This window comes from Rhamphochromis longiceps, linkage group LG10 (genome assembly GCF_057381845.1).
Source record: "Rhamphochromis longiceps isolate RC_006_pf linkage group LG10, R_longiceps_female_GT1.1, whole genome shotgun sequence".
Lineage (NCBI taxonomy): Eukaryota > Metazoa > Chordata > Actinopteri > Cichliformes > Cichlidae > Rhamphochromis > Rhamphochromis longiceps.
The window spans coordinates 23,546,428-23,675,753 of NC_140566.1; the positions used below are offsets into that span (position 1 = coordinate 23,546,428).

The 129,326-nt window shown below is 40.0% G+C and overlaps 7 protein-coding genes across 17 annotated transcripts; 3 read left to right on the plus strand and 4 right to left on the minus strand.

The window, feature by feature from the left end:
- Window positions 1-239: 239 nt before the first annotated feature.
- Window positions 240-3,840, minus strand: endou2 (endonuclease, polyU-specific 2). The gene is made up of 7 exons (XM_085421039.1): window positions 3,645-3,840; window positions 2,736-2,891; window positions 2,214-2,319; window positions 1,978-2,099; window positions 1,523-1,635; window positions 846-999; window positions 240-610 (listed from the first exon to the last, which is right to left on the minus strand). The coding sequence occupies exons 2-7, from the start codon at window positions 2,835-2,837 to the stop codon at window positions 356-358; spliced, it is 852 nt and encodes a 283-aa protein (XP_085277165.1). The 5' UTR covers window positions 2,838-2,891; window positions 3,645-3,840; the 3' UTR covers window positions 240-355.
- Window positions 3,841-7,357: 3,517 nt separating this feature from the next.
- rnf14 (ring finger protein 14) lies at window positions 7,358-13,178 on the minus strand. Of its 5 annotated transcripts, none has more exons than XM_085421038.1 (9): window positions 13,000-13,178; window positions 12,219-12,377; window positions 11,384-11,445; window positions 11,103-11,256; window positions 10,180-10,565; window positions 9,855-10,083; window positions 9,456-9,628; window positions 8,795-8,925; window positions 7,358-8,681 (listed from the first exon to the last, which is right to left on the minus strand). In XM_085421038.1, the coding sequence occupies exons 2-9, from the start codon at window positions 12,367-12,369 to the stop codon at window positions 8,618-8,620; spliced, it is 1,350 nt and encodes a 449-aa protein (XP_085277164.1). In that variant the 5' UTR covers window positions 12,370-12,377; window positions 13,000-13,178; the 3' UTR covers window positions 7,358-8,617. The 5 variants fall into 5 exon arrangements, with proteins under 5 accessions (XP_085277164.1, XP_085277160.1, XP_085277163.1 ...); XM_085421034.1 differs by having other exon boundaries at window positions 11,384-11,514; window positions 13,000-13,173; XM_085421037.1 differs by lacking the exon at window positions 13,000-13,178 and adding an exon at window positions 12,798-12,947 and having other exon boundaries at window positions 11,384-11,514.
- Window positions 13,179-26,672: 13,494 nt separating this feature from the next.
- hspa4a (heat shock protein family A (Hsp70) member 4a) lies at window positions 26,673-39,249 on the minus strand. Its single transcript, XM_085421040.1, has 19 exons — window positions 38,925-39,249; window positions 36,846-36,903; window positions 36,589-36,729; window positions 35,632-35,754; window positions 34,273-34,372; window positions 33,824-33,957; window positions 33,284-33,528; window positions 33,050-33,126; window positions 32,658-32,809; window positions 32,274-32,380; window positions 31,562-31,695; window positions 31,277-31,458; window positions 30,743-30,826; window positions 29,587-29,745; window positions 28,966-29,091; window positions 28,708-28,815; window positions 28,466-28,585; window positions 28,178-28,339; window positions 26,673-27,736 (listed from the first exon to the last, which is right to left on the minus strand). Exons 1-19 carry the CDS (start codon window positions 39,029-39,031, stop codon window positions 27,524-27,526), a joined length of 2,532 nt encoding a protein of 843 aa, XP_085277166.1. The 5' UTR covers window positions 39,032-39,249; the 3' UTR covers window positions 26,673-27,523.
- A 1,918-nt stretch (window positions 39,250-41,167) lies between these two features.
- On the plus strand, window positions 41,168-53,254 carry zcchc10 (zinc finger, CCHC domain containing 10). Its single transcript, XM_085421041.1, has 4 exons — window positions 41,168-41,256; window positions 48,821-48,982; window positions 49,130-49,171; window positions 51,063-53,254. The coding sequence occupies exons 1-4, from the start codon at window positions 41,216-41,218 to the stop codon at window positions 51,304-51,306; spliced, it is 489 nt and encodes a 162-aa protein (XP_085277167.1). The 5' UTR covers window positions 41,168-41,215; the 3' UTR covers window positions 51,307-53,254.
- A 938-nt stretch (window positions 53,255-54,192) lies between these two features.
- Window positions 54,193-82,441, plus strand: aff4 (AF4/FMR2 family, member 4). 2 transcript variants are annotated; one of them, XM_085421044.1, is made up of 21 exons: window positions 54,193-54,490; window positions 68,320-68,449; window positions 71,609-72,376; window positions 72,876-72,914; window positions 73,052-73,138; window positions 73,381-73,408; window positions 73,506-73,569; window positions 73,731-73,823; window positions 74,807-74,951; window positions 75,154-75,907; window positions 76,045-76,196; window positions 76,681-76,766; window positions 77,110-77,332; window positions 77,681-77,778; window positions 78,196-78,259; window positions 78,865-79,001; window positions 79,382-79,453; window positions 79,613-79,706; window positions 79,853-79,896; window positions 80,039-80,256; window positions 82,055-82,441. In XM_085421044.1, the coding sequence occupies exons 2-21, from the start codon at window positions 68,324-68,326 to the stop codon at window positions 82,180-82,182; spliced, it is 3,420 nt and encodes a 1,139-aa protein (XP_085277170.1). In that variant the 5' UTR covers window positions 54,193-54,490; window positions 68,320-68,323; the 3' UTR covers window positions 82,183-82,441. The 2 variants fall into 2 exon arrangements, with proteins under 2 accessions (XP_085277170.1, XP_085277168.1); XM_085421042.1 differs by lacking the exon at window positions 54,193-54,490 and adding an exon at window positions 61,588-61,858.
- Window positions 82,442-88,288: 5,847 nt separating this feature from the next.
- Window positions 88,289-119,211, plus strand: shroom1 (shroom family member 1). Of its 6 annotated transcripts, none has more exons than XM_085421047.1 (10): window positions 88,289-88,385; window positions 105,834-105,874; window positions 107,894-110,810; window positions 110,906-111,092; window positions 111,365-111,417; window positions 111,994-112,614; window positions 112,759-113,349; window positions 113,919-114,021; window positions 114,646-114,918; window positions 116,290-119,211. In XM_085421047.1, the coding sequence occupies exons 3-10, from the start codon at window positions 108,106-108,108 to the stop codon at window positions 116,542-116,544; spliced, it is 4,788 nt and encodes a 1,595-aa protein (XP_085277173.1). In that variant the 5' UTR covers window positions 88,289-88,385; window positions 105,834-105,874; window positions 107,894-108,105; the 3' UTR covers window positions 116,545-119,211. The 6 variants fall into 6 exon arrangements, with proteins under 6 accessions (XP_085277173.1, XP_085277172.1, XP_085277175.1 ...); XM_085421046.1 differs by having other exon boundaries at window positions 88,300-88,510; XM_085421048.1 differs by lacking the exon at window positions 88,289-88,385 and adding an exon at window positions 105,415-105,723.
- Window positions 119,212-124,149: 4,938 nt separating this feature from the next.
- sowahaa (sosondowah ankyrin repeat domain family member Aa) lies at window positions 124,150-127,044 on the minus strand. Its single transcript, XM_085419664.1, has one exon. The coding sequence runs from the start codon at window positions 126,884-126,886 to the stop codon at window positions 125,411-125,413; it is 1,476 nt and encodes a 491-aa protein (XP_085275790.1). The 5' UTR covers window positions 126,887-127,044; the 3' UTR covers window positions 124,150-125,410.
- Between the last annotated feature and the right edge of the window lie 2,282 nt (window positions 127,045-129,326).

Here is a 129,326-nt window from a genome sequence, read left to right on the forward strand (position 1 = left end):
TTAATAAATTAAATCATTACTTAAAAATTACAGGTTTTTATTTACTCTGGTTATCTTTGTCTAGTATTAAAATGTATTTAATGACCTAAAACGCTAAGAAAGATTAAGAAAAAATGTAAAATAGAGATAAAGATAGATCAGTATCCGGCTTCAGACTTCAGAGACTCATCAGTTATTTCCCATCACGTAATCCGTAGCACACTCTCAAAACAGAAACAAAGGCAATGCAGTTAGCTCTTGGAAGGTTTTATTGTATCTTTATGTAAAATAAAAAGACAACAACAATACCTATGACACTTTGTACCCAAGCTTAAGTGATGGGGAAGTTGTATGTCAGATGTATTTTCTAGTCAAGTTACCGAGGGTTCAGGTACCTGAGGAGCACAGGGTAGGTGGTACCTATATGCTTCTGGTTGTAGTGGTGGCAAACAATCTCCATGTCGTACAAACTGAACTGGACTTTGACGCGTTCATTAGGCGAGGTGAGGAAACAGAGAGTGTAGAGGGCGAACTCGAACTCGGGACTGACTCCGATGAAGATGCTGCCCTTGGGCTTTATACCGTTCTTCCAGCTAAACTGTAGCGCCAGGATGTGTTTGTTCTCATCGGGCTGCGGTAGGGGCAAAATGAAAAAGCCGGTTAGGCAGGGAGAAATGAGTCAGATTGTTTGACAGATATTTGCTGACAGTGGAGAAAAGGCAGGAAAGAAATTACTGATAAATATACAGGGAAAAAGTAACCTGAATACATTTTTGAATATCTGTCTAAATAGTTAAAAGTAAAGTACCAGAGAAAAGAACTTCTTTGCCTGAGTTTAATTAAAGAAAGTCTTAAGAATAGTATACCTGGGGTGAATGTGCAGTGACACTGTAGCCTTTGTAATCAATATGGCCCAGCTTCTCTTGTAAGTATAGCTGGATCCAGTTGTGAAAACCAATAACAGTCCTCCCCCCTCTTGTCTCTCCAACAAACACGTGTTCAAAGCCCGAAGAGTCTGGCCTGAAGAGAGACAAAAAGGGCAATGTCAGAAGTTTACAGCCACTCATCATGGGCGTGAATGCCACAGTAGTTTTCCTTGACAATTGCAGATTCCAAGATTGCGAGTTTAAACGATCATACATATGTACAAGTTATTTGGATGTGTCTTTGCTTTGCTTTGCCAGGATCTGGAAGAAGACCCACTCAGATGAGATGAAATTGGTTATAATGTTCAGGAACAACCCAGGAACCACCAAGGCTCCAGACTGCCATGAACTGGAAACTGCTGGACCAGCAGTGTTGCTGTCCACAGTGAAGCCAGTTTTACATCAACATGGACTGAGAGGTTACCGGCCAAAAAAGAAGCTGCTCCAAAATCGATGCCTTAAATTTGCAGCTGCCCACATGGACAAGCCAATCCTGAACACTTTTTTTTCTTCCATTTGACAGCACTGACGCTGAATGTATCTGCCACACAGAGCCAGTTTGTCAGCCTGTATTTACCATCGCGGTGCTGAATTCCACTGACGCAGATTCCACCCACCTGCTGGATCCTCTCCTCGCATAAAGCTCAAACCAGATCCTGTACAGCTGCTTCTTGAATTCTGTCTCATCCTCAGGCGAAAGATGCTTCTTGACCAGGTATTTATGGGCTATCTAAAAAATAGAAGAACTTATTACAAAATGCTTATAGCTCAGTTAGCAGGGTGGCTCGAGATGAAAGCGCTAGTTGGTCCGATCAGGACTTAAATATCTCAAATACCTTTAACCCACAGAGGATAAATCCTAATTATTTAGTGATCCCATGAGTTTATCTCTTCCACCATTAGTAGGTGAAACTGGAACAAACCTCCACAGACAAATAAGTGCTACTAACATCCGTTTGTTTTTTTTTTGTTCCTGTCATAGAAAGCCATTGATAATATTTCTTCATCCTCTGTATTTAATAATGACACTAACCTACGATGGCGAACATAGTCAAATGCCCCTCATAGGTACCTTCATGGTGGGAGTCTGAACGATGGAGTCCAGGAACTTGTGGTTCTCTGCCACTTCCTCAGGAGTTACAATTTCTGGCTTACCGGTGTCACTCTCATAGTTATCCAGCAGGGAGATAAAGGCTGCAAAGATCAACAGAGGCACATTTCAGTGGCACATTACGTCATTAAACAATGTTTAGGGCTGCTCAGTCCTATAAACATGGATGATAACAATACAGTGCCTAGTGCACTTACCTAAAAAAGTCTCCTTTTTGAAAATGTTCTCATCGACAAAGGTAAACAGTGGATATCCCGCCCCGTCATTGTTGTCATTGATGTTCATGCTGTCTCCAGCTTTTCCCTGAAACAGGAAGAACAGTGCTTTTCATAAAATGCTCCTCATGTATGCTTCCAGTGATATCTTTTCCTTTACTCTTACTTGTGCCTCCAAAATGTAAGTATTACTACTACGTGGTAAAAAATACAAGTAGAAAGTTTGTCCAAATTAGGAAGACCTACAATAAAAATTTCCATAAATATCGACGGTTTCTATCACAAAGATCTAACCTTTACCTTTACAGTAGGTCTCTAAGTTTCCGGGCTTTGACTTTTTTACTGAGTAAAGCTCATTCAGAGCTAAAAACTTGAGCTCTATTTGCAGGAGAAGAACAGTGCCTGTTTTGAGGTGTAATGCAGACTGTCAGATATCGTCATAAGTTTGCAATATATACTATTATCTACAACAGGTGTCTGTGTGTGTCTGAGTGCGTGATGCACCTGAAGGGAGATCCTGTAGTCTTTTCCAGGCTTTAGTCTGTTGATATCATTGTCCCATAGCTCCTGCACCATGGCTGACAGCTCTCTGTCACTCTCAATCATGATATGACCGCTTGCAGATGTGCTGTGGATGCTCTCTCTTTCCAGTATGTGCTTCTGACAGGAGAGGAACAGTTACTGAAGCCTCTGCTTAACTCGAGCTTTAAGCTTCAGAGGTGAACAACACCATAAAACTATTTTTCACATATAAAAAGTGTAAAGCACAGGTACGCTAATGCATGTAGGCATACAATAATGTATTTCTGCTCTTTTTGAACTTGTTTAAGTGACCCATCAGATTAAATATAATACTCACTTATGTGTAAAAAGCTTTTCAGAAATATTTAACTTTGAGGTGATGTGTGTGCAAACAGAGGTTATAAATCAGTTTATACAAATGGTTTTGGCTATTTGAGTACAGCATTTTAGCCCAACCATTTACATGTTGTTGTTTTTTTAAATAAAGAATGTATTTATTATATAAATAATTAGATATAATAAATAGCCATTTCCCACTGAGGAAAATGTCAGCTTTATCATAAATAACTAGATATTTCAAGCTACTTAAATAAGCACTGTTAATCATTTCTGTGTCACTATAAGGTCCTTTTTATGGTTAGTGGTTTATTATCTTTTGTAACTGAGTTGATGTTCTTAACTTTAGTATTTTATTTTATTTATTTGTACATTTCAACGTTTTAGATAGATACATGAAAGCGATTCACAAGGCTGTCCTAAGTGACTCGGCACTGTAAAAACATAATAGCTTCAACTGCTTAATCTAGCTTAAACACTATTGCATTCAACAAACGTGGCTGACATAGATTCACACATTGCATCCCATCAGCCACCACATCAAAATCCACTGACCTTCTCCTCTGTCTGTCCTCCTGCTTTAATAAATCAAATCAATGATTTGAGGGTTAGTGAAGTATCTCAGTGCTGGTCAGGTGCTGCTCGTGCTGGTTGCCGTGCAGGTGTGTTTAGAGGCATAGTAATAGTCCAGCCATGTAGTCAATCAGTGTGTATGGAGAAAGGCAGGCATGGGCTGGGGGAGCGAACAGAGACCACGAGGCAGGGGATGGGACAGGACAGGAGAGAGGGGCCGTTTTAAAGGGTTATCCCCTGTCAGCAACTCTGACCAAAGGGATCACACTATGTTGTCGTCTCTTTTCAGTCTCACACTAAAACGTGGGGTCTTTGTTTCTTTAGAATTTCATTGTTTCTCTGTCTGTCACAGCATAACCTCTGAATTACAGGGTAAATATGGGTCATATTTCAGGTAATAAGATTTTGTTAATGGTTAAAGTTCACTTAAACATCTACATAGAACCAAGGTCTTGTACGAAACACGATTGGGGTTTTTTTTTGTTGGGTTTTTTTACAAGTCATTGACCTCACCATTTCAGATTAAAAGCTTGATTAAAGCATTTTAAAACAAGATTTTAAAGTCTTCAACAAATTAAATTTAAGGAGGAGCTAATACAACTTTTTACTTTTATAATAATTTTATTTATTTAAAAAAATCCCGAAAATATTTATATATAATGTGGCCTTCGTGGAATTAGAATAGAAGAGTTTTATTTTGTGTTATCTTTTTGTAATATACAATTTCTTGTAGCCGTCTGAGTGTTTTAATTTTCAGAAAAATACAATCCCAGGCTTCTTTCTTTTTTTAACCTTGTTTCTACTACTGAAAAAATGTCTGGCAGAATTAAGTCTAAGAGATGAGCAAAATTATCTTATGTCTAAATCTCAAAATTGCCATTTTGAAAGTTTAAGTTGCTTCTAAAGAAGCTAAAATTTTAAGATCCCTAATTCAATTTTTTAAGTCATTAAGTTGAAACTATCTAACCAGATTCTTACTCTGGATGGCATTACCTTGGCTTCCAGTAACACTGTGAGGAACCTTGGAGTCATTTTTGACCAGGATATGTTCTTCAATGTACATATATAGGTATCAACTATCTTAATTGCCCCTTGGGGGTGAATAAAGTTTTCGTGGCTTGACTTTGACTTGACTTGATATTAAACAAATATGTAGGACTGTTTTCTTCCATTTGTGCAATATCTCTAAAATTAGAAATATCCTGTCTCAGAGTGATGCTGAAAAACTAGTTCATGCATTCATTACTTCCAGGCTGGACTACTGTAATTCATTATTATCAGGAAGTCCTAAAAACTCGCTGAAAAGCCTTCAGCTAATCCAAAATGCTGCAGCAAGAGTACCGACAGGGACTAGAAAGAGAGAGCAGATTTCTCCTGTATTGGCTTCCATTCATTGGCTCCTTGTTAAATCCAGAATTGAATTCAAAATCCTGCTCCTCACATACAAGGTCTTAAACAATCAGTCTCCATCTTATCTTAATGATCTTATAGTAGCATATCACCATTAGTGCACTTTGCTCTCGCACTGCAGGCTTACTTGTTGTTCCTAGAGTATTTAAAAGTAGAATGGGAGGCAGAGCCTTCAGTTTTCAGGCCCCTCTTCTATGGAACCAGCTTCTAGCTTGGATTCGGGAGACAGACACTATCTCTACTTTTAAGATTAGGCTTAAAACTTTCTTTTTTGCTAAAGCATATAGTTAGGGCTGGATCAGGTGACTCTGAATTCTTCCTTAGTTACACTGCAATAGGTTTAGGCTGCTGGGGGGTTTCCATGATGCACTGAGTGTTTCTTCTTCAGTCACCTTTCTCACTCACTATATGTTAATACACCTCTCTACATTGAATTATATTTGTTATTAATCTCTGTCTCTCTTCCACAGCATGTCTTTCATCCTGTCTTCCTTCTCTCACCCCAACCGGTCGCAGCAGATGGCCCCGCCCCTCCCTGAGCCTGGTTCTGCCGGAGGTTTCTTCCTGTTAAAAGGGAGTTTTTTCTTTCCCACTGTCGCCAAAGTGCTTGCTCAGAGGGGGTCATATGATTGTTGGGTTTTTCTCTGTACGCATTATTGTAGGGTCTACCTTACAGTTTAAAGCGCCTTGAGGGGACTGTTTGTTGTGATTTGGCACTGTATGAATAAAATTGAATTGAAAGTTTAGTTTTAACCATTACTGAGCATTATTAGCAGCATAACCAACATTATTTTGTGTCTCCCATTTTTAGGTGTCTTTTATATGATAAGAGCATAGATATGTTTTCATAGCATCTGTTTTGTAGAAACTACAAATAGAAGATTTAGTTTAGCAAAATTTGATTTCACTTTGTTAATCATCTCCTAACCAAGCTAGCTTAACCCTTTTACAAGCTTAGCAACCAACCAAAGCTTGTTTAAATTGCTTATGTAACATTAGTAGTGAGATTTTTATTAATTTAATTCATATGCATGAATATGACAATTTATTAACTACTATCAGTGAATATTTATATTGTAACATTTTATGTCCTCTGACATTAAACATGACATCATCTGATCATTTTAAAAAACCTATATAAAATGATTATTTATTGTTAGTTTCTTTGGAGCCTTGGCACAAGTGTAAGAAAGTAAACTTTTTTCTTTCAAGGAAAGTTATTTAATCAGTTCACTTTTTTTTTTTTTTTTATAAACACAATTCAGTACCAGTGTGACATGTCTCTATTCAGGTGTTCAATCTGTGGGCCTTTGCTAACGTGACCTTAGTTAATCTAGAGCAAGTGTGGGCAATACTTTCTTTCCAAAGAGCTGCTTTAACCTAACCACTTTATGGTAAGAGTGTAGACTTTTACCACTCATCTGAACCAGAAACCTGAATTGTGTAATGCACGTGCAAAATAAGTTTTTTCGGACCTCTGCAGAAACAAGAAAAATATATACCCTACATTTAAATATGACACTGCTGGTCATGTGAAATCTCACATTCATTTTGTTGTAACCGTGTAAGAGAAAAAGATTCTGTTGAAATAATAGCGATGATTTTTTTTTTTTTTAAAAACTGAAGCCAACGCAGTCAAAACAGGGGTCACACCAAGACTTTCAATAAAACTTACCACTGTGGAAACAGCCCTCAGCCCTGACCTCAGTAAGCAGTGGACGGATGAGCTTGTGCGCTCCGTATCTTATTTCAGGTCATACTGAATAAAACATCAAGTTCATTTTGTAAATTGTTTTCAGGAACCTAAAGAAGTCCAGCGGCTTTCAAGCACAAGACTGTCAGAAAGCAGGACTAAGTCAGTAGCCAACAAACATGCAGTTTCATGGGTACATCAGGTTTCAAAAGACAGAGACTGTGTCAAAAATTCATCCTGAGGCTTCAATATAGGACTTCACAAACCTGAGTAATGTCACAGTACTTTCGTCCATCTGTTATACTGTATATCCACTTTGCCCACAGTAATGATGGCTCATAACATGTGGGCAAAGTGATACACTGCAAGACAATCATGACATTTACATTATGTTTAGTGCATCAGGAAGTTTTCACTAAATTACTGACAACAGAGGCAAGCATTTCAAATATTAATAACCCGTTAAACTGTTTACACTGTGCTGTTTTCAGTATTACTCTTATGGTCAGCGTTCAAACCTCAACCTACAGTTGTGTCTATTCATGTGCAGTTTTATGCTGGCACCAAGACATGAAATGAAACAGACAAAATGTTAAGTAAGAATTTTTACTTTGAGGAACAGTTAATTGCAATGCAAATCAACATGCTTTGCAGGACAGACCAAATCATTCAGTGCTAAAAAAGAACAGATTTGCTGCAGGGTTCAATTCAGAACAGAACTGCTTGCATTAGAAATTTGCCCTTTCACTCTAATGTAAATGAAGTAATACAATACAAACTAATTTTTGTATCTGTGGATATAATTAAACTATTTGGCCTCACTTTGACACTAATTAGTGGCAACATTAAGGAGTAGATCTATTCGATTATATCATTTCTCACACCAATCCCTGAATGAAATTAAAGCAACACATACCCTAATGAGCAATCGTTAAACCATTGATTCTCAAAAGTATCTAAGCCACTTTCCTCTATTATTTAGTTCTGTACAGAAATATAATAAAACCAATACCAACCAATCCAATGAAATAAATTTTAACCTGCTTTGACTTTGTGCAATGACTCAGCTAAACTTGTTTATGAAAGACTATGGAGTAGGCTCTGTAAATAGCACCCTGTGTCTTTGGGAGGCATGGGGGTTTTCCCATAATGCCTAGAACTAAAACAAAGCACAACTTCCAGTTTTGAAATTATGTGTGAGTAACACATCTCTGGGTTTGTCTCCATTTCTTTAAAGCTTTATCTTAATTGTATTTGTTATATCACGAAATTTAAAAAAAAACAAAGGTTTTCATGCCATACCTTTGATAAATGAAAAATCTGATTAGATTGTTAATGTGACGTGAATAATGACAAAGTGGGACAAAGACGGTTCCAGTTTTCCTCTTAACACTGGAAAGGCAGAAAAAGCACCTGAAATTGAGCAAACTGAGCTTAACTAGTGGTTCCATTATTAGTTCCTAAACTTTATAAACCTGCAGGACAGGAAGTGCATGTCTACTTGAAAAGAGAAAATCTAGACATGTACAACCAATATAATGTTGACCTGTATAAGTCTGAAATTCAAACAGCATTTCCAATGATTTAGCCCAGTGACCCAGTCAGGTGCAGAAAACTGTGCTGCCAATCAATAACCACATATCTAAATACCCATTATTGATGTACAAACCAAAACAGCAATTTTAATGTTACCATGTTAACAAAGACATAATAGTGACATGGTAGGGTTATGGTGGCTGTAGTTGCACTGTTTGGCCAATGCAGGCATATTGAAGTCACAGATGAAGTGGTGGCTATGTGAGAGATAAAGTGCGTTCAAATTGAGCATACAGCAGTGAAGCACTGCACAGTGTCAGTCCTCCTCATCACTCCAGAAGGCATCATCATCTTCATCAGGATCCACACCGAGAAAAAGCCTGCAACAAGAAAGAAAAGATGCATTCACAAACAATACGTAATGTAAATATAATATCAATAAGCCTAACTTGGGGGAGGGGGTTAAAAAAAAGAAGGAAAAAAAATCTCTTACTGGTTGTAACAAGGTGAATGTGGGTTGTTAAAGTGACTGTATGGGTTGACTTTGCTGAGGACGCCCAGGCACAGCCAACAGAAGTACTGCTTACAAGAGGTGCAGGTCATCTTGTTACAGCCATCAACTTTCTGAAGAGACACAGAAACGATACATTAGCTACAACTGGGATAATCTGGAAGCGAACGCAAGATTTTTCACAGACAGAACAGAAAAAAATAACGACATATGACGCCTCAGTCACTGGCCTAAAGATCACTAGGCAACCCCTTGGCAACCTGGTTAGACAGTGGTTTCCAGGTAATAAAAAAAGTTGCTCTGCGATTGCCTTGGCTGCTGGCAGATTGCCAGAGTCTCTCGTCAAGGATTTCATAGACTTCAATGAAAGCTCTTAACAACTACTCACCGGGCATTAACGGAAATAAACATGTGACACAAACGCAGACAATGATTCCAGGAGTAAACATTTCCCCCTAGCAAACATGAGTTGCTAGGATGTCTCTAGGCCAGTACGTTTTAAGGAGCAATTTTTGACTGGTGGCTGCAGTTCATTTTGGAGACCGTCTGATGACAATAAACATTCAATTTTACAAAAATCTGAACCATGATCCTCAAGTCAAAGCCAGTTCTACTTCACTGTTAACAACAGGGAAAGCCCAACCTGTATATTGGTTCCACAGCGCGGGCAGCATTTGCAGTTCTCACTGAGCCAGTCTCTGCTAAAGGACTCCTCAACTGCTTTCTGGATTACCCTTTTCCCATAGCGTTGCTCCATGAACTTTTGCCCTGAAGCAGTAGCAGACAGGTACTCATCTCTCAGGTTACGCAGTTCCTCTGTAGGGAAAAAAACAAAACAAAAACACTGGTTTGAACATGAAGATGTGTTGATGGCATGTCTTTAAACAAAGAAATCTTCACACCAATGTACAGAATCTGGTGGACAAAGACAACATTTTGATATTGGAGACTTTCTGGTTTCTACTACAAAATTTGTAGGTCGAGTTAACTGACCAATCAGATTTGCTTCTAAAGAAAACTATTAAAGTTTCAGTGGCATTACCTGCACGAATTTTACAGTGGGAGACACCGTGATACCCCAGCTTGCACAGTGTGCAAAAAGCATACTGGCATGCTGAGCAAATGCCCATGGTTGTGTCTGGCTCCATCATTACAGCGGTACCACAGGACTGACGGGGACAGTAGACCACATCAGCCATAAGGTCCAAACTGGACTGAAGGAGCAAACGGTCATATCTGGCAAACAGCTCCTCGTCCACGAGCTGTTTCACCTGAAACATAAAGGCAGACAGGAAAGGAAAGCAGGGTAGGCGCTGACGGTAGGGTGAGTTGGACTTTAATTGAACGGACTCATAAATCACAAATACCTGTGACGGTGTGGCTAAAGAGGTACATTTGGGCTCCGGGCAGTTAAGGCACTGAACATTGCCATCCCTTATTTGGATCTGGAAGTATTCAGTCATGCAGGCCTTGCAGTATACATGTTGGCACTCCTTAAAGCAGAGACAGTTTGAGCCCAGCTTCTCTACAAAGCAGATTCCACAGCAGAACACTCTGCTGTCGAACACCCTCTGCCGCTGCGCCTCGTCAAAGTCTAGGAGCTGAGGTAAAAGGTCGGCACGCGGGTCCATCAAAAGGACAGTCCTCGGGTCCAGCTGAGAAGACGATGAAATCTTCTGTTCAGACTTGGAATTCATCAATTCTTTTTTCTTTTCTTCTGCTTTTTCAGGATGGCCCCCAAACTGCACCATAGCTAGGACAAAAAAGCAAAAGACAAATTTGCACCATTTATAAACATAAAATGCAATCTGTACATATGAATTACAAACAGAAAAAAATGCCTGAGATGTGAACAATGTGTACAAGTGTGTGTACCAATGCACATGACAGGGAAACAATTAATAGCTTTCAACCTTCCATCTTTCCAGTTCAACTTTCAGGGGAAAAAAGTGGATACCACCAATGAGATGTTAGGTAGCCATCAGCAAAACAATGAGAAAACTGAGATCCTCACACCCAGGATGCCTACGTGTGCATCAAGTATTCTGCAACTGAGAAGCATCCAAAATGTTCATTTTAGGCTCAGTGCAGCTAAAGCACTGACAGTGTCCATGTTATGCTATTTTGGAATGTGGATAATTTCAACTAACGGCTAAGAAGACATGGCGAGGTTAAATAACATTAACAAATCTAATGTTTTGAGCCAGTTTGTCCCAGTGTGCATAGTGTGTGGTGTGAAGTATCTATGCTCTAATTTTCACTGCACGGTCGGGTTTTCTTCACTCATTACCTGCCTTACTTCCTCCCCTTAAGATTTCAAGAGGTGACTGGATACCCAGAAAGCCCAGAGCCTCTTCTTTGAGGAACTGGATCCATGTGAAAAGAATCACACAACCCTGATTCTCCTCCCACAGCTCATCCAGTCGTCGGCATAGAGAGCTCATCTGAGGTGACATTGAGAAAGGTTTTGATATTTACGATGTACTGTTGACTCACAATTTGAATATCCCAACATGTCCAGTACTTCTTGTGGCACAATAAAGGATTATCTGAGTTGTTATGAGTCCGTACCTGTGCTCTGGTCATCCATTTACAGCTGAGAGTGAAGAGCGGTGGGGCTGTAGAGGGATAGTCTGCAGGAATCTCAAAGTTGACCACCAAAGGAGGTAGGAAGGAGACATTATATTCAGTTTTATTCTCTCCTGTGATAGACAGAAGAGACTTCATTACATTTCTTATTAGTGCATGATTAGGAGGGAATAACTGAATTAACCCTCTGCACCCCATATTAGCTGTGGATGGCCAAACTCGCATACGATATGAAAAGGTAATCATATTTATATAAGGAAAAGTTGAATTTTTAGGACACTTGAGTCCAACATGTTGTTGTTTAGCGAGCTTGTTGTCAGCTACATGGAGACCGGGAAGGATTGCATGTCTAACCTGCTGACACTAACTGTGACAATATCGGTAATAAATAAGTATGTTTATGCAAGTTTTCCTATGTTAAAGTCCTGACTTCAGCACAGATGAGGCTTGAGGTGAGGAGGGGGATGAGATGGAGGCAGGAAGGAGAGAGTAATGCTGTAGGATGCAAACGAAAAGATGAAAATATCAATGTAAACATCTTAAATGGCCACATGCAGTTTGAAAAAGCTATCTCTAATCTTTGAATAAAACAAACTAATAATTACTTAAGCTTTAATCATGTTTATCACCATATACCCATTGCCATTTCTTTCAGGAATCTGGAAGATCTTAATAAAATTATATTAAGGTACATTGGGTTAGGGTTAGCCCATCTTCTCCAACGCATCCTGAAAAGCGCTTTATTATTATGAAACCTGTCAGATTTTTCCCCACAGCTTGCTTTTCTTTCTTTGCAAAGCCTACCGGACAGCTGTACCTTTGACTACCACTTTGAAATCTGGAGGGAGCTCCAGACAGAGCTGGATCTCTCCCCCCTGTGCAGACTCTGCCCGATGAAATTCCTCTTCATCGTAGATACTTGCTAAAGCAAGCAGCTCATCCTCCTGGGCTTCCTTGTCCTCAGACATTTACATTCCTGCATTAACGGTGTGTGACAAACATTTATTATTAGAAATATCATGACAAATCCTGACAAACCGCTAGCACACGTTAATACTGACAGAAAGCTAAAAACAAAAGCAGCAACTTGCATTTTGTCCTCAGAAACATAACGTTTTCCTGCATTCACAGTTTGCAGCTTGGTTAACCGTGGTTTTCCCGGAACTCTTTTTATATAACAATGACTAATCACCTGAGAGCAAAGTACAGTTTCCTGTGATATAACGTCAGCTTACCGTAGCTAACGTCATGCTACAGTGTGGCCCAAAAGTTAGCAAGCTAGCTAGAAAAAGTTTACTTATCTATGTCAGACGTATTCCTAACTCCATCCTAATTTAACAGCAAGTAAATCTGAACCGTGAGTCAGCTTCAAACTAGAGGACAGCTCCGTAACTACCAAAGTAACTAGGGGAAACCCATCCAGGCTAGCTTGTTGTGCTAGCTCAAACAGTGGCTTCTTGGGGATCTCGGCCGTCCTCTAACTTTTCTTCTGTAGCAGCAACACAGCACTTTAGCTCGTCTACGCAACTAAGAACCCCTGCATAAGATCCCTAAGCCTCTAAGTACTAATTAACTATGGAAAAGTCAATGTTTCTTACCTTGTGCGGCCAAAGCACTAATGACTCCTGCCCTGACTTCTTTCTGTCATGGCGCGTCACCTTCAGGCTTGTGAGTGTATGACATCTTTACTTGCAATTTTGTTACGCTAAGAAGCAGCGACCTCATGGTATTTAAATAAATATTGTACCTCTGTAAGACTGTACGAATCTTAGTAAACATACACCACTTCATTAGGTACACCTGTTCATCAGAGGTGTGGACTCGAGTCACATGACTTGGACTCGAGTCAGACTCGAGTCATTAATTTTATGACTTTAGACTTGACTTGAAAAAATGTTCTAAGACTTGTGACTTGACTTGGACTTTTACACCAATGACTTGGGACTTGAATTGGACTTGAACCGGTTTACTTGAAAAGTACGGTGGCCCCTAGAGACAAAGCATGTATAAACTCCAAAACACTTACAAATTCCAAATAGCACGCACAAACTCCTCAACACATACAAAATCCAAAACACATGCAAACTCCAAAACACATGCAAAATCCAAGACACGTACAAGCTCCAAAACACGTACAAAATACAAAACACGTGCAAAATCCAAAACACGTGCAAAATCCAAAACACGTACAAAATTCAAAACACGTACAAAATTCAAAACACATGCAAAATCCAAAACACGTGCAAAATCCAAAACACGTACAAAATTCAAAACACGTGCAAACTCCAAAACACATACAAAATCCAAAACACGTGCAAAATCCAAAACACGTACAAAATTCAAAACACGTGCAAAATCCAAAACACGTACAAAATTCAAAACACATGCAAACTCCAAATCACAACGGAAGTGCTCCAGGACGCTAGGGGCAGTGTTGAGCTCGATTTGTAAAATAAACGGCAAGTTTGTTGCAAACACATGGGCTCTAGTCTCCGTTGCGCTTCCCAGGTTGCCTAGCAACTATGATACTAACAGCTGGAAACGTGTCATACAACTTTTTTTGACAGAAATGAAGGAGAACATTTTTTTTTTCATTTGTTTGTTTGTTTCTACAAGAGCTTTGTGTGATTTGATAAGTATCTGAGGCTGAGACCACAGGACAGTAAAACATGATTTTTGGGCTTCATTTCTGTACTGAACAGTCATTTAAGATTAGCTAGTAAATAACAATTAGCTAATGTTGTTCATGAGACTAAAGTCATATCACTTTGGTAATGTAAATATAATATGGCCAATATTATGGTTATTATATTAGTCATTATTAGGTATTACAGCAGTGAACATGAACTCTTTGTCAAATACTGAGCTTCAGTACAGATTCAAGTTGCAGTTATTTACATGTCTTACCACCTTAAATCTTCACTCAAAGACAAGTATATAGGAATGACTGCCAAATTTATTTGCCACTGAAGCCGACATTAAAGCTTGGTTGGCTCTAAACTTTTTAAATTTGAATGAAAAGAAAACAGATTTGTTGGTGTTTGGACCCAGTGGCCCCTGTGAGTCCTCTTCTTTTCATTTGGAACCCCTGGAGGTTTATTTTAAACCTGTTGTTACTGCCCTTGGTTTTAAGTTGGACCAGTCCATTTTTATCATTTAAGGCGACTGGCAAGAGTGAAATCGTTTCTTTCTAGGCAGCACTTTGAAACCGTGATCCATGCTTTTATTTCTTCCCCTGTGGACTACTGTAACGCACTTTATGTGGGGGTCAGTCAGTTGTTACTCTGACATCTGCAGCTGGTTCAAAATGTATATTGACAGTGCATATATAGGTGTATCATATATAAGAGACAAATGTTGTTCCTTCAGTATGTTGGCATTACTAAATTTGGCTCAAATGCTTACATACATGTGTAAAAAGAAAATGTACAAGCTGTGAGCTGTTTCAAATCAAATCACTTTTATTGTCACATCACATGTGCAGGTACATTGGTACAGCACATGTGAGTGAAATTCTTGTGTGCGAGCTTCACAAGCAACAGAGTTGTGCAAAATACAATAATGTAAACAAGCAAAAAACAAGAATGGCTACATCTGAAACTAATAAATATATGTACAATATATAATAGTATATATATGTTTCTGATAAAATGAAGAGTAGACTGATGTATTAAATATTCCTTTATTGGGTGAGAAAATCAGACCATGTCATAACTGCTTTAAGTCATACAGAATAGATATCAGAGCTTTAAACAGGCTGACGTCTGCTAAATGGGTCAAACTGGGCAGAAAGTATACAAACACATAACATCCTTATAGAATATGATGTAACACTATAGATCAACTTACCTCAGAATATATAAAGCATATAAACAATTACAGCAATATGATGCAACAAACACAGCAGTGCTACTGATCCAAAATACTCAAAGCTTCATAGAACTGAAACAAACATTTATTTTTAGGTCCATTCTGCTGCTGATACAGACTTTAGGTTTCTGAACATTAAACTTGTTGCTGCCTTTCATAGTGCGTAACTTGAAGGCCCTGAGTACTTTCTCCCACACTGGAAACACTGGAATGATAAAATTATTTGAACATTACCTAATAAGACTGATTCAGGACAGACAATTAGTTATTTTAAACGTTTCTAGCAGTCCTTCACAAACAGGGAACAGTCTGTCTATTCTCTCCATCTGTCAGCTGCTGCTGGCTCTTCCTCCTCCTCTTCCTCACATACTGCTGAGATTGTCCTGGTGGATCATCAGGGGTGCAAAGCCTCACAGATGATGTAATGCAGTGGGTCCCTCAGTCTGTCCTCACTCTGGACACTTGCAGGTGTCACACATAGAAATCAAATGTGTGATAAGCTGCAGGATTCAAACACAAGTGTGACTTATAAATACATGTTCATACTTTTCTTCCACAATCAGAGAGAAAGAAACCGAGAGAGTGCAGGACAGACAGACAGGTGACAGTCTCAGGTGTATACACTGCTACAAAACAGCACCAGAGAAGGAGGATTTAGTGTTTGTGTCATTACGAGTGCTAAACAAGAAGAGTTCCCAGATGGTACAGTGGACACATGTGTGACTCCTGTGATTAAAGCATCTTTCTTTCAGCTTAACGAGTGAACCGTCAGCTGACTGACATGACTGACTTTAATTACGCATAAAATCATCACATTCTCTGTAAGATTAAAGTCAGCTATTGAACGGCGAATATTTTGAAGTGAAGGCTTTAAAACCAAGTTAGTACAAACGTCGCTAATGTCACATAACTTTCCCGACATGTTGCCAACAGTAATGTTTTAATGTTCTTCATTATAAAAACATTTGCGCATAAATAAGTGACATAATATTCAGTACTTACTTCTGGAAGTTTACTCTTCGTCCGCTCCGCTTCCGCCGTTTTTTTTCGGCAAAATTATCCAAACCACCGCCGCGCTATGAAGTCTGGGATATGTTGGGCCATGAAGGCTACACAGACCCATCCTTAAAATTCAGGGAAATTAAGGACGCATTTGAGGGCCGCATTTCGAGCAGCCTTTGAATTGGGACAGTCTTTGTCGTGTCGCTGTGACATAATCGGCCTTAAAATGCGGCCTTTAAGGCTGCAGACCCCAAATCCGGTCATTGGTACTTCCTGGCTTGTGTAGTTACTAGGTAACAAAAGCTCAACACTGCCCCTAGCGTCCTGGAGCACTTCCGTTGTGTTTTGTATTTTGCATGTGTTTTGTATTTTGTACGTGTTTTGTATTTTGCATGTTGTAGTGTTCTGTTGCAGAGTGTAGCAACTCCGATCAAACACCAAGCTAAACCTCTGTCAATGAATACACGAGTCCGAGTAGAGTTGACTTTTTACTCAGAATCTTCATTTGACAAGCGGTGAAAACTGTAGTTGAAAAGAAATACAGAATAGAAAAAATGATCGTTTACATAAATATTGCATCACGAAATAACTCAAAATGTGACCTTACACCTTCGTGTTAGCTTTAGCAACAGCAATGATCATCAAAACTGCCTTTTTTAACATGTACAAATCAACCTCCATGAATCACAAACAAAATATAATTTTTAACAAATACCGCTATTTATGCCTTTTTAACACCTTCATCATGAAATATATACACTTACGACGTTGCCTGAACAATGTTCCCAAGTGGATGGCTGTGGATAAGCCTCAGAGCAAGACCGCATGTCCCTCTCCCTCTTAGAGCAACCAGGAAGAGGAATTAAACAGGAAATGAAGTAATACAGGTCACCCACCAGGAAGTGAGGTCACCAGCAAGCTAACCTTCAAATTTAAAGCTTCTTAACATTTTGAAGTCTTTTTACTGTTCTTTTTAACTTAAATACATACAAAAGAATTACTTTAAGCAAACATTAAAGATAAATGAAATAAATGCCTTTGAGGCATCACACTCCCCGCCTGGCCTGTGTGAGGCCACTATGAACTGGAATGAGTCCAAACAACAGTCCTTAAATCAGTCCTTAGGCAGAAGAAGAACTACTTCTGCAACTGGCCTAAGGAAGGTTCTTGTGTCACCTTGGTCGGTCGTTTTTACTTCAACCTTTCTCACATGTCCATCCTTCCCAGGAAAGGTTGCTGTGACTATGGCCATGGGCCAGTAGTTGCGGATGGTCTGCTTGTCCCTGAGGAGGACCAGATCCCCAACTTGAAGGTTTCTGCGTGTCACTGTCCATTTTTGTCTTTGTTGTAAGGATGGTAAGTATTCTTTGCTCCAACGGGCCCAAAACTGGTTTGCGAGCGCTTGAACTTGCCTCCATTGTTTTGTGAAGAGGTCCTTGTCTGTGAAATCTCCTGGAGGAGGTGGAACTCCTGATTTCTGTGTGAGGAGCATGGCTGGTGAAAGAATGAAAGGTTGGTTTGGGTCTGTAGACACAGGTAGGAGTGGACGTGCATTGATGATAGCTATAATTTCTGCCATTAGTGTTGACAGCACTTCATGGGTCAGGCGACTCTTTTGCTGCAAGAGCATTGAATCAAGGATTCTCCTGGCAACACCAATCATCCGTTCCCATGAGCCTCCCATGTGGGAAGCATGCGGAGGTCTGAAGTTCCAGCTACATCCTTGCTTGCTGAGGTACCCCTGTACAGTATTACCCATCTCCAACTCCTTGCTAGCTCCAATGAAGTTGGTCCCACAATCAGACTGAAGTTCCTTTGCAGGGCCTCTGAGAGCGAAGAACCGCCTGAGAGCATTTATACAGCTAGATGTGTCCATAGACTCAATCAGCTCAATGTGGACGGCCCTTGAACTCAAACAACTAAACATCATGGCCCACCGTTTGCTCTCTGCCTGTCCTCCTCTAGTGCGTCTGGCTACAACAGACCAAGGTCCAAAGACGTCAAGCCCCACGTATGTGAAGGGAGGGCAAACCTTGAGACGTTCCGGCGGTAAGTCAGCCATACGTTGTTCTTCCGGTCTCCCACGCAGCTTCCGGCAGATTACGCATTTGTGTAGGACTGAATTGATTAGTCGCTTCCCACCCAAAATCCACAGTCCAGCTGCCCTCACTGCACCTTCTGTGAGATGTCGACCCTGATGTCTCACCTGCTCATGGTGATGTCGTACGAGCAGTAAGGAAACGTAGCTGTCCTTGGGTAGGATTACTGGGTTCTTTTCTTCACATGTTAGTTGAGAATGTTTCAGTCTGCCTCCAACACAGATGAGACTACTCTCCAAAGTTGGACTGAGTTTATTTAACGGGCTGTTTGTGGACACCACTTTGTTTGCTTGGAGGGCTGACAGTTCCTTGGCAAAGGCTGGCCTTTGTGCTGCTTGCAGAATGACATATTTCGCTTGAGCTATTTCATCCACAGTACGAGGTAAGCGGCATCTGTGCCATCCTGTACACCTGCTGTTTTGGTTTGAATGTTTGTGAGATCTTGCCACATGGATAAGGAAAGCCACAGCTCGCAGTAGAAAGGTAAAGGTGGAGAAACGGCGAAAGCGATCAGGGGTAAGTACAGGTTCCTTCAGATGAGTAGTGTAGGTGCGTACCTGTGGTCGAATCTCTGAGTCATTTCCCGGGTCGATGAGCTCAAACGTCTCACTGGTTTGTGTTGTTTCTGCAGATAACTGATGCAGGAATGAAGGTCCGGTGAACCAAGAACTCTGTGCCAGATGGGATGCAGGCAGAGATCTAGATGCATGGTCCGCAGGGTTTGCTTCCGTGCACACATAATGCCATTGTTCTGGTCTAGTAGATTGTCGGATACGTTGGACTCTGTTATGGACATATGTGTAGAAGCGTTTTGTAGTATTACAAATGTACCCGAGCACCACCTTACTGTCCGTGTAGAACCTCACAGCATCCAATTTCAGATCCAGCTCCTCTCGGATGAGATCCGCCATTTCTACTGCAAGGACGGCAGCGCAGAGTTCGAGCCTCGGGATTGTTGGTTCAGACTGGGGTGCTAATTTGGCTTTGCCCATAACAAATCCTACTTCCACTTTTCCGTCTTCCTGGATGGCTCTCAAGTAAGCGATAGCCCCAATGGCCATAGTTGAGGCATCTGAGAATACAAACAACTCTGTGCGCACAGCTTTGGTGAGCGAGGTTGATGTGTATGCACGTGGCACATGAAGCTCCTTTAGGACTTGAAGAGAATCTCTCCAGGTTTCCCATTTCTTCAGCTTGTCTTCTGGGAGAGGTGCATCCCAGTCAGTCAGTTCTGAACTAAGTTCCCTAAGAAGAGCTCGTCCCTGGATTGTGACAGGTGCCAGCATACCCATCGGATCAAAAACACTATTGACGGTGGAGAGGACTCCACGTCGGGTGAAAGGTTTGATAATAGTTGATGCAGAGAATGTAAATGTGTCTTTTCTGATCTCCCAAAGCAAACCCAGGCTGCGCTGCATGGGTGCTGTCTCCCCACTCAAATCCAGATCCTTAATGAGCGGGACACAATCTTCTGGCGGGAAAGCTCCAGTGACTGCTGGACTGTTCGACACAAACTTGTGCAAGCGGAGGTTTGATTCAGCAAGTGAAGCCTGAGTTTGTTGGAGAAGGTTGATTGCTTCTGCTTCAGATGGGAGAGACACCAAGCCATCATCCACGTAAAAGTGCCTTTCCACAAATTTAATTGTGTCGGCACCGTACTTCTGGGCACCTTCAGCAATGGCTCTTCGCATACCATAGATGGCCACAGCCGGAGATGGTGAGTTGCCAAAGACATGAACCCTCATGCGGTAGTCGATAACCGCCTTGGTGAGGTCGTTGTCCTCATACCACAAAAACCGGAGGAAGTTACGGTGCCTTCCGTGGACCAAAAAGGAGTGAAACATTTGTTGGATGTCGGCGAGGATAGCTACTCTCTCCCTTCGAAAGCGTAGAAGGACACCCAAGAGAGAATTGTTGAGGTCGGGACCAGTCAGAAGCACGTCATTGAGGGAGACCCCACAGTACTGAGCGCTGGAATCAAAAACCACCCTGATTTGGTTGGGCTTTTGTGGGTGGTATACCCCGAATGATGGAAGAAACCAGCACTCTTCATCTTCCTTCAAGGGCGGTGCCACCTCTGCGTGACCGTTGGCAATGACCTTCTCCATGAATGCCACATATTGCTTCTGCATCTCGGGTTTCTTCCTGAATTGGCGTTGCAAGGATTCGAACCTCTTAACCGCATGCTCTTTATTATTTGGCAAACGTTGCCGTGGCTCCTTGAATGGCAATGGAGCAACCCAACTACCAGTGTCATCTCTGTGGACATTTGTATCCATGATCTCTAGGAAAAGGATGTCTTCTATTGATGGGGCAGGTTTGTTATCATCTTCAGATTGTTTAAACACTGTGTGTCCTAGCATCCTCTCAGGCGTTTTGTTAGACCTGCTGAAGCTTGGCTGTGTTTCTTTGACATGCATGAAACTTGCACAGGGCTGAAATATGGAATGGCGACCGCTGTCTACCACATGGGTCTTGAATGTGTCCACTGTTGGCTTATGCACATTACCTAGGCACACCTCCCCTATCACCACCCAGCCTAGATCGAGACGTTGTGCAAAGGGAGCGTTGTGTGGCCCGTTAACTTGTTGCCTGACCTTGTGTGCTCTAAGCACGTCTCTCCCGAGCAGCAGGAGTATCTCTGCTTCTGGGTCTAGATCGGGGATGTGTTTGGCTATATGGTGGAGATGAGGATGATGCAAAACAGCACCTGGTGTTGGGATTTCCGCTCGATTGTTAGGGATTTCGGGGCACTCAAGGAGTGGTGGAAGAGGTATGAGCACGTTGCCGTGCAACGACTCTATCTGGAATCCCTCTGCCTTTCTGCCATACGTTTCGATGACACCGGAGCATGTTCTGAGATGGTATAAGAGTGGTTCGTTCTCCACACCAAACAGCTCAAAGAACTCTGGCCTGGCTAAAGAGCGATTGCTCTGGTCGTCCAGAATTACATAAGCTTTAATGGCTTTGTGTTTTGAATGTTTGGGGTAGACCTTTGCGAGGCAGATCTTAGAGCAAGAACGACCCCACTGGCCGGGGCCACAAACCTCTGTGCAGCTGGTTCTAACATCAGTTACGTTAGAGTCATCTTCTCCCTCCCCGCCATTCTCTTGTGGTGGTGGTGGAGCCTTGGCGAGTTGAGGTTGTGGGCCAGGGTGCATGGCTGCATCATGATAGATGCTTTCACACTCTAAGCATTTCACGGAAGATTTGCAGTCTTTGGCAACATGTGAAGTTGAAGAACAACACTTGAAGCATATTCCTTTCTGTTTTAGAAAGGCCTTCCTGTCATCGATGGACTTGTTTCTGAATGTCCTGCATTTTTTAAGTGGGTGAGGTTTATTGTGCAATGGGCAGTTCTTGTTAGCGTCGTTGTTGATTGTAGAGACATCTGTTTTGTGAACCGCGATAGACTTGTTGGTGTTAAAGCTCTTCATAGGTAATCTTTCTGGTTTTGTGGGGCTTGCGCCGTTGCTTTGACGAATAAAGCTGGGGTCATTTCGCTTCTTTGCCTCATGACAAACAAAGTTACAAAAGTAACTAAAGGGAGGGAAGCAGCCGTTATTCTCTTCTTTGTACCACGACCCAGATGACACCCACTTATCCTGGAGCCCATATGGGAGCTTGTCTACAATGGGTCCGATACCTCTGGAGGTGTCTAGATATGACAGCCCAGTGAGGTATCCATCCTCCTTTGCGCCTTGTATCTCCATAAGCAAATCCCCAAGTTCACGTAATCTGATGTGATCTTTGGCTGCAATTTTTGGAAAACTGTCAAGTCTCTGAAACAGTGACTGCTCGATCATCTCAGGGGCACCATAGCAGTCATTCAGCCTCTCCCATGCCTTGCGCAGAGCCAAACTAGCATTATTCACATGCACTGAGCGTATGCATCTTATTTGCTGTCCAGACTCTTTTCCTAACCATTTGGTCATGAGGTCTAATTCTTGTGTTTCTGTAAGTTGAACCTCAGCCACAGCATTAGTGAATGAGGACCGCCATGCACGGAAATTCTCTGGCTTATCATCAAATTGGTACAGTCCTGACGTAACGAGATCACGTCGCGCCAAATATTGTGCCAGAGGGTATGGAGGTTGTGGCACGCTCACTGGAAGCATATGCTGGGGTGTTTGTGATTGAGCACTTATATACATGCGAGGGTTTGTTCTTTCGACGTCGGTCTTCGATTCAGCTCTGGTCAGTTTAGACAGGTTTGTTGTGGGTGGATGCATCCCATTATCCACTTCAGGCTTGGGCTTGCTATTGCTATGTTGGAATTCCGCTAAGCTTACAGGTGGATGCCATGTTCTAAAACTGTCTTGTGATTCTGTACGGTCTACAGATTTAACAGGTGGGACAGATACTGGTGCGAAGGTAGACTGATTCTGATCATTTTGAGAGCAAACATATTCACTAGTACGTTGCAATCTAAGCCTGTCTTCTGACTCAGATTTCATATTTTCTACATTTCCATGCATTTCTGCTACATCTTCTAACACCTGTGCTTCAGCGATGGCTGCGTCTGCTTCACGATTTAATGTTAGCACTTCCAGCTCTGTATCAATTCTAGCAGCTTCCAACTGATTTTGAGCTTCTCTAGTTTTCCTTTCTGCTTCTCTAGCAGCCTTTTCCAATTTTAATTTAGCCTCCTGGCTAGCATATGATGCTCGTACCTTAGCAGCTTCTGCTTTAGCTCTGGCGCGAGCCGCACTTACAGATGATGCTGATGTCACGTTGCTCCTGGTATTTGATACCGATGACTTGTTGCTTGCTGCCATCATGAACACGTAGGACCATCGAGTGCCGTCTTTTCACTGTAGTGTTCTGTTGCAGAGTGTAGCAACTCCGATCAAACACCAAGCTAAACCTCTGTCAATGAATACACGAGTCCGAGTAGAGTTGACTTTTTACTCAGAATCTTCATTTGACAAGCGGTGAAAACTGTAGTTGAAAAGAAATACAGAATAGAAAAAATGATCGTTTACATAAATATTGCATCACGAAATAACTCAAAATGTGACCTTACACCTTCGTGTTAGCTTTAGCAACAGCAATGATCATCAAAACTGCCTTTTTTAACATGTACAAATCAACCTCCATGAATCACAAACAAAATATAATTTTTAACAAATACCGCTATTTATGCCTTTTTAACACCTTCATCATGAAATATATACACTTACGACGTTGCCTGAACAATGTTCCCAAGTGGATGGCTGTGGATAAGCCTCAGAGCAAGACCGCATGTCCCTCTCCCTCTTAGAGCAACCAGGAAGAGGAATTAAACAGGAAATGAAGTAATACAGGTCACCCACCAGGAAGTGAGGTCACCAGCAAGCTAACCTTCAAATTTAAAGCTTCTTAACATTTTGAAGTCTTTTTACTGTTCTTTTTAACTTAAATACATACAAAAGAATTACTTTAAGCAAACATTAAAGATAAATGAAATAAATGCCTTTGAGGCATCACACATGTGTTTTGGATTTTGTACGTGTTTTGGAGTTTGCACGTGTTTTGTATTTTGTAAGTGCTTTGGAGTTTGCATGTGTTTTGTATTTTGTACGTGTTTTGTCTTTTGCATGTGTTTTGTATTTTGTACGTGTTTTGTATTTTGCATGTGTTTTGGATTTTGTACGTGTTTTGGAGTTTGCACGTGTTTTGTATTTTGTACGTGTTTTGTATTTTGCATGTGTTTTGGATTTTGTACGTGTTTTGGAGTTTGCACGTGTTTTGTATTTTGTACGTGTTTTGTCTTTTGCATGTGTTTTTTATTTTGTAAGTGTTTTGGAGCTTGCATGTGTTTTGGATTTTGCACGTGTTTTGGATTTTGTAAGTGTTTTGGAGTTTGTACGTGCTTTGTCTCTAGGGGCCACCGTAGTACAAGACTTGATATTTTACCCCAAATATAAAATTTAACATGCATATTATATAGAGATTGAAAATGTGACGTCATTCACGGGTAGAACCGCAAAGGATTCTGGGAACTCGTGGCAAGCGGTACTAGCGCACGCAGGCTTTCAATTGAAATCAGTCACACAGCGATAAAAAGAAACACAAAAATGTCAAGAAGCTGTTGTATTATTAACTGCAATAGCCGGTCGCATGACAGCCACGGGAAGCCGACGGGTAAAGAGATCGGTTGTTATCGGATTACGTCGTTGAAGAGAAATTGTTCGAGCCATGTTTCCGAAGTAACAAAGACAAGACGGATGGTCTGGATTGCAGCCATTCAAAGATCAAATATAACGTCCCAGAACACTCCAGCTCACAGGTTAGTCTGCTCCAAGCATTTACACGAAGGTCAGTGTCTTTTAGTACTTAATACGTCATTTTCATAACATAATTAGTGATATAGGTTACAAGCAAGTCTGGCGCTGAACAGAAATTGTCGCGCTATGCTCCTTTGTTTATTGTGCATAAATAGTGAATTGTCCTGACACAATATTGCGTTTCGCTTCTGTTATTATGGTACATTGACAAAAACATATACTTTTATTCACAGGATAAAACAGGTTTTTTGTATCACTAATTGCCCAGTACGATTACAGCATACAGTATTATTGTCACTGCTACATTTCTGTGATGGGTACCAGAAATTATTTCCACTACTAATTAATTACCGTTGAGCTCAAAGGTCCTATTAATAAACGGTTAACGAATGTGTATTTATGACGACGATTTGTGAGACTGGTAAACTTATGATACGTACGATGGTCTTTCGTTCTACACGGTGCATTTCAAGGTCCTGCACCCATCCGTCGGTAAACTGTACCTGGGCTTGTTGCAGTGACCGGAAGTTACTAAACTTCATGAGTGTGTGCACTCACTCCAAGAACCGTATGATTATAAATATGCATATAAATATGCTAAGATGAGATAGCTGACTTCATCTAACTAGCAAATGTTTTCCAGGCTACGTTGGTGATTCAGTTTTTTTTAATATGTATGATATTTTTGTCATGCGATTTTAAAGCCGGTCCTACAACCGCATCCAAGAATAACATGCAGCTTATCTCAGAACTGTCGGTGAAAATTATTCTTGGAGCTAGGTTTAATTGAGCTGCATTTTAAAGAGGTGCAATTTCACAATTTGTGTATATTTTCTAAGTTCACTATTTTGTCATGTGTTGAGAAAAACACAGATTAAAAAATTACATGGTCTAATATTTACATTTAGCATAACTGCAACATTATTTTTTCGTTTTTTTTTTTTTAAAGACTCGAAAGGACTTGAAATTCAAAGTTTCAGACTTGTGACTTGACTCGGACTTTTACACCAGTGACTTGAGACTCGACTCTGACTTGCCTGACATTACTTGAGACTTGACTTGAGACTTGAGGATAAAGACTTGAGACTTACTTGAGACTTGCAAAACAATGACTTGGTCCCACCTCTGCTGTTCATTTACTTGCTGATACTAATATCTAATCAACCAATCACATGGAAATGCAGTGCTTTTAGCCATATAGACATGATCAAGATGACCTGCTGAAGTTCAAACTGAGCATCATAATGGGGAAGAAAGGTGATTTAAAATATTCCCAGTACGAGTATTTCAGAAACTGTTGTTCTACTGGGATTTTCCTACAAAGCCATGTCTTGGGTTTATAGAGAAAGGTCTGAACAAGTAAAAAAAAATATCCAATGAACAGCAGTTCTCTGTAAGAAAATGCCTTGTTAACACTAGAGGTCAAAGGAGAATGTCCAGACAGCCTAAATTTGGTGTAAAAAATATGAAAGCATGGATCCATCCTGCCTCGTATTAATGTTTTAGCCCGCTGGTGGTATAATGGTGTAGTAAGCGCATGGCCCACTAGAGGACGCCAGGCCCTCCTCACAAAGCATGTTTTTGACTGTATCAGTGGACTGCTGGAGGTCACTTTGAAGGGCTCTGGCATTGCTCATCCTGTTCTTCCTTGCTCAACGGAGCGGATACCGGTCCTGTTGATTGGTTAAGAATGGCCTTCTGTTCTAGGATATACAGCAAACCTGGCAGTGACAACTGATGTGCCATCCTGGTAGAGTTGGACTACCTCGGCCACTTCTACGGGTCGGTCAAAAGCTAGCAGCGCTCTCCTACTTAATTGACCATATCAATATTCAAGAAGTTTAAATGGCTTGAGGTTATATTCTGCTTAAAAAGTGTTTAATTTTTTGGAGCAGTGTATTGTGCAAGGTTGCAGGATGTTTGTAGAGTGTTTGCAAAACTACATTTAAAATAAACCTTATTTTCTTTCTGAAAACTGGATGTAGGATATGCAATTACTACTGTGTTCAAGACAAAAAAAACAACTTTTTCAGCTATAAGTCATTTTATTTTTTTAAATTTTTGCTTCTTTTTGGTGACGTGGCAACAACAGCAGCACCCAAAAAGGTGATTTGTTGCACCAGCATTCACTTTTAAGTAAAAAACAAAACAAAACAACAAAACCCCTCCCAAAACAAAAAATTCAAGGCTACCAGAGAACAACAGACATACCAGTGCTTTTGAATGAGAAAAGCTCAACAAAGAAATACTGCATGACAGTAACTTGTTGTATATAGTTCAAACATACGATACAAGTAAACTCAACAAAAACTCCCTGCTTCCACTTAAACGAAATAACATTATAATCCGAAGTTACAATTGTTTGTGGTGGTGGTGGTGGGGGAACACAATTTTGTCATGTACAACTCTGAACAATCCGTGTTAACTACCAGTGCCTCTGTATGTATACTTACACTCAGACATACCGCAGTAGTTTACATTTTCAATAATCTCGTATGTATAATTCTCTCCTGAACAGCTATTTTGCTTACAAATTTTTCATATCTGACATTCATAGTTTACATTTGCTCTGGAAATGCTGAAGTCATCTTTAACAATACAGCCCACCAAAGCAGCACAGAGAGAAAGCAGTTTCCATCCCACGCTCACAACCTTTATGTCATTAAGTAGTCCGTTCAGTATTACTATTATGCAATATTTTTTGTAGTCAAACAAAATGAGAAATGGCATGCTGAGGCGGCTGGTTGATGCGTAGTGTTGATTAGAGATGCTGTCGTCTGTGTCTTTGAGAGAGGCTACTCGGTCATCAAGAACAATCTCAGAGGAAGGACAGAACTCTGTTTCAGGAGGAAACTAAAACTCAGGGGCTGCAGTGGAAGCAGTTAGTCAATGTCCATTTCAGGGAGATTTTTCTCTGGCGTTTTTGTCTGCTGTTCCGTGCCCGCGGGCGTCGTTTTGTCCGGGTTGCACGGTTGGCTCTCTGTTCCCTCCTGTCCGTTAACCGGCCCATTCTCCGTCTTCTCCTCATTAGGAGGCTCCACCTTGGGTTTGGGCTTGGGTTTAGACAACACTGGGTTGCAGGATGCATAAAGCTCCTAAAGAGTAAAAAGATACACATGCTTAGAACATGACATCACAGTTTTTAAACTTAAATTCTTCAGCTCATACCACAATGACAAATTACTTCAAACTGCTTGGCAGCTACTACAAGACTGTTGAGTGTCGTTTTTGGCGTTGGGTTTTTGTGAAATCTTCAGATGCTCTTAGGCCGTCAGTATAAGGAAAACAAAAGATAATGATGAATAATGATCTTAATCACCATTAAAGTAAAATAATAATAATAATTCATGTTTATTCTGTTAAGATTTTTTTAAGTTGATGTTACAAAAGTATACTGAATAAACTTTGCTAATATGTTCATATTTATATTACTGTCTACTAATTGTAGACAATGAGCCCTTAAAACCCTAAGGAAGCCCATAATGAAGCTCTCTTAAAGAGCATGCAAGTGGTGTGTGTGTGCTTTTAATGTCTACCTTAGTCTTGGCCTTGATTTCTGTAACTTTGACCACTGGGTCCACGGTGAGGTCTTGATTGTTCTGCTGGTTCATCTTGCTGTTCATCCAGACCATGGCATCATTTACCTGCTTGTCCACCCTGGTCACCTCCAGCTCATCCAGATGATCATAGAGCTCGTCCTGTTGGGGCACACAAAAGTAAATTTGACAAACGTCTGGGGATTCTTGAGCTTAGTCTGTGATATGTCTGACCTACAGCTGTTCTTAAAACTTTGTATAAAGAGTTCAACAACAAACCCTGGTTACCTTTGCCTTGTAAGCTTCAATTATCTTCATGTACATCTGGATTTGTCTCCCAAGCTCCTCAAACGCTTTCGGCCTCTCCTCAGCTTCCACGTATCTCTCGTGGATAGGCTGGCCAATTTTCTGTTAAAGCAACATCGTCAGTAAGGCCGCAAAGTTATTCCAAATATCTGTAGAGTGAACCATTTTATGTCTTTTTTTTCCTCCCATAAAACTGTCCAGTCATACAATGAGTGCGTAGTTACCTTGAGTTCAGCCAGTTTGTCGATATAAACTTGCTTCTGTTGGTCTTCTCCATCTTCATACAGCCAGTTCTCTGTGTCCTCCAGTTTTAATGAGAACAAATCGCGATCCTGCATGTGAAGCAGTGAGGAAGATTCATTGTTTAACATTAAACGCATGCATTTCATCTGAACTGAAGGTTTACACTTAGTTTAAATTGAACAGAATCCAAATGTTACAGAGACGATCAGTGTATGATGACGTGTCCAGTGTGTACTCACTGCTTCATTCACAAACTTCTCCAGGATGCCGTGGAGTTTGTCCCTCATGTCGTACACGTACTCCTCCACGTTGTTCTTTGCATCATTCCTCTCCTTTTCCAGCTTATCCTGCATGATCATCTTACCCTGGAGGAGTCACAGTAAAGTCTACATTAGTTGAACTACTTAGTTAAGTGTGCACCAAAAAAAACAAAACAAACAAAAACAAAACAAAAACATACAAAAAAAACACCTGAGGATGAAGCAAGACAACATTTACAATTTCAGGTATATTCCTGATGTTACACATGTCAAAAGAAAAAGAAAAAAAGGTGATATTATGGTTTGATTAACTGATTAATTATCAAATGATCAAGAGTTGTCCATTTTTAGGGGCTGTTAATGATAAAAGCCAAATCAGCTCCTCCCTTTTTCACACTGTTGGCTGCTTAATATGTTCGTTTCTATCTTTTGCTGCTTAGACAAATACATGTAAACAGCTACACTATGGAGACACTTCTTTAAATGTTAATGGTAACTAGGACAGCTTAACCCAGGGCCAGTGAGCATCACTAGGCATTACTGCTTGAGACAACACTGTGCATGCACACCACACATTCCTTGTGATTTTTACAGCATTACCTCATTTTCCACAAACAAATTTAGTTCTTCTCCGGAAAGCTGCCAGTCCAAGCTGCTCTCTATGGGCAGCTCCAGTGTTTTCGTCTTTACTTTGGGCTTCTTGGCCTGAGGAGGCTGGTCGTTCTTCTTCTCCTGCTGCTTGGCATCCTCTGTCGTTGTCTGTAATAGCAGAGATGAAACACGTTTTTCCCCCACCAGACAAATCAGCAGTATTTGACTTCAGCCTTTTTGAGTACTTGAAAAGCTCCAACTTCAAACGTGCTTTTGTGTTTCACCAGTTTCACAATTGTACCATCTGTATAATTTTATTGTGCTTTTTGTGATAGGTAAATTCTGGCCTGTATTGACTGTAAGTTTCTATATTGTTAGTTTATAATTTCTTCATGAGCCTATGGCTTTTATTTGTTATGTCAAAAGCAAAATTCCACATGATAAAGTATGGATGCATTTTTCGTTGTAAGTGAGAGGAACAATTATAGTTTTAAGCTCTGGGAATGACGACACTTTTAGAAAGTGATGACACCTCAGACCTTCAGAGGGCCATTTGAGGTTTGCTTAAGACATGGTTTTAGAAGTTAGTCTTTACAAATAGAGAAATTTATGTGTGTTTTTATGTTAAACAGCATGCTTCAAAAAAATAAAAAATAAATGAATGTTTTAAATTAAAAAAAAAAGTCAGTGGCAAATCATGTTTCTTAAAATAATGAGGAAAATAAAATGTATTGGATGTATTGGTTACCTGGTGCTGGGCGATATGGTTAAAAATTACAATAATGGTCATATCTTGCCAGACATATATTTCACAATAGACACTGCTGGAGTAATACATATCAAATTTTACATTAGCTCTGCCAAATACTTTTTCCCCAGTGGCAGAAATAAGCTTCCATAAGTATCCATGTACATGTGTATCAGTCTATTTTGGGTTATTTTTGTGTTAAACACTGTAAATTGTGTCTTTAGGGGAACAAGGTTTGTTGAGGAAAGTGAACTTCTTTTACATTTTAAAGTCTTCGGGTTGCTGTATGCGTAGTACTTATACAGAACAATCTAATTTTTCTTCTATATGAACGTATGTACCCATGTATGTACACATGTATGTATATATATGCATGTATGGGCATTAGGGTTTCCTTATCGCCCAGCACAAGGTTACCTCCATTTCTTCTGTCTCTATTTTCTTGTCTCCGTTGTCTCCAGCCTGGAGTTTCTGATCCTCCTGGTCCACTTGCATTTTGCTCTGACACACGGTAACGAAAGAAAGAATATACATATAATTAAATTAAAACAACATGTGCTGCTCTGTTGCTGGTGTCATCTATTAAATCTGGGTTCAGCCCATTTTAAAATGGCAGTCCCCAGCAATTATTCAGATGTTCACGTCAAGGTTTTGGAAATGTTTGTGTCATGTGCACTCCTGTTCAAGAGTTGCAATCAGTCTGTATGCAATAGTGTAGTCAGAAACCTTCATTGCTAAAGCTATTAAAGCCATCTAAAGCTTGTCAAGACAAGATGCCTAAATAATACAGTAATGGGGTGGGGCTGGAACTAGGTTACTGATTGAAAGGCTTTCTCAGGCGCAACACAAACAGAAAGCAAACATTTCTCCCGTCTCTTCCTTACTGATATACACATACCCTCTCCATGTCATTAGTGTCTAACAATCAGTGCAAAAGCACATAATACACACCTCCTCTTCCTTCACGATCTGGTCTGTTTCCATTGGCTCCTCTCCTTCAGCAGTTTTCACGACTTCAACCAACGAGGCGCTTGATACACTGAACACACCGTGAACGTTCACCCGAACTTTTACCTTGACCTTTGCGCTCTCCCCTGATGCCTGAGGAGCCACATTCTGGATCAGAAACTGGCCTGCGGAGTTAAAAGTTAGCACTGATGAAAATACCTGCGCATATATGAACAAATAAATAGAAACTCACAGAACTGCATCTAAATCTGAATGAAGTTGCTGTACCTATAGTGGCTTTAGGGTAAGGCAGCTCCTTGGGATTGTTGTAGTAGGCTTCAAGGCTGAATGGCTCTTTCCGATAGAAGGTCAGTACTTTAGAGAAAGGAACTGCGTGGTTCTTTGGGAAAACCTCACAATCACTGCAAAAAACACAGAAAGAGCAGGTGATTGAGACAAATATACAGGGACAGGACATCAGAATGTAAACTCAATTTTCTGTTCATGTCATCGATGGTTTGAAACAAGCTGTGCTAGCTTACAGTTTTTATTCCAACAACGCAAGTGGTGAGAGAACTGACACGAAGCCTACCATTTGTCCTCTGAAGGTTTCCACCTACTCAACCACCCACCCACCTACCCACCAGCACGCACCAATCTGTTATTTGGCAACAGTTTATAAAACACATCTGAAGTCTTTATCAAACTCAAAGATCATTTATGAGAGGGTTTTAGGGCTTGAAACAGGATTTGGATGTTATTTAGCAAAACGTGAATGAATCCAGAAAAGATTTTTGATACTGGATCTGCGTGGTACATGGGTGTGGGCAAGGTGTGGCAGAAAGTCGTGAAGGGAGTCAACAGTACGAGTTCTGGCTAAGCTTACCCTTCAATATAATAGGAGCAATGTAAACAGGAGGACAATACATTCAAGTATTAAACCAGCTGCATTAAAGGGATGTTTGTGCTACTTTCTGTTAGATTCAAGCCTGAAGAGTACCTGAGTCCTTCCTCTGCAGCTGAATTCCACTTTAGGGAGATGGAGTAAGGGACAACATCTGTAATTGAGAACTCTCTCACTTTGAAAGCTGGTGACAAGATGGCACACTGAGGGGAAAAAAACACAACAACAACAAAAACCAGAATTTTAAGGTTAAACTTTTGTGTTCTTCATTTTCAGGCCAAAAATAGTATTCAGTATCAGTATTTGTGAATCTTTTTTGTTTTGTTTTTTTAAACTGTCTCCAAATCTTTCACAGATCACAGCCTTCAGCGATCCTCTCATAGGTCTCCCTCCTGGTATAACACAGCTGTTACTGTGTGAGTCTGCTGCCTGAGTCACTGTGGGGATCAAAGTGTTTGCCATGTGACAGGCATGCTGTACCTGCAGAGCACAGCCCCTGGCCACGGCCTCGTCTGCATTTAGGGTGGTGCTCAGCTCTTTGCCGAAGAATTTGCTGATCCGCTCTTTGATGGCAGGGATTCTGGTGGCGCCACCCACGATCTCAACTGCATATATATCCTCCTTTTTCAGCTCTGGATACAAAAAACAAGCGACAATCACGAAACAAAGCAGGTTATTTAGGTTTACAAAGTAATACGTTTCATATTTGTTTCATTTTATTTTTAAAGTTGAAAAGTAATGATTAAAGGAAGGCTAACGTGCTGCTATTGTCCAGGGGGAAGGGCTACCACAGCAAAGCACATGACTGAATGTGTGAGCGTGCACGTGCCTACAGGGATAGTCCAGCTGCTATTACAGTCTCATGTACTCACTGGCTTGTTCCATGACGCTGCGCAGGGGACCCTCGACTTTGGCCAGCAGCCCCGAACACATCTCCTCAAACTGGCCTCTGGGGACACATGATCATAAATTATTAATAGGTGCAGCCAACATGCACACTATGGAAAACTCCATTAATTTAAGAAACAACACTATTCCCTTTTTAAAATACTTGTGGCTACATGCTATATGCTGATCTTATTCTCTTATTTAATTTAACTTCTTACCTGTTTAGTTTACTGGAAACATCAATATCATTCATGAAGCACTCAATGTTGAGAGGGAGGTCAGAGGAGTTGGCACTCATCAGCTTCTTGAGCTTCTCGCACTCCTGGTAGAGCCGCACAAGTGCACGGGGCTTGGACCTCACATCCAGCTTGTACTTAGTTCCAAACTCCTCGCAGAAGTGGTTGACAAGGATATCGTCAAAGTCCTTGCCACCAAGGTCTGAGTCAAACGCAGTGGCCAGGATCTAACAGTAGAGAAGGTAAATATATTAGTAGTAGGTAGAAGCAAGTTTAGGTTTTGCCTCTGACGATTTTTGATCCCTCCTTATTTTTCAACAGCATAACCCAGAACACCAACATCACTGATAGTCAGAAGTGTTCACCACTGACCGTAAATGCTGTATTTTTTTTTTTACATTTATTTAATAGTCAGGCCTGTTTATTGACATCAGAATATCGTAAATATAAGATTTAAACAGAATCCACTTTAGTAAACTTGCTAACTCACATGAGCACTTTCAGTATTTATCCATCACTCACCTTGAGCTTTCCCTTATTGAAGGCACAAACTGACACCTGGTAACCAGAGTGGCCCAGGTCCACAAACACCACTATTCTGGGCTTCTCTTCTGGAGCTGGCAGGTCCTGCTTGTAGATTCCATATGCCAGAGTCACTGCAGCAATCAGACAGGAGCTTCAGGTTATTTTCTGCTCACCGCTGCATCCAGGAACTAATTAGTACTCCAAATTCCAGCTGCACTATGCTAAACTAAATCTGCTCGAACTAATGCAATTGTTACTGCAATGCTGCAAATGTATATAAATAAAATGTAGGGCAGGTTTAATGCTGTGCATCTATTTCACTGTATCTCATGGTTAAGTTATAAGCTAATGCAATAACCATTTTCAACGTGTTTCTGAGTAGTATGAGATTAAAGGCTCAACAACAACACAGCAGACTTAAAGATGATCTAGATGTTTCCATGAACCTGCAGTAGTCTCGTTCATCAGTCGTAAACAGTTGAGGCCAGCGATCTGAGCTGCGTCCATGACTGACCGTCTCTCTGCATCAGTAAAATAGCTTGGTACCTAAGAGGAAAACAAAAAAAAAACATTACATTACACTATTCCATATTTAGGATCAATCTGGGCCCCTCAAAGGAATAAATCACCCATCTCACAAGATTCATAACCTCCCTGGATAAAATTACCAAGTTAGTTACTCAGGGTGCCAAAACAAAACAGCTCCTTGTGGAAAAGATCACAGGCTAAATTTAGCTATTGGCAACAGTACTAATAACATGTCATCCATCTCCAGAGCTGATGTAAACCTTAAGTTTAGGCCCAGTGAAAGCAAGGGCCTCAAAGTGTGAGCTCTGTAACATTACGTAACAGATCCTTATTCTGTGCTAAAGAAACACACGCTTCCCACTCTTCAGCTTCGAGGTACAAGAGACGAAATAAAGCTTTCAGACAAGACGTGTGCTGAAGTGCTCAGGGCTCAAAATGTGACAAGAGCAGGTGGCAAAGCATTTCTACACCTTGCAGGCAGCTGTCAGCCTGCATATTTTACCTGAGCTGGTAGAAAATTCAACAGGATGACATTAATCGCTGGCTGTCAAATGACAGGATGTAAATCTAATGCAGTGTTCTATTCAGGTACAGTACACAAAGTCACTTTATGGCAACTTAAAGATTCATCATGCAACGTCACTTTCACCAAATAAACAAACAACTCCTAAGACATTTAAAGCTACCTCCATAAGATCTGTTGTTACAAACCTAAGCCTGAAAAACTATCTATTGAGACCAGGATAACCAGGTGGATTAATAAAAGACCTATCCAATCCTATTTAACACGTCTCATAGAGCTTAAGTAGGGTTGTGCCACATTATATCATCCAAAATCTGGAAGTTTTAACATGATACAAAAGTATTATACAGGAAATCATTGCTGTAGCAACGCCATGTGTTTAGGTCCTCTAGTGCAGACAACAATGAGACAAGCCCAGGAAAGTCTGACAGTAAAAGCACCGTGTCAGCCTCTAATGATGATTTAGTACCTAAAAAGGAGGCGACTTCAACACCCTCTGACACACCACAATACTTTGCGAAATATGCAAGAAAACTGGTCCTGCAAAAGGTACTTGAGGAAGAAGTCATCATCACCAAAGCTACGAAGGAGCTGGTAATGTGCAACCCAAATGTAAACACGTGAATCAACCAGGCGCGCTGGCTGCACTCAGTGTGACAGGACGAGCAATCGGTGGATGCAGTTTACATGATGGAAAAGGAGGGCTATAAGCAGCTGGTTAAAATCCCTGAGCCAGGATGCAACTAATGCTTACCGAGATGACGCAATCTACTACTGGTTTCTTGAGTGCACTTTCAGCAGTCTCCTTCAGTTTGGTCAGCAGCATGCCAGTTACTTGCTCAGTGCTGAATATCCTCTCTTCTTCCATGTACATCACCTAGAAATTGGTAATGAGGTAAAAGATTACTGTCAGGACAAATCATACAGCTGTCCAGTAGAGTAAGATGTTTGCTGCAGTGTACACAAGACATTTTATGTTAATATTTCCATTAATAAGAAAACTCATTAATTATTTAAATGGCTATCTCAGTTTCATTTAGGGTTTTTTTAAGATGACAAAAATATGCATATGTGATAAAATATGGAAAAGATGCCGATTGCAAAGCCTTGTGGTTTAACAGGCAAAACCAGGTTTATGTATTTTGATTTGATTTGATATTTCTTGTGCTCTTATTTATCCTGAGGACTGACATTAATCATCTCCACGGGGACTCTACAACATGCCGCTCTGTGCCTTTGCAGTGTGCCAAGCGAAGCATTGTCATTTATGCACTTGCAATAACTTTGGGTATTTCTGGAGTCTCACAGTCATCATCTGTTAGTGCCAGAAATGTGTACATTTTTCACATTTAGGCAGTCAGCAAAGCGTACGGTTCATATCACCAACACAATTATCATTTTGCCCATAGGATAATATTCCAAGAGACAAAATCCCTGCAGAAATAAGTACAACATACTGAAAGTGTTTTTAGGATTAAATGGGAAGATGAAGTAGGAATGCTATGAATCAGAGCAAAAAGTATTACATGACGCACTTCTTAGAGCACAGCATGTAGTGAGTGGAGGATGCAACATAGTCAGAAATAAGCTGTTGTATCTACTGTGCGGTCTCTCGGTTAATTTTCTTTTAATGGTCTTTTTTTTCTCTTGATTAATTATTTCCCATCAGCTAAGCTGAGGGCAGAAACCTGGTTAGAAAATACAGTCTTACTTTTATACCGGTGGCCCCAGAGGGCATCGGTGCCAGCTCGTACACCAAGTTAGACTTGGCCGACTGGATGTAAGGATCTGTGAACGCTCTGCCATGTAATCGCTTGAAGCTCTGCACTGTGTTCTTATAGTTGGTCACCACCTGAATAAAAAAAGAAAGACAAAACAGGAGGAAACAAAGCCAAGTATTAACCACTTTTTACATTTAATTGTAAATAATTCTCATAAATATGACCGTATCGGTGAATTAATTTTTACCTGGCTCTTTGCAGCAGCTCCTATCGAACGATTTCGGGGTCCAAACGATACAAAACACCTGGACACACACGAGTCAAAATGTTAAGCTACATTAATGACACAACTAGCAGAGCTTCACATGATAGTTCAGTGACCAATCTACACTGGTCACAATTTTTAACTAGTTGATCTCAGCACTTTTCTAAATAATCCTTGTTGAAACCTGGACTGAGGCTCCAGACTGGCTTGTTTAAGTTTTGAGTTGTCTGTACTATATAAACACAGGCTGAAGTGGTGTGGTAAGTCCACTTAAATCACACAGGGCTTGCCTCTCATCACCATCTCTATCAAACACAGATGCTGATGACACAGAGTAAGCGTTGCTATGAACACACAACTGGAGTGTGGTGATGTCAACAATACAAGTCTCTGAGGAGAGTCACTCAGCGGATGCTGATCTTCAATCAAGAACAGGACAGGAAGTTGTATGGTAAATAGACTGGCTGTTATAAAGTGCTTTTCTATTCTATTTGAGCACTCAAAGGACTTTTTACAGTGGTGTTTGTGATGTTTATGATGTAGTAGAGAGTAAGTTCACAAAAACAGTTCAATATTTGTCAAAAAATGTCCAATATTCATAATTTTTCAAAATTTAATGCAACATATTTATGTGAGCAACAGACAAAACGTTGTGCAAGTTACCAGGAAAGTATTTGTTTTCTTTTTACTCAGTAAGTATAAGCCTTTACAGAACAAAGTGTGTTACAAATATTCAACATGAAATTCTGTGTTTAAATTCTGAATGTGAATTTGTCGTATAATATATATATATATATATATATATATATATATATATATATATATATATATATATATATATATATACACACACACCAAGAAACTGTTATGTATAATCTTTCTATTCACCAAATTATCTTATACGTGATCTACTTCTCTGACACATGTTTGCCTTGTAAATTTGAATAAAATTAAATAATTTTTAAAAAGTCCAGGTTGATTCACAATAAAGTATCTTCAGCAACTTAATGATGTATACATATTTCATATAACCATGACATAAAACCCATTTTATATATATTATATTAAATTTTTCTGACTAGTAGGTGCACATCTAAGCATAAATTGGGCGTTAATGCTTATCTTTTTCTTTCCCTGTTTAATACAAACGTTATAAATAAATTACAATATAATAACTGGTCTTATTTCATTTTATTAATACTCTTTGGGAGGGAATTCTAAATTGTAATGATACATCTATAAATATACCAGTTAATCATTCAAAACCAGTGACAGTGTATAACATTCAATAACGCTTGTGTGCTTTATATTAACGTTGAACTCTTACAAAAGAGAAAATACTGTAAAGACTTTAAAAATTAGTCACGATGACTGAAATCTAACTAATGGAATTACAAAATGCGCCATGAACCCAAATAAGCAGAATTCAAACAATATTAAAAAACCTTTCTGATAACAATATGTTTTTCAATAATACTTTTGCATAATAATAAATACTATATAACCTTACACCGTTTAAAACATGAAAGGCTAAAAGACATAAAAAATTGCTAGAATATTCCAACAAGAGATTGGCCGCTGTCGTCATCGTACAGAGCATAACGCAAGGCGTACAATTTGCCACACGGGGCACACCGGTTGGTCGGAGTTTACGCCTTGAAGACAAGCACAACTACTTAAAAACGACAGGTGGCAAACACCGCCCGGTCGTGTTTTAACCGGCGAAGCCACACCAATTCTCCAAACTGTCATTACCGTTAATAAAACTATGAGCTCAGCTAACTTGCTTAGCTTCATAATCGGTCTTGGAAGGCGGTGTGAGCCTTATGAGTTAATTTCTAGATGGTTCCATGCTCACCATAGACAGGCTGAGAAATGTATCACTAACTTACACGGAAAAGCAGTTCAATTTCCCAGCAATGAGCACAAATGGTCGCTGAAAGCAGAGAAGTTGCGTTCACGTGTATTACAGTGACACAGGTGAGACAACACTTATAAATGAAAACCTGTCCTGTGTAGCTATCCTTCACAAACTATAATAAGATTTTACTTGGTACTTACGGTGTACATCTGTCGCTGTACTCATTGGCGATTGTCTCGATTCCTCCAGCTCGGGCTACAGCTACATAGCAGCTTTGAAAGCCCAAGTCAAATCCCACCACTGACATCTTGAGCGATATGTGTCTCCTAGGTTTATCTTTGTATACAGTATGATTTCTGTAAAGAAAATAAACCTGTAACTAGATTTTAAAACATAAAAAAGATGCTCCAGTCAAGTGAAGTTGTTAAGCTGCTCTGTCTTAAATACTTCTACTCATAATCCACACCGCTGATTGTTGCCGGTGTCTCTGATGTGTGTTGGCAGGCTGCAGCGGCAAGGTCTGCTTTACCGTCTCGCCCGCAGACATCGCGAGATTTACAGGGTTCTAGCGCTCTCTGGACTTTTCCATATCCACGTGAAAGACAGTTCTCCAACAGTCGAGGTGTAGGGAGAAAGCTCCATAAATTTCTTCTTATTTAATAATAAATAAATAAAAACCTCCAAGTTTAAGGTTTACAGTAAGTGAAATCAACAAATGACTAGCTTGATGAATTCTGGAATCGAATCAGGGTGGGGAAACAAAAATAGACTGTGATGCAAAAAGTGATGAAGTCATTTTTGTCCCCTTTTGTTTTGTTTTTTTTTTGTTTTTATTTTATTAGAAATAAAAAAAAAATGTAAATGACCCAGCTCAGAGCAAAGTCGTGGGGAAAATAAGAAAATATAATAACATTAAACAAATTAATTATAAACAACTAAAGCATAGCAATTTTTAAAGTCGTTGTTACTGAAAAAGATTAGTTTTTAAATACGTTCTCCTTAGTAATTTTCATGATATAAAATTACCAATCATTATAAATAATTAGTATAAAATAGTAGCTGACATAACACTTTTTTGGTTTGGTTTGCAAAAACAAAATGTCATTTATTTAAGAATCTATGAAACAGAGAAGAGAGCTGATGACATGTAAACGCAGCTCTGACAAATCGTAAATGCAGGTGGGTGTGGTGACACTTGACTGCTGAAAGTGTGCACTGTGTTGGTGACAGATAACTGAATGCTTAACCTCAGTAACTGTTTCCACAGAAAGTGGAAATAAGAAGCTGGGGAGAAATATGATAAACAGAATGTTTATATGCCATTATATGCTGATTGTAAACGAAACATTATTATGTGAGGCACATTTTTTCCTTTAATGTAGTATAAATGAATCACATGTATCACAGTACTGCACTAAACTCTAATTCATTTATATTTTATTTGAAACATAGGAAATCAATGCACCAAGATATTGAAACATGTTCAAACCAAATGGAAATACAAGAAAAAACTGAGTTTGTGAGTTTGTACACATATTTGGATAATGCTTTTGCTGTATTGGCAGTGCGTTTGGTATCACTGTCATGCTTTCCAGACTGTATTGCACGGAGGATCAAACTCTGACTGTGCTTTTCTGCAGTCATAATTTATCAGTTTTAACAAGAACTCCAACACCATGAGATTTACATGATGGAGGGGATTCATATCTGCATTTTGTTTTACAGATTCTGCAGACACTCACAGTTGTACGTCTCTCCTGACCTCTTCTGCACAAACTGATGATGATTCGACTCACAAATTTCAAATTACACTGATTTTCAGACCACTTTTTTTTTTCTAATTTAGCATACCTCGGGCTGTTTCCCATTCTTAAGAATGGCTTCTTGACACTCACTCAGACCATTTCGTCAAACAGATGGATTAAGAGTCAGGTCTTTACTGGATTTTGTCCTGTTTCTTAAGGATGACTTTGAGATACTTCTCATCTGCCGAAGAGAGCTTTTTTGTAGTTGTCGATTACAATTTAACGACATACAATTTGAAATTGTGTCTTTAATTGTCTGATCTGTATTGCCACCATACTCATTTATCACTTAGATGGCTTTTGTATGTTTGAATGATTCATAGGTCAGAGTTAAGTGTTACATACACAGACTGGACTGAAACGGAGGGAAAATAACAGCGAATGTCCAAAGGAAAACTTTGACAGAATTCAGGAAGCCTGCAGAACCATTGCTCAAGAACACTTAGAATAATATCCTGTTCCTTATAAGCAAAATATCAAGAAAAATGAGGAGTTGCTCAAGACTTTTGCATAGTATTATTTAAAAAACACACACACAAAACGTCAGGGCTGCTGTGAATTAAATGTTAATGATTACAAATACATGCAGTAGACCTTCCTTACCCATAGGAGGCGATAACGGAGTTGATTGGGCCGGAAATACGCGCTTATTTAACGCCAACAAAGAAGAAAAAGTAACCTGCAACATGGCGACTCCCATGCATAGATTAATAGCCAGGAGGCAAGCGTGAGTATAATATTGTTAATTGACTGTAGCGCTGTGGGTTTTGTATATTCGTGAGTACTACAGGCTGTTGAACAGCAGCGAGGTTCAGCTGCTCGAGCTCCGTGTCAGACTCAGGGGCCGGTGAACAGTGAACGCAGCTCCAGCGCGCCTCTCTGTGCTCCACATCATTATTAGCTTATTTATTCTTGTAGAGGGTGTCTGTTCAAGGCTGGTTGACGCCGTGAATGCCACTTTTGTCACACTATCTGTTTCAAGAACGACAAATAAAATGTCGGGTGTCTGTCACGTTTCTGCGCTCACTTGTTTATAAAAGTCAGGCGGATTTTTGCCGTATTTTAGTGTCTGTGAGGAAATGTTGAAAATATTTTTGCATTGAATTGTAACACAGGCAACACAGCAATGTCCCGCTGGTGCTCGTCTTTTTTATTTTATTTATTTATTTTTATTTATTTATTTTTTTCCAGCCATTTATCACTGGTCTCAAGTTTGCACCTGAACTTATTCTGATACGTGAAAATGATTTCATCTCTTCTTGAGCAAGGAGAACTGCAGGGTGGTGCTCCTTTTCATTACTGTTTTTCTTTAATGAGCATTTGAATTCGTATAGGAATAAGAGGTCGGCCCATCTTCATATACGCTGCATATTTACTCACTGTAGAAAAAGCACCTTTAAAGCACTAATGAAGTTAAAACTTCCAACTTCTTCAGCAACTACAAAGCTGTACTTTTGTTTATTAACATTTACAGTTGTGGTCCAAAGGGGTCATGGTAATTTTGGGCTTTTAATGATTTATTTGATCTGTTCTTTCTCTAGGCTGGGATTACTGTACAGTGTACATCTTTAATGATGGTAAAAAAAAAAAATGGTAAAATGGCCTGCATTTGTATAGCGCTTTTCTAGTCCCTAAGGACCCCAAAGCGCTTCACACTACATTCAGTCATTCACCCATTCACACACACTGGCGATGGCAAGCTACATTGTAGCCACAGCTGTCCTGGGGCGCACTGACAGAGGCGAGGCTGCCGGACACAGGCGCCACCGGGCCCTCTGACCACCACCAGTAGGCAAACACGGGGTTAGTATCTTGCCCAAGGATATTTGGCATGCAGTCAGGAGGCAGCCTGGGATCGAACCACCGACCTTCTGATTAGTGGCTGACCTGCTCTGCCACCTGAGCTACAGCCACCCTGCATCCAGTGATGTTAAAAGAAGGCAAGAACAAGTTTCAATTTATTTTGGATTTTCTCTAATCCACATAGCATCAAAAGTGTATATATACAGGCTTAAATACCGCATACACCTCCACTAATATTTGGTTAAATGTCCTTTAGCAAGTTGCACCTCAACCAGACATTTGGCAGCCATCAATAAACTACTGTCAGATTTTTGGCTGGATATTTGAGCACTTTACTTGGCAGACTTGTAAGAGTTTATTTAAATTGGTTGGTTTCTTAGCACTAACCTGGTTTTTAATTTTCAATAGGGTTGTGGTCAGGGCCTTGGGAAGGTCTTTCCAGAAGTTTGCCCCCCCCCCCCCCATTTTAAAAAGAAAAACAAACAAAAAAAACAGTTTTGATGTTTGCTCAGGATCATTGTCCACTTGGAACATCTAATTGTGTCCAACTTCCAAATGTTTAGTTCTTGATTTGAGGGGAAGTTGAAGAATTTGGAAGTAGTCCTCCTCTTTCATTATTCCATCCCCTTTGTGCAATGTACAGGTAGCACTTGCACCAAAACAGCCAGAGAGCAGGATGCTACCACCACCATGCTTATTCTTAGGTTTAAAAGCCTCACCTTCACTCCTCCAAACATACATCTTGTGGTTGTGGCCAAATAGCACCAATTTTTTGTCTCGTTAGACCATAAAACCTTTCTCAAGAAGGCATTTCACTTGTCCATGTGGGATGCAGCATATTTCAGTTGAGTTTGAAAGTGTTGATTTTGGAGCAGGGGCTTCTCGCTTGATCAGCCCTTGACCCTCTCAGTCTATGTCAATGTAAAACTAGCTTCACTGTGGACAGTGATGCTGATGTTCCAACAGTTTCCAGTTCATCATCGGGATCAAGCGCTGGCGGTTCCGCAGTTGTTCCTGGGTGACACATTTGAATAAAATTCCTCCAATACAACTTCCCAGTTTGTGTAAAACTGGAATTCTCCTTTTTACTGTAGATCTTCAGTAAGTTCCTTGGGCTTTAACAGTTCAATCTAGTGAGTGCTGTAAGCCAAATCCTTTTTATGCTGGCAAAGAGAAACTACCACTTGCAGTCAGTCATGATCACTAATGAGAAGTTAATAGGCCTTGGCCTTTCATGTTAAAAGACACTGTGAAACCTTCAATGCCACTTTTTAAAATATTTAAGTAGGGATAGGTATCGTTTAGATTTTATCCAATACCGGTGCCAAATCGGTACTTTTGAAACGGTGCCTGTGCTTAAACGGTGCTCGAACCGGTGATTAAAGAATGGAGAACACAAACTAGGGCTGCTCGATTATGGCAAAAATGATAATCACGATTATTTTCACTGAAATTGAGATCACGATTATTTGACGATATTTATTTCGTCCGCCAGAGCTTATATTATTTTTTTACATGCTGTAGTGCCATTTGTGGGAGCATTTCAAGTTGCTATACATCAATACAACTGTTATAGCCCATATTTTAAAAATATGTATGCATTAAGTCCATAGTAACTACATTAATTGCAAAAAAGTGCAATAAACTACAAAAAAATTGAAAATCGTTTTTGTTTTTACATATATTTCTACTTGGAGAAATTTAAGAGGTTTATCCCTCAAAACTTTAAATACAAAAAAGTTGCAAAAAATAGTTTACAACAACAGGAAATTTATTTTGAGTGTCTTCATAGTTTTATTTTTGGAGATACAGCAATTTTTATATACTGCAGGAAAAACAAAAAAACAATCCTATGATGCAAATTTGCAAAGAATGTGCATCAAAATAAACTATTTCCAGCAGTGCAATTCGAGTTCTAAGGCCTACAAGTAAAAAACTACATTTTCCGCAAAAACGTCACTTGCGATAGTTCGCGTTGACGTCTTGTTCAATGTGGGAAGTTCATGATCGGATCGGCAAAGCGTGTTTCTGGAATATTATGTTTTTGTTCCTGCAAGCTCTTTTTATGCTATTTTTGCAAAGCTATATGTGGAAGGAAACCGTGACCGAGGACAAGCTGATGGCATAAGAAGTACGTACAACTCCTCTGGTTTCATATGGAAAAAAATTTATTGTGCTAGCTTAGCGTTCAGGTTCTACAGGGATTTAAAAATAGTTACACAAAACGAGCATGCTGCTCTGACCGGCTTTAAAGGTTTAACAATAACAATGTATTGAATAATGACTTTAAAAAATAATATAAAATAGTGTGCAAATACTGATAACAGTGCAAATGTTTGCAATATAAGAAATAAATGAAAAATGTGAACTTGGCAGTGTTGCTCTGTGGTGCAGTTACGACACCATAGCAAAGTTTACACACTGTGTCTACTTGATCCACGTCTGACTCCGCGAAGCCATAATGTTTCCACACCACTTAAGTTTTTTTTTTTTACCTCTCTTTTCAACCAACGGCAGTCCACTCCTCTCCAAATAACTTCTGCTTAGCTTTCCGAGCTTCCCTCGGGTCCTCTTAATTGTTGTGACGCGTGTTCGAAATGCAGAGCAGTGCGCTTGATTTGCCACATGGAGCAGCGCGAGAGTAAAGCATGAGGGAGGGGCTAATAATCGGCTCAGTCATTTTTAATGATCGTTGAAAGCCCAGATCGTAATCGTGATTAAAATTCGATTAATTGAGCAGCCCTAACACAAACTTTGTCCAAAAACCTTGTAACTACGACGGTGTTTGCTAGTTCACCTTGCATGCATTAATATAATAACGTTGTTAGCGTACTTAACGTAAATTACACACGAACAACATTAAGCTACTCGCCCAGAGAAGAACTGCTGATGCTGCCATCGTCATTTCTGCTACACTGGCAGGGCTAGGGGCCAGGAGTCTCCCCTTTGGGTTCTTGGGAGATGTTGCTAACTCCAGGTTTAAAAAAAACAAAAACGCTATGCGTCGCCAGGTGTTTCATCAAGGCAAGGCAAGTTTATTTGTATAGCACAATTCAACAACAAGGTGATTCAAAGTGCTTTACAGAGACATTAGAAACAAGAACAAATAAAAAGCATGATTTAAAATTGATTAAAACAAGCAAATAAACTAACTAACTAATTAACAAACAAACAACAGTATATAAAATCAAAACAGATAAAATCAGAACAGTAGATAAAATCAGTAGTTAAATGTAAGTTTTGAAATTTAAGCTTAAAGTGTGGATTTGGTGCTTTATTCAAATGCAGCTGAGAACAGGTGAGTCTTCAACCTGGATTTAAATAAACTGAGTGTTTCAGCTGATCTGAGGCTTTCTGGAAGTTTGTTCCAGATATAAGGAGCATAAAAGCTGAATGCAGCTTCTCCGTGTCTGGTTCTGACTCTGGGAACTGATAAAAGACCGGATCCAGATGACCTGAGGGATCTGGATGGTTCATACTGGGTCAGGAGGTCATTGATGTATTTTGGTCCTAAACCATTCAGAGCTTTATAGGCCAGCATCAGAACTTTAAAGTCTATCCTCTGACGGACAGGCAGCCAGTGTAAGGACCTCAGAGCTGGACTGATGTGGTCCACTTTTTTGGTCTTAGTGAGGACTCGAGCAGCAGAGTTCTGAATGAGCTGTAGTTGTCTGACTGATTTTTTTTAGGTAGACCTGTAAAGATGCTGTTACAGTAATCAAGCCTACTAAAGATGAATGCATGGACTAGTTTTTCCAGGTCCTGTTGAGACATCAGATCTTTTATCCTTGATATATTCTTGAGGTGATAGTAAGCTGACTTTGTTATTGTCTTAATGTGTTTTTCTAAGTTTAGGTCTGCATCCATCACTACACCCAAATTTCTCGCCTGGTTTGTGGTTTTTAGATGTATAGATTGAAGTTCTCTGGTGACCTGTAATCGTTTTTCTTTGGCGCCAAAGACTATTACCTCAGTTTTGTTTTTGTTTAGCTGGAGAAAATTGTGGCACAACCAGTCATTGATTTCCTCAATGCATTTACCAAGAGCCTGTACAGGGCCTCGGTCTCCTGGTGACATTGTGATATATATTTGTGTGTCATCTGCATAGCTGTGATAGTTTATTTTGTTGTTGTTTATAATCTGTGCCAGTGGGAGCATGTAGATGTTAAACAGAAGGGGTCCCAAGATGGAACCTTGGGGAACTCCACATGTGATACTTGTCTGCTCAGATGTGAAGTTACCTATTGATACAAAGTATTTCCTGTTTTCTACGTATGTTTTGAACCAGTTTAGTACAGTTCCTGAAAGACCTGTCCAGTTCTCCAGTCGTTTGAGTAATATGTTGTGGTCAACTGTATCAAATGCTGCACTGAGATCCAGTAAAACTAAGACTGACATTTTTCCACTGTCTGTATTCAGACATATGTCATTAAACACTTTGGTCAGAGCGGTTTCAGTGCTGTGGTTCTGTCTAAAACCTGACTGGAAGGCATCGTAGCAATTATTCTGTTTTAAGAAGTAACTGAGCTGTTGAGAAACTGCTTTTTCAATGATCTTACTTAAAAACGGGAGATTTGAGATCGGCCTGTAGTTGTTCATTTGTGTCTTGTCAAGATTGTCCTTTTTCAGTATAGGTTTGATTACAGCAGTTTTTAGTGATTCTGGAAACACACCTGATAATAAAGAAAAGTTGACGATCTGTAACAGGTCTGACTCTAAAGTCTTTGAGACCTTTTTGAAAAAACTTGTTGGCAGGACATCTAAACAGCAGGAGGAGGAGTTCAGTTGACCTAAGATGTCCTCCAGGTCTTTGCTGTTAATAGGTTGAAACTGTTTCATGGTGTTTAAACAGTTTTTTTGGTGGACACAGTACATATCCTGGATCTGCTGTTGATGTACCAATTGCTTGTCTAATTTTTTGGATTTTTTCAGTGAAGAATTTGGCAAAGTCATTGCAGGCCATGGTCGAATGAAGTTCAGCTGCCACTGACACAGGAGGGTTTGTTAGCCTGTCAACTGTAGAAAATAAGACCCGAGCATTATGGCTGTTTTTAGTGATGATGTCAGAGAAGTAGGACCTCCTTGCATTCCTCAGTTGTAAATTATAATTGTGAAGTTTCTCTTTATAAATGTCATAATGAACCTGGAGGTTTGTTTTTCTCCATCTGCGCTCAGCTTTCCTACACTCTCTTTTTTTCATTTTTCACCAGTGTGGAGTTTCTCCATGGAGACTTTTTCCTTCCAGAGATAACCTTCACCTTAATGGGAGCAATAGTGTCCATTACATTTAACATGTTAGCATTGAAGCTATTGACGAGCTCATTGACTGACCCTCTGGGCAGGTCAGGTGTTAATGGGAAGACCTGGTTAAAAATTGCACTACTGTGTTCAGTTATACACCGTTTTGTGATCACTGTTGTTGATATATTTGTGTGGGCTGAGATTTTACTTTCAAAGAAAACACAGTAATGATCAGACAGGCCCACATCAGACACAGTAACCTTTGAAATGCTCAGGCCTTTGGAGATCAGTAGGTCAAGAGTGTGTCCTCTATTATGTGTGGCCTCTGTTACATGCTGAGTCAGCCCAAAGTTGCCCAGAGTGTTACTCAGGTCTTTAGTCCCTTTGTCCTGAGGGTTGTCCACATGAATGTTAAAATCCCCAGCAATAATTACACAGTCAAAATCAACACAGATCACAGACAGCAGTTCACTGAGGTCATTAAAAAAGTCTGTGCAGTATTTGGGAGGCCTGTAAACATTAAGAAACACAACTTTGGATGGGGCCTTCAGCTGTAAAGCCACATATTCAAAAGACTGAAAACTTCCAGGAGATAGCTGCTTACATTGAAATGATTCATTAAATAAGACAGCAACCCCTCCTCCTCTCCTGCTCGCCCTGACCTCACTGATAAAACTGTAGTTAGGAGGGGTCGTCTCAGATTCGAGGAGTTGCCTCCTTTGCACAGTATCACCTTAAAGCACTTGCTGCAGGCTGCTGAGTTTGCGTCTTTTGCTGTGAAGTACAGCCAGACTTTGACCGCTTCGCCTTGGGCATTTGTAATCTGTAGCTCTGCTATAAAAGAACGTACGTACATGGGCCCGCCTACTATCCTTGGAAAGGTAAAATGATTGGCTATAATCCAAAGTGTATGACATCTCAGGAAAAAAAAGCACCGAAATGTGCGCTGCTTTTCGGTCTGGTTACTACCGTTTATGTCAGAACCGTGCCATAATGGCACCGGATACCAGTACCCATCCCTATATTTAAGGGAGTGTATGTATATATTTAAGTATGTATGCATACATTTGACACTTTGTGGGGGAAAAAAGAATCCAAGAAAGTAATTGAAAGTCCAAACTTACCATGACATTGACACCTACGATGAGTGGATGTAAACTTCTTACCACAACTGTATGTGACAGCAAAGAGGTGTACCCGCAGCCATGTCTATTTACATTCATATTAGCCTTTGTTGTTACATACAGGGAGGCAAACAAACAACATGTGCGCTGCCAGAAGTGTTTGGAGATGGGACACTGGACCTACGAATGCACCGGGAAGAGGAAATATGTGCACAGGCCATCAAGAACGACTGAGCTGAAAAAGAAACTCAAGGAAAATGAAAACAAACCCCTCAGCATAGCTGGGTAAGGTGTCTTGATCAGATTAAGCAATTTTATGTACAACAATACCTCTGTGTTAATATAGATATTTGTGCATCAGATTTTTTTTTTCTAATCACTAATGATGTTCATTAAAAATCTTTTTTTTGTTTTAAATATTGGTCTCTACAGACCAGGCACAGAAGGCTCCAGTGAGAAGAAAGTGAAAAAGAAGTAAGTAAGGTGGACCAACTGTCACAACTGATATGATGTAGTTATCAGACCTGCTATAAAGTAGGGTTGCACAATTATTATTTATTTTATTCTTTTTTTTTTTTTTGGTACCTCCATGATGTCTGTGAATAAATTGTGTAGCAAAGTAGTGGAACGTGATTTCAGTGCATCTTTGCGAGCTTTAAGAATATGCCAATGGGCCTTGCAGGCTCACATTCATGGACATCGGAGTTGAGGTTGGACTTACGTTACAAGAATAAGTCCTGCTTTCCAACACTGGCCTGTGGAGTTGCACAGTTCATGTATTACATTCCTAAAAAAATAACTTATTACACAAAATGATACTGGGTAACATTCATAGCAGAGAAGAATGGTTAGATTACAGTTTTGCAATTCAACAAGTTTTAGACTGATTAATTTCCGGGGGAAAATTTGCTCAGCGAGGGATTCCAGGAAGGTGCTGGCATCCCTGAGTATGTGTTTCGGAGCTGCTTCCCTGTTTTGAAGCTTTAATTAAAACCAGTCTGTTTTAAGTGAGTGAAACGTCCCTAAACAGCTCCCTCTTGTGGAAGCTCTTGGTGACTGCACATCACTACATTTGCAACCTTTTCAAATCTCTTAAAGATTGCAGTGTTTTGTCTCATAGCCATAATGTCTAATCCATCAACCTAACTGTTCTAAATGTCATCTGTGGTAATCTTAAACACTTTGTTTATCCGTTGAAAATGCATTAAAACTTTTATTTAATTTTTTTAATGGTAGATTCTGGTCTCATCACAGCGATGTGTTAGAAACACCATTGTTGTAGTCTGAGCTGTGATCACAGCAAAAGCACAGTTGTTACTAATAACAAGTCACAATGTCTCTGTTTTGTTCTCCCAGCATGTGCAAAAACAGGACTGTGAAACTGAAGCAGTTACACCAAAACCTGTTGTTTTTTGTTTTGTTGGGGTTTTTTTTGTCTTTTCCTCCTTGACACCTTTGCGTTTCTTACTGCGACAGCCATAAAACAGCCACAGCACTCCTTTCAGCTGAGGACTCTTTATCTTTCCCAAATAAATTAACCTTCTTCTTTTTGAGAGCAGTAAGAGCGCCCGTTTGGGTCTATTTAACTGAAGATTGACTCAAGAGTTTGTCCCCTGGTGGTAAGGGTGCCTGACACAGCAATTATTCAATGGGTGTAAAAGCAGAATGTGTGTGGTTTTAAAAAAAAAAAAAAAAAAGTGTCACTTGAATGCATTTTAAGCCAGAGTCGACTTGAAAAACCTCTCAAAGTTCTGCTGTCCCAAGTGTTGTGACTTTCTTAGTCTTGCTTGTTTGTTTGAGGGTCGGAGGGGAGAATGCCATCAAATCCCATCAGTACCAGACATAACAGGGATATATGAAAGTAGCTGTTGAGAATTATAACACTGTCACTCCCTGCTCATAAAAGAGGCAGATAAAGGCCTTATTATCAGAGAGCTCATCGTGCGACTGTTCTGGTCTGTTCAGCATCCAAAAGGAAAACCGTAAAATCGTTGTCACGTGTGTAGCCGCGAAGTCTGCGTGACACCCAGCTGCACCAATTTCCCCATCGTGGAAAAAATGCAGCTTGCATGTATTATCTCATCACGCGACACGTGTGAAAGGGCAACTCTGGATAATGTCCCAACCCACATTTTCCTAGAATTCGCGTGTGAGAAAACAAATTGGTGTGCAGGTAATGTTCCAGGTATGCAAAATCAGCACTTGTAGTTGACGTTGTGTCCTCTGAGTTCCAGTATTTGTAAACAGAGTATTACAGCAAGTGAGATGCACCTTAGGGACTGTAACAGGTACAGCCTGAGACCTTAATAACCAAACCTCTGGTGTTCAGCGTTGGATATTCAGATTTTCCTCCACTTGTTCTCAGGGCTAAAGACTCGAGCGACAGCAGCAGCGGCTCAGGCGGCTCCTCCAGTGACTCATCGTCAGACAGCAGCGATTCCTCCAGCTCCTCTTCAGATGACAGCAGCAGTGACAGCGACGATGACAGCTCTTCCTCCTCCTCATCCTCTTCTTCGTCCTCCTCATCTTCGTCCTCAGACAGCTCAGACTCAGGAAGTAGCAGCGATTCGGATCAAGGACCTCCTAAGAAGAAGAAAAAGAAGAAATAAACATTGTGGAATCAGCAGGATTTCTTGTTGTTATTTTTCTTTTCCTGATTTTTTTTTTTTTTTCCTCCTTATTAAAAAAACAACAACAACAACTGAGTGGATATGGACTAAGGAGAGGAGACACGATGTCACAAAAGAGAGAAATAAGGCAATTCCAGTGTTACTTCTACTAGTGGGATATTTTCTTCAATTTTTAGGTCTACTAAGGATACAAACTTTAAATATCCAAAGCAACGAATGTGATTAATCAAATGAAATCTTGTGATTTTGTACTTTAGTATATTTTTAGTGAAACTTAATCTGTACAGTTCAAAATCTTTATAAAACAGCAGCATATTTAGAACTGAAAAGACATGATACAACAATAAAAGATTATATAACAGTTGTTTTAGTCTGAATAAAATTAGTTACGCACACAAAACTCTTGTTGCTCGGGAATTGGATTTGCTTGTCTCACTGTAAAGCTAGTGTTTTTTTTTTTTTTTTTTTTTTTTTTTTTTTAAAACCTTTTTGAATTTGCTATTGTAAAATATTTTATTTTGCTAAAAAAAAAGAAAAACGCATTATATGATTTTAGATATATGGATTTAGGAATAAAATGTCAAATAAACAGTCTTTTTGTTCACGAGTTTACAAATAAAATATTTTTTAAATCAGCATATAGTCATGTGAAATACAGGTTATTGTAGTTTTGCATTTTCTATTTCATTTCATTTTCACTTTGTTTTTACGTTTAGTTGGCGTTAGTTTTCAGAGAGGATTTTCTTTCTTCAGTTTAGTTTTTTTCAGTTTATCATTTTAGTCTTTTTATTATCAATATAGGGAGGGGATATGTCAGTTTCAGGAAAACCAAGGATTGCAGTAAAAACAAAGCTGACTCGGTCTTGACGACATCTAGAGTCTTAATAAACACATCCATCAATGCCTCATCAGGCAAGTTGTAACAATTGTTTTTTAAACTTAGGGTGTTTTCTGAATATGCTTTATTTTATTTTTTAATAAAAGTGTTTAGTTTTAATTTTTAGCTAGCTATAATAACCTTAATCGGCACATAACAAAGAAAAACCCATCTTGTGTCAGCAGGTCTTAAAATTATTCAACACAACCTCATATGAACGACACATGACATAGTAAATCATTTTTAACCTTAGCCAAACTACAGAAGCAGTGTGTGGGAAAACCAAGTATACCCTATGATTCAGTAGCTTGTAAAACCGCCTTTAGCAAGAATAAGTTGAAGTAATCAATTTCTGTATGACTGACAGTTGCTTACGTTGTGGAGGAATTTTGGCCCACTCTTTTTTCCTTTCTTTTTTTTACAGTGTTGTTTAATTTCATTGAGGGTTGCCGTTGCATTGCGTTTGTTTATGCTCAACTTTCCTGCTACAGCATTTCATCAGGATGAGGTCTGCGCTTTGACTCGGCCATTGCAACACCTCGATTCTTTCTTTTTTTTCCCCAGTTATTGTGTTGCAGATTTAATGCTTTGCTGTCAATGTCCTCTTGCACAACTCAATTTCAGCCAAGCTTTAGCTGACAGTCACATGGCTTCACCTTTTACTCAATGACTGCAAAGTTTCCAAGTCCGGTGGTTGCAAAAATACCTCAAATCATCAAACCTCCACCACCATGCTTCACAGTTGGTGTGAGGTGTTGATATGCTAGTTCAGTTCTAAGTTTACAGTGCGTATTATGGCCAAACATCTTCACTGTGTACTGATATGTTTAAGGAGTTTGCTCTTGTGGTTTGTTTAGATGCAACTTTGCAAACTTAAGCTGTGCTGGCCTGTTCTTGTAAGAGAGAAGAAGCTTTCTCCGGCAACCCTTCCAAACAAGACATACTTGTTCAATCTTTTTGTAACTGTACTCTCATGAGCTTTAACATTTAACATGCTAACCAAGGCCTTTAGAGTCTGAGATGAAGCAGGGTGTACTTAGTTTCTCACACGTTTTGGTTTTTTGACTCAATTTTTGATGAATAAATAATAACAGTGTAATATGTCACGTTTTCAAGTTTAACTGAGGTTGCATTTACCTTATTTTAAGACCTACTAAGGACCAGATGTTATTTTACATTATGTCCTGATGCCTGAAACCTTAGAACTGAAAACAGATCCACTTCCTTCTTTTCATTCTATGTCCATGTCAGGCAGTATTAGTGGGAAGTGCTGTTGTCTTCAAAGATAATATAAAATCTTGTAAAATTATTGTTTTTGTAGTAATTAAAATATAAACATAGAGTTTAGCATCCAACACAGACAGTCAATAAGGTTACAGGACACCCAAAAGCTGCTTTGAGCCTTTTAACCAATGTAATGTCAGTTTTTGCTGCGTATAGGCACCTGTAAAGTCAGACATATTATTGCACATCCACTAAAGGTGTGAAGTTGGAGGCAGAGTAAGACATCACAAAGTAAGTCATTGTTTGAAAGATTAAAAATGAATCATATTACTATTTAAAACGTATTTACTTATTAATCATAGACGCGGGCAGCTAAATCTAGATAACTAGGGTGTGTGTTGAAGATTAGATGAGCTATGAATTAAAAGCAGGGTACGGTTTGTCATAACCTGCTGTCCATGGTACAATCAGGGAACAATGAAACGTGATTTCCTAAACGTCAAAGTCTGGTCAACCTTGCGCGTCACAGAAATGCTGCATTCACACCGAATGGGAATTACTTAGAGCTATCCGAGGGGTACGATAAAAAAAAAACAAAAAAACTCGCAACTGCTAAGAAGGCTCAATCGTGTTTTTAAAGACATCGTCAGCGGTGCTGACGTGTTAATTAAGATTTACTTTATGACAGTGTTTACTGTGTCGGATGGTGGGATTGACAGATTTCCGACAGCGCAAATGCACCACCGCTTTGCCATCCATGCATTCAGTCCTGTCTGTGGTGGTACCTGCTGGCTGCTTAACTTAGCTAGCAGTCTTACCTATCAGTTCAGGAGTAACAAAAAAATGAACGCGAGAGAAAATGATTTTTATTTTGTTTCCCTCTCGATGTGTCGTCGTTTTTTAAGGAAAAGATGAAGACCATCCACTTGGTTTTAGTATTTTAGCCGTTAGAGCATTTTTTTTTTCTGAATCCGTTTTGCGTGTAACTGGAAGTGGAAAAGACAAAGAGAAAAAGAGCTTTCCAATAGCTAGAATGGTTTGGGCCTAAAAAGAAGACAAGAGGTAAGGATGCCAACTTTGATGGAAGACGTTAGTTGGTGTTTTACTGCATTAGAGGGTATCTGATATTTGAAGTGAACGCTAATTAGAATTTCGCCAAAAAAAACAGTAGCTTCAGGGCTAGCTAGCCTAGCCTTAATACGCTACTAGCAGGGTCCGGCTAGCTAACGTTATGCTAAAGCAGATATGCAGGTAGTCGTGTAGGTAGCGTGCTAGCCAGTTGCTAATGATTTGGTTAGACATTGTACCTGCTTTGGTGTTCTGGTGGAAGGAGACTTTAATTATTCGATGGATGGGAAGGGTAGATGTTACTTTTATACGTTTCTATGCAAGGAAGTAGGGGAAAATATCGCGGTGATAGGAGTAATGTTTTTGTTCCTGTCATGGCAGCTAACAGGTCATGACGACTGATGTTTGTGTTTATCCGTGGCTGACATAACTTGTACACCTAAGTTTGCTCTTACAGACGGCGGCATAACTATATGATACTACACGTGCAAATGATAAACATACTATGTTTCCTTTGCATTTGAAATACAGACTATTCGCTCTCCATTAAAAAGCATCTGGGGAATCAAACAATGGGACATAAGTGCTACTTGTTTGTACTTTCTGTGCTAGTTTATGGTCGTTTTAGGTAATCATTGGCTCTTGATACTCGTTATTTTTCGCACAGTGACGACGAGCATAAAGTTTTAGGTTCGTATCCTCCTCCTTTATTGTATTACTAACTCCTAGTGCCACTCCTTGCTGTGTCCAGTCAAAGTCTTTATTTGCATGGAAAATCAACACTGGGGAGAAGGGCAGCACAGTTAATCCGAATGTATGCTTTGGTTGAGCGAAGGATCAGCTGATGTGCTTTTCTAGGAAGCCATTTTACGTGCCATAGTTAGGGGGGAAGGGCCAGAAAATGCGTGATAAGTCCAGAGTTCCTCTTAACACTTGTCACTGGTAGTTCATGCACGCATGTGGAGGGATGGGCTTGACGCATGGAGACAAGGAAAGTGCAACCAACTGACTTATTATGGTTGGCTGCACTTAGTCGGGAGGGGGGACGAGTTCATGCCCTAAGGTCATGAACTCGTTCACGGCAGGTAGCTGTGAACCGGCTCAGCAACTTTAGTCAGATGGTGGATGGAGCAAAAGCTGTACTTGAACTGTGGTTGCAGTTGTTGATTTGTTGTTATGTAGACATAACAGGAGTGTTGATATTGCAGTCGGATTCAATTATGTCAGAGAAAAAACTCTCCCCCCCCCCCCCTCATACAGTGGAGTGAGCTGCAGTACTTGGCTGGTTTAGGACAACTGCTGTTTTATATTCAATAATTTTCTGAAAATGCCAGGCAATAGTGCAGTCTGAAACTCCAGCTTCCACTCTAGAAGATAAACAAATAGTAAATAAAGTTGGGGTTTTTATAGCAAAAAATGGACCTTTGAGAGGTGATTATACACTATGACTAGACTACATTACAGACAGCTTTTAACAAATAATGAGTTTATTGCATTAGTAAATTACACCTCATGTCTCACCGACGTGGTGATTTTCCTCTGGTACAAGGCTAAAACCTCTTCTGTGTGCGCTGTTAAGTAGTTTAACTACAGTGTAGCCCTTGGTTGGCGCTCTTACTGTATTTTAATACACAGAAGGTCACCCACTTGTTTGACTATACAATTGAAATACTCTTAGTAGCAGCTTGAAACATAATGCCATCACCAGGCTTGCTTGAAGAGCTGTGTTGATGGCAGTAAGTTAGAAAGCTGAACTGAAGTGTTGGCGCTACTTCAAAGGTTGTAGACAGAAAATTAATCCAGGTAAAACATGCTATTTTAAACTGTTAAAAATAGCTCATATATGTGTCATGCCTTTGTTTTTAAATGAAAGTGTTGAGCAGAGAGATAAGGTTGATGCATGTGACTGTACATTGTCTGGATGTGATAGTCTTTGTTTTGGGTTTCCGGACACCGAAGCACCAAAGAAAACCTTAAGCATACTTGACATTCAACTGAGGCTAGATGACTTCTAGATACCAGCTTTGTTAGTTTAAAAGAATCTTTAAAAAGGGGGGAAAGGGTTCCTGGAGCAGCGATGTAAACACCTTGTTGGCAGTAATGTGTAAATGTGCTACTGGTGACGCGGCTTACTGTGAAATCCTCTTCACTTCCTGTTTGGGTTTTGCTGTGAGGCTTCAGTTTAACAGTTTCCCCTGTGGCCAAGGTGAAGGGCACACATTCAGTCGAGATGTTATGCGACTTGTTTGTCTGTTCCAGACAGAGCAGTGCATGCATGTTTTCTTTGGCTTTGGCACACCTATTGTACATTCCTGATGTACTCCACTGTTGTTTTGCTGGCTGGATATTTGGGAAGTGAGCAATGTCTAGTTTCAGACTGTTCAACTGCAGCCCATTGTACACAATTTCAAATCTGAGCACCTACATTTGAGGAAAATTAATCCAAAGCTTAGAATTGCCTCTTTAGCCACAATTTTAAAGAGAAAAGCTATTCTTCTGTTGATGATAGAAATGGTTTTAAGGTGTTGCGCTTGTCTGGTTTATGCATTGTGCAGATGTTACAGCTTTTTAGCATTTACCTTTTCCTCTTTAACCTGACCCAAAGTACAAGTTAATTGTGTGGTCAGCTAAGGTTTGTAAGTTTCATAATCAAATCTTATTTCCTGTACAAAGAGAAGCTTGTTGAGAGTAACTTGTTTGAAGGCTCTTTCTGAGTCTGCCAGCTTAATTAGCCCGAATCTAATCAGACATCAGCAGCTCTCTTTTTATCCCCCAGTACTGTTGCTCACGCAGCAGAGAAATATGCTGCTCACTGTGTCCTGACCTCATGCATCTGTTCTTCAGCTTTTGTTCTCAGCGATGCGAGTTAAACTCTCATGTGGCTTTACAGTCCTGTGAAGGTGAAGCTCATTAAGGCCATTTCATTTCACAGATCTGGCATAGATTGGTGCTGTGAGATACTGCTTTATAATACTATTTTTAAAGTGGAACGATAATAGCCTCAGTCTTTTTCGGTGGCAGCAGTAATATGTCTCAAATAGTAGTGAAATTCATTGCCACAGTATGTTCTTCTTGTTTTGTTTTAAGCAGGATAAGTGCTTTGAAGGAAATAACAAATGCATTAGGAACAGAAACAGAAACAAATCCCAGAGTCAGAGGTATGAATTTATGCAATACGCAGATAAAATGTGGATTTTGTAGATTTATATTGTTAAGCGTCTTATGTAAACATTTTGCATAAATAATTGTCTACATTTTAGGGCTCAGCTGCCAGTTATTTTCATTATTGATTAATCTCATGGATTTATGTTCTTTCTTTCTTTTATAAAATGTTGAAAAGTGCTTTGTATATATTTACACCCATTTCCTTGGTGATGCTTCAAATGTTCACATCAACAAGTGTGAAACCCAAAAAAGCTGAAACCAGCACATTTTTGATTAGAAATTACGAAAATTTCCGCTCAGTGCCCTTATCAAAAATATTTGCTGATTCATTTTTCGACAGCACTTCAGTTAATTGGCTTATCATTGCAGGTTTTCACTCCTCCATTTAACCACAACTGAGCCTTTATTCTAGCTACGAGAGAGTTTAATTGGATGTTTGGAGGTTAGTGATAGACATTTCAGCTTTAGATGTAGTGCAGACTTTTCTCTGAGTAATACAGCTGAGACTGATGGATGGGAAATTATTACACAGAGAGAACTACAGTCTTGTTTGACCTTTTATTAACTTCAGGAAATCTTTGCATGTTGTTACAGTTTTAGTTTGCAAAGTGCTTGCTGTTTTAAAGGTTAAGATTTAGTTTGACTGGATAATTGTAGTTTCTTTAAGGTAAAAAATGACTAACTAAGGAATGGTTTATTCTTCGGTAGATTGTTTCATCACACTAAAGGAAGGTCTGATAGACTCAAGATGGGTAGCTAAAACCTTATGAAATGCATATTCACGAAATGGCTTCTTCTCTCTCTCTCTCCCTCTCTCTCTCTGCGGTATAATCCATGTTGCTTAAATATTATTCGTATACTGCTGCTCAGTCTGCTGAGTTAAAAATCGTACAATAGATCAGAAGCAGGTTAAAAATGAAAAACCTCTTGACAGGCTTGTGTTGTGCCTTCTGAAGAGCTTGAATGACGCAGATCCTTTGGAAATGTTGCCAAGATAACTGAGGCTTGGGTGTCATGTTCCACTAACAATGTGGCCTAAAAAGTACACTGAACATTGTTATCTGTGTCAAACCTGCAAGTGAGAGCATTTCTTTTGTTTCTGAGTTCACGTGACAATGTTTACCTAGGTAAAATCCAAATGAGCTTTCGAGCCTGGTACTTTTTAGCTTTGTTTGTAAGAGTTACTCTAGATTTTAGAGTGTATATTTTACCTACTGCTTTACTTTGCCTACTAGATACCTAAGTTCTTTAGAAGAGCTTTAGAAAAGCTTTAGAAAATGACTATTTTAAGTGTTTGTTTTTTTTTTAAAATCTGTTTCACAGTGCCATGAAGAGACTGATTTACCGTTTTGCTCTTGGTAAACAGCTTTACTGAATGTTAAACATAAAAAGCTCCTAAATTAATATGAGTTAATTAGCTGTGTACATGCACAACAGTCTCAGCACTGAGCCTGTGATTGGTAAATGCTGCCAGTTCCCTCTTATTCAGATAATGCACGCCTGCTGAGTGGAGGCTTTCCAGGCAGCGAGTCAGTTCAAATGCTTCAATCCTGCTTTAATGAAAGGACATAAGCAGTTGTTTAGAGAACATGCCAATCAAGACCCGAGACTTGTTTTGATATGCTAATTGGAGCTAATGTGCAGCCACATAGAAATATTGAATTCTTTTAATTGAAGCGGGAATTTAAGATACTGCCCTCTTCAAAAATTCCTCATCTGCACTTTGATATAAAAGTCTCAAGGAAAATCAAGCCCTTTTCTTTCCTCTTGAAATGCTGATACAGAAATATGGCTTGCAGGGTTTTCTTAATGAAAAGTATTGCATGTTTTAGTGATTGAAAGCCACTCCAGTTTTTCCCAACACTTCTTCTTAGTCTTCTTGCCCTAGCTGCATGTGATTTTTGCCTGTAGTCCTCACCAAACAGCTGGTATAGAGGGCAGGTTTGCTGCATTTGAATGGACGCTCCCTCTGGAATTCCTGCAGTCAGCAGGTTTGCTTCAAAAGCACTGGGGGTGGTAGTGGTGGTGGCACTGGCTGTCCATCTGCACCTGCTACAGAATACTTTCTGTAGAGCAATCTAAGGTGCTGTAAAGTCCTGGAAACCAGTTATGATCGATGACACTTGTAGTTTTGCTTAACCAAGACTCACTGAACATGCAATATTTATGTTTTAATATCCAAAATGAATTGATGTACATACAGCTCATAGCTTTTAATACAAAATTAGAGCCATTTGTAATGTGCATAGTAAACCTTTTGTTAACATTTTCTACTTCATGAGCCTGGTCATTGATTAAATCCTCCCAGGGTAGTACTTTGCTTCTATTTATAAAAGTAGAGGGCATATGTAATTGCCGGAAGTGCTGAGAAATGACAGACTAACACACTGTGCTTTCAGATTCAGCATGAATGGGAAATAATTCCAGCCAGTACAGTATCTCTAAGAGCGTAAGCCTGATGATACAGACATGCAGCTGTTGGCAGGACTGTACAGCCTTGGTATCCATTGATGACTATTTATATCAGCTGTGTCTATTATAAAGTCCATCAAATGGAGTTTCCCAAAGTTTGGAGACCGGCCTTCGTTTTAATACTTTAAATAACGCCACAAGCAAACAGCACAGCGTGCATCATTGTGTGTGGGGAAGAATTGGCACAGTCAGCATAGAATTAATGTAAAACTGTCATAATTTATGAGATTATTGAAGTTGAATTTCTCTGCAATTAAATCAAAGCACCCTCAGATAATGAGGGCAAAACCTTGTAAAGATGTGATCAAATTCAGATATATTTTTGTTGAAAGCAATAAATGAATGTTTAACACTTGTACCTAAAAGCCCGCCCTTTAATGTTCTTGATTAATGATAAACATCTGCTGAAAGTCAAGAACACAAGTGGCATCATTTTGTCAGCTTGTGTACCAGATAAAAATCCTCACAGCTTGCGGTGATGCCACACTTGTCAGCATGTTTCGTCATCATCTGAAAAAGCCTCATGTTTGTTACACCCAGCATACTGGATGCCTAAGCGCTGTGACTTTAACAGGCTGCATGGGTGCTTTGCCCTGTGCTCCAGGGCATAGTGGGGGGTGGGGGGAGGTTGTTGATGGAAAGAGCAGCTCTGATTGGCTGGGTTGTGCTGAGGGCCGTGACATCACTTGGAGGAGAGGCTTTGCGGTGTAAAATAACATCTCCTTTTATGGGAGGAGGTGGACTGTGCCATTCTCGGAGAGAGGTGAAATTTATTCCCTTTCTCGCTGTTTCTTCAGTCCCGTTTTCCTGTAGATGCTCTAATTGGCCAGCATGGCGGTTGTGGAAATCATTTCCTTAAGGCCAAGCTCATTAATTTCCTTCGCAATAATCCCCTTTTTAATTTTTCACTCCTTCTTAATTTTGTGTGTAAGAATAGGGTGTAAAAAGGTTCAGTAAGACTAGGTGATCTTTTAAGATTCCTTAAAGGTTTAATTAGTCACCCCCCTTTTTTTAAAAAAGAAAACAAAACTGTGTTTCTATTAGTGTTTCAGCAAGCTTTTCAAATTGATGGCTTGTGCTCCTTGCTTTGTTATCTCAGATTAAATTATTCCTCTGCTACTTTCTGAGGGGTTTAAAGATTAAAATCAGCCTAAAGTGCTCTCAGTCAAACATCAGGCACTCTTCTATAAAAATAGACATGAGAAATTAGGTCTCTTATCCCTAATTTATCTATTGCATTCACTCCAAACATTTAAATAGCACAAATACCCTCGCATTTATTCAATATTAACCTCTTTCTTTCACCTCACTTTTCTCATTTTTCATGCATGCTTTATCTTCAAAACAGAAACAAAAGCTGCTGCTGCTTTCTGTAGCCTTCACCTCGCATGTGACCAACCCCCGCTGTTTGCCAACATGGTATTTCCCGAGAACAAGCAGTCGCCTCCCCTCCCTAAGTCAGAATTGTCTCCACTCCAAGGAAATACACAGTACCTTCCAGTCGAGTAAAGAAACTTTAGTCACATTCTTTCAGCTGGACGCCCACAGATACATCTAGATTTGAAAAAGAGGGGTCAGGTTTTCTTGACTGGAGGTGGTTTGTGTGGAAATTCAGGCTGACAAGTCATGACGAGAATACTTCTGAATTCCTGGGAGATCCTGTGAAACCTCCTCCCCTCCTTTTTCCAATGTTTCAGTGGTTGGGGCCATGGCCTCTCAGTCAGGGTAAGAAATGCAGAGCTATTTAACTGCTTTACTCATTTCGCTTGGTGTCTGGTAAGACTAAAGCACATAACTTTATCCTATTGTGAATACTTGAATATGACAGATGAGACATGTTTGATTTGCCTTACATAATGGCTGTGTCCCAGAGTGATACTGAGAAAATCGTGGGGTTTTTTTTCCCTGTTTTTTGTTTGTTTTTAAAGATGAGATCTGACTGTTATGTGGTACTTTAGAACGAGACATACGAGCTGATTCATTTAGGTACAGAGTGATCTGCCTTCAGACTTTGACCTTTTCAGTTTGGCACAGTGTTGAATGGCTACAGTAAACCTAGCTGGCCATCACACCTTCATATTAATAAATGTTCTTTAAACTTAAAACTTTTTTTCTTATTGTTAATCCATCTTATTTTATTGGAATAGGGAGGGGAGTGGCTCAAGGTTTGGATTTAGGCTTGGTAAGTCAGGAAAATGCCAATCAAAGCTCACCTATATGTGCATCTTGACTTTAAAGTAAGGTTTTACTTGTTTTGAACACAACACAAGTAAATGGTGGTTGAATTTATTCTCGATTAGTCACATTTTATTTGTATAGCTTTCACTTTTAGCTACTGATATCTGAGAAGTATATACAGTACGCTCTTTTTGGCCTAGGTCAAATTGGAAAGGAAAACCCTTTATTTTGTAAGTCATAAAATTATTCATTCAGTTTGAAAGTGAATAACAATACCTTGTGACGTGAGAGATGGGTTGATTTGGAGGAATTATGATTAACACCATCCACAGTGTTGGTTTAGTTGCTTGGACATGTTGAACACAAAACTGTTTGTGGAAAACCAGCTGTGTGTGCGGTAACAGTTTCACTTCTACAGAAATAAATCCATGCCTTTTATTTTGTGGATTTACTCTTCATTCACAATTTAAAAATCTTGATGTGTACAGAAAGGCATGGTGTTTTGCTCGAACTTTTTGTTAATCATATTTCTTAATTAAGAATCAGGGTCTTGGTTTGGTACTCCTGAGGCCTAGTTTGCGTTTAGAGGCAGGTCTAAGACTAAACTATAAACAGATTGAGTGCAGAGGCTTACCACATACGTGCCACATGGTCATATCATGTCACCAACACTTGTTTTTCATTCTTTTTTTCTGTTTGGGTACAGTGAGTACTTTCTCAGTTATTCTGAAGCCAAACTTAAGTTTTCGTGAATAGGACCATGGTAATTTCTCTGAAAGTGTGATATTTTTTTTTAATTTTATTTTATTTTTTTAAAGTCAATGAGATTTTTTTGGGAAGAGTCTAAAATTAAAGCGTACTACAATTATTACTAACAATTATTAGAAATGTTAGAAGTTCAACAACCAGGAGGCGCAAACAAGACAGTTGAGCCTCCTTGGCTGTTGAGTTTCTCTCGTAATACTAAAGCGTCACACCCTTTTCAAATAATAACAAATAACAGCTCAGGTAAGTTAGTTGGCAGAATGGAAATGAGCTGTGTTTACAAAGGATCCTGCCTGGAGCCTTTGATCAATTAGCACTGTGGCTTAATCACACATGCAGGCCCGCACCCACATTACATCAACAAACTAATATACATATATACACACGTGTAGTACTAATACTGCTGGAGCAGATTAAAATCACCCTTTTATCTAAGCAATCAAATGTGCATGGATGTAAATAAAGTTATGGACAGCATTTATAGCAGGAGGCCATGTTATCTGTAGATGATAATCATAGCTACTTCAGTTTTAGAAAGTTTGTCATGCAAAGTGTGTTGCTAGGATTTGGGTTTTGTATTTCCAGCCTTGGTTCTTGGCTGTGCTTTAAGTCAAGAGGTGATCATGATGTTAATGGTATGTTTCATGAAATAAAGTTGACTTAGTCGCTTCTTTATAAGTGTGGCTTAATGAACCCTAGCCATAGTGGATTAATCCCTATACCTCCTATGAGTAATGCGTCGGAGTTGTCATTACTCATAGATGTCAGGGTTGATGATATAAAACGGTTAAAGGTCGTGTTAAGAAAAAAAAAAAATAGATTGGTTGGGAAATTACTGTTTAGACTAACTGATGAGCTTTTCTAATAGTTCATTCAAAGCTTGACCAGCATATGGGGACAAGGTTTAGTCTGTAACACAGTTTATTTATCAATTTAATTTTTTATGATTCATCAGTTCCTCGTAAGTCTCAGGTTCCAGTGTACTCTCTTGCCATTTGACTTCCCTGTGTATAAAGAATTTCCTCATCGTTGAGTCAGTTTCTCATCCACTTCTTACATTTTTTAGTCATGCTTGGGAAAGATTAGAAAGACCCTGTGTGTAGTTTTGAGAATCTACAAGGAGGCCGGATGGTTGCTGCTTAATCGCACTGTGTCAACAGCCTTACAATCATTGTTGTCACTGGCAGAGCTTGAAGCTGTCGACTTAAACCGGGAGGCGACACGCCTGGATGACAGCGTGCTTGTTTCTATTTTCAAACCTCTGTAGTTGCTTTCTGTTAAACAAAGTGCACAGCAGAGGGAAGTCACATTTGTTTTTTTGGCTCACTGCACCTATGAGGTGCCTGATTTCTCCTCTACCAGAGCATTTTTGGTAATGTTTTAGAATGGCTCTGAGTTGTTATCGTGATAATGTGTACATGGATATATTACATGTCGCAATGATGTTTGTCTCACTGGTGTCAATCCATACATCGGGTATTGCCCTTATGACTTTCTCCTCATCTGATTAAATAATACACATTATGTTCAGAAGGAAAACACAGACTACGGGGTGTGTTTATTTATCTGTAGGGGACCCAGTGAGTTCCAGCTAGTTTCATAGCAGATAATTACAGTCTATTTTAACTTTGTCATTCATTGCAAGCAAACATCCAGCACACAGTCCACCCAAAATTACCAATATTTTAAAAGCAATCAGGTTCTTGCAGGTTACAAGAAAAAATTTGTGATTTGATTGCTCTTAAATGTGGCCCGATCTTTCATTTTAGTCACACAGTCTGCAATAAACACATTTACTTTCCGTGACTTTATTTAACACATTTAGTCATAACACTGGAAAAGCCTGACAGTTTGTTGTTGTTGTTGTTGTTGTTGTTGTTGTTGTTGTTGTTGTTGTTGTTGTTGTTGGGGTTTTTTTGGGGGTTTTTTTTTTTTTTTTCAAATTAAGTGAGCTTTTGAGTTTGGTAAGTTTAGTAAGATTCGTACAAACTCATTTTATAAAATAAAAGTGTTCTGAGACTGTTATAGATGTTATGAGACATGACAAAAAGCTGTTTTAGTTGATTAATAATTTTGGGATGGCATCTCGCTTGGGTTAAGGTCAGGACGACATGCTCATCTTTGTTTTCTTATGCTTTTGAGTTGTCGCCTTGTTGCATTCATTATCCTTTCCTAAGCTTTAGGTCATGGACACAGTGTACTTTCTAAACCATCCATCAGTAGTTGTAAAGTATCTAGGCTCTGAGGTAGCAACTTGGCCAAAACCATCATGCTCTGTCCACTGTGCCTCGCTATAGTTGTGCATTTTTCCCAGAAAATTACATTTTTGTCTCATTTATTATCCCATAAGGATTATTTTATTGAAGAGATTTTTTTTTATCAATGGTATACCTTTCTTATTCAGTGGTGCTTTTTTAACCTTATTATATATTTATCGTCAAGGCATTGCTCACAACACCAAGTCTTTAAGAGGGAAACCTGCAAATTAGTTTTGGGTGATTTCCCTCCCCCTTGTTTAGGAAGAACCGATAGCAGGTGGATAGGGCTGAACGATATATCGCATTTGCGATAATATCGCGACATGATCAAGTGCAATTTTCTAACCGCAAAGGCTGCGATTATACTGCGATTATATTATACAATTCATGGGCTGCATCCTCCTGAGGCCGCATTTGTAGACCGATTACGTCACAGCGACACGCCGAAGGCTGTCCAAATTACTACCATATCCCAGAATTCATAGCGCGGCCCAGCCAAACTCCAGTTTCCAGCAATGGCGGCCGCTACTAAGTTTTAAAATTACTCATACTAATCTTTCTGGGTCACAAAATAAACTTTTAACATATTTTCAGGCGAGAAAGTAGTTGTGTAAACATCAAATATCTGCTCGGTTTATCAAGATATCCCATATTTGCAAAAGTGCTTCGACGTTTTCAGAGGCGTCTGCTACCCACCAGCTCGACAGCTAGCCGGGAGCTCGAGGGTTACTGATGCGGCCGAGAACGGCACAACTCCCGGCACATCATTTTCAGATCACCGCGGAGTTTCGCTGCTCGGGTTAAACGTAATATATAAGTCACTTAGACAACCTAAAAATGTTATTGTTGGGCTTTTTTCAGTGTTTTGTTTGTTCGTGAGTAAATCGGTTTGGCTGAGATTAAAGTTATTAGATAAAATAAAACTTTATTAATCCCCCGGGTGGGTTCCTCCTTGGTTTTCACACAGCTGACTAAACGTCAAACAGAAAACTTATTAAACAGAAGTATGAGACAGTCGAGAATTTACACCAGTGTCTGGTTATATTTTAGATAGCAAGAAGCAGACGGCCGAGTTTATTAAACTCCACCGAGACAGCGGTGACGCTAATCAGAACTAGACCGTCCAATTTCACGCCTTTAAACTTTAAAGGCGTGTTTGTGTGTGTGTTTATACAATTGCTATTATGTTTGCACTTTATGTGTAATGTTACTGACTACAGAGATCAGTAAGATGTGTGTATTTTTTATTTATTAGTTTTATTTATTTAATATTATTTTTTAATTGAATGACTGTCTAGTAGTTCACAGATGTCGAAAAACTGAGTGTGGTAAAGCCACTGATTTTTTTTTTATGTATATTTCTGCAATCTGCACATTGTACTGACTTTCATTTTAATGTTTACACCAGGGTTCCTTGTCAGCACTTTATGCTCAGATGTTTGTAAGCTAAAAATAAACTATTGTGTATGTTCAAATATACTGTTGTGATTGAAGAAGTTAAATAAAAATGTCAGTCATCAATTCATGCATCACCTCATGTCATCATAACAGAGGTCTGTCTTCCAGGAAAGAACAGTTTAAAATTAATGTAATATAGTATTGGCCATACTATATGATGTATTGCTTGTCTTTGTTTAATAATACAGAAGACAAATACCTTAAAAAATAATCGCATATCGCATCGCAATCGCAATATTGGGGCAAAAAATCGCAATTAGATTATTTTCCATAATCGTTCAGCCCTACAGGTGGAGGAAGAGGTTAAACTGTACTACTTGATCTACTATACTGTGCTCCCCAACCAAAAGAAATGCAGCTTTCGCTCAGAGAGAAATGCTTTCAAGTTTATTTTCAGCTTCCAGCATGAAGAGAAAACAAACTAGTGCTAACTGAAACCCTTGATCGCATACAACAATGAATGGTTTAACGCATTGTAATTAGTGACTGCAAGTAGGCACTGAACCACTAACCTTTTGTGTCTGTTTTGTATATGTTGGGGTGTGTTTTTTTTTTTTTTTTTTTTTTTTTTTTTTTTTTTTTTTTTTTTTTTTAATTAACAGAGATGTGTACTTAAAACAGTAATGGGGCAGGTTGAGTTGAATTTGCAGGTAATACCGGTAGTGTTTTTATTGAATACATTAAGAGGAAAATAAGCTAAACTGTTGACGTAATTGTCAAACGCTTGGTGATCAAGCTGACCATCTTCGACATCTGAGATCCATCAGTGCAACATTTGCTTTTTTAGATGCTGTTAGAAAAGAAGTTAAATTGTTTTTGATAACCTTCTCAAAGTTTTTATTTACTTTTTTTTTTTTTTTTTTTTTTAAACATGTTAGTGGTTCAGTCAGATTGATTTGTACCCTTTGGATTTACCCAGATCTCAATCATAAATAACAAAGTGCTCGCAAACGTTTCCTGCAACTGTTGATGTTTTGAGATAAAAAGTATGTAAACTGCAGCCTTCTCACTGTGTGAAAACATTGAATTGGTAGTTTCAGCTGGGGGCAAATTGTGCTGACCATCTGTACAAGGAGATTATTTGCAGATGAAGTAGGGTACTGCACAGTGTCTAGACTAGGCTAAGCTTATTAGAACCTACTTTCTCCATAGGTCACAACTTCCCCTGTTTATGATACGTGTGGGATTTCACTAATGACAGTTATGTTTGTGCTAACAATGAGTCAAAGCAGAGCACAGCGGTAGTGTGATCTTTCTCAATAGTTGTTGTGACTTTATTGTTTTTTTTGTTTTGTTTTCTTTTAAATGGTAAAGGGTAAAAAAGAAGAGAAAAAACTGACCATTTCTATTTTTCCAAGCTGACTTTTTAACAAGACTATATGTTTGCTTAATTCTTCCGCACTTGTCTCCGAGATCTCATTTTCATAATATACTGCCCCTGCAGGCATCCGTGTTCAGCAAAGACATACGCTGTTTGTTTATTATTTCTTCTCATTATGTTACCTTGTTATTCTTCTGTGTTGATAGCAACATGAACCGTGAGGACCGGAATGTGCTCCGAATGAAAGAACGAGAAAGGCGAAATCAAGAAATCCAGCAGGGAGGAGGAGAGGCCTTCCCAGCAAATTCCCCTCTCTTCCCCGAACCCTACAAAGTGGTAAGTTTGTTCAACTCACGTTCACTTTATCTGGCACCTAAGTGGTTAGTAATATTAAGGGAGTCTGTAACAGTGACTGGAAATGCAAGGTGTCAGACTGTGCATAATAATAATTAGTTCCTGCAAATTAAGCAATTACAATGTGGGAAATTCCTGCACACTATTACAGCGATCTAGTATTCAGCACAACACTGCTGTTTCGGAAAGTCTTGCTAGCTTAAACAAGCACGTTCCAAGAGCTAAACTATTTAGAAATGTAGATTTACATCAACTGAAATGTTAATCTGGATCGTCAGGCAGGTAACACTGTTACTAAGGTGAACTATAGCCCAAAAGCAAGTTTAAGGCTATTCTTCTCAGTATGTATCAGTGAAACTGAGCTGAATTACAAGTTGGAGGAGAAACACATTGAGGCCTGAAGTCTATAGTTTTTCTCAGAAGTGTTGTTGTCCGCCCAAAACAAATCCCCCCCCCCCCGGCAAGCATTTAAGGGGAATGAATTCTGACATGTGAATGTCAAGCTTTGTGGTGAGAATAGTACATAATATCAGAAGCTTTTGTGGCAATGCAAATTAGTCATGACTTCTTTTTTTTTTTTTTTTTTTTTTTTTTTTTTTTTTTTTTTAAACATGTCTTTGGTTATGTGAAGATGAGTGTTTAGCTTCAGGCTCCTTTCTTATGGTAGTTCCCACCAAGTGTATTTATACTGAAGAAAATGAATTGAATTAATCTTGTTTACTTCACGTGTGATAAAAAAGCAAGATATTTATTTAGTATTTTAGTATTTATTTATTTATTGTCATTGTCAAGAACAATGAAATTGCGTTTGGGGCTTCCATACAACCCAAAAAAAAGAAGAAAATAATAAATACCCCTTAAAACCCAAGTGTACATATTTAACCCAGTGTGACTCCAATGCAATAAGACAATCCTTAGCAATAATGTTCGTAGAAATTCAGACAAAGACCTGAGAAACATGACAAAATACAACAATGCAACCCATTCAATATTATTGTACTGTGAGATATGATATCAGATATGATAGTTATCTATTTAAGAAAGTAGATGGAACACCAGCAACATCGATTTCAAGAGGAAATTGGTAGGTTTGTGTGCAGTGTTTGTTCTAATCATAATTATGGATTAAAAGCGCAAATGTTTCTACAAAGATTTGAGGTTTGAGTTACATACTTGTCAGATAGTTGTGAGCAGTTCACCAACTCTGCACTAAATACAGCACAGTTTAAAAACACCTGGCTTTGGGTAGCTTTTTGGCATTACAGTTGTTGAAAGCAAACTAAAGACCAGAAAACATGCCTCCTCTTTGCAGAGCTTCCTCTTGTGCTTGCAGACACACATAGATGTAGGCCAGCCAGCTTCAGGCTCCTGCCCGGCCAATATAATTGTAAAGAGGATTTGAGTTCTCTGTACTGGTCTAATCTTTGCCACTAACCAGATTTGAGCAGATGTAAGTGGCTTCTCTCTTTAGCTCGAGCTGGCCATCAAAGAGGCAGTGAGGAATGTGTTCTGACAGGTTGGGAATTGAAAAGCCACCAGAGGTAAGTGAGGAGTGTTTTGGGCCACAACAAAGATAAAAAAGCTGACATTAAAGATGGAAAACTCCTTGACCTTTACAAAGGAAGAAGCTTTTCACCCTTGTACATTGTGATCTGCTGTTTTCACACACTTGATACTATGTTTAAGAACAAGATGGTGTTCAGTCTTTGCAGTATCAGAGCAGAATTTTGGAACAAGCAAACTGCTTAAGTCTGTCCAATAGAGTTTTCTCTACTTGTGCGAGTCTTATATAAGCTTTAGTTTGACTTTTCTCTCCTCTGTCATGCTCCACTAAGTGGAAGTTTAGTGTTCTGTATTAAAGGCCATGTGTGCACGCAGCTGCAGCTGTGCCCTCCCAGATGTAGACCAGCACAGCAGTAACATTTTTATGGCATAGAGTTCACGCACTCTCTCAGCGGCACAGAATAAAAGCTTATCTATGAAGCCGCATATTGTTTTTCATGTTCTTTTCACTTAGAAAGGCTCCTTAAAAAATAAAAATAAAAATCAGGGATCCCTCAAATTATATGACGGGGTAGGTGCTTTCACCCTAACGGTACCAGGATATAATTGGACCCGAAAAAGCCAAAGTGACTCAGCAAATTAAAAATCTATTAAGAACATTTGTCTGCATCGAAAAATAGGCAAATTAAATGTGTGTCAGATTAAAAACAAAAACTTGTGGCTGTTATTATCGGATATCACAAAATGGCAGAAGAAATGTTGAAGAGATGGCAATCAGCGGCTTGTTCTTTGTAGCTTGTTATTGTTGAAGTGTGAATGATTGAAGTTATTTATTTCTGCTTTAAAGACCGTACTGCTGCAGGACTAAGTGTTTTTGTCACACAGGAACCAAAAGGTGAAAAGTGTTCCTGTGGTCATCTTGGAGGTTTCCTCTGAAAGTTTCAGCAGTTGAACAACCACTATACACCATTGTTTATCAAGAAAGAAAAAAAAAAGCTTTGACAGAGTTACAATCTGAAGGTTTTCCTCTCAGAAATTTCCTCAGTTAAACATAACGCAACAATGGTGTGTTATGTGAAAGCAACAGTGCAGTTGTTCAAAACAAAACAGCCTAAAACAAAATCGAAACCAACAGCCATTAAGAAAAATAGGTGATACCTTGCTGCGCATATGTGAGCCAGGCAGCGCAGACCGGAGGTAGTGGAGTGCACGTTATGACCAAGCTAAGTTACATTTCCTGCTGCAGATAACGGCTAGTATTTCTTCACCCTCGGTGTGACTCTGTCAAACAAAACTGAAGCGTGAGGCTACGTGTGAAACTGGATACTCTACACAGACTTTTGTCACGGGCTGATTGCAAACAGGTCGGCTGGAACTCGTGGCCTTACAGTGATTGATTATCTTCTGTGGTGGGTGTCTGGGCAGAGCGTAACTGTGTTCGCAGATGGGTTTGGACAGATCTGGGCTCAGTCTGAAAAAGTGAACTTTGTGTTTAGGCCTCTCACTGCGCCTCTGTTTTTGGTTGAGCGCCTTTACCTCAAATGTTGAACAACTTCTCTTTTCTCTGCTTTCCCTCTTTTCACTCGTGTTCTCCACAATAATTATTCTTTGTTTGTTTGTCTCTGCTTCACTCTGCAGGTGAGCAAGGAAGATAAACTGTCCAGCCGTATTCAGAGCATGCTGGGCAACTACGACGAAATGAAAGAGCCAATTGGTGACACCATTCCAAAACTTAATAGTAAACCATCCAACAGCTCGTCTTCCTCTGAGGAGAAGTCGGGTCCACCTTTGTTTGGTGGGGACCAGCGGTGTGGCGGCAGCAGCCAGAGCAGTAAGTGGACCCCTGTTGGCCCCGCAGCGGGCGGATCTTCATCCCAGTCCCAGAAACGCTCAGGACTCCAGGGCGGGCACAGCAGCCAGAGGAGCAACGGAGGCAGCAGCAGCAACAGTAGCCAGAGAGGGGAGGTGCGGGAAAAGAAGTCAAGTAAACACAGCGGAGGTTCCGATCACTCGAAGTCACACATGTCAAGTCCGGCAAAGGGCTCTCTAAGTTCCTCCAGTAGTCACTCGCGGAGCTCTTTGTCTGCTGAGCAGCATCACAACAAGGACCGCTACCGCTCAAAGTCACCGCGAGACAGAGAGGCCAACTGGGACTCACCTTCACGGGTTCACACGTCCTTCCCCAGTGGACAGCACTCAAGTCAGGCCTTTCCCCCATCTCTCATGTCCAAGCCCAGCACAATGCTGCAAAAACCAACAGCCTATGTGCGGCCTATGGATGGCCAGGAAACAGCAGAACCTAAGAGTTCGCAAGCGGAAAGCTACACTGGACAGTCGCATAGCAGCACTGTGGGAGAGATGAAGTCCAAGCTTGCCAAACTTAAGATCCCTTCCCAACCTGTAGAGGTAAGACCTGAGTCTCAATCTCATGCTGTTGTGAACCTGGTATGTTGACTATTTAAAGAATGTGCTCTTTGTTTGTATATCACCTCAAGAGCAGCTTTTTGAAGTCTCTCTTAAGGCAGATGCCTTTTTGAATGTTGCATGCTGTGATCATTCCTTCATTTTCTCTTAGACCCACAGAAATATATATATTTCTGCCTTGACTCAAAACAAGAGGTGTCCCTCTGGTGTAACCCTGATTGTACATTAGAAACGACCTACCAACGGCTTGTGTAGAATTTATAGCTTACTATGTCAGAGAAGTGGCATGTGTTTGATTTAATGATGTAATGATTACGTTGAAGGACCTCTCAGCTTGTTACACATGGTCTGAATGAACTCCTAGTTCTCAGAAAATGCCTATAGGATGACTAATAGGGCTCAAAATGGAAGCCACCTCACACATGCTGTACTGAGATCGTGTTGTTTATACGTCTCATAAGCATGCTGTTTCTGTCTTTAGGGATCCGGTGATGCCAACTGTGTCGACGAAATTCTGAAGGTACAGACACAACTCTCATTTTCATAGAAAAGCCATCTGCTTCAAATAATTGAATGAACCATCAAGATTACTCACACCTTAAAGCTAATTTTAATGGATTTTTTCCCTTCTCTTTTCTCTCTCTTTTTTAAATTCAGGAAATGACTCAGTCATGGCCCCCTCCTTTGACGGCCATCCACACTCCCTGTAAAACAGAGCCCTCCAAGTTTCCATTCCCCACCAAGGTCAGCAGCAGTGTCTGTTTGATTAATGTGATTGCGTTGTGATGAACTATTTCCATTTGTATGAATCAAACCTTGCATAAGACAAGAAAAGGAGGGTTTTTTGGAAGGTTACTTAATGTGATAAGTCAACTTGTTACTTACTGCTTGTATTGAATGTATCATGGCATCTTTCGCATGAATGCAAAGTCATATAATAACGCAGAGATTCATGAAAATAAGTTAACACCTCTTTTTAATTTCAGGATACTCACCCTTTTCCAAGTGGGCACAGTGAGTATTACACACACATAAAATAGTGAAGTAAAGTTAAATGCATATGTTCTAGGCTTTCAATCAATACATATAAATCTTTTTATGTGTGTTTTAGAGCGAGGCAGTTCATCAAAGAGCTCGAGTAGCCACCAAGCCAAAACTTGCGATGACCAGCCCACGTAAGTGCTTCATCTTTGAACCTTCTTTTTCTCTTTTCTTGTCAGTAGTGAGTGGAATAGTTGAACAATAAATATTTGAGTTAAGAAGCTAAAAGTAATCACAGTAACTCCAAACGACTGTGGCGACATATAAAGAATAACAAATGATTCCCGTATCTCAGTAGGTTGGAGGAAGACCTAAGGCTAAGCAGCAGTGAGGACAGTGATGGAGAACAGGACTCTGCCAAGAATGCCTCAAGGAACACATCAGCAAGGTAAACTGTAGAAAACATTTTTTAAGTCCTTAAGTTTTATCTAAGTCCTATGTTGAGACTTACTGTTTTAACTTTGAATCATTTTCCCAATCTTGAAAGAAAAACTTCACAGCTCGAGTAGCTTTCTCCTTCTTTTTCAGCCATTTTGTGTCTTGTCTTTATGTGTTAACTGCACCTTGATGACATAGTGATGCCTGAAATATAAAACCATATTTTTGCTATACTGCTGGATGCAAAGTGTGTGTGTGTGTGTGTGTATGTATGTGTATATATATATATATATGTATATATATATATATATGTATATATATATGTATGTATATATATATATATATGTATATATATATATATATATATATATGTATATATATATATATATATATATATATATATATATATATATATATATATATATATATATATATATATGTGTGTGTATATGTGTGTGTATATGTGTGTGTATATATATATGTGTATATATATATGTGTATATATATATATATATATATATATGTATGTGTATATATGTGTATATGTATGTGTATATATGTGTATATGTATGTGTATATATGTGTATATGTATGTGTGTATATATGTGTATATGTATGTGTATATATATATAAAAATAAAACAAAGCTGCTTTGAGTGTGTGGAGAAAGACAGAGAATGCAAATCTTGGGGTTTTTATGCACACCTTGTGGCTTGACAGTTAAAGCATCGAAACCTATGAACTACCCAAGGACTCTTGAGCAGCTACTACACAGGTTGCATTAATAGCCTTATGCTGACTGATTCTAAACCCTGAAAAATGCATACATAAGTATTCAGATTTTTGCTGCGGTAACGAATAATCTCAACATACACAGGTTTTTAGTGACTCGACCATAAAATACCATTATTGATCACTTAAAATCTTTATGTGGAGGTATAGATGTTTGCTCATACACCACAATGACAATGTTTAATGCTCTCCTATTGAACAGCAATAACAGCGAAGCAGCTGAGCAATCAAGGGACGACTCCAGCAGCCATAGTGGCTCAGAGAGCAGCTCGGGCTCTGACAGCGAGAGCGAAAGCAGCACGACAGACAGCGAAGCCAACGAGCAACCACGGCCTGCCTCCCCTGAAGTAATAATTTTTCATTTACTTTATACAGAGCTGTAATACCGCTTGGTTGATTAAGGATTGTATGAACCAGTTTTCACACTGTCCACTTCTCTTTTTGGATTGAATATTTATATGGTACTTTCTTCTAGACTCTTATATTTTGTTAGGAGTTCAATCAGTGAGACTGTTTCCTAATTCTGTGCTCCCCTCTGTGCCCCTTCAGCCTGAAAAACCCATGGCAAACAAGTGGCAGTTGGACAACTGGTTCAAGAAAGCCAAGCAGTCCTCACCTTCATCCCCATTGGACAACAATAACGTCCCACCCAAATTCAAGAAAGATGGCCGAGATAACAGCTCAGGGCGCAGCTATAGTAGCCAAGGAGGGGGGTCAAAAGATTCAGCAGCACCCACCCCAAGCAGGGACCTGCGGGCAGCCCAGAAAGGTGCAGAAGGTGGCCGTGGCCGGCAAAAGTCACCCGCACAGAGCGAGGGTGGCACAAATCCACGTATTCGAGTGGGTAAAAAGCAGCCTAAAAAATCTGAGAAGCCTCCTGTGGTAGAGGAACCAAAGGGAGGTCTGAGAGTGGAGAGTGAGCCGGCTCCAGAGATACCACCTCATCAGCCCAAAGCTGCTACGAAGGGTTCACGCAAACCAAGCAATAAAAAAGAACCCAAATCCTCGCCGAGGCCCACTACTACTCCCTCCAGCACTGCAGCCCAGCGCAAGCCCAAGGCAGCAACCAAGACTTCTCAGAAATCTCGTGAATTTGTTGACACAGACTTTTCATCATCAGACTCCGAAGGAAACGACAGCATCCCGTCCTCATCCCAGACACCCAAGTACACAGAGAGTATCAGGACACCCGTGTGCGTTTTTTCGCCTGGGGAAGAGAGAGGGCTGCTGTCTCCTCTCAGTGACCCCGAGGACCGCTACCCTGCAAGACAGCCTCAGCAGCAAGTTTTATTAGTCAAGATAGGTTAGTCGAAACTGCTCGCAAGTCTTGTAAAAAGTCCAGAGAATATGTCAAGGTGTAGTGGGCACTGAACCAAAGGGATTTCTTTACTTTGAACCAAATTAAGCATACCCTACCCTTTTCCTTCCTGTTTCCCATAGATCTCAGCTTGCTGTCCAGAATCCCAGGGCGGCCCTACAAGGAACCTGCAGAGATAAAAGTGGAGAGGGAAGACTCTCTCGACAGGGACAGCAAAGACTTCAGCAAACAGAGCTCTGAGAAAAGCTCGAGCAAGGCCAAGAGGAAACACAAGGTAGAGCAAATTTCAGTGCTTTTTGTAAGAAATACATTGTATTTCTACTTGAAAGCAAAGTAAAATAGAAAAGCTTGTTATTGAGTATCCCTTTCACTTATTAAGGTCCCCCCCCCCCCCGTATAGCATCTCTTGGAATAGCACACAGACAGATTTCCATTAAAGCAAGAAAGTGCATTTGAGCCAAAGAACAATTGACTACATTCTGGTTGAGATCCAGACCTGGATTTAGCGCTGTTAGATGACTGTGCATTTTACTTTAATCATAGCCACACAACTACCAAAGATGGAGAATTAAAATCTTTGTGACTGGATATTTTGGAATGTAACAGTCATTTAGGATAACAGTGAGCTGGCATAGTTGAGCTATACCTGCATGAGTTGGTGTCTTCCGATAATAATTGGAGGCGTGTAACCTATTATTAAATCTGACTTTTTCTTTAATGCACCCTGCTTTTTATTTTTCTCTCTCATCTTTCTTTAGCCTAATGAGGAAGGCACAAAGCCAGAGACCAAGCGGATCAAGCTAGAGGATAAATCTACATCCCATCATAAAAGCAGCAGTAAAGAGTGAGTAATCTTAGCTTTTGTCCTGAATATCATTACCAGTAAACCCTCTGTAAGCCAGGAGCCTAATGTGACAGTAGTAGTTAATTTTGCCTTTTCCGATAATCACACAAAAGACAAAATAAACCCTGTAAATTCTAATGAGCATCATAACAGCTTAATGTAGTGAGTTTATTATTATATCTGAGCCCCTTCAAGCTGTACCTGTTAGCCATTATGCTCCATATCTGCATTCTTTGTTTATAATTACATGAAATGTTAATATTTAACTTTTTAGTTTTAATGTTTTATGTTGAGCCTAGTTTGACACAATGCATAATGAAATACTGATTTAAATCCCACTCAGTTCTAAAAGGTCTTCGGAAAAGAAAGAGGAGCCAGTCCCCTCTCCTTCCATGCGGACAATTAAGGCAGAGCATCCCAGTCGAAAGCGGACAGTCAGCCAGTCCTCCACGTCATTGTCCAGCGGGACAGGAAGTGGAAAAGAAGGGAGCCACAGCACCAAGGGCAGCTCCACCTCCAAACATAGAAAAGGAGAGGAAAAAGGGCGCAGCACACGTGACTGCAAGGTAGGCATGAGAAGCCTTTGTTATCTCTGATACCTATCAAATGTTGCAGATAGGGCAGACTTTCATCTTGCCAGTTGTGCAGTGTTTTTCCCTGAGCAATTTAAATACCAGAGCATGCATGGAGTGGGGAGGAAGTTGTCGTTGAGGGTAGAAAGGGAGTAGCCAAGGTCATGGCTTGCAGTGTGTATCTACAACTATAACATAATCACTGATTTTTGGTGGGATTGTTTTACATTTGTATAAGATCAACCTCTAACTTGGTGTGACTCTGTCCTGTTCTGCAAGTCTGTTTTTTAAAAAAAAGCTTATTTTTCCCTAAAATGTTATTTTCCCCATACTTCTCTGCAGGAGAAATCCTCAAAGGGTTGCGATAACCAGCTGGCTGTGCCCCCGCTCTCCACAGACGGCTCCAAGTCTCAGAGATCCAAGCTGGTGTTTGAGGACAGGTAAGAGGAGCTCTTTCCACTGTGGATAACCCCTCAGCGGGGCACAGAGAAAGAACTGCTGTGGGGATCAAGAGTTGCCTTTGATGCATAAAGCTGCAGGAGGTTGGGGAGGTCATGAATAGATGTGCCTGCATGCCAGAAAAGTTATGTTAATTTCCATTTTAAAAGGCTCTCTGCTGGGAATCGCTGCCTTTTTAATGCCGTGGTAACGCAACAACATAGTCTTGCTTCTTATTTTCCTACCTTTTCACTTCACATTTTGATTTAATGAGATAAGAGCTATTTCAGGAGTTAAGAGACTTTTTTTTATGACATTCTTTCCAAGTTTCTACGTTTAGTGGATATAAAAAGCACGCCACAGTGTCAAGAACACTTAAATGATTTGATTTGTTAAACCTTCTCATTATTCTCTTTCAGGGTCCATTCAGCAGATCACTACTTACAGGAGGCCAAGAAACTTAAACACAATGCAGATGCACTGGTAAGAGCAAGACCCCAATGACTGGTGTAATTGAGAAGACTTTAAAACATTAAATGACATTTTCTATGGAGCTTTATGTTACATATAATAAGAGGTTTCCTTTTATGCAGAAAGTGATTTCACAGTGACTTTTTTGTGGTGACTGTGAAATTTTACTTAGTTTTCAAAGCTGCTTTTAGTTTGAGCTCTGCGTGATTTCCTTAAAAATGGTAATAAAAATGCTTTTATTACCGGGTCACTGTAGATGAGCAGGTGGATCTGTTTGGTATCTGTTATGTACACTTGCATTACAAAATAGCCATCTCTGTTGGATTATCTTATTCTTACTCAAAGTTTAATTATTTAGTTGCTGTTTTCTTCTTTTCTCTCTAAACACAAAATCAGGATCATAAGCTACATCAGCATAATATTACTTCAGTGATATGATCAGTTTATGCAATCCCAACCAGGTCATATTCAAACCATGTCACTTATCTAATGTTACTGACCAAAACCATGTCAAATTATTGTCATGTGAAGGTAGTTTGTCCTCCCAGTCTCAAAAGAGTGGGTAGTATTTAATCACTATGTGTCCTCTTTATTTATTTATTTAATTTCCTTTGCAGTTTGACCGTTTTGACAAGGCGGTTTTCTATCTGGATGCTGTGGTGTCTTTCATTGAATGTGGTAACGCGCTGGAGAAGAGCGCTCAAGAGGCAAAGTCTCCTTTCCCCATGTATGCTGAAACGGTGGAGCTTATCAAGTAAGGGCAGCCATAGCTGTGTTTATCACTGTCAGCAGAATTACACTTTAAAGGAGACCTCCACTGGTGAGAACCACTACATATGAGGACGTAGTTGTTCAAGAAAAACAAAAACAAAACCTGTATCTCTGTGCCAAAGGCCAAGCACCTCAGGGCTGCATGAGGCACAAGTTGCATAACACACCACGCTAATGGTTGATTTGCATTGTGGGTAATGTGAGCACCAGGCTTTGACAAACAACTCTCTGCCTCTGCTGCATGGGTTTTGATACTTAGTGGATGGAGTGCTCCTTTAAAAAGTACAATATTTAAGGAGGTGCTTAATTTGCTTCAATCCTTTTCTCCTAAAAACTTGAGCTCTTGATTATCTCTGCATCCAGATACACTATGAAGTTAAAAAGCTACATGGCCCCAGATGCTACTCCAGCAGACAAGAGGCTAGCTGTGCTGTGGTGAGTACACTGAACAACATCAGGTGGTGGACTCTTGTCTTCAGCTGTCAACTCCAAGTACTCATTACCTGGCCGTGTAACTTAAACTTTCCACACATTTCAAATATTTGTTGCTTCTTTCTTTAGTTTAGATCAATATTTATCCTTTTTTGCTTCCAGCCTGCGATGCCAGTCTCTTCTCTACCTGCGGTTGTTCAAGTTGAGAAAAGACAGCGCTCTAAAATACTCTAAAACACTCACCGAACACCTAAAGGTACTTTTTATTATTAACTTTATTTCCTTGGCAGACCTTCAAAACCAAAGACGTGCAGTAAAATTCCACGAAAGACGTTTTTCTCTGTGAATATGTAACATGCTTCCTCTGTGTGTGCATAATGTTCTTCTTATTTCATTTTCCAGAACTCTTTGAGCAACACCCAAGCTCCCTCTCCTGGAATGGGAAAGTAAGTCACATCCTCTGTTACATCTTTTGATGTATAAAGTAAAGGAGAGGTTCTTATTTGCTGTTCTGTCAAGTGACTCCCAGATTCTCCCTCACAGTGCCAGGAAACTCATTGCCATGTCTGCTTCTGTTTCCTGATGCAGTAAGACGGCAGGTATGCCCTCTCCAGTATCTCCCAAACTCTCACCGGGCACAGCGGGTGGCTACTCAGCAGTCAGCAGTACCAGCAGCACTAGCTCGTCTGTGACCATACCTCAGCGGATCCACCAGATGGCTGCCAGTTATGTCCAGGTCACCTCCAACTTCCTGTACGCCACCGAGGTCTGGGACCAGGCTGAGCAACTATCTAAAGAGCAAAAAGGTATACGACACAAGGATTTGCTTGTTAGTTAAAAGGAAGAGACATATGGTCTTTGTTCTGGACTTTTAAATTTATGTTTAAAAGCAAACACAGATGGGATCTAGAACTATATATCCTGAGCTGCTATTTTCTACATCTTTAATAGCTCAGCAGCAGCAGTAAGGTTTTTCATAGATGTTTGCCAGCAGTATTTGCACCCACTGTGTAAAGAGATTTGAGTATAGATCTATACAAATGGGCAGCAGGTTGGCTGATCGAGCATGCAGACCATTTTTTGTTGAATTTTTTTCCCCAGCTGCATTTTATGACTAATTTGAAGGTTTTATTTGCCCTGGTTGCAGAAATGTTTTGGTAATGAAGTGTTTTTCCTGTCACAGAGTAGGCCTTGAGATCTGTTTACCATAAAGGCAATGAGTTTGTTCGGTCTGTTTTCCTGTTATTTATTTATTTAAAGTAAAAAAGCAGATAGTTTTGTTTTTTTAAATGGTTAATGTACTGTTAGTTTTTGGGTTTTTTTGTGGGGGGGGGGGGGGGGGGGGTTTGGGCTCTTTCCAAGTTTAAAAACGGCTTCAAATAGGACTAATTTGCTATCAGACGATCCTAGCATGCCTCTTTTTCAACGTTTCTTTCCTCTCATCTCTATTTTAGAGCTTTTATATATTTTATAAATATACAGGAGTCTTGGCAATGAGCTACCAGAACACTTAGGTCGTGCCAACAGACGTGTCATTTACTAGAGCAACATTTCTTCAGATTGCACTTCTTTTTCTTATATTACTTAATAGTACATATTTTAATATAATATGGGTGACTGTTGTGAATTGGTGCTATCTAAGCAACTTTAAAAAGAACTGAATATATTAAGATAACAGAGAGTAAATGTGTAGTTAAAGTTCTTTACAATGATGGAAAGGGGAGTTTCCCTGTTCTGACCCACTTAAGATCAAAGTGGGCCGTATCTGGCCCACAATCTAACATCTGTGTTCTAGATTAATGTGCAAAAACGGATTTTATTTATCTACCTATAAATAAAATGTGTTTTCATTTTTTTTACAGATGTCAAACTGTTTTTTGAATTCGAATCATTGCAATATAGTAATAATGCAAATTTCATAGCTCGAAGTATGTTTGTGATTGACTGAACTTCTGATTTAAAAACTACTGCGTTTACAAGAAACCCTCGATCGTCCACAGCCCACACAACGTTATCGCCACAATCTAAAGATGGAAAAGTCAGCAGCATCACTAAGTGCACAATTTTCCCTAGCTGTCTGGCCAGTTTTCACTGCCGTGTGTGTGTGTGTGTGTGTGTATGTGTGTGTGTGCGCGCTGAGTTTGGGGTTTTCCCCTCATAGTTGAGAGGTTTGCTGGACGAGGATTTGAGGCCAAATAGTTTTTTGTCTTTTTTCTTGCAGTTTATGCCTCAGATTAAATCTTCAATAAATCAGATTTTTTTTCCTTTTTTTTTTTTTTTTTTGACTTAGTATTGAGATATTTGTGGAGAGTGAAGATAAGAAACCTTGAAACATCGGGCTGTTCTTGATTGCCTCATTGCTTGGCTGTTTTTGTGTGCAGCTGGGATTCTCAGTCTGTGTCCTTTGGCTGGTTTTTCCCGTCACACATGTTGACAAATGTGACAAATTGTGAAAATGTTTTTTGTCTCTACAATCGGTGTACGTTAAAACCCTTGATTGCACTTAACTCTGTGTGGTCTGGTTGGTAATAGGACCTAATTTATCAGTCTTCTGTCATTTTATTAACCAGTCTTTCACTCGCTTTCTTTCTCCCTCTTTTCCAGACTTCTTCACAGAGTTGGACAAAGTTATGGGACCTCTGATTTTCAACACCAGCAGCATGACAGAACTGGTGCGTTACACTCGGCAGGGCCTCCACTGGCTGCGCTTGGACGCAAAAGTTAGTCCCTAGCGAGGACTCACTCCCTGCAAGCTGCTTTTCCACACACCCACACCTCAGCCTCTTGTGTTTGGCAACATCTGCTCAGAGACAGACACACAAACGCACGCACGCATGCCCTCAAAAAAGACAGCCACACAAACACAACCCTCCTCTGGTCCTCCATTTACACACACGTGTGATGAACTTCTCAGACATATCTCCAACACTGTGTCCATTTCCTACACCAGCTTGCCAAAAAAAAAAAAAAAAAAAAAAACCAAGACAAAAATACCAACACTGAGCAATTTAGAGCATCTCTCACCTTCGACGGCACCACACAGGGAGAAGCATCCAAACTGCAGCAGGAGTCAGAAGAGCTTATCGCCTGGCTTCACACATATATCGGCATTCTTAAGAAATCTTCGAAGGCCATGTTTTTAATCTCTTCAGCATGGAAGCACTGGGTGAATTATTTATTATGAATACACTAAAACTCTGCTTTGGTTTTTAGGCTACTTTGGCTTTGAACTTTTTATTTGTCTTTGTTTCACCAAAGTACCTCCCATGAACACCAAAGGTGCTTTAAAAATGAAGGTTTCTCTTTATCATTTCTGTGCCTTGTATGTCAGCTACAGGAAAAGTCACCGGTCATATCTGATTCAATTATTTTTCTTTTCTTTTCACAGTTTTTACTTTTTTGTCTTTTTAACACTTAACAGTTGTTTCAGCAGTTATTCTTGCAGCATTTACTGGGTTTGTGTTTTGTTTTTGTTTTGTTTTTTATGTATTTGCAAAGATGGTGTTGGTCACCACAAATTAAACCTTGAAGAATCCCACTGAAGATTTAAGGACTGAAGGAAGGGCTACTGTGCACAGCAGATTTCGTGGGGCACACACATATTTATTAATGATCCCTTAGGACATCTGTTGATCGGTGTACTTGGCTCAAAAAGTGCCATTTCATTTTTCAGAATCATGAAATGTGATTGCCCTTTCTAATAAATTAAACGCTTCACATGGCCTCCAGGGGTCGCTAGCGGGAGACCTCAGCAAGATTGATGATGGCAAACGTTGAGATTTTCCGCCTCTTTGAAGCTTCACAATTCTTTCCCACTCGTAGCGGCATTGTTCATTCAAAAGTTTCCTAGAGGACGAGCTGTTTCCAAATCAGTGTTATTCTATTTTTCTAGGGAACAGCAGGGAGTGTTTAAGTATTGAAGATCATGTCCACATCCAATGCAGTCACAGTACATTTTATAAAAACTGGGCCTAAGTTGCCGCTAATTTGGCTGAACAGAAGCTAATTTATTTGAAGGGAAATATGTTGTCTGGGGAATGGAACTCATCAGCGATGCAGATGATCAGTGTTGTATTTATACAGCAGAGTTTTAAATCTATCATTATATATTTCAAGAAAAAGTATAAAAACCAATATAGATTTTATTTATATACCAACCAGTTTCTTTTACTTCCTTCTAGCCAAGCAAAAGTATAACATGTCAGACGCATAAAGCAGGGTTACAACAGAGGTTATAAGAACAAGTATTTGTATATGTTCCTATTTAAAGTTGTCAAACTGTAATCGCACTTGTATTACAAGATAGTAGCTGGCGCAGTATGTTAACATTGCGTTGATTTTTAGTTGGCATTTGGATTTTACAGTAATTCACTTACATGAACTGTCCATTTTGGTTGTTTCAAGCCCACTTTCTATCAAAATATGCTGGAAATACTAAAGCCTGGACCAGATGGCATTCATTTTGTTTTGGCTGGACAAGAACGTGCCAGAAAGATCTATAATGCCTTTTTTAATTTATTTTTCCCCCTGCATGTCAAGACTAAACAAAATGCTGTTTGGCCCAGGTTTGACCCTTCCTTTTTTTCCTGTTTTTTTTCTTGTCATTTTTTTTCTTTTACTGGCTCCCTGTCCTTTGTTGTAGGAAGGGATACTGTTATTTTCTCTTACACTTGAAAAAAAAAAAAAGAAGCAAGTCATAGGAGGTATTATTTTAATCTATGCAGGATTTTTACAAAAAAAGAAACTGTTTCTGTGGAAAAAATAATTATATTTTTATGTTTGGGATTCCTCTGTCCCCCACTTTCTTTTTCCCACCTCAGTGAGAAACCTGTTGAACTCAAATCCAATGCCTTTAGCTATTGCAATTTTGTGTACTGGTTTAGTATGCGTGTGTGTGTGTGTGTGTGTGTGTGTGTGTGTGCGCGCGTTCATGTGTGGGTGCATGGATGTGTGTGTATAGATCTGATTTTATAACCAAACACAGATGGCTTTAGCCATTTTCTACTTAAAGCTGGAGGCCACTTTTCTCATAGGAATTCCTCTGTGGGTTTTGCCAGCCCAGTCAATGTCTTCATACACTGGTACACTTTGTAAGTAGAGGTCAGCGCCTTGTGTTCCCTACACTATCTTGTACTCAAATGTAAAAAAGAAATGAATTTAAAAAAAATATCCTAAAACGAAAAAAATAAAAATTTAGCATTAGAGAAAATTTTTAACGATTTGCTACTCATACTTATTTATTTTTCTGCCCCTTTTGCTTAATGTTTCTTTCCTATTTTGCCTTTTTAATGAGCACCGTTTTATGAAATGGGAAGGTGTAAATGTAACGGGGTTGTTCAGGATGAGATTTCATTGTAATTAATATTAATTCTAACTTGAAAGAATCCAGGGTAAGATGAGGTTTTTTTTGTTTTGTTTTTTTATTCAGTAGGAAAATGTTAACACTTGCATGTTTCTATTTAAATACAAATGTATAAATTGTAAATATAACATTTCTTTAAGGGTGAATTTCTACTACAGGTTGACATTTTTATTAAATTTAAAAATGCTGTAAATATACTTGTGAGATATACTTTATGCACATTTTTTTTTTTTTCTTCCAAGTGGTTACAGATTACACTCCTAGTCTGTTAACTCTGTATATCAAATGCTTTCTCAGTCCTTTTTCTAACTGTGCTGGTATTCTTTGTCTTCTGCTTCACTGTCTCAGTATCACAGTCGCCGCATAATCATTAACGTCTCTCGATCCAAGTGCGAATATTTTGTCTTCTCTGTATTTGATATGGAGCTGTGTACTTTTTCATGAAGTGTATATTGTTGATCTCATGGGATGGATGGATGGCATGTGTACAGTCTGTTCTGTAAAACCATGTCTGTTTCTTCCTCAGAGAGGTATATTTACTATGTGTCTCTTTTGAACAATTGGTCCAACATGTCTTTTGAAACAGAGGTATTTCTCTACACATCAAAACCAGTTGTAGCAGTTTATACAGTAAGTTGTATAACACCTTTTTTTTTCTAGAAGTTGTCTCAGAGCCGAGACCAGCAGCATACACTATGTACAATAATCTAAATTGGATTAGTTTTAAGAGAACTGATGATAGAGATGCTATATATGATGGATGCAATATGATTAAAGGTACTCATTGAAGTTTGATCTTCAAACTTAGGTAATGTAATTTAAAAGCATTCTTGTGAAGTGAGTATTAATTGTGACTAATAAAAGTCTGTCCTGAATATTCTTTGTATTTTGCCGTATTGAGAATAAAATATATATGGATATGTTTAATAGAGTGCTGTTTCTTTTTTTTTTTCTCCCCATTTCCATCAGCTTTAGATTTTCTACTTGATGTAGTTTAAAGCAACTGATGTGTTTTGTGTCTTAACAATATATAAATTTCATGTTTTGCCTCCGGAACTCTTAATTCATCTGGCATCAACAACCACACTCTGTTCAAAGTCCCTAAAATAAATCCCCTTGCTTTCCTTTTCTGATGCTTCATTTGAACCTTGGCAGGTCCTCCTGGACCACACGCTGTTGCCAGGTCACCAAGCAGTTGAACAGGTGTACTTAATGAAGTGAGCACCAGTTAAACAAACACAAAACAGAACTGCTTTCTCTAAAGAGTGCATTCTTGCAGGGAATGAGGACTTATTTTAGTGGACTTTTTGACATATTTTTCACCAGGAACACATCATGTTGCAAAAAATCAAGCACATCATAAGGGTGGTGATCAGAGCTGTTAATTTAGTCGAAGCCAAATGTCTGAGTCATTGTCAATTTAACCTTGCTATCCCACACTGAAGTAATATTTATAAGCTGAGGGGCCCTGCAGACGCATTTCTCTGCGATGACACGCTGACTGAATGTGGAAAAACTGAGACCATTGTTGAAATTGTTCCTATTTTTTCCAGACATCTCAGTCTGTTAAAAGTCTGGATGATTCGCTAAATGCAAATGTTTTCAGAAAATCCGTGTACTTCTTTACACAGGAAAGGAACGTTTTGGAAATGTAATTATGCAGTGAGTTTTAGTGGCTTGAGGTAAATGAGATCAAATGATACTGTATGTGGCCTGCAAACTAAAATGGGACTAACACCCATCTAGACTGAAGTATTTCCCCCCTTAAAACAGTTTGCACAAGGAAGATTACCTCATTTCTAAATATGCAATCTCAAGAAACAGTCTACAAAATTTGTCTGTGGTAGTAAAGCATAATGAACTCTTGCAATTATTGTTTGTTGTTGTTTCCAAACTTAATATCAGAATGGCAAATCTTGCTAGAATGAAAAGATAAAACACCCTAAATAAATACAAATACAAGTTAGGTCCTGGAGTCACAATATACATTACAAAGTAAAAGTACTCATCTCTCTTGATAGGAGGAAACCTTTCTGCAAACACTTGCAGTTTGAAGTAACTCCTGTGTAAATGTGACAATTTCACTCTGCAGCAAAAAAACATACCTGACGAGAGTTAACTTGAGCTTATTGGATAAAACCGATATAGTTTAACTTTGAGGACATAACTTGCAGTTGAAAAAAAGTTATAAATAGCAGTATATGTTGTTGCAACACTCAGGATATTGGAAAATGTCAAAAAAAAAAAAAAATCACAATGATATATTGTGAGTGAAGTATTCTGGTCATATTTTGTGGGGTGACTGGTGACTCCCACATCTAGTGAAAATACTTTGCATTAAGCAGTGATAATGAACCGTCATGGTGTGTAATCAGAGTGGTGAACCACATATGAAGCTGTATTTGAATTATCCAGCTCTAGTCTCTTTTTACACAGTGTGACATCATTTTATCAACCCTATGTAGTGATGTGTACACCACAGATGGCTGCTGACCCAGGACAAAGCCTAGGCTTCATTCCACAGTGAATGAATTGCCACCAAGTGGCCATTAGTTGCTATTGTCATTGCTGTTATCCTGTCCTTTTTTTTTTTTTTTTGCCATATTATCAGTGGATTGCCACTTCAGTTGATTGTTAGTCAGACCATGTGACATGCACAGAGGTGATGGATAACTAAAAAGAGACACCCCAAGTGCTTCATTTAATCTTGAATCAGGGAGTTTAAAGGAACAGACAGAACAATGCAGAGTTTAAGGAAAAAATATTGACTGTAGAGTTAGCTTGAAGATAGTTTATAGAATTAAATTATACTGAATGTGGTCCATGAACTAAATATACCTTTACATGTCCATGAATATGCCTTTATGGAGCTTACAGTAACTAATGCAATCTGAGATCATACAGTGTTTGTGACTCAGTAACAAACGACATTAGAGTAACCTGACTTTCCCTGAATATCTTCACAGTGAGCTCATGACATCCCAAACCACCCAAATTGTTTGGCCTCAGTAATTCGTGTCTTTCAGTAAGATTAAAAAAAGGTGCCTAGTTAATCTTTCTGTGCATGAGACAAAAGTAGTTTATATAGCTTTGCATGGCAGAGCCTCTTAGAAATGATTAGCTCCTTTCAATCCACATTGCACCGGCCTGAGAACATTAACTCTTTGTAAAGGCAACTTGCCACATTTTAAACATTAGTCGCTTCTTATAGATCATTTTATTTTCAAAATTTTCTCTTTTTATATTTGAAGTTTAGCTTCAGCTTGCTTCCAGCTTGCGCCTCTTTCCTTCTTTCTCTCTCTCTCTCTCTCTCTCTCTCTCTCTCTCTTTTATAAATGAAAACAATACAGGGAAATTAACTTTTCCACTGTTCCGCCATTAATGTGTTCTGACCAATAGGATGTCGTGCATTTCCACCTCGCCCGCCTCCCGCCACGTCTAATTGGCCACCTTGGTTCTCCGTTACCTTTCATCCGCTTCTCTCTCCAGGGAATAAGGTAAGCTGAGTGCGGACGGAGGAAAAGGAAAGCTCATTACCAGAGGTTGCGAGACACGCCAGCTAACCATATACAGGTGAGCCGTCCTTGTTAGTTAGTTAGTGTAACTATCACTGATAAACGAAGAGGAAACCCACTGAAGACAACAAACCAAGAGTAAAGCTACAGTTTGAGGACCGCGAAGGAAGCGGGAATCGGCAGGTACGTTGAGGGTAGTTTAGGGTGGCAGCAGGTGCATCCAGTATCGCTGTGGCTGCTCAGTTTCGGTTGTCAGCTGTTAACCTGTTGGTTTATTAGTGAAAATGTTCGCAGAATACCTGTATGACAGTGACACCTTACAGTCAGACCTCTTGTTGCTGTTGTACAAGTTGTTTTTCGTGTCTGTGGGAAGTTAAAGTGTCCACGAATAAGCTACAGCTGGTCTCAGTTCAGTTTTATTACTGGGAGGTGAGGTCAGTAGTAGGATCTGGTGGTATTTAGCAAAGCCCATCTAGGCTGCTTATATCGCTACTTATTTATTTTGTAATACTTAATAAATGTATTATATATGTATGTGTGTGTGTGTAAATTAGATGTAATTCTTAATCTATACCCTTAACCTTTAAAATCGCATAGTTTTCCTTAGTTTGTAATATGATGAGGTTTTATATGCGTTAATGTTAGCAGCTTATTATTAATAGACATTATTATTACTGTTCATGAATGTTAGGTAACAGTGGGAGATAATAAGCAATATCTGAGTTGACAGCTGACTGATAAGCTTGTAATAGATACTGAGGACTGGATAGAAACAACCCTAAACCCTAACTACTGTTATCACCATATTAAATTGCTGTGTTGTACCTTACTTACTCATGCTTTGGTTGTTGGTTGAAACAAATCAAAACAACTAAAAAAACATAGTACTGTCCTGCTCTAACCTCACTTCATTGCCTTAAATTGATACCTAGCGCTCAATTATGCACAAGGAGGGAGGAGTGGGGGGGCTTTTTAGCTAATGAGTGGAGTATGTTTTATTTAAAGGGAAACTAGACACTGGTGTTTTGTGTTGGAGCTGAAACTGAGGCACTTAGGCTGTGAGGTTGGTCAGATGGTGGGAGCACACTGGCCTCTCTGTGTGCTGCTGTTGCCACTGCTGGAGGATGCCATGCTTGGGGCTGCTGACCTGGCTCAACCCCAGCTACGTCCACAGAGCCTGACCTGACAGCAGCACGCACTCAGATATTTGGGTATAATTATGTAGGCGTAATGCATGCAGAGAGATGAGGGACTTAGCCCAGAGGTGCTTGCATAAACACCTGTTGATCCCAATCGGCAGCTAGCATGTGGCAATACAAATATTTGGTAATGGTTGCATACAGGTGGCGGCTTGGACTGTAGCCTGAGTAAGTGTTGTTTGCAGGAAGTATAAAGAAGAAAGAAAGCCGGAAACCAAAGATGGAAGCAAATAGCAGAAGGGTAGCGTTATAAATGAGAGTAGGGTCACAAAGCCATGGGGTGTAAATGTAAACTTAGACTGGGTTTTGAAACCTGATCTCAGTCTTCCCCTTGCTCTCTCTCTCTCCCTCTCTCTTTCTCTCTCTCCCTCTTTTTTTTAGGGAAAAAAAGTAAAGTATGTAATGTTGTAGGAATTCAACCCTGCATGCGGTATGTTTCTGTTCGACCTGTAGGACATGGTCATTTTTATGTTTATTTTTTTTCCTCGAGCGGTGGAAAATTACTCACACTGCAGCTGAACGTATGTAGTTTTGGATGTTTAAATTCTTTTTGTGACCTTTTATACAACCAACCACTGCAAGGTTGAAGCGACTGGCTTGGCTCTGGGCGTGAGGTTATAGTTCACATAGGTTTCAGATTATTTCTGTAGAAACTGAGGTTTTTGTGGTTGATCCAGATGAAATGGGATTACACAGAAAATCTCATTAAATTTCAGAGACAAAGCAGCTGAAAGTAACAGAAATCTTTAACACATTACTTAACAGCGCAGTAATTAAACCATTATCAGCCTCACTTTGAACTTTGCACGAGGCATCATAGTGAAATAATGGCGTAAGATGTAGCAGGAAGGTCTCTAAGTTGTAATTAAATGAGAAGCCTGTTAGTTTCTGTTAGCCTTAAGTGGATTGTTTACATGATGGAAGTGCAGGCTTGATGTAATATACCTTTTGCTTTGAACCTGAATGATGTGAGACTGATGTGTGAATGGCATTGTTGGTTCCGGGAAGATAAATGTATACCGCTGTGAAAGAAAAAAGTGATATCATGAATGAGTCATAGAATTAGGTGTTAAGTTCACTGGCGTCTTTTGATGAACGAAAGGATTGACGCAGGCATGCTGTAATCAGCTATAAGAAAGAAGTTTAAGAGCATACTAAGTGGCGATTTTTTTCTAGGGGTTTTTGGTCAGTAGGAACTTAAATATCACCATATTTTTTGCGAGAAAAAAAGTACTCTGAGATTTTATTGGAAGTATGTCACAGGTAATACTGCAGATAAAATGTGTGTTTGATTTGTGCCATATCGAACAAATTCACATTTTCTCTCAGGGAGAATTTGATCCCTTACAACTGTGTTTCGTGACATGTTTTGGTAAGCTGAGGTGGCCCGGTGGTTTCTTTTGTTTCCATTTCAACATCCATGTCTTTGTGTTCACAATAACGCAAACCGGTACCAATTATTTGACAATTCCAGAGTGGCTGCTTTCACCCCGTATAGAGTGATTTGTTTATCACAGAAGGAAAGATTTGGGAAAAGTGTAATCTGTGCAGTATCTCAAATTGTAGCGGTCCACGTCTGGAACGTAGTGACCAAGTATAAAAGCAGTGTGTCATTCATTTTAAAAATAAAATGAATCAGAATGTGTTTGTTTGAGGTAAAAGCGAAAACATGTTTGCTGACCAAAGTCCTCAGACACAATGTTATCAAGATTTTAGGGGTAATAAAGTCAGACTTTATTACCTTACAAACTGGACCACTAAAGTCTGACTTTATTACCCAGACTTTATATCTGACCTTATATCATCCAGAAAGAGGTTAGTCTTTCTTAAAGCGTGGGCACATTGTCGTGTTGATACTGTAACATATTAATTAAACCCTAGTTAGAGCTGATGTTAGGTGTTATAATGTTTAGTGGTCCAGTTCGTAAGGCTGTTGAAAGTCGTGCCCTTGGGAAGGTCGGTGTGATAATTGAACAGGATTTTAGCGTGCCTCTGTGTTTTGTATACGTATTCAGATATGCTCACTTGCACTGGAGTGACTTTGATGAGGTCCTGATGAGGAAATCATGGCAGATCAGTTGATTTTTCTTTTATAGTTGCCTAAAGTAAGAGCACACAAGAGGAAGAGAAAAACCTGCTTGTAGGCTGTATTCAAGCCCAAATTGCCCTACATGATTAATAAGTAATAAACTAAACAAGGGAAGTCTGTAGGTGTTGTTATTAAGTTGCACCAGACAAGCTGCAAATGGAACATTTAGATACCAAGGTTAGATGCATAACTGGTGTTGACTTTTTTTTTTAAAGCATGCTATTATATGATAGACACTTAGGTGAAAATGTCCTTTTGCCTTTAGATGGTTTCTGTGATGTTGGGCAATATGAGGAAACTTAAGGACTCTTCATCATCATATACCTAGTCATAGTTTTGGATACCCTTTCTCCTTGTTTTGTATTGAATCATTTCTTTAGTATAAAGGGTATAACAATGGTAAAAATGATGGCTGATCACATGTAAGTCTTTATTTTAAATCATCACTGTCTATATGCATGCATACATAAAGATGAAGATCGTCTGAGCGCCCTTCACTTTGACCGTCATCTTCTCTCTCCTCATGCATGGATGGCCTTCCAGACATTTGAGGGGGTCCTTCACGCTCCGTGTTTGAGAAACAGGCAAGGCTGTCCCCATCACCATCCAGCAGACTTAAACAGATGGAACCTTTTCAGCTCTTTTTGCTTGCTTTTTTTCCCCTCCTCGTTTCCTGTCTTTTACTCCAGGGCTCTGTTCTGCAGGCAATGACGGGGGCTTATTTACAATGGCTTTGACAACTCACTTGTCTGTAGTTGTGAGCTATGGTCAGATCCTCCTTCTTTTGTCAGAGGAGCAGAAAACCCGTTAAAGTCCTACATAATGGACGGACATGAAGAAGAAAAATGGCTGCCAGGGGTTATTACTGGCTAGGGCGAGACCCCCCTTTGGGGAAGCTGAAAAGTGTGTTCGGTTATGTGTGTGCATTCCTACTCTGGTGCTCTTACAGGACCACTCCTGCTCTATTGTTTGGACCTATAAGCCCCTCATTGTTATATGGTAGTGTCATATGTCATGAGTGCATTTTCCATGTGTATGGTAAAACATAGAGTAACCTACTTGTATGGGCAGCTTTTAAAAATACATCCTTAATCTTTTTTTTCTGCTTTTTTTAGGAGCTGTGTAGATAGAATTGCAGCAGCACATTAGATAAAGGTCTTTTACACTCACAAAGTATTTAAAGGTGCCCCGTGGGGTTATCTTTTATACAAACAAAATCAAGGGGCATTTTTTGTTGTTTTAAAGTTGTGTTGCAGATTTCTTCCTCTCTGTCTCTAGATCATTGCTGGATTTTTTTAAATGAAAACCCTGAACTTGTTGATAGATTGAACATAGTTGCATGCATGTGCATCATTTTTAGCATACATGAGACAAATAAACACTACAAAAGTGCTGACATGATGACACACAAGGGCAAAAACTTCACTGGGTACTTTTAATTATAAGACATCGTGTTATTGCCTTTTCGAAAGTATATCCCAGCAGAACCTGGACTGTAAAAATATATTTTCTATACCATATCTTTTTAAAATCTTTTCTTATCTTATTGATTTCTTGTTGCTTATCCAACAACAAATTCAGTGCCCTACACATTCCACTCTTTTTGAAATAACTTAAGATTTACATGTGATTAAATATGCAATTTTTGTTTCTTTCTGCATGATATAAAAGCAGATTATTCTGTAAATATTTGAACTGACCAATTTAAATTCTGCATAAATAGAGAAAATAATGCATTGCGTTATTTGTCAAGAACAATACATGCAGTAAATCCATCAGGACAAATCCAAATCCAGCACAGCGCTGGACTTAGATGCTGCACACTGATCACGGATTATTACTTTACAGTTGTAAAATCTCTAATGAATAACACTGGGGATTACGCTATTGCTTTTTTCACTGTGGTTTTCACAGCAGAGTATTCAGTAAAAGGCAGGAAGGCGCACAGTCTGTGGGGTGTGTGCTTGGGTCTGTGCCATGCCTGCAGGTCTGCTTTAGGGTCCTCTCAGGTTTCATAGCCCCTGATGAAAAGGTGTGGGTGAGGGGTTGTCAGTGAGACCTGAGCTGGCCAGGGATGCATTAATGTGGCTGTGATATTGACTAATAAAAGAGGCCTTTACAGCTGTCCGACATGGCTGGAACTAACCGCTTGATGTCTTTTTTGTGTGTGTGGTTGTCCAGTCAGTGCTGACATAGCTTCAGCACGTTGCACACGTCAAAATGATAAATTAGTGTGGGCTAAAGTGATTGTACAGTGGATTGTTTAGTTGACATTCTGCAATAGAATTATGATTTCAGTCATTTGTCATGCAAAAATAAGCCTCTCTGATGACAAAATTTATTGCTGTTCTCTGTTTCATGCCAGTGTGAAATGAATATCTTTTTTTTACGTTTAAAATACTCATGATTAAAGTAAAAATTAGTATAATCGTGAGCTGCCCTTCTGAAGTAATTTAAGACAGATTTCTTTTTGATTTTTCTCTGCCAGAAATGGTCCTGTTTAATATTACATGCAATCTGTCATATTCCTTTGGACCTTTCAGACTATTAATATGCCATCTGACTAGAACAGGCCAAGCCACAAGACAAATATTAAAAAAAATGCAACCAAGACCTATAGTTATTATGTAATAGTATATATAACAGCACTGTGAAAAAATACTGTTTTAAGTATTTTTCCATCTTGAATAGCTTTTTTTTTTTTTTTTTTTTTTTTTAGAAAAGACATTAATGTTAACCCCTGTAGTCACTTCAGTGTTTCTACATCACTCTATTTTTCTGTAGCAGGTTACAAAGTCCAAATTGAGTTGCACTGTTTTCTAGTGAAGTTTAATCTCTGTGTGATTTGTTTTAAAGTCTCCACACCGTCCTCCTCCTTCTCCTTACCCCCTTGTTCATCCCCCGCTTTGAGGTAGGAAACCTGCACTGCCACTAGCAACATGAGCCCATTGTGATCAGTACCCCTAAAATTAACCAAGGTGGTAAACTTGGTGCTGAGAAAGACTATAGAAATTAGGAATCGCTTGACTCCTGAGCATGATAATCAGCACTATTAGGTTACTGTATGTGTTTCAAAAGCAGGATAATTAGAAGTTAATACCAAGTATTTCACCTTGGCAGAGGCGTTGGTATAATGTGAGGCGTATGCAGAGGTGTGGGTGGCACTCTGTAATTATCAGGACATTAGACACACATTTGTTCTTTTGATACACCTTTGTCATGTGCTCTGTCAGTGAAACTACTTAGGCAAAGGTGGGACGAATGCAGAAAACTCAGTTCATGTCGCAACAAAGAAATACTGTACTCCAGATAAAATAATAACTCTGCTTTTAGTTGTTTCTTTTTCGTTATATAGTTCTCTGCAGCATAAAGAAAACTTTTCAGAGCAAAAGCGCTTAGCCAAGATTACTTAGTTTGAGAGACTTATCAGCCTGTTGAGGGAACAAATTCTTTGCTTGTGATTGCATTATGATGGGAAGATTTTGTCTTCTTCTTCTTCAGCCTACACACCAACTGAGTAGTGGCGTGATACTCTATACTGTGTGTGTTGTACTGAGGGAAACTGTCACTGCAAAAAGTCACTGTCATTTCAAAAAGATAAATGATCTACTTCAGGCACACATCAAAACTGAGGAAGTAAGTATCACTGGAAGTGTTTGGTACTGGTTTGTTTACTATGTGGTCATGAAAAAATATGTGGAGCATGCTTAAAGCTGGGAATTAAGAATTTAAAAAAAAATCTGTCATTAAGCTGCCCACTAGATTAAATGTACTTTGTGTGCATGTAGAGTGGAAAGATTTGTAGTACCAAGTGTGAAATAAATAAAAATGAAATGAAAAAAATGAAATGATTAGCAGGGGTGAGGAGGTCAACTTACAGCTTGCTAGATCTGTTGCAATAAAGTGTAGTAGCATCTGATCATGGGTCAGCTTGAGCATTTTAGCTTCTGTTCTTTTTGTTAACTACCTTGAGAGATGTGATCAAACTACTTGTTTGTTTTGTGTGCTTGTAGGCATTTTCAGTTAGCAAATTAGTATTTTAGGAAGCAGAAAGTTTATTTAGTGTGGTGGCTAAATTGCTCTAATCTTGGTGTCTCTGTACCTGCAATGTTTATGCACGAAAGTACTTCTTTAGATAAACGGGAATTTAAAGTCAGACACCAGATGGTTTCTGACAAGTAACTGCCAAACAGTGAGGTGGTTTCCAGTCATGTTTATGTTCCAGGCACTTTATTCACTTGGTTACTATAGCAGATGAAATGCATCCTTCTCAAAAGGAAATCTGCTGGAAACCCTCAGTTGTTTTACACTTTAAGAGGAATGAGTAGGAGACATGAGTGTAAATAAAGAAGAAAGAGACTGAGTGACATTAGAGCCTGGGATGCCAAGGCTAACAAATTATAGAAATTAAAGGAATAGTAGATTACAGGGATTAAAACAAGTGATTATGAAAAGAATAAGTTATCAATTTTTCAGTTTAACTGCTTGCAGCTCTGCCCGTTAGTCAGGCTCTGGTAAGGGGCCTTCATCTCTCCTTGGCTTAATCCGGTTGTTCTATCAGGGTGGGTAATCCTGATAATTTGCACTCATTGAGCGAAAACAAAAATGTGGAGAATGCTGGCCAATTTAATTTGCTCGATTTCATCTGCCATTTGGAGGGTGTTAAACTGAGCGGGGAGGTCACAGTGGCCAAGTGGGTTCTAGATTAAACATTCAAATCTCCTTCCTCAAAAATATGCTTTGGATCAGAACTGTTGTTCAGTGTCAAGTTGGAGGCAGAGGGAGAAGTGCATATTTACTGTTTGCCCACACAGACTGCCTCTATCTGCCTTCCCGGTTGTTTTGCAATTCAAATCTCCTAATGCAACACTGAGCAAATTTCCCCTTGTTGTCCTTGATGAAGCTGCTGCTCTGTATCTGGACTGTCCTTTTCATGCATCTAAAAGCATAGTACCAGGTAAAAAGAGGGAGATTAGAGGCATGTCTGCTACTTTCATCATGGCACTTTAGATAGTGATCAAACAGTTTCTTATACGTTTTCCTTTTTTATCCTCATGTTTGTTTTCTCCTTGGTCTCCTTCCTTTCCAGACTTAATGTCAATGACATGCCCAGCAGCAAAAGCTCCATGCGTGAATGACTCCTGTTGTCAGTAAGCTTTTGCCACTGACTGCAGTGACTCTGCATTTATGTGCTCTTTGTGGAAAGGAATTCAACAAAAGCAGGACAAAAACATGTTATTCTACTGGCAGAGTTTGTTTGTTAAATATTTTTTTTTGTGCCTGTGACTGGATGCAGGCTTAGTTTAATGGACCAACACAAGCACAGGTGTGCATTCAGGGTGGGTGGAGCCTGTTAGGTAACCAAACTAGGGCTGCAGCTGAATATTTGAATGTTGAGGTTCGTTCATTGCATAAGTGCATGGATGGAAGTTTCAGGATTTGCGTGTTTCTTCTTCTTTTTTTTCCTTCTTTTTTTATACATGTGGAGGTACATGCAGTCTTAACTCTGATGCCTTGCTCTCATCACTCTGGCATGAAGCCACGATCGTTCTTCTTCACTTCATGTCATAGTTACAAACTTAGCGACTTTTCATAGCGCTTTAGAAGCAAAAAGCTATCAAAGGCCTTTCTCACCCCAGGCACGCCTCTCTCTTTTCCTTTGTACAATTTAGAAAGCTGCAACACCCAAAATAAGTGTGTGAAAGAAGAAAATTACAAGCATCCTGTTGCTTTTAACTTTCTCCCTGAGCGATAATTTCACTTGTCCATTTAGCCAAAATCACAGCACAGCCATTATCTTTATATAACATGTGTACAGCGATTTTTTTCTTTCCTTTTTTTTGTGAGATGACAACGCAGTAAAAAAACATGTGACCCGAGCAGGAAACCCACATTTATATTTGTCAGCTGGACAAGCTTCAATAGAAGTGAATGGGGAAACGTGGTAAATATTTATTACTTGAGAAACTGCTGTTACAACAACTCGTGGGAACACTTCTTGTTTTGGTGTGTTTGATTGACAATTGACAATCTTCCAAACTTGAGTTACTGAGTGAGCAAAAACCTTTGTAGGAGTGTGCAGTGCCCTTCCTTGATGCTTGGATCTCAGCAATGAGGGAGTGTATTTACTGTTAGAGTCTGGAATGCAGGTTTTCCCTCAAAACCGGTCTCTGAAATGCTTCTGTTATTTTCTGTGTTCTACGACTGTCCATTCACTACTGATAATTGCCTCACATTATATAGGTACAAGGGAGCAGTAAGACCTGACCAGGAATGCCGTTGGTCATTTAGTACTGTAACCTGACTTTAGCCACTCCAGGAGGTTGAACAATTATGAGAGGGGAAAACGCCCATTTCTACTTATGTCCTCGGAGCGTCTCAAAGGTAATAGGATAGTGTGTTGATGTGAAAATTTACGATCTGTGTGGCAGCAGATGGATGGGGATGAGATTTTGGATTTTCCATGACTGCAGTAACAAACCTTATAAACCTGAGGCTAGACCCGTAGTACGTCACTGTGTTGCTACTAAATGGCTGACATGGTTCTTAGAAGAAGGGTTAGTAAATTCTGATTAATCAAATAACTAAATCTAAAGTGTGCTTGGTCTCTGCGCTAACAGTCATAATTGGTGCTTAGGCATCTTTGCAAATATTCGCCATTGGCACATTGTTAACCTGGCACTTCTGCTCATGCATATTCCCTCAGTAGAGGATTAAATATTTAACGTCATTATGTAATCAGTATTGAAACGAAAACTTTGTCCTTATGATATAACAAAGCTTCACTACAGGCCTGTTTTTCCTGTCTGGAGGTGTCATGAGAACTTTTGGATTGCAAATCGAAATTAAGTTGCGTTGAGCACAGTGGATAGGAAAAAGGGCAGTCCCTTTTCAACGTGTTTGTCTCAGAGTATGCCAGACATAGATGGTCTAAACTTATCTTTTAAATCAAATAGTGACCTCATTGCTTTGCTGAGGGCTCACAGTTCTGTGATCTTCTCTTATGCACTTTTGTATTCGACCAGGAAGTGTCCCGCAGGCTGTCTCTTATCAGATGTTCACGTACTATCTACACAGGCCAACAGGTGAGCTCACTGCCAGTTTGATAGTATGAGTAATATTTAGATACAGCAGTTTAATTAACAACTTTTGTAAGAACCGTGTAGAAATTGAGAATTTCTTCCAGTGGACACTAGAGCACAAGAGACGCCATTGCGAACTAACCATTAACATAACTGATAACTGAATTCTCAGAGTGGCCTGAGGTCGGGATGTGATCTGAAAGAAACGACAAGTAAAATTGGGGTTTTGTGTAATGATTATAACAGCCTGTTTGCTTTTACCTGCAGTACATGTTCTCGCTGCTTATCAAGCACATTCCTTGTGCTTCTGCCAAGCTCCCAATCCAGCCAATCAGCCTGCGATAACGCACTAAGTGCCATGTCACCATAAAGGGTCAGGTGTTTGCCCCGCTGATCAATATTGTCATGAGTGTAAAGTCAGCTATAAGAAAAGAATCTACTTACGTTTGCTAATTGGCACTACACGCACGTAGTAAAGCTGAGACTCATGGGAATGACCAGTATTTAGTTGTAAACCAAAGCACTGGATTTAACTTTAAGGTAATCATGGCAGTTCACTTGTAGTCATTTAAAGGTAGCCCAGCTAGTAGTTGATGAGACATTTTGCTGACATCATGATGACTTGAGCACAGTGTGTTAGAGATTAGATTTCATAATCAGGGTTTTTGCCCCAGTCCATTCAACAGAAGAAACTTACCCTTAATAATAACTATATGAAATAAGTAGTATTTCTAATGCTCAATCTTTTAAAGTTTAATTATAGAAGCAGATATGTGAGTTAGGCTGAGGCTGCTACTACATCTGACATGTTCTGCAGTAAGGATTACTACAGGAATACACACCTAAATTAAAAGTAAGCTCCATGCTTTAAAATCAGAGTTAATTAGCTTCTTAATAACGACCAGGAAACGGGTTACACTGATTTCCATTGTAAACCCTCAGAGAGCGTTAGACTGCAGCTGCTTTTGAAAAACCTGAGAACCAGGTCATATCATGTAGCCTTTGTGCTATAGGGAAGCCCATTAACAGCTTTACCCTGGGTTTACCAGCATTAATGCATTTTATGAGTAGTGTATTATGTACTGTCTAGGTGCAGATGCATAGCGTCTTGCATGAGCATTTCCAAATCCTCTGCACTATCTCTGTGATTATTTTTAGTTTTTGTTTTCTTGTTTACTTCTTTTATGTTGTTCATTAGTAACACATGTCCTCACGTGGTCTTTCCTGAAGATAGTATTTACTCTTATATTGGCATATATTCTTATTTGCTCTTTTTGGTTTGAAGTCGGTGTTCATACCTTGTCCATGACATTGATAGTGTAAGATTAGGGATTGGTCTTACAAGAACAATACATGCTCTGTAAAGTCACTTTCTCTCCAGGAAGTCTCCACCTCTGCGAATTCACGTCCTCATGGTGAAGCCACGTGGTGTGTAGCCCCAGCAGCAATGCCACCATGTGTGATATCCAGTGTTTGTTATGTGTCTATAGTCAGACCACAGCTCGTTATGTAACATGGCAGAGATGGTCACTGCCACCAGGCGACACTGAGCTCACTGGTAGAGAATGTCAGCTGAAGACGTGAAAGTGGTCAGTAAAACGTGGCTACATTGTTACTGGATTTTTCGATACTCAATGTAAAGCTATTTAGGTTTCAGTATATGTGATCTTTTATATGTGTGTATATCATAAACAGAAGATGTAAGCATGCATGTCTTAATAATAGTTGTGGTGTATGTATTGGCACCAACAAATCTGTGACTCTTGGTTGTCAGAAGTGAGTGTTTGTGTTTGATTTTGGGATGGAGAAAACAAAGATGAAGGGAAACTGAGTCCCCCCCCCCCCCCCCCTATTTTTCTACACTTTATAGATAGAAGTTAATAAATATAATAAATAATAATAAAAATAAAATAATTGGTACCCTGCTTGACGAGTTGAGCGACACGTAGTGCTTAAAGAAAAGACAGAGCTGAGCTGGATGAAGATCAAATGGAGCACATTATCCTCCCTGTTTAGACTGCTAACAGTGTCTTCAGTGACAGCTGAGAGATCAGGGCTGAGCTGTGAGGGCTGACACTCAGGACCCAAGAAGAATAGACAACTTTTTTATTTAAAGATAACTTTTTTCTGTAATGAAGGAGTCATTGAGACTTTCCCCACCTCTAACCAGGAAGTGGGTCATTTGTTATTGTGCTTTTTTGTGGTGTTTGTCTCAGCTTCCTGTAGGGACCAGTCTCTTCTTTCTCACTTGCTGTCGCTATGGCTCCTTTGTTGTTGATGGTATCACGCATTTACAATCACTTTTTATCTGCTGCCCTGCAGTGGTGTCTTCTGAATATTCTGAATATCTTCTGAATATTCTACAAATTAATTCCAAAATATTCAAAGTGGCATGCCCAAACAAAGATTGTCGTCTGCTTAACTGTGATGAAGGTAGGGTCATAATTGTTATTCAGCAACAACATGAAAGCATGCTAAAAGCATCCTGCCTTGTATCGGTGGTTCAGGCTGGTGATGGTGGTGTAATAGTGTGGGGGATATGTCCGTGCCACACAAGCGTTTTTTTAAACACCACAACCTACATTGAGTATTGTTGCTGACCATGTCCGTCCCTTCATTAGCATAATGCACACATCTTCTGATGGCTGCTTCTGGGAGGTTAATGTGTCATGTCAACTCAGATAATCTCAAACTGCTTTCTTGAACATGACAATGAGGTCACTGTACTGAAATGGTTTTTAACAGTCACCAGATCTCAATCCAATTGAACACCTTTACAGTGGAAATTGGATTCATGGATGTGCAGTTGACACATCTGGAGCAACTGTGTGATGTTGTCATATCAATATGGAGTAAAATCTCTGCAGAATGTTTCTGCCACCTTTTTGAATCAGTGTCATAAAGACTTAAGGAGATTCTGAAGAAAAAAGGTGGTCCGACCTGGTAGTAGCATAGGACACCTAATAAAGTCTGTATCTAAATGATCAGATTATCTTATCAGGCCACAGGCCAACATTTAGTTTATTGAGATATATTTGTAATTGGCTGTTTACTATCTTTTTACATCTGGATTTTGACCTAGGTCAGTATGTTCTCAGATTTTATTACACATACCAAAGACTGAAAAGGATATGGAGCCGAAATTATGAATTTGCACGGCCCATTTTTAGACTGAGGCTCCATGCAGACTCGCCTTCACACAAGTAAAACCCAATAGTCTGTAGGCTCTTACTATTCTAGTGCAGTGGAATTCCTACAGTATCCAGTTAAACTGACCATGACTAGATCACATTGCAAAGCCCTGGGGGGTCTTAAATACAAAAGTAATTGTCTTCTCAGAGGCCAGTTGAGAATAGTTTATCATTCTTAGAGGCCTGTACTCATTTTTGAGCCAAGTGCTGCGAGGCACGATGCAGTTCCTGGTTAATCATTGACCAGGAAGGATACAAAATAACTTTGGTGCATGTTATTAATATACGCTTATTGCCCTTGTTGGGTTTTCTGTGTGTCTCATCTTTGGCGTTTACGTAAGCACAGCTAAACTAAAGGGATGTTAGTAATTTGCATCTATGCAAACACAAAAGGAGTGTCATAGTTGCACAAACATGCATTCAGTGTTTGGCGTTGCAAACATATTGCTTTCTTTTTTTCTATACTTTCTTTTTGTTAAAACAACAACAACAACATGAAGTGGACTCAGTGTTGATATTGTCAAGTATTTAGGCCAGATCAGGGCAGGAATGCAGAGCTTATTAGAGTGTGACAGCTTGTCTTGGTCAGCTAGAGATTTTAGCCACTGATGTGAGCACTGCCCAGCAACAGTTTCACAGTTTCTCTCCGCAGCTCTCACTGTTTAATCATTGTGGTTCATACATATGTGTGTCTGACACACGCATACACAAAGAAGTACACTGCTGGTGCTAATGATAACACTGCATGGCAAGCCCCTTTCCTTTTCCCGCAACCAGCCGCTTTGCTCTGTCAGAGCTCAACATACATCCACTTCCACCTTTTCAAATACGGCTTCCTCCCTGCTTCTGTTTGATTGAGGACAATAGAATGATGCCCTGTTGGTCCTCTGGGAGGCTCTTGTCCAGAAGTGAAGTCATGTTTCTAACTTTTATTTTAATTTGAGCTTGTGTTGAGTCTCTTTTGCCTCCCTGGTAGTTAGGTTTTGTGGATTTCAGTGAAAGGGAATGTAGGTTAAAGCACTATGTTTCTATTTCACTGAGAGTAAGTAAAGAATATCACGGCTCGTAGGCTTGATGAAGGCCTTCATGAGCCAAAAAGTTCTTTGGCTTCTAATTTTGCACATTGAGTCAAAGCTTTGCTCTGTGAGTCTTGGTCTGCTTCTCATCAACTTAAATATCTGTCATTTCTATTTGCTGTGGTTGAACTTTTCTCAGACGGAGTGAATGTTCTGCTCTGCAGGAAGGCTCCGCTCAGTGCTGCAGCTGATATATATCCAAACACAGTGGGAGTTGTGGGCAGTAGTGTCCACATACAGCCCAGGATTGGTTTTCAAACTGCCAATCTGGTGTGCCTTTCTTTTTGTTTTTGTCAAAAGGATCACAAATGTGTAATTAGTATAATCACCAAAGTCAGAAGAAAAAAAAATGATGATAATAATAAGATGTAATGATTTACTGTTTGTGATGGAAAAATCTTTTTCACCAACAGCAAGACAGCAGAGCAGGAAAATCGCTTTCCGTAGTCCTTTATCACCCAAGTATCATACAAGCCGCCTGGACTTATTTTTGTAATTTTGTAATTTGCAAAATAATTAGATGCTTATCGTTCAGGAGAATACTGCAGTGACTTCCTGCGTGTTAACTGCAGGCATATATAAAAGTGACTGTGTGATGTTTTAGTGGTGGTGAGAGAAACAGCCAATGTGGCAGGCATACTGGCGCTTTTACAGTCATTTAAAGAGCACTTCTAAAGTGGGGCCCACCACCAGGAGGGTCAACAGAAATCTTGACGTGTCTACAAAGGTTCAGAGGTTTTGTTGACTTTACCAAGATACACCTTTTGAATATGGCTTAGCTATGAGCCATATCTGTTATAGAAAGCTGTTAAGTTCATGACAGTGTTAAATAGGACTAATTTGCGGTGGATTCTGGGTAAACTAAGTCCTTTTTCAAAGTTAAAAACTATGCAGACACATGTCATTACTCTGCTTTGAGGACTGTAGCAGAAAATGCTTGCCTTCTGGAAAAATGATACAGCTGCAGTGACATGGTGCTGGAAAAACACTTATTCAGTATTCTAATTAAGAGCAACAGTACCAACAATAGTTTGTGGGCTCATAACAGAAGCATTTGTTGCGGTCTGTCTGGGAGGGTGTCCATCAACCAACCTGTTGTCATTTTTCTCAGAAGATGTAGCAGGGCCAGCAGGATTAACCGTTTTAATAGTTTCTCCCTGCATATTTGTCTTTCTTTCTTTTGATCTTCTTGGCATCCTCTCTTTTTCTATTTCTGCCTTCTGAGAGTCATATCTGTTTCTCAGAGACTTGGTGGTCCAGTCTCGTGGCTTCATGGTGAAGGTCACGCTGGAACACGTAATCACCAATAAAATACATTAAAAAAAGAAAGAATTTAACACCCCCCTCCCATACTTCATTCCTCCCTCTCTAGATCAGCCTAACCTCTCTTCCTCTCATTTGTTGGTTTTATGAATCCCGTCTTCCTAACAAATTAAAAACAAGCTCCTCCTGTGACCATTTCTTTTAAACATAAAAAAAATCTGCTTTTTGAATAGCCTGCAGTTCTTAATTTTTTTACTCTCCCCTCCATCTGCCATGATATAGTCCTTAGCTCAGTTGCCAGGCAGAAAGTGGTCATGAGCTTATCCTTGTTTATGCGTAACCTCAATATTTAAGGTCAACCCCTCTCATGGATTTCTTTTGTAATCACGTGTGGAAATTGCTTTAAGCTCAAATCTAGCTCAACAATTGACCATTCAACATACTTGAAGCCAACTTTGCTTGCCTGTTTGTTTTTTTAAGTGTTATTATAGTCAATTTTCTCAGTGATAATGCTACAGTTTTACATGCTAATGTTTCTTTCCTTCTCTCAGCATGATCATAAACAAAAGTTAGAGTACATTTACAACAGGTGGAGTCAGCCAGCAGTGAAATCACTAGAACATCGTGGATGTGGCTGACAGTAACAAAGATCCCGCATAGCGGAGCACTAGTGGTGCCAGCCTCAATAGAAAACAACAGTGAAAGCAACAAGGCTCTTTGTACAACACTACACAATCACGCAGGAGTTTTGAAAGATGAGGTTATTGTTGACTCGTGTGACTGACTGATCAGTGTCGTGTTTAAGTCTTCTTTTAATATTGTGCCTTTTGTGCCCATTTAGGGTTTAATAAAACTAACCTGTTAATTCAAAGTGTATTATTGACATGGTGAACATGCTTTACATTTGTAGGTTTAAAAAGAGGCCACTTATCTCAAACCAACACAAATACTGCAGTACTGCTGTGTGATACTTTTGTTTGTGTGATGCCCAGTTTATGAGTTTATTAAGAAATACAGAGGAGACTTGTAGAAATTGTGGAAAGAGGAAAATTAGGATGAAAGTGGGGGATAGCTGTTCTTTGTGACTGGTTTTTTTTTTTCCCTCTGGGGTGGAGGCTGGGAGGTCACCCATACACCCACCCGACCCACCACCATTATCCCCTCCCTCCTGCCTTGGCTAGTCTCCATGTGCCGGGCTCAGGGCCTTGGGAATGAATGCCGCCCGGGCTGTGCTCCGTCTTTGAAGCCAGCCAGGAATGCGAGGCCTCTTTTTTTTTCCTCCCCTCTCTCGCTCTCTGTTGTTTAGGCGGCCGGCAGCACTAGCAGCTATCTGCAGCAGTGAAATATTCCCTCCGCTGCGCTCATTGTGCATCGGAGAGCCGGACGTCATCGGCTAGCCAATCAGTGGTCCCCGCTAGGCAGCCTCGGGTCTCAGTGGGGGGAGAAGGAACCCGCTAGAAGTCTTCTCTCTAATATCTGGCTCTCCTGGTTACTTGGTCTGGTCCCTCTTTAGAAGCCGAACAATGTTCTGAATTAGAAACAAGCATGGAAATCAATTGGCAGATCTTTATTTCAGATTAAACTTAGGAAACACTCTCTTTTTCAGATGGAAATCAGGAAGGGCAGTGACTTTGACTCAGACTTCTGGTGAGTTTTTCTTTTTCCTTTCTTTCTGATGGTGTTCCCTAAAGTTTATACATTTTCAATCCAATCTGAACACAGTAGAGCTCCAGATTAGTTCCCTCTCCGTTTTGCTACTGTGACACTTGGTCTGTTTTTCTAACTTGTGTTCAGCTTTCCTGTTGTCATTGTTCACTTCTCTTGTCTCTTGTTGTTGTGGTTTGCGTGTGAGAGTATTTGTCTGGGCCGGTCACCCTCTGCCTTACCCTCCCTCCTTCTCTCCCCTCTGTACATTTTGTCACTGCCTGTCCCCTCCATCACTTCCACTTCAGCGCTCCCCTGTTTGGGAGCCTCTCTCTGTTCACAGTGGAAATAGGATGGCTAGAAAACACACACACACACAAAGGCACACGCAGAGTAACACACTACAGATCAGAAGGCCCTTCATAAACACATGGGATACCCCCCTTAATACTGTAGTTTAGCTGTGAATGGCTCCTGGGAGGTGGGTTTTGTGTATATGCAAAACGGCCACCTCGGATTATCTGTAATGCAGTTTTTTTAATACCAGGCAAAAAACCTGGAAACACTGGGAAAAAAATACATTTTGAAAGCGACTGTAAGGAATTTCAAGTCATCATTGTGGTTTGTGAATGAAATAATTCCCGATTACACAGGAAACAAAATCAGTTAAGCAAAATCTGGTCGCTGGTGAGCCCTAAAACTGGGCTGGTTGGCTTGACTCTGTTATATTAGTAGCATTTGCTTTTGTGTATGCATGACAGGTGTGTGACTATAAACTTTGATGACATAGTGAAAGAAATGCATGCAGGTCATGGGAGAGTCGACTGTAACGCTCAAACGCCGCAGTCACTTGCGAGAGCTGGCTTTTGTATGAGAATGAACTGCAGTAACTATATGAACAAATATCCACTGCAGAACTTAAAATGCAGTAAATAAGTATATAAAATCTAAATTTGATTGTTTCTATTCAGTTCCTGATCAAACAGGAAACTGGCAGAATCTGTTTGTTAGCAGCACATCACTCACATAGGCACGTGGCCTCAACATTAAATAGTATATTGTATATACATGTCAGAACAGTTACCTTTAGAGTGGAGCAATTGCTCCACTCTAAAGGTTTCCATAATGTTCCATAATGTTCCATAAGGTTTCCATAATGTTGCAGATAAAAAGTGTCATTTGAAATGGTGTGACACTAGCGGTGCAAAGCATCTTCCAGTCACGGGGTCAGGTGGTGAACTTGATAAAATCTGAAAATTTTACATATTTGCAGATATTGCTTCTGAAACATTTAGATTTACATTGAAGGAGAGGATAGTGATCTTTTTTCATAATTAAATAGTGCATTGATCATTGATTATTATGTTGCTCTTAACATATCATATTTTAGACAGTCATTTGACAAAACAAATACATAGATCAAATACTGCGGTGTGCAGTGAATAAGAGGAAAACAAATGTTTTTATGAGCCACTTGTGTATAACAATGCATTATACACCTGTCACATGACTAATCCTCAGGTGCTTCTGTTCTTCTATATGAAATTCCTGACATTTTTTCATGAGTGTGCTGCAACGTGCTCTGCTAGTCTCAGGGAACTTAATTAGAGGTCTTATTGATGCAAAACGGCAGACCCCTTCAACAGGTGGTTAACTGCACTGACCCACAAAATCAAGCTGGCGTGAACTGTAAGAACCCTAAAACAAAAAAAATGGCATGAAACTTGTCTTGCTCACATAATAGTATTAATTTTGAGTACATGTTGAGGCAGACAAAGGTGTAATTGTGTTAAAGGGACTGTACTTTAACTATCTAAACCTATTTGATTGATACTGTTTTATTTTGCTTTTGATTACAAAATACTATCTCACATGCATTAATAAGAAAAAAATATTAATGTTATTTGCCTGTAAGCCTAATGTGAACAACATGAACAAAGTCATTTGTACCATGTTTGTCCTGAAAAATTAAGCCTAAGTTGAGTTTTCAGGCCTGTGCTGTGTTTGTGTTTTCTTCCCCAGGAGCAGACTGTTTCATGGGGCTCTGACTGCAGAAAAAGAAGGCAGGAAAATGACCTAAATAGTAACCAACGTGACGGACAACCTGGTGCAGATGTGTTTGTGGTAATTTTCCCAGTTTCAACCACAAGGAAGACACATGCATCAGCGCTCATACACGTACACCATACCTACAGATTCTGCCCTTCCCTTCCTGCCATTCGCCCCAGTCCTCCATGGATTCCTACAACTTCCACTTTGAGAGAATGAGCAACGTGGATCTGCATCCTCTGAGCATGCCTGTCAGCCGGCTTTCCCCAGCCAAGTCCAGCAGTAGCATCGTCGACCAACTTGCACACCACCAACACGGCAAAGGAGACTCTGCCTATAGCTCCTTCTCTGGTGGTTCCACTGCCCCAGACTATCCATCTCCCTTTCTTCCAGAGGACCTTCAGCCAAACTCCTTCAGCCACTATGCTGATCTTAAGTATATAAAGTCCATTTACCATCCGACCCAGGTTCTGCAGTCTGACTCAAAGACCATGGACCAGCTCTATCGCTCAGTTGAATCTATCACCCAGGAGTACCGCAACAAAACTAACACTAATGTAAACCACCTTAACTACAATGGCAGTAACAGTGTCCATACCAACAACAAAGCACTCTCAAAAAGAGAGATGCATTTGGGGAATTCAGCCCAAAGTGCTGTCCCTCCTGTCCGTCCTCCTCCAGTTCCAGCACGCCTGGATAGTTTTATAGCTACTAAAAACTTTGAAAACATCCATCATAATAATGCTGAATTTCAGCTCCAGCAGCCTTATCAGAAGGCCAGACCCCAAGTTCGGCAGCACCATGATCTAAATGCCACAAAACCTGAGACAGCTAATGCTGATACAAGCAACTCGGACTTCACTTCTGACCCAGTATACCCAGTTTGGAGAGGCTCTCAACAGCAGCAGCCACAGGCACAGGTGCCACCAAACTACCGACCCCACTTCCAGCCTAATGATCAGACCAGGCTGCCTCTGAACCCAGAATACCTATCCATCAAAGAGAACAAAGCTGCCTCTGAGCAGCAGAAGTCAGCAAACAATCTAAGCCGATCTATTCCTCGAGGCACAAGTCAGCCTGACCACCTGCCAGCCAAAAAGCCCCCGAGCACTGGTGGATGTAATGGAGACCATTATAGCAAAGCTAGTAAGCGCCATCTTGAAAGTCAGCGCAAAAGGGCACATTCTGCTTACGACTGGCTTGGTTCAGAGCCAGCCCGAGCTGCCAACCCCTGGGGGAGTAATGATCAGAGTCTTATCAGCGGCAGCAGCATTCAGCACAAGGGTCAATACTACTTTGTCACTGGAGTGTGTAAGCTGTCTGAGTCTGGTTTGAAGACACACTCTCTTTCTGTTTGTGGTTCTGAGGCTGGAAGTGAAGTCTCTACTGTGTTGGAGACGCACAAGCTAAGAGAAAGATGCCACAGCACAATGGACAATTTGTTTAGACCTCTCCAAGAGACTTCTCGCTCTTTCAGTGGTACAATTCTAGATGAAAATGATGTTTTCACTTCTGTTACCCCAGGAAAAGATATGATCTCTGAGAGTCGGGAGCAACTTAAACCGTCCTTTAAGCTGACGCAGTCCTCACGAAGCTTCGATGCCTTAGAAGAAATCGACACAGTGCAGAATCGAGAAATTGGCCGGCACACTGCCAGCAACCCTATATTTTATTGTGGTCCCGAAAGAAGCTGCTCACAATCAGCCTCGCCAACAATGGAGGATACATCACTGATTAGCAATGAGCAGTCCAACCACCACAAGAGAGATGATCATGCAAAGAGAGGGAAATGGCAGCCCTTAGGGGATGTTGCAAGTGAGAGGATAAACAAGGAAACAACCCCGCTTCTGTACCACCTCACTGGTGCCAGCAGAGCAGCATTACAGCCCAAGAATGAGCCTGGGATCAGTGTAAAAGGCAAGGAAACAGTCTTAAACAAAACAGGCCAAGGTGCTGTGCCAATAAATGACAGTGAGACACCTCCACAGGGTGACATTAGCAAGAATAATAGAGGTGATGATATTTCAGTTGCCTGTAACACCTTGGATGACTCATTTAAAAAGTACTACAAAGAGAAGCTGAAGGATGCTCAGTCAAAAGTTCTGAGGGAGACGTCATTTAAAAGGAGGGACCTGCAGCTGTCGTGGCCACACCGGATCAGGGAAAAGCCAGAGCTGAGACCTGGAGTGATTCATCGTTTCTCTTCATCACAGGACTCAGAGACTTCTAGCGACACGCTTACTCCTTCTGTCACTTCAGAAGGGATGGAGAAGGGGAGCATAAAAGAAAAAGACATCAGCGATCACATGGAGATTGGCAAAAAGCATGAAAATGAAAGTGGGAGGCCAACAAATGTTGCCCAGCCACAGGTGGCACGAATTGGAAGCAGAAAGAGACTGACTCCTGAGCAGAAGAAGATGTCTTACTCGGAGCCAGAGAAACTCAACCACCTCGGCGGTGGCCCACACCACTCAGCCTGCCGTTCATTTGGCAATGAAAGCGACGACCTGTTTTTGGATCAAAATGAGGGAGAGGAGCAGGTGCCACAAGAAGAGCAGGGATTGGTTGAAGCACGGAGGAAGATGTTTGAGACAAGAGGTCGAGCTCTTTCAACCTCGAGCACCTCGAAGACAAACCTAAAACATCTGCGACATCAGGCTCTGGTGGATTACATGGAGCGTAAGACGGGCCATAAAGCGACCGAACCCCAGCAACCAACGTCTCAGATACCACCTCCACCCAGACAGAGGCACTCTCTTGGGGAGAAACCATTTGACTGGCCAGGTCCCAGGTCTCTATGGGGGAATTATGAAGCTAAAAATACAAAGAAGAAGCTTAACAGACCCCACTCTGCAGGCCGAATCCTCGATTCCTCCACCAGCTCGATCAGGTACAGCTGAGAAGCTTCTTTTGGTTCTGCCTTTGTAGTGTGTAGTGTGGATAAATCAAGCATTTAAAGTATTCTGTTTAATTTTCACAAAACAGGTATGCACAGTTCTTCTCAGCACAGTCCTGTTCAGGCCAATATAGTGGCCAGCAAAATCAGTCCAGATGGAGAGAGAGCCAAGGTCCTTCTCAGGGAAAGTCTGCATCAGCGGAGAGTCTCTTGGACCAGCCAGAACCACCCAGTTTCCTTAGGAACCGTTCCACATCCACACCGCACACACTTGAGGTAAAGTAGGCCAAATTAGTGGCAATATCATTAAAAAGCCCTTAGATGTATCCTTAATATGACATTCCTTACTAAAGTCACCTGTAGATTTCCTTTCACAGATATAGTTAATTAATTTAGAGTCTGTATTGCATTTAAAAAGCAGCAACGTAAATAATACAAAATTAAAATAAAAGCGAAATATTTCAGGTCATGTTCACTTGGCAGTGTAGTAATTTCTGACACCAGTACAAATTAAATTCAGTGTTTTTGTTCTTTTTTTGGGTCTGCAGGCAAATGAATATGAGGAGGATCTACTACCAGCTAATACTATGGAGACCAGCAGGTATGTACCAGTGCTGCAGATAATTTGGGACACTTTTATTGGGTTTTAGGTCAGAGAAGTATTAGGTCAGTGATGTGTGCACTGTGGTACAGACTATAAAGTTCAACTTGTTTCATTGTGGTGCTGGAAAGTCAACACCAACTTCCTCCAGCAAACCGACATTCCTTTCAAAAGATTTACACATGGACCGTAAAAGAAGAGTAATGGACTGAACCAGTTTCAATGAGTTAGCCTACTTCTTGAAATTATGTTGATTTCGACTTTGAGTCTCCTGTTTTGAACATTGATATTTTTATTTTCTAGAAATGATTCATGTTCAGGTAAAATAGTGGCACAGTGGCTAGGACTTTTGCGAGAGGTTCGAATCAGACATCCCCATGTCTGCGTGGGTTCTCTTTGGGTACTGCAGCTGGTAGGGTTAGGTTAATTGGTGATTCAAAATTACTTTAGGTGTGAATGGTTGCTCTTCTCTCTTTGTGTTGGCCCCTGCGGGGTACACGTCATTGCAAGGGTTTCTGCTCCAAAGTAACTTACAGTTGCCATGAATCTTTATGTCTGATTCTGTTCTTATTTTAGTTCTGAGAAGATTGCCATTAAGGAATCCTCGAGAAAGTCAGCTCCTGTGGACCATCACCAGGTCCGTGTACCGTCACAGAGGGGAAAATCCATGGAAGAGCTTGGGGTATCCCAGGTGACAAAGGTGTCAGCCCTGAGTAAAAGTTCTGAACAGCTGGATCATCTGCGGAGGTATTCGAGTGAGATGGGACGACCAGACTTTTCTGATGAAAGAGAAGCCCAGGGGCAGGAAAGAAGGAGGAAGAAACTAAGTGTTTCGGAGAAAACAGGAAAAGAGCCAGAGATTGTTGGTCAGAAGCACACTCAGGGACAGTCACAAAACCAAACCCAGAGGAAAGCCCTGTTGAAGGACAACTCAAAGGAGGATGCTACAGTCAGATCAAGGAACTCAAGTGGATCAATCTCCCCTATCTCCTCCTCTTCCCCTTCTCAGGCCAAGGTTCATCCTGTGAGTCCTGGATCTCATGGCCCTGTCACAGATGAATGCAGGTCTAGCAGATCGCCTAGTGAGACTTCCTCAAACCCACCGTCCCCTGGAGGTGAAGAGATCACTGAGAGGGAGATTAAATCCACTGTGTCCACCCCCACTCAGACAAAGCTTCCTTTTGAAAACAGATCCAGGTAAGATTAGACCCCATGTTAAAATGTGCCATACCAGTTTCTTCCTCATTTGAATTAATCAGTAACAGGAAACATTACATCAAAAAAAGATTTTGCAAATTTCATCAGGTGTAAATCTTTATCATGATTTTTTTTGACTTCCAGCAGAGGCAGCACATCTTCTGTGACTGAATCAGAGAGGGAGCAGTCGGTGAATGAACCAAGCAGTAATGGCCAGCCACCTGATTCAAACCATGAGGTGTCTCTGAGCTGTGGCGTCACCACAGATCCTTTGCTCTGGATTCTGTCACCAGAAGAAGAGGTCAAAGAGGAAGTCAAGACTACACCTCTGACTGACAGTGTTTTTGACTCCACTAGTGCAGTCCCTCTAAAGCAGATGAGTGAAACCTCTGTGTCTCCCTGCACGTCGGTCTCCGACGAAGACATCAGTCATCAGGTGGATGAGGAGAAAGATCTGGTAATGGAAGATGAGAATGTGGGAGAAAACCAGGAGATGGAGGAAAGGGGAACACCAGAGGGAGAGACGGAGGGCCAGGAGACACCTGCTGAGAGACCTAAGTGGGAGGAGCTTGTAGAAGCAGTTGTCGGAGCCGACCAGACGTTAGCTAGAGTGCTCTACCCACTGACCAATCGTAAGACAGCGCTCATGCTGATGGAGCAGCTGCTGTCGGAGGACACACTGCTCATGGAGGAGCACTACAAGAAGAAACAAGAGCAGAATGGAGCAGCAGAAAGGTAAATGTTCATGTGCCAGAAGAAAACACTTCAGGTAAACTCAGCAGTGGTAAACAAAGCAGATGGAATGACTATTTTTCAGTTTACACTCGTGGAAAATAGAAATTGTGCTGGAGGTCTTCTTCACTCCTGAAGAAGTAGTTAACGTAAAGAATGGATAATAACAGCCAAGCTAGAGTTTCCAATGGTGTGCAGCACTCAGGTAATTAGGATTTCTAGTTTGATGGGTTTCCATGAAATTTGACACTAGTTTAAACTGGCTAACGAACTGAGCTCCACTGGTGCTTCTGTTATCTTGTGTAACATCTCATGCACGGACACACCTGTATATTTGCTTACTGCTGTGCCTGCACTTCTATTTCTGCTAATGTAAGCACACTTCAGATACAAAGAGAATGTGCAGATGCATTTCAGAGTATTTAAATATGCAGAAAACATTTGGACTTTGCTCAGTTAACTCTGTGTTGCTGTTAAAATGTGGCCTGCCTGAAACAAACATGTCATTTGAGCATGTCTATATTGTGACAGCAGGAATCAAGTTGTTTTAACATAACCAAATTTCATTGCAGTGCTGAAACAGTGGAAGGGTCGGAAGCCTCTCCCTGTCCCCCTGCTCCCGACAGTGAGAAATCAGCAGACCTGCAAAGCAAAACTGACATCACAGAGAAGAAGGTAATCATCATTTTATGCAAATAGTGAGTAGTTTAGTTCAGCGTGCATTACAGAGCAAGTACAGCTTAATCGTTTTTTCAACATTAAAATTCCTCACGACAAGTAAGAAGAAATAATTCATTAGTTGAAAAACATTCAAGACATCCCTTGACATACCCATAAAGGTCTGTCTGCTTTATGGGTAAAAATACTCTGTATGTCTCAAATCACTGCTTTGTTAAATGAGTGAAAGCCAGACAGAATGAGCACTGCTTTTATGTGAACAGTTTGAACTGTGGCCTCATTCAGTTTTAATTTTTAAACCAGAGCCTCTGGTGATTTCATATTGATACCATCTGTAAGCTATTTGGCCTTAAGTGGACTATTCAAGCAGCAATAGTTCTGTCTCTTATCACATGATATGCCGTCTGCCTCTTATCAGTGTCTCCCTCTTGTCTAATGTTTGGCTTAGCAAGTAACTCCCCCCTGTTTCTTGCTGCCATGCACACTCACTGCTAGTACAGTGGTATGGTTCCACGGCAGCAAATGTAAAAAAACATATTTTTAACTGGTTTATATCCATCCTTTTTTCACCACATCTCATTTATCTAAAGCGTCTCAAACTCTTCTCTTTGTTCCTTTCAGCGTTTGTTGGCTTCGTACATCGAGGACCGTCTGCGCTCGTATGAAGAGACGCGTGGAGCCCTCCAGGTAGAGGTTCAGGAGAACAAAGCCCGCGGGGAAGCGCTACAGGTGCTGGTCCGTGAGCGTTGTCTCCCTGTGGAACTGGAGAGGTACAACCTGTTCATAGGTGACCTGGAGCGGGTGGTCAGTCTGCTGCTGTGCCTGTCTGCTCGGCTGGCCAGGGTACAGAACGCCCTGAGCACCGTGGATGAGAACACTGATGCTGAGGAGAAGGTGGGGAACCAGAAACATTGACTCTGACTGGCTGATTCTGCATGCCAACTATTGTGAAAATAACGCTGAATAATTAATTTAGTATTTTTAATTAGCGTTACATAATTGTTTACCAGGGATTGTTTTGAAAACTCTCCAAAATTCTCCAAGTTTCTGCAAAGAAAACCCACAATCACTCAATCCTTCTTGCCTTTGTTTTGACTCAGATTTGGATTTTCATGAACACATAACAGTCAGTCACATTACATAACACATATAATTTAAAAAAATTAAAAGCATTTTAGATCAAATGATCTGATAATAATTTTTTAATGAACTCTCTCAAATACACCAGCATGTGCTCAATGTATTTTGATGCCATTCACACGCTGATGCTGTTTACACATAAACACTAAATCATGTGAGTAAAAGCATACTGTCAGCGAGTGCTCCTGGGAGAAATGCTACGTCACTAAGCTTAAGGATCTCAATATACACTGTGGCTCATTAGGAGCTCCTGGCAAAAAGACCACGGAGAGCAAGTGTTAGAAGTGTGCAGCTGCTCCCATGCCCTCAGCTATACTCTTATTCTGTTTACTTTAGAACAGCAAACACGCCACTTGGGGGAAAGTTGAAGGGCAGCTGTAATGGAGTCAAGGTTTCTCACTTTGTGGAATTTAAAAAATGCTGCTGGGTTTATCTGGGCTTAATTGACACTTTTCAGCTTATCAAATGTTTGAAGATTAATTTGATTAATCGATAGGGGCTTCACTTAAAAGAGTTTTCATGTTGCTAATTTCTTCTCCTAAATAATTTCCGCGCTCTCTTAATTAATCATTAATCCAGTGGCCACGTCACAGGCGTAACACGAGTTCTGGCTGTGCTTTCTTGCGCTTTCTGAATAACCTGTTTCAGTGTTTCCAGCATAATTTTTTGTATGTTTGCATGGATGCATTAGACCTCCAGATTTTCCCCTGAAAAGACTCTTTGTTAGCCCTGTGCTCTGTAATAGCAGCGCTGAGCGTGCTGCATACTGAGGGCTTGTTAGAGGGCTCATTTGTTTTCTCGCTGTTATCAGCAACACTGGTATTTACACTGACTCATCGAAACTCCAACCCAGTTTCGATGACATTTGTAACTACCCTGCCCTCTGTTGACACAAGGAAACACTGCACCCTCTGTCCTGTAGCTGTTTGAAACATAATCGTGCAACTTTCACTCCTCTTTATTTCCTGTCACTTATAAAAACACCCCAAAATATGAGACAAAATGTCACATGATTGTTTTAGGGATTTATTTTGGTTATCAACATGTGTCTAATAGAGAGGAAATGTAGCCTTATAACTCTGTCACTTAGAATTGATCATTTTTTCTCTTTGCGTTTCCATGCAGCAATCTCTGGACAGTCGCCATCGTCTGCTATGCAAACAGAGGGAGGATGCCAAAGATCTGAAGGATAACTTGGATCGCAGAGAAAACCTCGTCTCCACCTTCCTGTCACGCCAGCTGTCCGCCGAACAGCTACAGGACTACCGGCGCTTCGTCCAGACCAAGGCGTCGCTGCTCATCCGGCAAAAGGACCTGGAGGAGAAGCAGAGGCTGGGAGAGGAGCAGCTGGAGGCCCTTACCGGCAGCCTGGATCTGTGAGGGGGAAATTTTGGATTTGCTTCGCTTACCTAAAATGAGGATGGCTTCTTCAAAATGAGACATGTAGAGACATGTTGGCTTTGTAGAGGTCCAGCTGGTCTCTGCAACCCTTTGCACTCTGTCATGACTGTTTTGGTCATTGAAAAGAGTTTAGCAGAGTTACACCAAGACCCACGATACCCCTCTTCTATTTGTTTATATAGGCAGTGCATGAGGTGAGCAGTAATGACTGAAGTTGCTTACCTTCCTGTCATCTGCTGAGACTCATAAATGCTCACTGACTCCGCCCACCACTGTTTCCAGGCTTGTCCCACTACGGTACATCTTTTACTTCGAACAGGAGTGAACTGTTTTTGTTTGGGGGGTTTTCTGTGTGCCTTGATGATAGCTGAAGCTGTGGAACATTTTCCATTAGAGCTGCTGTGGGGACACTTTTTTAGCAATGCAGAAACCCTCCCTTCACTTTTCATTAGTGCTTCAGCCCTGTATCTGCACCTGTGGAAACCTACTATAAGCTTTAAGATTGTATTTGAGCAGCGGGAGGACGCCAGTGAAAGAAAGCAGTCTGAAAGAGAGCGATGTACTGTATCATATCAGTAAAAATGTACAATAGATGTAGAAGATTTAATCTTTTTTTAATGTTCTTATTTTTAAATGTGTTTCAAATGAAGGCACTAAAAACCAAAAAAAAAAATAGGTGAATGGAAAAAAGCACTTTGTAAAAAAAACAACCTAAATGCACATTTCTTCAAATCAGATTCAAGATCATTTCAAGTGGAAGCCTTACTCCATCCATTTAAACAATATTTCTTCCTGTTTCAGGTTCGTTTTAAATAGGAATGTTGAGGTGATCTTTTTTAAAAGGTACACGAGCGCATCAATCAGCATGAAAAATTGTGTACAAATTTTTTTCCAGTTAATTTCATTAAAGCCTTGATGATTTATACTGGAATAGTTCTTCATACGGAGGTGCTAAGCCTCATAAAAGCAGATTACACATAAGCAACAATTATATCACTGAGTACTTTGTTCCCCAATGTCCTTTTGTCGCATAGCCGATTCTTGATACTTGAAATGCCTTTTGTTTTAAGTTTTTTAATGAGAAAAATTCGCAATCTTCAATTCAGGCGTCTTAGACTGGTTTCCTGTTCTCTACCTCCACAGAGTAGCCCCCTCTAGAAACACGTGATGCTTGTTTCATTTTACACACTTCTCTTAAGTTAAAGGCTGTTTCTGAAAGTACAAACACACTTTACCCGCACATCCACTCACCTTTAACTGCACCACTGTTTCCCCATTAAAATCTGTCAGCTAGTTTTCATAGTTTTATACATTTCTGTTCTCACAGAACCTTCAGTCCAACACTTTTGAGAGCTGTTTAATGTTGCTGTTCGTCACTGTGTGCGCGCGTGCTTGTGGTGTGTGTGTGTGTGGTTGAACAGAAAGACAGAACTCCTTTTGGTATTTGCCGTGTTAACTTTCAGCAAAACTCCTGTGAAGGTGATTGAAATGTCATCGTCTCTCAGGAATCTACACCTGCTGGCTAATATATATATATATATATATATATATATATATATATATATATATATATAACACCCAGCACGCCCCTGCGGGCGGTTTATCCTTCAAGCTCGGGTCCTCTACCAGAGGCCTGGGAGCTTGAGGGTCCTGCGCAGTATCTTAGCTGTTCCCAGGACTGCGCTCTTCTGGACAGAGATCTCCGATGTTATTCCCGGGATCTGCTGGAGCCACTCGCCTAGCTTGGGAGTCACCGCACCTAGTGCTCCGATTACCACGGGGACCACCATATATATATATATATATATATATATATATATATATATATATATATATATATATATATATATATATATATATATATATATATATATATACATATATATATACATATATATATACATATATATATATATATATATATATATATATACATATATATATATATATATATATATATATATATATATATATATATAAATAAATTTAAAAAAGTAAATAAATTGTGATTAACAATAAATCAGTTTTTCTTAGTAACTACGTGCCCTTTTACCTTGGATAAATATTTCCATGTTTTTGTGGTAAACAGTTTTTCCACCTTGGCCACCACCCCTGAAACATTTCTCTGGAGATTTATGACTCTGACCGCTTCAGTTTGCTAAACAAACGTATGCTTGTTTTGGCCTTTGTGCTGACGCAAGGCTGGAGTGTTAGAGAGGCTGAATGCCGTTCCGTTCAGCCTGCTGGAATTCCTAAAGAATCCAAAAGACCGGCATTTTTGGAGAAACAGAAGACCCTTGGCTGCACGCGGATAAATGTTGGTTTTTGCTACTGTACGTGTGCGCGGTTTCCTGAGTCACTGCTTGTTTCTCTCTTTCAATCACAGCTGTGTTTAGCTGAAGGAAAAGGCGGGTTTGATCCAAAAACTGCAGATTTGTGACACTGATACATGGAGAATTTGTGTTAAAGCCAAGAGAAGCAAAGACATTTCAGTGAGTCCCGACTGCCAGCAGCAGACATTTGTAAACCCACCTCTTCTGGCATGTCTCACACCTGTTTTCTGTCAAGAGTTGTTGTTTTGTGCCTGTTTGGAGTTCCAAATTCCATCATGTTTGTAATATTGTGAATAAATTAAGCTCACACTCATTCCTCCTTTGTTTTTTTTCCCCTCAAAGCAAATAATGGCATATTTGTCTAGGATTTAAGGTTGGTGCTACCATTGCAGGATTCACTGTGGGAGACCAGTACAGACATAACATTTTATCTCATTATTTCACAAATGGGAGATCCTGTTTGGGCTTTCAAATCAGAGCTCGCCTCTGCCCTCTACAGGCAGATCAACACATTGTTTCTGAAAGTCCAAATTTTCCTAGCAGAGAACTTCCTGTGAGCCTGTTTTGTTCTTAATCTGCATTTTTTTAAATTAAAAAATGATATTGTGGAGATAATACATACATCATCTATGCATGTAAACTAAATATTTTTTAAAATACATTTTTTTATTAATGTGGACTACACTCGACACTTTATTTGTTGTTAGTAGCAGGTTGGCCCCCTGTTGCCTTTCAGAACTGCTTTAATTCTTTGTGGAATAATTTCAGCATGGTCAGCTATAATACTGTGCCAAAAATATCCCCCACACCTTTAAACCACCACTAGCAGCCTGAACCTTTGATACAAAGCAGGATTTATTCATGCTTTTATGGCCTTTACACCAACTTCTGATTACACTATCTGAATGAAATTGATGCTCATCGGACCACGTGGCATTTTTCCAGTGAGGCTGGGATTTGAAGCCTCAGTGTTTGTTTTTAGCTGATAACAGTGGCAACTGGTGTGACCTTCTTCTGCTATAATGCAGTTGCTTCAAGGCTGGACATACTGTGCATTCAGAGATGCTCTTCTCCATAACTGCCTTCCTATCAGCTCGAAGGCCATTCTCTAAACTATGGCATCAACAAGATATTTTCACCTAGGGAACGAAAATATCCAGTATTTTCTGTTAAATCACCTAAATCACTTATATCACCTTTCTTCGTCATTCTGATGCTCAGTTTGAACTTCAGCTGGTCTGCTTGATCATATCTAAATGCACTGAGGTTGTGTCGTGTATCTCACTTTGATTATATAATCGTGTTAACAAACAGATATAAGGTATACTAAATGACATGAAAGTCTGGACCAAAATCAATAGGAAGATTAACAGAAATATTATCCTATTTAACTGATGGAAAAAAGACTGTGTGGTCTCAAAGTAACACTAACTGATGCTGTCGTCCGCCTCTCGTGTCTTTCAGGCCTCGCTGCTCCCATTTGTTTAGTCAGTGGGATGCCTTCGAGGATGTCAGCACATGCTTATTAAGAGACACAAAATGAAATGAGCAAAGAAATGGTTGGTTTTGTTTTGGAAAGTGGCAGAGAAATCCCCAGGTGGACGAGAAGAGACGCCACGCAGCACTTGGAGTACTTTGCAAACCAACAAAAACAAAACAAAACAGATTCCCAGAGAAGCAGCGGTGTCATACAACTCAACTCTGAGCATCCTAAACAAGCGAGATCTTGTTTCCAAGACACTGATTGCATGGCAATTTGGTTTAGCATCATTACAGAGACAGTATAAAGATATACTCCAGACAGCAAACGGGAGGATATAGCATGGCGAAGCACAGCTGCAGCAGCAGTTCTGTCACAGCGCCAGATAATGAAGAGCTTTGCTGCTGATAATCACCGACTGTATCCACGGCAATGTGGGGAAACAGAAAACTCAAGCATATATTCCACAACCCCCCCTTTATGTAACCATATAACTGTGTTAAAATGACCAGAAGACACAGTGCCTGCAGGAGGTGAGGAGGATTCTTTATCAAAGTGGGTGACTCAGTGATGTCTCTGCCAGGAGCTCAGATTAGTGGTTTTAAAGCTTACTTTTCAACCTGAACTCTGAACCCTCTGCCCTTAGGAATGTCAGCACACCTTGTGTTGGCCTCCACCTTCTGGCAGTCATTACTCACCTCGGTTATGAAAACTAACAAAGGCTTGGTCTCAGTCTAACTAGGCTGCGGTAAAATGGTATATGGCTATGATTTATTGCCACTATATATTCCTGCTGAACAGTGTACAATATGAATGCCAGGCCTTTCTCAATATACTCAGTATCCACTTTATTAGGTACACCTGGTCCGCCATAAATGCTTTAATGATATCTATAAATACATTACGTTGACACCGTCACAGAGGTGTTCATTCATTTATATGTTTTAGCATTGAGGTCAGTATTACTGGACTGCTGAGAGGTGGTTCGATCTACAGAGCACCTTACAGACAGCTCTCAGCATAATGTTACATAACTATGATTTTACCAGGATTTACACATTTCCAACAATGCAATGAAAAAAGTCAAACATTATGGGCCATAATAAATATTGCAAGACTGCCGTGGTGCACTGCCTTACATTGTTAGGAATCATTACATAATGCAGAGAAATAAATGTGCACTTTATGTGACTAAGGGGGGTGTTGGCAGGTGTCATTTGTAATAATAATAATAATGATGGATTGCATTTATATAGCGCTTTTTGAGAACTTCAAAGCGCTGTACAATTCCAGTATTCATTCACTCTCACATTCACACACTGATGGAGGCAAGCTACAGTTGTAGCCACAGCTGCCCTGGGGCAGACTGACAGACTGAATTGTGTTGTTTTATTAAATTTACTGCTAAAATTACAGACATTAGAAATGTGGGTTGTGTGCAATACACCTACTAGAACTAGGCTGGACTCCCTATTTGCCTTTAGAGCTGCCTTGGTCTCCATGGCACAGATTCAACAAGGTGCTGGAAACATTGCTCACAGATTTTAGTTTATGTTGACACAATAGCATCACACACTTACTGCAGATTTAACAGCTGCACATCTATGATGTGAATTTCCTGATCTGCCACACCTCACAGGTGCTCTGTTGGATTGAAATCTAGTGAGTGGACACCAGTACAGTCAAGTCGTTGTCATGTTCATCAAACCAGTTTGAGATTATTTGAATTTTTTGACATGGTGCACTATCCCGCATCAGCCACAGCTGATGGCCGCCCCTCCCTCAGCCTGGTTCTGCTGGAGGTTTCTTCCTGTTAAAAGTTCGTTTTTCCTTCCCACTGTCGCCAAACCATTTGCTCATAGGGGGTCATATGATTGTTTTCGCTGTCATATTATTATAGAGTCTACCTTACAATATAAGGTAGGGTGAATAACCTATTAAAGCACACTTAAAGAAGTGTGATTATTACCTGGGAATACCTGGTAGTTTCTATGTAATAAGCAGGAAACAGAGCTGCAAAGTGGCCTGTTTCCATTTAATAACACATTGATAACCTATTAAAGCTAACTTAAAGAAATGTGGTAGTTTCTAAGAGGCCCAAAGTGTGCCAAGAAAATATCTCCTGCACCATTACATCATTACCACCAGCAGCCTCAACTGCTGATACAAGGCAGGATGGATCCATGCTTTCATGCTGTTTACACTGATCTTATTATCCAGTTTTGGTGAGCCCACACGCATTGTAGATAAGTTTCCTGTTCTTATCTGAAAAAGCGTCACACAGTGTGCTCTTCTGCTTTGATGTTTGACATGTCGTGCTTTCAGAGATGCTCTCCTGCATACTTTGGTTCTTAAGAGTGGTCATTTCAGTTACTGTTTCCTTCTCATCAGCTTGAAGCAGTCTGGCCATTCCCCTCTGACTTCTGGCATCAGTGAGATATTTTCACCCAGAGAACTGCTGCTCACTGGATGTTTTCTCTTTTTTTTCCATTGCCATTCTCCATAAACATGGTAGTGTGGCTAAAATACCAGAAGATCAGGAGTTTTTTTTAATACTTGAAACATCCATAACCACGCTTTGTTCAAAGTCACTCGCATAAATCACCTTTCTACTCCATTCTGATGCTCCGTTTGAACCTTGGCAGGTCCTCTTGAACCGTGTCTACATGCCTAAAAACACTGAGTTGCAGCCAAATGATTGGCTAATTAGACATTTGTGTTAATGCTTGTTTACATTAAAAACATGTAAAAAGTTAACAAGGATTTGAACAGGATTTCCGTTATGAATTTGCTGTCAGATAGTGCTTTTTTTTCCTTTATGGTTTGCTACAGTAGTGCACTTTTAGGCTTGTAGCAGTATAACATTACTAGGACAACGTTTAATTATGGATTGCTCTGATTGCTCTCTATGGTACAGTTTAATCCTTAAACACTCATATGTTTATGTGCATTAACAGTTTGACATCAGCTCTATGTGCTGACTCTCCTAGCTCTCTGAACCCGTGTTGGGTTTCCTCCCCGCAGCAGCCACAGAAAAGAACATTTGCTTAATAAAGCCCAGAGGCTCTGAGATGAAACATCATCTTGACGTACAAACAATGTACGCTTCTGGGAAAGTGACATAACGAGACACGCAAGAAGCAGAGGGAGACGAGTCAAGGGCAGGCGAACGGCGGGATAGTGAGCTGGCCTACTATTTCTAAATGTTGCTATTTCTTCCCGCTCTCTCCTGCCTCTCGTTTACCTCCAGTTTTCAGCACACACTGAGTTAAGTGTATGCAAAGCTCGTTCTGATCTTTCAGCCACGCACATTCAATGCCAGATGCTTACCTGGCTTAATCACAGCTGTCTCGACAAGTCAGGAGATGTAGCCAAGCCTGGAGAATTACTTGGCAAATACAGGGGCATTAATGATTTATGGAGCACCTGTGCGGCCTTAATGAATGATACAAGTTGTACCCCCCCCCCCCCCCCCCCCTTTTTTTTTTTTGTTGTAAATTTGATTATGTTACAGTGAAATCCAGAGTCGGCTTCCTTCGGGGGAATTTTTTAATGCTTTACAGCCTTTAATAATTAATCTATTTTAAAGTGAAGCAGTGAATAGCTTAGTCTTCTAAACCTGCCCTCAGAGGCACAAATATTTAAGTCTCTTCTTTCCAAAACAATTATATTTTTCTCTACTGGAAGTTTAATTCCCCTATAAATTAACACCTCGTTTTTTTTCCCTGTTTGCGCATGCCTGCTTTGTGAGATCACTGCACTGCATTTCTTGCTCATAAATGAAAACACAGAGCAAGTCAAGTCTTGATCTCAGTAAATGAGTAACAGAATGTCTTTATTCTGCATTCACTTCCTGTCAGTATGTACGCTTTAGCTTGAAATCAAAAGAAGAATAAGAATGGGTACTTTGACAAAAACAAAAAAAGATCAACCAGATTAAAGTCTGTGGTTAAAAGAAAAACAGCCCGTTCGACATCACAGTGGAAGAGAATTCATGGCACGACTTATCGGACATGGAAGCTCGATTACATAAACAGACACCTTAATTTTTTTAATGGCATGAACTGGAAAACTGGTCTAAACCACTACATTTATTTTCCCTGGAGGGTCTTGGGTCGATTTGTGGCTCTAGGTCCGATAGTGTATGCATTTTTCTAGGACCCTCCAGGGGTTAATTCTGGCTATAGTATTCATATAAAAAACATAAACAGAAGAAAAAACAAGGAAACCATCCTAACACTCCATGTGTGATATATAAACACAATATGAAATCATCTTAAATTTTACATACTATATACATACTACACCTCAACGGGTGTATTTAGAAGTTAAACACTTATTGAGACCTACTCCTTTTTTACAAAAAAAGAGGGTTATTCTCACCTTAAACAACAAAAATGAAGACAAGGCTTCATAAGAACACAATGAAACAACTCAATCACCGAGAGGAACATTTCCTATATTCATTCAGTTTGTTGTTTTTCAGCTGGTCTGTGAAGTTATGTAGTGATGTACTATTTTTTTCCACTTTGTCTGTACAATTGTTCCACATGCTAACTTCTGTGACTGTAATGCTGTGATATTATACATTAGTCCTTATTACCAGTTTGCTGAACACGCAGATTCCTCTCAGGTGATGATGCTTTGGTCTTAATTGAAATGACTCAGTAGAAAATTCTCTGTACAACTTTAAAGCTCAGTTCAATTGAAAACAGACAGACTAAAGGGGCCACACCTACAAAAGCCCACACTTGTGTGAGTAATAAGACGACTCACAGGAGCCACCATTGTCTGACATTCACCTCATGCAGGTAACGTCACACACAGCGTCTGCTGACCTCGAGGTTTTTTAAATCTTTTCTCTTTGATCTTAACCACTTAAATTGTGTTTCTATAGAATCCCTCCACATGTTTTTTGTATCATTATCTCCAATAATAACTGCAGAAAGTAGGCTAAAAATAAAAAAAGAGAGCATTAACCAAATCCTTTTAAGGTCATTGGTGTGTTTTCCGTCAGGGAAGAGCTTTGCTTTCACATAAAAACATCTGACATGGGCCTGTGCCTGAAGCCGGTGCCGCTGTCTTCTCCCTCTTCGATGGGGTCGTTGTTCAGGGAGTACAGGCCCGGCCGCTGCTTGTGCTTCTTTTTGTGGCCTGTCACGTTTGGTTGAAAGAGGCGGCTTATTGAATGCAGGCCCTTGGAGAGATCCGGGAACAAATCCAGCTCCTCTTTCTCATGCAGGGCCCTGTCCTCTGCCGGCTGGGGTTTGGGCTTACAAAGCATCTCTCTCACAGACTCAGAAACGTCTTTGTGGAGATAGTGGTAGGCCTTCTTGCCATAGTTGTCCCTGATGCTTATGTTGGCTTCGTACTCCTTCACCAGTATGCCAATGATATATTGCTTGTCATGCAATGCAGCAATGTGCAAAGGAGTGTATCCCCCGTGTGTTTTTGCATTGATGTCAACGTGAACCCCTCCTTGCCTGGCTTTTTCGATAATCTTCACAAGCATGTCGCTGTTCCCAGTTTTGGCTGCCCAGTGCAGAGCAGTGAACCCTGACATGAAGTCCTTCTTCTCGGCCAGCTGGTTGTCTCTGAGCAGCAGGCCGTAAGCCTGGCTCCAGTGGCCGGCGGCACAATTGACGAGCCACTGATGCTCTGAGTGCTCCAGGGGAAACATAGAGGGAATCCTGGTGTCTTTGTGCTCCTCTGATACCTTGGTGCTCTTCGCTGCCCTCCTTAGTTGGGGTGAGCCGGTGCTGCTCTCCGCAGAAGGCATCCTTCTCTTGTCCCTGAAAGCATCCGTTTTTGGGTGTTCTTCGGGTTCATCTGGGTCAGGCTTAAGTTTGTTTCTCTTGTCCCTGAAAGCATCTGTTTTTAGTTGTTCTTCGGGTTCATCTGGGTCAGGCTTAAGTTTGTGGATCTCCACTTTAGTGGCGCTGGGGGGCATCCTCAGAGGCAAGGCATATGGCTTGGTCTTTACAGGCGCATTTGAGCAGTTAATTCCCTTTCTATCCTGCAGCTGGACATCAACATTCAGCGACCTTTTAAGTCGTACACTTGCAAATTTACTCCTTTGCAGTGCCATCTGTATGGGAGAAAGCAGTTCTGTGGGATGGTCACTACTTTCACTTGCCTCTTCCTGATCAGGTTCAGTAACAGCTGATTGAACACCTCCCTGATCCTCAGAGCTTCCAGCCTGCGCAGGTGGGCGCTGCTGCTCACCTGTCAGCGGGATCTTTTCATTTTCAGGCTTTTCCACATGGATCTTTGGACCTTCCAACAAATGCTGATAGGTTTTCCGCAGGACAACATACCGTTCGCCGTCGATTTCTTTCACAAACGCTACATTGTTGACAAAAGTCTTGAAAAGCTCCCTATTCCGTTCTCTTTCTTCGGGATCCGCGGTGTCCACCGACTCTCTGAACTTATCAACCAGGTCGGATTTCTTCACTCTTCCACCCTCCGCTACCAGCAAAGACAGGATGGATTCTTGTGTCAAAATCATTATTAAAGCTGTAAAAGAAAAAAGCGAAAGCTCCTTACAGCTGCGCGGTGTGTTACACCTTTATCCGTGTGACGGTACAGACCGCTTTACCTGGACGCTCCCTCTCCTCCCCACACCTGGAGGAGGCTCTTTCCGGGGAAAGTGAGGACGTGGACAATTTGAATAATGTATGTACATATTTTACTATGAGCAAAGTAGTTCAACATTCTTATGCTCAAAAATTTCGGTAAATCAACAAAGTAGACCTCAGTAAAATAAAACAAAAAGCATCACTTTGTTCCTATTCGTAGGCTACAAGTACATATAAATGATAAGGAGAAAATATTTGGTAATTAGGCTAAAAATGTTGGATTAGGCTCACATGAGGTGTTGAAATGTAGGTACTGTACTCACAAACATGAAATGTTTGTAATAAGGATTATACTTTATATGCAAGGGTTATACTTCAACACTGAAAATATTACACTTTAAATAATATTAATCATAATAATGATAATAAAGTAATAAATAAATAAATAAATAAATAATAATAATATACAAACTAATGCAGCCACATTAAAAAAAGTAATTTCCCCCTTTTCAAGAAAAGCAAACAAACAAAATAAGTTGTTGTAAACAATGGTGACAATGGAATTTAAAGATTAAAAATAATAAATAAATTAATTAATAAATCATTGTGGTTACAATCTAGTTACATATATTTTATAATGAAATGTGGGTTCATTATTTCTTTTTTGTATTTTGAAAATGTCATATAGGTTATATAATCTGTTACCATCACTGACTGTAAATAAAAGATGGACATAGCAACGTGACCTCACCCATCTGATTGGAAGCATCATTGTTGTGGCTGTTGTGGCCATCCTATCTTGTTGACTGCATTGGGCTAATAAATTGCTGCAATTTTACTCCACAAAACTGAACCAAAGACTTCTTTGATAGTCTGTACCTCGCAGCGAGCCATAGTATTTGTCAGATAATTTCACCACATACGATTTGATATCGCCAGGTTAGTTTTGTTCCTATCTTATATATCTTATATCTTCATCATAATGTTGTTCCAGAATAAACATTACAACTGGTCAGTCATGTTGTGTGAGCATTCAGTTAGCATTAACCAAGAAGTTAACTAAAGCAATGAAAAACTATCCCAAGCAAACCAGGATGAGGAACCTAAATGTGGCTAACAGCAAACCTAACTTTATTATTTAATTGCATTAATTAATAAGGAAAACACTTGAAATGCTTAACATTTGTTTCAGAAGAGATTTTTATATAAACAAATGGATTTTTTTGTCCTTTCTCATCACAGTCATCAAGCTATGACATCACATCAGCATTGTGGACCAACATTATTATAATGATGCAGGAACACCACCAACATGGCCATACAACACATCACTATCACGGCAGACTGTGCCTGTCAATCAGACAGCCACACACCCAACTCCAGTATCCACATGGATGAGTTATGCATCTCCCCAATGAAGGGGGGCACTATCCATAGAGGCCAAAAGCCTTTTTGTACCAGCCTTTTAAAATGCCACTTAGTCACTTTAACTTCTTTTAATTCTTCCAGTATGTGCTCTTGAGATCCTCAAAGACGCAGTGCAACTCTTTCCGACCTTCCTTCTATTTCTCCTGATAAAGTTGGGCACTTTAACATCAACATTGTAATTAATACAGACTGACTTACTCATCGAGCAGGCTGCAAGTGGACATTAGAAGAACTGCAGTTTGTGGCATGTGCGAGCTTGACTTTTGAGTACTGGAGGTTTGCCACTTAGTTCTTTGGAAATCCTAATTATTGCAACGGTATCTTATAACTTAACCACTGCTCTTACTCATGATAGTAATACCATTCATTTATCTGGAATAAAGCCAGTTTGGTATACACACATACAAGATACAAATTCTATTTTTTTTGCGTGACAGATAACAGAAAAATATTGAAAATCGCGACATCACGTGACGGATTGCTCCAACTCTCTGATTGGCTGATCTGCATTCTAGTAAACTCAATCTCTGACCTAATTAGCTTAATTTTAATATGAATGCCATGTTTTGACTGGCATCCAAATGATTAGGTATTTTTTTAAAATGATATCCATCTCTGACTGACACATATCTCTGCTGCTCGCTCCTGTCCTGGCTTGCAGAGTGTGCAACATGACATTCCTGCAGCGATTGAGAAAGCTGGCCATATTGAAAAAGTATATGTCACAACCAAAGATGTCAACTATACTTGGGATAGTTCACGCTCGACTTTAACTTAGGTATAAATATTTATTCTTATATCGCCTGGAAACTCTTTAGTGCTTAATAAAAACTACATAGCAACCATCTTTTGTAGTTCACTTTGATAATCAATATAACGAAAAGCTACTTAAAAATAGCTTTCTTCATGTGAAAACAGCAAAAATTTATAAAAATGTGGAAT

Bases quoted from the DNA above. Each gene is read 5' to 3' on its own strand.
- hspa4a (XM_085421040.1), bottom strand. From the start codon at position 39,031: ATGTCAGTGGTGGGATTTGACTTGGGCTTTCAAAGCTGCTATGTAGCT. The intron at 35,755-36,588 runs GTAAGACTGTAT...ACCAATTTCTAG, and splicing joins CTGGGGCCACCGGTATAAAA to GTGATGTACATGGAAGAAGA. The intron at 31,696-32,273 runs GTACTCTTCAGG...TGTTTTTTGCAG, and splicing joins GCTGCAGAGGAAGGACTCAG to TGATTGTGAGGTTTTCCCAA.
- sowahaa (XM_085419664.1), bottom strand. From the start codon at position 126,886: ATGATTTTGACACAAGAATCCATCCTGTCTTTGCTGGTAGCGGAGGGT.
- endou2 (XM_085421039.1), bottom strand. From the start codon at position 2,837: ATGATTGAGAGTGACAGAGAGCTGTCAGCCATGGTGCAGGAGCTATGG. The intron at 1,636-1,977 runs GTACCTATGAGG...TCTATTTTTTAG, and splicing joins TTCAGACTCCCACCATGAAG to ATAGCCCATAAATACCTGGT. The intron at 611-845 runs GTATACTATTCT...CCCCTACCGCAG, and splicing joins TCACTGCACATTCACCCCAG to CCCGATGAGAACAAACACAT.
- rnf14 (XM_085421034.1), bottom strand. From the start codon at position 12,369: ATGTCTGAGGACAAGGAAGCCCAGGAGGATGAGCTGCTTGCTTTAGCA. The intron at 11,257-11,383 runs GTACGGACTCAT...ATGTCACCTCAG, and splicing joins AATGGATGACCAGAGCACAG to ATGAGCTCTCTATGCCGACG. The intron at 10,566-11,102 runs GTAATGAGTGAA...TTTTTGTCCTAG, and splicing joins AAGGGGAGGAAGTAAGGCAG to CTATGGTGCAGTTTGGGGGC.
- aff4 (XM_085421042.1), top strand. The intron at 73,570-73,730 runs GTAAGTGCTTCA...CCCGTATCTCAG, and splicing joins ACTTGCGATGACCAGCCCAC to TAGGTTGGAGGAAGACCTAA. The intron at 73,824-74,806 runs GTAAACTGTAGA...CCTATTGAACAG, and splicing joins TCAAGGAACACATCAGCAAG to CAATAACAGCGAAGCAGCTG.
- zcchc10 (XM_085421041.1), top strand. From the start codon at position 41,216: ATGGCGACTCCCATGCATAGATTAATAGCCAGGAGGCAAGC. The intron at 48,983-49,129 runs GTAAGGTGTCTT...TGGTCTCTACAG, and splicing joins AAACCCCTCAGCATAGCTGG to ACCAGGCACAGAAGGCTCCA. The intron at 49,172-51,062 runs GTAAGTAAGGTG...ACTTGTTCTCAG, and splicing joins GAGAAGAAAGTGAAAAAGAA to GGCTAAAGACTCGAGCGACA.
- shroom1 (XM_085421047.1), top strand. From the start codon at position 108,106: ATGGATTCCTACAACTTCCACTTTGAGAGAATGAGCAACGTGGATCTG. The intron at 112,615-112,758 runs GTAAGATTAGAC...TTTGACTTCCAG, and splicing joins CCTTTTGAAAACAGATCCAG to CAGAGGCAGCACATCTTCTG. The intron at 114,919-116,289 runs GTGGGGAACCAG...GTTTCCATGCAG, and splicing joins ACACTGATGCTGAGGAGAAG to CAATCTCTGGACAGTCGCCA.